The 144,179-nt window shown below is 43.1% G+C and overlaps 1 protein-coding gene across 3 annotated transcripts; it reads right to left on the bottom strand.

The window, feature by feature from the left end:
- Positions 1 to 49,066: 49,066 nt before the first annotated feature.
- KLF7 (KLF transcription factor 7) lies at positions 49,067 to 136,576 on the bottom strand. 3 transcript variants are annotated; one of them, XM_078450953.2, is made up of 4 exons: positions 135,869 to 136,576; positions 92,801 to 93,229; positions 58,703 to 58,826; positions 49,067 to 51,366 (listed from the first exon to the last, which is right to left on the bottom strand). In XM_078450953.2, exons 1-4 carry the CDS (start codon positions 135,968 to 135,970, stop codon positions 51,329 to 51,331), a joined length of 693 nt encoding a protein of 230 aa, XP_078307079.1. In that variant the 5' UTR covers positions 135,971 to 136,576; the 3' UTR covers positions 49,067 to 51,328. The 3 variants fall into 3 exon arrangements, with proteins under 3 accessions (XP_078307079.1, XP_060479185.1, XP_060479186.1); XM_060623202.3 differs by having other exon boundaries at positions 92,596 to 93,229; positions 135,869 to 136,571; XM_060623203.3 differs by having other exon boundaries at positions 92,599 to 93,229; positions 135,869 to 136,461.
- Between the last annotated feature and the right edge of the window lie 7,603 nt (positions 136,577 to 144,179).

Below are 144,179 nucleotides of genomic sequence, written 5' to 3'. Positions count from 1 at the left end.
TAATAAAACCATGGTGAAACTGAAAGCATTATTGCATGGTGTTTTATTCTCATCAGCAATGGCATCCACATACAAATTCAGTCAATTATCGGGTGATTCAGAACAGGTTTTCTGGGAATTTAATTATCAGAATGGTCTGTGTGGGCACCGTGGTTGCTGGGGGGCAAATGAGCTGGAGTTGTCCAAGGACCAGTGGTCTCATGCCCTGACAAAACACATTTACCCAGAAAGCAACTATTGAACAAAGAATTCCACTCTGCTTTTGTCAAAGAACGTGTCCACCATAGCAGCAACCTCTGTTAGGGGTGTGTGTGTGTGTGTGTGTGTGTGTGTATTTAAATCACCTTGTTTTCTTTGTTTCTCCAAACTTCCTCTGTTAATTCATTAATTTGGTACGTCTTTGTAAGCATCCTAAATTTCCCCCAAACAATAGGACAGATGTTATCAGATCTGAGCAACAATGAAATCAATAAAGACTTTGGAGGGGAGCAAGAAGAAAGGTACAGGGTAATAGCAATTCTTCCCTGAAAGCAATCTAACCCATTTTTAATTTAATTTGGAGTGCCATTATTTCAGGATTCCAAATGCTAAGGCCATCTTAATCATGCAGATCCCATGTCTTATTGAGTTGTGGCAGAGAATTACTCTTTTTTGTGACCCTGAGTTAGCAAGGACATGCTGGGCAAACAGCCAAGGTGCTATAAGCTCAATAATAATAATAATCTATATTTAAAGTTAGCTTGATGGCTATTAGCCACTGGCTTTCCCAACAGGAGGAACATCACCTCTTCAGACCTTATAGCTATTTGACTTAGCACTTTCTTTAGTGAATGAGAAATATCATCAAATAAGCTATCTTTCTTGCATGAGAGGAAAGGAGGCATAAAACACAGACTATAGAGAAAAGCTATGAAGTAATTAAACATATCAAGGAGAAGTGCCTGCGGGAGTGAGGAGAGATTTGGGGGAAAAAATGGAAAGAGACTGACCTTGCAAAGGAGGGCAAAAACCTCCCTTTCCTGGAGAGTTGTCTGAGGGTATAGTATGATGAACCAGAGATTTATTTCGAGCCCATCTGCTTTTCATCAAAAGAAAAATAACTTAGTGATCTACTTTCTGTGAAAAAGCAAATAAATATTAAGCCCCAAGTCGAGTCAGCCTGCTTACTAGGTTTGGATTCTCTTTTCTAATAGCTATCGTTTACCGAACCCATATTGTATGCACGGAGTTCACAAGTTCTTTGCATACATTAGCCTTATTTAATTTTCACTGCCAAACCTGCACTATATATTTTCCTCATTTTATGGATGAGGAAACAGAAGCTTTAAGAGGAAATATCTAATTTGCTCACAGCTAGCAAGAGGCAGAGCTGGAATCTTTATCTGGAATTCCAAGCCTCCCACTTTTTATTCTGCATCAACAAGCTTTTTTCAACAACTTGTCAAGTTATTTTGTTGCTACTGTTTGTTTATTTTAATAAAGAGTTCAAACATGGCTTTCTAAGATATGTTTTTCTGGAGTTAAATAGGTATTTGGGCTGTCAGAGAAGTACTGAGATGTCTGACCCTTAATTCTCTCCTTTTCAGAGTGCTCCAAATATTTAAGTTCAATTTTAAAGGCACAACTAGTTAAAGCAGTCCTTAGAAACTGGCATGCAATCAGTTTGGAAGATAGACTTTCCTCTACAGTCCTAGAAATTAGCTACCGTGGGAATGTAGATGTTGAACTAGAGGACGCTTACTGAATCTTGCGCTGGGCCAGCATGTGCTAGAAGGTTCTCTGAATATTCTGAAACCCATTTATTCTCAAAGTCGCAGACTTAACCTTCTCTGTGCATCACTAGAAAGTGGGGGTAGTGCTTTTAGTCACTACCTCATCTCACAAAAACTGTCAAGGATTAATAAAATAATATTAGCAAAATACCAACTTTTTAAAAAACTATTTCAAAGGTCGCCTGGTCAATCAGTTAAATATCCAACTCTTGGTTTCGGCTCATGTCATGATTTCCCTCTTAGGGTTCATGAGTGTGAGCTACCCTCCCCCCACCCTACCCCATCGGGCTCCACACTGTCGGTGCGGAGCCTGTCTGGGATTCTCGCTCTCTCCTCTCTCTCTGCCCCTTCCCCGACTCGTGCTTTTTTTCTTCTCTCTCTCAAAATAAATAAATAAATTTTAATAAATAAATAAATGAAATGAAATGAAACTACTTCAAAAACATTAATTCCTTCAATTCACCTTCTAGGGAATGGAGACACAACACAGTCAATAATTTAAATTCTCTAGTAAAATGGGAAAGTATTATTGACCCTAAAGAGCACAGAGGTTAATTTATTTGCAAAAAATGACCTCCTGCCACATGCTCTTGGTGGAAAAGGAATTATGTGAAGCCTCATGAGAAAACAATCATCTCTCTCCCTTTACACCCCCTCATTTCTGTTTGTTTTGGGTGTGTGTTGATAGGAGTATTGGTTCCCAGGAAGCCATGTAAGAGAGATGTTCAAGTGTGCTTGAGTATTTCAAAGCTTGTGTGTTCTTAGTTTGTCCATGAGAGAAGCCATAGAGAGCAAGAGGAGAAGTGGTATCATGGATGACAGCCAAGCACATTTTGCAGGCCAAGCAGAATTTTTGCAGGTCTATTTATTTATTTATTTTCCAATGATTTGCAAGGCTGGGTAAATTGAATTACTCAGTGTTGATTATAAAGTAGGTTAGTAGGCAAGCCCAGAAGGTCAACTTGTTCACCACTACAACGGCTTTTTCTCCACCCCCAAATTATTCTTCAGGGAAATTACTCCCATCTTTAATCCAATCTATAAAGACAATGGCATTTCCTCAAATTACTCCCAATAATTCAAATAAGAGAACACTAAATTTAAGTAATGACTTGTTGACATTTGAATGTTAAATTCATGAATGCATTCATCAAGAACCTCTTGACTTAAAATATTCTTCTTCTAAATTGCAGTTTGGAATGATACACAGTGGACAACTGCTCTTTCTTTGGTTATTGGGAATCCACCCCCCTCGTCTTTTGGTGACAAAATCCCAATTCCCTTTAGGGAAACTATATCGCCCCCATGGTGTATAGGCTGGGTGGGACTGTAAATGAAGGCTCCTCACATTCCTCTAGATAAGTGATGAAAATGTCACTGAGCCAGGTCAATCAAAGCCTCCCTCCTAAATATCTCGAAGGTGGCATATACCCACGATGGCAGATCTGGTGAGATACCTTGAAATGGAGAATTCTAAAGCAGTCTGGTTCCTTCTTTTCCCTTTGGTCCACTTCCTCCGTCTTCCCTTCAGTTTTATGAGCCTCCCTCAACTGCAATCTCTCCCCCCACTTATAAATTCCTATTTTATAGAAGTTAGCCGAATCCATTCCTTCTGTTTGCAACCATGTACTCCACTCTACCAACTCAATATGCCAAAATGGATGGGAAGCAATGATATTAAGACCAAAGGTGGGGATCACTTATTTTCAATAGTTCTAGCTTTGATCTCATTTCTACCTTACATTGTTTTAGAAATGTCTGAGGGAGAAGAACAAAATAAACAAAAACAAACAAAAAAACAAAAAACAAACAACATTGCAGGGAAATTTCTTAATTAGCCACCAAATATCATGAAAGAAAAGTCAAGACTTAACCTTTTCTAGTATTTGCCTTTTTGCATTCTGCACCCTGGATGGCAGTCTCAGTATCCAAGCCAAATCTAACATAAAAACTAAAAAAAATATATCACTTAACAACAACAACAATAAGACTAGGTTAAATTTCCATCTAATTCTTTTCATCTACGTCCCTTGAAAAGGCAACATTAGGAGATTATGAATGGAATGAATTTTGAATTCTCTATCAGACCATGCCAATTCCTGAGCTTTGTGGATTCCAAAATGTTTCCAGATTAGCTATTTCATTAGCTTTAGTGTATCTTCTAACCTGATTCAGACTCTAGGATGCATTTTGCAATTTGGGTTCATTCATAATTGACATTTTAGGAAATTATTGTATGAATAAGAGCTAGAGAAAATCATTCTCCCTGCTCTGTTCTAAGAATTGAGCTAATAACAGCATATTAGCACAGGTTTCCTGTGCACTCAGATAACAAGCTACTTGGGTAATACAGTGACTGAGACCACAAGGAAGGAAAGGTAAGAAAGGAAATTAATTTTTGTTGAACACATACATTTTGCCAAGCACTATGTTAGGAATGTATTATCCCATTTTTTTAAGAGAAGGAAACTGAGGCTTAGCCATGCTAAGAATTTTTTGTTTAATACTTACTGATGATTTACCATGTGCCAGGAACTGTGGTAGGCCTTGGAGATACAAAGAAGACTAAGATGTAGTAATACGTGGTGGGTCCATAAATGAAATCCAGCCCATCTGTCTCTAAAGCCTAGACCATAACCAATACCCCTTCCATTGAATATTGCCTAGGTCAGGATTACTTTTTCTGACGTGAACACGACATCAAGAACCAGAATAAAGCCTGTTTTTCCAATGTTCTAGCATTACAACAACAATCTTGGGAATTTTTATAATTAGAATCAGTTCTAGGTGTGGTGAAGGAATTTTATCGTTCTCAACCTTATGATTTCAATTTTCCCAAGACTCTTACAAAATTGAGAATAAATATTATCACTCAGTTGACATATAGAAGAAAAAAACTCCAGAGCTTAATGAGACTACTTAATGAAGTTCCTACAATTAAAAAAAAATGATGATCTGTATTTAACAGTCTGAGCAAGATGGTGGGTAAGTGCAGGTTATTGGCTGCCCCCACCTCCCCACTGCAGGTTAACCTTGGGCATGCCACATGATAGTTTAAGAGGCTAATGGAACACAGAACCTTAATAATTTACCACTAACTGCATGTAGTCCTTAGGAAGACCAAAAGTGGTAAGAAGGACAGCCTTGGAAGATCAGTCAGAAGCCAAGGAAAGGGATGACTGTGGGAACAGCTTTCTTTGTCCTGGGAGATCTCTGTTCACCCACTGTTGCCTTAGGCAGGCCAGTGCCCCCCAGTCCGAGGATAGAGCAGTGATGGAGCCCAGTAGACCACTGAGGATGAGGGGCATTCTGTTAGAGAACTGCTAGAGTTCACAATATCAAGAACTCAATGGTTAGATTGAATAGCAGAGTAAATGAACATAGCTGGAGAAAGAATTAGTGAGTTAAAAAATTATACATGAGAAGTATCCTAAAAGTCATTAGAAAGGGATAAAAGTCAGAAAGAATGAGAAGAGTTAAGTAACATGAAAGATAGAACTAGAAGTTAACAGCTCCATCAGTTAGGAGTTGCAAAAGGAGGGAACTCAGTCTCCAGATGGAGAGAAGAAATATTTGAAAAAGCAATGATGAAGAATTTCCTAAAATTGAAGAAAAAATATAACCTTTGCATCCTTTGTCTTGTGTTACCATCGTATGTGATCTTCTGTGGAGAGTCAACTAAGAAAGAAAAAGACATGGGATCCAGGAAATAGTTTCATCACAGGTGAGGAAAAGGAGATCTTTGAGTTAACGGGGGAAAGAGATGCCAGGATGACTGTCATGTGGCAGAGCCAGGGAACAAGCAGTCTGTGTTAGAGAAGGAGGTCAGAGGGCTCTGGGAGGAATGCCTCCAAGAAAGTGAAATTTCAAAATATCCGATGTTGGGGCGCCTGGGTGGCTCAGTCGGTTGAGCGTCGGACTTCGGCTCAGGTCACGATCTCGCGGTCCGTGAGTTCGAGCCCCGCGTCGGGCCCTGTGCTGACAGCTCAGAGCCTGGAGCCTGTTTCAGATTCTGTGTCTCCCTCTCTCTGACCCTCCCCCGTTCATGCTCTGTCTCTCTCTGTCTCAAAAATAAATAAACGTTAAAAAAAATTAAAATAAATAAATAAATAAAATAACTGATATTTCGAATGTTGAGAAGAGACCTACTCATGGAAGAAACTTTAGAGGTGAGTTAGTGTCTGGTGCCCACAAAACTAAGCAAGTAGAAAAGCAAATTAATGATTAATGCCAAGGAAAAGAAAAAAAAATTGCACAAGAAAGAAAACATAGTACCAATATATTACAATGCTTAATTTTGAATGATCTCCATTTTATATAATTTGTGCCCAAGAATGTGAAAAGGGAAAACTGGCTGTATCAGTTTGCTAGAGCTGCTGTGACAAAGTGACACAAACTGGGTGGCTTATACAACAGAAATGTACTGCCTTGCAGTTCTGCAGGCTAGAAGTCCAAACACAAGGTGATGGCAGGTTTAGTTCCTTCTAAAAGCTGTGAGAGAAAAATCTACTCCAGGCCTCTCTCCTTGGCTTGTAGATGGTTGTCTTCCTGTTCACACAGCGTTTTCCCTGCATATGTATCTCTATGTCCAAATCTCCCCTTTTTATAAGTCTACCATTCATATTAGATTAGGGTCCACTCTAATGACTTCACTTTAACTTGATTGTCTCTGTAAAGATCATATGTCCAAGTGAGGTCACATTCTGAGGTACTGAGGATTAGAACTTCAATGTATTAATTTTGTGGAGACACAATTCAACCCATAGCACTGACCAATACAATTCATGAAGCTAGTATATCTTTGATATCAAAATTGAAAAAGAATTTAATTGAATAAGTTCTGCTTTGTAACAGTATAATAAAGGCAGGTATAGGTCAGTTTCATATATGAACATCAATGTAATAATTTCAAATAAACTGAATCCAATATATACTAAAAAAAAATTCATAATTAAGTCAGGTTTACCTTGGAACGGAAGAAGAGTGAATCAAAAATTCTATAAATGTAATTTACCACATTAATGGACAAAAATAAATAATCACCTGATCATCCCAAATGCAAAACACTGTTTGATAAAGTTCAACAGTTACATTTGTAATTTGAGAAAACTTTAAAAAATAAGAGAAATAACTATATGAAAATGATTAAGTTAAAAGAACAAAATGTAAGGTAATATCTTTGTGACTGAGGGCAGGGAATGACTTCTAAAACAAAACATCAGAAGCATATATCACAAGACAAAAGAAAGAAAGAGAGAAAGAAAGAAAGAAAGAAAGAAAGAAAGAAGGAAAGAAAGAAAGAAGAAAGACAGACATTAAATTACACCGTAATTAAGAATTTTAGTTCAGGGGCACCTGGGTGGCTCAGTCAGTTGAGACTCTTGATTTCAGTCTGCTCAGGTCATAATCTCACAGTTTGTGAGATCAAGACCTTGGGTAGGGCTCTGTACTGTCAGCACAGAGCTTGGGGTTCTCTCTCTCCCCTGGTCTCTCTCTGCCCATCCCCCACTCATGCTCCTTCTGTCTCAAAATGAATAAATAAACATTAAAAAATAAAATAATTTTAGTTCAATTGAAAGCACTAGGCACAAAGTTCATGGATACCTATCAAAATAGGAGAAGATACCCGTGTCCTCTAAACCAGCAAGGAATACTTTTTTTGAATACACAAAGAACTCCTAAAAGTCAATAAGGTAACAACTGTAATAGATAATATGAGCAAAGCAGTTTATAGAAAAGAAATCCCAAAAAGTTAATGGGTCTCTATCAAGATGCTCAAAATCATTGGTAATCAGTGAAATGCAAATTAAAACATTTAAATTGGTGAAGAGGGAGAAAATTGGATAATGCCAAGTACCAGTGAGGACATGGGGGCAGAGGGGCTTTCATGAACTGCTGGAGGAATGAAAGCCTGGAGAGCAATTTGTCACACAATACGATGTCTTATTAAGTAGGCATTTGCCTTATGAGCCAGCAATTCCACTCAGGCATGTACCCCAAGGAAAAGATTCTTTGGGTCTGTAAAGGGACATGTAGGGGATTTAGAAGTAACCTGAGTATTTATCACTGTGAATGTGGGTAGGAAAAATATGATTAGGATCAAAGGATTAGATATTCACATGGTTGGTGAATAAAGTTAAAAATAGAATGAAGTGTATAATACAGTATCACCTACAAAAATTTAAAAATTATGTACACCCAAAAATACATGTATTTCAAGAACATATTGAATTAAAAAGATACACATAAAACACATTAACCTGGCTGGGGGGAAATGATAGTGGTATAAGAATAAAGTGGGATACATAAATAAAGGAAACAGGAAGGAAGGAAGGAAGAAAGGAAGGAAGGAAGGAAGGACCTTATTTGGGGCTGTTAATGTCCCATAGCCAGCTCTTTGCTGCTAGAGCAATCAGCATATCAGAAGGAAAATTCAAACAAGGATTTTATATAGGGGTTGCCAACAAAAATCTGTCAATGGAAAAATTTATGATGGATTTGATCACATCTAATTTAAAGACTTCTATATTCTATGGAGAAATCAGCAAAATACTGGGAAAAAGCTATTTGCAAAAGTGATGTGGAATTGATATTTAGAATATACAAAGAACTTTGCAAACAAAAAAAAAAAAGAAAAAGAAAGGAAATCCAAAATAAAAAAAAATGGGCAATGGACATGAACAGGCAATTAACAGAAGGGGAAATGAAAACAACTACTAAGTTATAAAAGATCTACATCCTCATTAGTAATCAGAGAAATGCAAATTTTAAAAAGTGAAATACCATTTTACTCCCACCAGATAGGCAAAAATTAGAAAGTGCTGGCAAGGATGTGGGGAAATTTTACCCTCACTGGTGGTGAAATTATAAATTGGTGCAAACATTCTGTACAGCAATCTGGAAGCACTTAGTGAAATAAAGTATACGTATACCCTCACAATTCAGAAACTCCACTCTTGGGAATATACTCCAGAGAATTACTTGCTCAGAGATCCACATGGAAATATGGTGATAGAGGATTGTAGCATCATTTGTGGTACCGTAAAGTTGAATGCGACCTAACTATCCACTTGAGAATCTACGTATCCGTGAAATGTCCACTAGGGAAATGAATAAGTGAAATATGCTGCATGCAAGAGTCAGAAATGGTATATGCATGTATTGGCATAATCTGCAGGACTAAGAAGCAACACCCTGGATTCGTATAGAGAAAAATAGATGTCAGAAACACCAAGTTACATGACAAGTAAGAAAGAGAATGAGATTCATAGCACACTACATCCACATAACTAAAAAGCATACACAAGTGACACAACACAATCTTCTAAATAAACACTAATAACCTAAATAAACATATGGAAGGTGGATTGGAAGAATCCATGTGAAACACTTGAGAAGGTGCTTATGGGAGTGCAGGGTGGATGGGGAGAGAGACCAAGGCAGAAACAAAATAAAACAAGATGAAATAAAATAATAAAATAAAATAGGAGTCTTGCAAGGTTGATTATTTTGTGAATTGTCTCGATTCTGCAGACCTAAGATAATAAACAGAAAATGGAGTCCCTCTAACAATTCTCTCTACTTCTTTAAAAAGGGCTATGATTAGAAAATATATTTTCAAGTTCTTGAAGAAGTCCAGCAACAGACAGCAAACTAGAATTAAAGCAAGCAATGTCATTTATAGATTCTCTTGGCTAATCATTCATTTATATGCAGCAGTGGGATAGTGCTGATCTAGAGAGATATTCTATTGGTTTTGAACAAGTATGCTGCAGATGAGTGATTGAACAATGACATTTGTGTATGTTAAATTGTTTTCTCTTTGTTCACATGCAGTGACCAGCATTTGAGGACTAAACGCTATCGAATAACTACATTTCTGACCAAAGAGCTGATATCCAGGAAATGTGCAGGCTGGAAACATTCCTGCACAAGTCAGACAGCTCCAAATCTATCTTTAAAAAAAAAAAAAAAACAAACAGAGACACTGAGAGGGGCATGAACCCTAAGCACCCAAAGGTGACACTTCAAATAATTTTAATTAAATCTTATTACTCATAGGGAATGGTTAGTGTAATAGGATTACATTGTCTTCTTTATTTGGAACCTATGAACAGGCTGGTTATTAATAAAGATAAATGGGGCCCAGGCTGCAGAATAGTGCTATGATGCCATTCTCTTCCAAGCAGGTTTTCAAGGCAAGAGTCTTTACAGCTCTGGATCTCTAATACAAGTGAAATGAGACCCTTTTACATCTGGCTCCACTCTATTCTGGGCTGCTTAATGTACCAGTGCCAGCTCTTTGCCACTAGACGTATATTTAGCATATTGGAAGGAAAACCAAAAGCAAGGATTTTACATAGGAGCTAATCTGATAATTACATGGGTATCCAAAAACCAGACAGTAAGGGATAGTGAAAACAATATAATTAAATAATTTGAGTGAGTCAGGAAGACTAGAGGAGAGGAGCTTGCCTCTGAGGCTGGATGCTGAATACATTTTATCTAAGAAGGAAATCGAAGGAAGAATTTGATGCAGAAACACATTCACTCTCAGAAGATGGTTGGTAGTTAATAATCCCAAACCTCCCCTTTGACCCAGTGTTCAATTTTCAGCAAGAACTCAAAGTATGATTCTAACTGAAAACAGAATGGCAAGGAAGGATTGGGGAGGAGTTAATTTTAACAACATTCCAGGTTAATTCTTCCAATTCCTGAGGCTTGAGGATGGGGATTGGCCATGAGAAATGTAGGATCCTTAAGAATGGCATTCTATCAATATCAATTATTTTCAGCTAACATTTTTGCTGTCAATATAGCATTTCCATTTGCCAAAGTCTTCCAGGCTTTTCTGAAGCTGCTCAAGTGATGCCTCCGAGGAGCTGGCCATCATTACCTCCAGGTCCCAGGTGGTGAGGCTGAGAGGTTAAGTGAGTTGCCCCAGGCCACACACTTTATTTCAAGGCATCAGGTGCCAATATGGGATTATGTCTCCAGGTTTCTGACTCTTTGTACAGCAAATAAATCTTTCCAGGGTAAAACATATCATATAACATTTGCTGTTCAGGCAGTGTGAAGAACCCTCCTGAGCAGTGCAGACCTTTTGGGATGAAACATCTACCTTTAGAGGCACCCAGCACATGTTTTTCTGTTAATCCCCTTGGTAACATAGGGTGTACATCATGTGTATTCGGCAGCAAGAACAGGAGGCTTATTCAAAGAGCCAGCATTGAGTAGGCACCAAAACTTCCAGGTCACTGGCAAGATTGAGCCATGTCATAAACAAACACTTTGGTTCTTAAAAAGTATCTAAATGGTATCTTGTGTCACCTAAGGAGCCAAACAAGCAACTTGCCATCTTCCTATAGAGAGGAAGAGTGTGGACGTTGGATTCAGATTGGGTGTGCTACTTGTTCTCCACCAATTGGTAGCTGAGTGACCTTGATCCTCATTTTCCTCATCTGCAGTAAGGAAAAAGGGGGTGCTGGCTGATTAGGGTTGTTGTATGCATCCCTCACCACGACCACACACCTAACCCCCAGAATCTCAGAATGTGGTTTTATTTGGAAATAGGGTCTTTGCAGTTGCAGTCAAGTTATGATGAGGTCATTAGGATGGGCTCTGACTTAATATGACTGGTGTCCTTATAAAAGGGGGGAAATTTGGACACAGACAACATACACAGAGGGAAGACAGTAGGAAGAGACAGAGAGAATGCCATGTGAAGACAGACAGATTGGAGTGACGAATCCACACACCAAGGAGGGCCAAGGATTGTTGACAAATCACCAGAAGGTACAAAGAAGTAAGGAGGGATCCTTTCCCTACGGGTGTCAGAGGGAGCACAGCCCTGCTGTCATCTAGATTTAGATCTCCAGACTCCAGCGCCAGAGGAGACTCTGACTCTGGAGATTTCTACTGTTCTAAGCCACCCACTTTGTTGTTATGGCAGCCTTGGGAAATGAATTTATCGCCAATATTAAAAGTAATTATTTATGTAAAGCACATAGTAGGCCCAGGTCTCTTCTTTAAAGTAAAGAATTTATACATTGAAATGCAACTACTGCTCACTTTCTCTCTTGAATTTCACCATGGGCTGACCCCAGGGAGGATGGATCTTTGCATCTGCTAGAACGGCCTTAAATTCTACAGGTCAGTGTCAGAAATTATCCAGTTTCCTAGGGGAACATGCACTGCCACTTATTGAGAAGAGCCGGGATGTTTTTCTCCAAGGAACGCTAGGACATAGTGACAGGCCAAGCCTACTTCTTACACCCTGTTTGCAACCCACCCCATAGCTAGTGCTTCTCAGTACTCACCTACAGGCTCAACCCCGGCCAAGGTTCTCAAACACGAGGGCTTTTCAAAGGAGCATCTACTCGGAGGAGCCAGAAAACCTGGGTTTAATCTCAACTCTGGTATTTGCTGTGTGGCCTTGGGCAAGTCATGCTTTATGCCCGAGTTTCCTACTTTGAAAAATGGGCACGATGATAATAAATACCCAACCCAGAGGCATAGAGGATTGTGAGGATTAGCTAACACAACTAAAGCGTATGGATGGGTGGCGGGTACTTAGTTCTACATGAGTGTGTGTTATTATTGCCGCTTCTGCTGTCATTAAGAAGACCTAGTCCCTGCCTGCTCCCCAATCCTGGCAGCTGATTCCTAACCTCGGGCCTGAAGCTCTTGTCCTCATATCTTGCCTACTATTTGGTTTCTCTAGAACTAGGACCTGGACCAGACCCTCTCTAGAATCTCAACCCATTGTTGTTAAAAGAAACGCTGCGTCTATGGCCCCTCCGTCTCTCCAAAGACATCCCCCATATCTCCACCTGCCAGGATGCCCAAATGCTTTGAACTCTCTGACTCTGGGCTCCACTCTCTCACCTAACCATCCCCTAACGTGTTAACCCCGCCAGTGACGGCGAATGACTGGGCTACACCTGCCACCTGCCAGCCAGAATGGACTTGCTTCCTATCTCAGTACCTGCACTGTCCCCGAGAAGTCTGCCCAGATACCAACAAGCAGGCTGGATGACTCCTGTTTGCTCTAATTTCCTGCAGAAAATGGAGTCATATCCAAATATGAGACTGAATGATTCCACATCCCACCAAAATGGAGTCTGTTCCTTTGACTACAAAGCTGCTAAAACATTAAAACTATGTGGGGGCTCTATGGGCACTTGACAATGTCTATTTAATAATGACAAACCCATCAGTCACAAGGCATTCCATGTGAATGCACCAAATCATAAGATTAAGCAGAATGGGAAAGTCGACATTTGTAAGACTTGAAAGAATTTCTCCTATTCTGCAACATTCTCTGTAACTGCTTCAATGGGAGGTATTTAGAAAAAACATCCACAACAAAATACAAAAGTCAAAAGTTAAATCCTTTTCTGCTTGTCATCGTCTTCAACATGACTACCTACCTATAAGGTATTAGTTAAGTTCTACATGAGGAGCTGAAGGGCAGGCAGCTGAGACCCAGGGGCCACGTAGGGAGGAAGGCCTGTTTGTCAACTACTGATCGTGTTCCTGACCTGGTGCTAACTGCTTCACACAAATAATATAACTGAATCCTCATAATAAACTTGTAAATTAGGCACTAATCCTGTGTTTGGTTCGTTTTGGTATACAGATCGGGAAACTGAAGCACAAAAGAGGTGAAATAATTTGACCCAGAATCAAAGTCTGCTTTAGCTGAGGTTTGAATGGAGGTCCTAGTCCAGACCCTGGGCACTAAAGCTGAAGAAATAACACCCTTCTGCCCTTTTTCCTCCTTGTCTCACTGGTTTTGGTTCCTACAGTGTGACAGTGTCCAAGTAGCATGTACCTTCCAAATGGATTCAGTGACATTTGCTCGCAAGAGTCACAGCCAGCAAACACTACCTTCATTGTCCCCAGCATAATGCAAAGTCACCATGGCCAGGGCAGCAGAGGCAGCCACCTCCCTGTCGGTTTCATTAACCAACCTTGGTGGAGGCTGGGCTGGGAAAGCACTAGAACTGCCCTTCCAGCCGGCAGCCGGCCTGGCCCGAGGACAGAGGTGGGATGTAATTGGGACCTGTCTCGGACGACGGTCCACCTCTGGATGAGGCGGGCCCTGAAAGCCCATCTTGGGTGATTTGGAGTGTGTTGACGGGAAAGGGAGTGGAGGTGGGAGCTTGGTGAAAAGTTTTTAGGAACAAAGGTCGAAACTGGTGGCAAAGCTTCCCCCTCAAATCAAAGAAAATGGCTTGAGGAAGTTGAATCTCTAGCCCTGTTCCTGTTTCCTCCTTATAAATCTACCCCTAAGTAATCTTGAGGGAACTGAAGCGGTTGCTTTCTCCCTGGCAATAATGGGAATTCCAACTACAGTCCAATTAGAATACACCCAGAACTGCCAGTAAAATGTTTCACTGACTTGATTTTATTGGTTTCATAAAACAAGTGAAAAAAAAAAATCAGACAGTCTAGAACCTTGCCAAGGCACAAGTCTCTGTATGAAGCAGATCGAAGCCTGCCTCGTGGGCTCCTGATGTCTGGTCCTTCCTCCAACACGATGCTCTCAGCCACTGCCACCTGCTCAGGGTGTCGTGAACCCCAGCTCAGCACACAGACCTGAGGTGTAGTTGTCACTTCCCTGAATATTTGATCCGTGCCCTCAGAGGGCTCACTTTGTTTTTCTGAGCCTCAGTTTCCCCATTGGTCAGTTTCAGGTGATACCCCTCGGGTACCTATCTCAGGCACAGGTATAATTGCAAAGCCTAGAGAATGGCAGAACACTTAGAAATGCTAGGGATTGTCTTCATTCTTTCTCCCCTCCCCACATTACACTTCTGCCTTGGCTTCCTCTCAGTGTTTCCAGCCTAGACATAAATTATCCTTGCTCCTATTGACTCCCTGTTGCAAGTGCTGCGTGTGTGTGTGTGTGTGTGTGTGTGTGTGTGTGTGTTTGTGAGTGCGCGTGCCCTGCATGCCTGTATCCTTGTCAGTCTTTCTTTGTTCTTTCCCAAGGCTTCCCTGAAAGTAGCAAAGGGAATGGAATGTCCTTGACCAGCCTCCTCCCCCCAGCAGGACGAGGATGGACCACCTACTATCACCCCCTCTCCATCCCTCCCCCTCCCCCATCTTCATCTGTGCCGTCGATGAACTGAAAGCCGAGGAAGAGTAATTTGATTATTTGCCTGACCTTTGTTGGTGCCGGAAAATGTGTAGATCCACATGCTTTCCTCCAATACCCCTTTGGGGCTTTTCTGACCGAGTCCCCAAAGGAGCCCTTCTGCGGCTCCGCCTAAATCAGCCTCGGAGGGCTGGCTGTGGTTCAAAGCCTAGCGGACCCTCCCCCCAGCATCCCCACCCATCCCGCCTTTATCCGGCATCTTGTTCATCACAAACAACAATTACTGACAGTAATTAGCTGCCCTGAATAACAAGGACGTTATCTTTGCTCTGCTCTACTCAGAAGGCGCATGAGCAAACCTTACTGTGCTTAAGCACAGTAAAATACATTTAACAATACCCTTGTAGAATCCTGGAAAACACGACCCTTGCCACTCCCTTATAACCTGTGGAACCAATTCCCCTCTTCATTAAGTTGGATTTTCCTTTTTGGGTAGAGTACAAAGAGGGGGAGAGAAAATTGTGGCTAAGAAAACTGTCACTTTGTCCATAATTTTGATAATCCCATTGCTTGGTGAAATTTATTTCACCGTACACCCACTCTTTAATATGCATTTCTTGGGTTATAGGGCTTTAGGTCGCCTTTAAGGTGTCAATATTGAAGCAGAAGCCACAATCCAACATGAAGTTACAGAGGAGAAAGGGGAGAAGTTAAGACTCTATTTAAACTACTGGAGAGGTCGGGAAGCCAACTTACCAAAATAGCAGAATCAAAAAAAAAAAAAAAAAAAAATCTGAAAAACAAATTCACCACCAAACAGTTTCTCCTGCTCCATTTATTTCAACTAGTGTGGTATTAATAGAACGCCTAACAGCAGGGAGTTGGAAAATAAATGTATTCTCACTCACAAGGGAATGTCTAAATGACTCACAAATGCAAAAATAAATAAATGGTTCCCTATGAAAATCTGAAACTATATTACCCTGACTGAAACAACTAAGCTTCTTCACTGTAACCTAACATGTTAAATTCAATCAGTTTTATTTGAGGCCATAGATAGATCGAGCGATCAATCTCCATTATCCCGGGCTTTTTTTCATCTTCATAGTGCTATTTTTCTTCCTATGAGACATTTCAGTTCATTTCCTTGAGCCTTCCTCAGTTTAATGGCTGATTTTCAGACCAAAAAAAAAAAAAAAAAAAAAAATTCCCCCTTTCTCTAGAGGGAATGGGAAAAATAGAGCAAGGAAAAAATATTTAAGAAGGGCATGTCTTAATTCTATGTAGAAAAGAGAAGGAAAGAGGACACAGTGTGAGAAAAAGAGAACAGGTAGATAAATAATGTGTGTTATAGCTTGTTTCAAATGTTAAATGTTAACAGGTGCTGCCTCCTGACACTATAAAAAGATCAACTTTTTGTCTCCTTTGTAATTTGTGAACAGGTAGGCCCTGAGGACTTGAATGAGGTCATGCCAATTAACTCACGATTCCTGCAATCAGAGTGATAATGACATCCTTAGCAACCATCCTATCACTATGGCACCAGCTTGCTGCTATAAAAACCCTTTTTATCGACACTAGTTTTAGGTTAGGTGGCCAAAGCTGTGATCCTGAAATCCACAGACTGAGAATGTATGTTAACACTACCCCCCACCCCTGCCCGCCCCCCGGGCGCCACCTCACCCAGGAGCATGAATCTTTCTCTTTCCAAAGAGGAACATTGAGAACAACATTTTCACTGGCTCCAAAAGCTAAGGATTGGGGCTTTTCCCAAACATCATATAAATCATCGGTCGGATCTTTGGAAGCATCTCCTATTAAAGGAAGCTAATGAACTTTATCTTTCAACTTCGTCCAGCCTGATTGCCCTATACATACATCGTTATACCTGCTACCTAAAAACTGCTCGTTACTGTATTACCTTTATCGATAAAGACTTTATCGGTTACTTTACAGGATGAGAATTGATAATTCCAAACACAGCTAAATGAAAACCATCAGCAACCTCTTAAGGGTTTCTTTCCCAGATTATGTTGAAAATTTTTAGTTTTCTGGAGATCAACTGAATACATATAACAAACAGAAGGGAGGAGATCAGGGAGACAGAGTCAAAAAATGTATTAGGTGGCCAAATTTATCTCCACAACCTTCTCCAGCTAGAAGCCTTTTAGTTTAGGCTAGCATTCATTATACTGGGCCTCTCCTATATGCCCCTTGTTAAATTGGGTACTTTGGGAAATCCACAAAAATCTAAGACACTTGAGTGTGTCCTTATTTCAAATAACTTGAAATCTATTTGAAAAGAGAGAGAGAGAGGTATCTGAAAAACAACAAGTTTCTGTTGTTCTGTTGTTCTGGAAGAAGCAAGTCTAGCAGTCTGATAAATAATCAGAAACTAAAGAACAACTAAACATACCGGGAGAATAAAGAGAAGGCAGTTGAATATACCCAGGGCCTTTGCATCGTTGTCCCCTAGGTGGAATACTCTTACTATTTTCTCAAATTTTCATGTGACTCATCCATTTTCACTTTTATATGAAAATGTCTCACTTTGTACTTTTCCATTGTTTCCATCTGCCCCTCTCCCCAAACTCCTGGAACCAGGGACTCTGTCCAATCTAAAATAGTGCCAGCACAAGGTGGGTTCTCAACAAATCTGTTAAATGAATGAATGAATGCATAGGAAGAGTTAGTTGCAGGGGATGGAAATTGCACATCAGGGAAGACCGTGTCTAATACGAGCAGTGGGCAACATAACTGAAGTAAGAGCTATGTTCTCAGACAGATTCCTTCAGCATCAATGACAGTGTCGGGTAGGCCTGTGACTTCAGAGATGATTTGCAGAGCCAACGTTATCTGTAATGTCAGCAGTTACCATACACTTCTCATTGGAGGATATCAATTCTCCGTTTTCCTAATTGATTCCCGTAACATAGATACCCCGAGTGCTGTGTACAGCTCACTGATTGCTGGGCAAACATTATTGAAGTGTCAATATTTGCTCTTTTTCCTAGAGCATCATTTTCAAAAAGACTGCAATTCATTTGGGGACACTTCTCTTATATTTAATGCAAGGAAGTGCCGATACAAACTAAATCTTCCTTTTATTATTCTTTACCCTTGCTCTGTCACAGGGATGGTTTGACTTACCAGCCGCCATGACTGTCCTTAGGCGGCTCTAGACATGTTCCCATTGGATGCTGCTATTGGCAACTGCTACACAATGCTATTTCCATCTCTTCCGATGAGCTTTGCAGTTTAGAAAAAGACAATCTGGAGTGGCTTGGGCCACTGATGGTCAGGGATCTTGATCCTCTCTTCCACATATGGCAGCTGACTTTCCCATGTGACTTCTTGGTTCTCAGCCAAATTGGTTGACCTGAACCACACTTTGGCCCAAAGCTCAGACTTGGATCAGTAAGGAATCATTCTGCTGTTTGCAAGGCCAAACACATGCAACGTACTTTGGAACATTCTCTCCATGGTGGCAAACAAATGTGTAGTCCCTTTTCAGTTTGTTTGTTTTGCCTCAGGAGAGACTTGGCCTTGGCAGAGTCAGTGACCTTAGGCTAGGTGCCTGTAACTCATAGGGAGGTGATTTTTTGCTACACTTATTTCCGGATGCGAATAGAGCCATATTCCAGCACTTTCTGTCTCCTGGGAAATTCCTGTATCACGCCTCTTCTGGAGCACGTGCCCTGCTATCTCATTGGGTGTGCTCTCTAGCCTTGAGCAGTCCAATTTTTCAGGGTGACTTTCTTCCCACTCTTCCTGGGGGAGACTTCCAGACTTTGAACCACACCTGACAAAATCATTACTATGTACCTGGGAGTTTAGACAATGTTTTGACCAAGGCCTTTGATCCTGATGTCCCTGGACCTTTGTGAGCTTCAATCCCTAGATACCTAAGTCGAAGATATTAATAACTGCTCTATTCCTTCCAGCCACATTAGTGGTAATTGAGGTGCTTCTGAGAATGAACACAACCTGTGATCATCCTGAGATATGATCTGAGGTGATGTGCCAGCCAGTAATATTTCTGATTAGTCATCACTGGGCCACCTAGACTTTCGGTTTTCTTCTAATTGTGTTTCAGATGCTGCTATTCCCAGTTAGGCAGATGATCATTGTCATTTCTGGTAATGAAATGGCTAGGGAGCCTGTCCGGTGCTGGGAAGTGAGCCAGAGGCTGGCACTTTGTAAGAAACAAGTGTTATGGTCTAGGATGGAGAGATGAAGCCAGGGTACTAGTTGAACATTATAGCATGTACGAGATCGAATCTTTATCTAGTGCCCTCTTTCATACTTAAGACTAATATGTTTTCAAAGGGACATCCCTCAGATTGAAAGCAACTCTGCAGAAAGCAAAGACACCGACAATTTTTCTTTCCCCTTTGCACCCTTCAATACGCCAAATAATCATCATTGGCCTTCCATGACGGCAAAGTCATTTTCTCACCATGGTCAATAGTGGTTTGACCAATAACATCTACAGACGGCATCGATAAACAATAATGGGAATTTTTATTTTATTTTTTTGGTGAAAGTTATCGAAAGGACTGTGGTTAAGAGCTCTCCTGATGAAAAAGTAAAATGAAGCATCTCGAAAGGTGTGGGGCTGTCATTCCCCTCTTTTTCTGTGTGTCTAACGTCTCATGCCTCAGGTATGCTCATAACAAAATAATCACCTGGCTTCAAGCTTCTGAGTCTTTAGGCATGCCAACTGAAGGCTGACATCCCGAATCTAAATGGCTTCTTTTCAATCTATCAAGCAGTTCCTCAAGCAATACCTCATCGGCACGAAGATTTCCTTCTCCTTCCAGGTTGGAATCCATCTCTGTTGAGTCCGTAACTGTGGACGCGTCTGCAAACCACGTTTCCCACACTGTCTCCTCAGCAGGCTTCTGGCCGAGTTCAGGCAGTGGGAGGGTGCAGCAGGGCGGGAGGAAGGGAGGACTCAGCTCCAGGTGATGGTTGACAACAGTGCTTGAACCCTGCGGTTCAAGCCGTCCTTCTGATAGCCCCTCTCTCTGGAGTCCCAGCTTCTACCAAGTAGTCCCCGGCTTCTGGCCTAACATCACCTTTTCCCTGTATTTCTCCCGTCATAGGGGCGGCAGCCTCTTCCTGCTGCTGTTGATTTCTGGGTGGCTTCATCGTCTCCTGTTTGGTTTCTTGTCCCTTCCGCCACCTTCATAATCATTCTTGTATTAAATTCCCTCCATTTAAAATACTTAGAAACGGGTTCTGTTTTCCTGACTTGACTCTGCCTGTGGCAACCCATTCTATCCTTTTCTGAGACTCTTCACTGGATACAGATTGCACCCGTATTCAGACTTCAGATTATCTCGTCAATGCTGAAAATGGATAATACAGTCACAACAATAATCGTAGCAGCTCCTACTACTCAACCGGAGTTTGCGGTGTCCCCGCAGTCAATCAGTCCTATGTACCGAGCTCGTTATTCACAGAGGCTCATCTAATTATCTCAAAGCATCCTGAGTGAGTAGTATGATTATCATCCCTATTTCCTAGATGAGAAGACTGAGGCTGAGAGACTATAAAGTAACTCGATCAAAGTCACACGGATAGCAAGTATCAAACATTGATTCGAGAGTAAGTTCATTTCAAGCCCCTAATGTTATGCCCCATGATGATTTTGATAACCACCAACACCGCACTGTGAAGTCACCGCGACTCCAGAGCGTGGTCGTTAAGCCTTGCAAGCAGCGTGTCTTTGAATAACGCTGTTCGCTCCCTACTTTAAACTTTCAGGGCTATTCCTTCCGCTTAGAGGCATTAAAATGGATATTTTCTACATGTCAAGGACACAGGGGAAAGAATAAATGCCCAATGCTGAGCACAGCTATTAAAGTCCCTCAGGGTGCTTGTGGGGGATGAGAAGACTGTCTTCTTCTCAGGGAGGGAAGCCCGGGCACCTGCTGGATGCCTGCTGCTCTCCGCTCTCTGAGCTCCCTGCAGGCTTGGCTGCCCAGAGCTCTCAGGCTCTGATCTTTCCCTACCTAAAGGCTAAGAGATATGCTACAGAGAAAAATTAATAAGAGCGAAGGAAGAAATAGTCCTAAGAGGAGAAGGGGAGACTTGGAAAACAAAGGGGGATCGTCCAGACACATGTTACATCCTTTCCGCTGGCTTTTTTCCTCCCTGTCTCCATTTTCTCCTCCTAAGCTTTGTTTCCAGACTGATTTGCCTAAGCATTCCTTCCCCCTTCAATGTCTAAATACGGGGCTGAGGGTTAGGCATAAGAGCCAAATTAGCCAAACATTTTACCTTTGGGACTGAGTGATAAAAATAACAGCTCCATTTCAGCTCTCTGAATCATTTCAATAGCACTGGAAGCATGTGGAGGAGTGCCGCAGGAGGGGGGCTGGGAGGATAGGGGTTAAGGCTCTCACCCTGTATTAGAACTTGATTTATTGCAGGGATCAAGTTCATGTTCCTCTCAGGGTCTGGTTTTGAGTGAAAGCAATGACAACCTGCCAAGTCTGAAGTCCAAGATGGTCACGCAGCTTGTGGACATGTTACCTTGGCCTCTGGGAAATAGGCATCGGTGAGACCCTGTAAGCCCACAGCTTCCTGTGGAGTGTTTAAACGTCTCTGGGCCTTCAGTCCAGGGGTGTGACAAGAAATGAGGGCAGTCGGGGCACCTGGGGGGGCTCAGTCAGTTAAACGTCTGATTCTTGATTTTGGCTCAGATCATGATCTTGTCGTTTGTGAGTTCGGGCCCACCATGGGGCTCTGTGCTGACAGTGTGGAGCCTGCTTCAGATGCTTTCTCTCCCTCTCTCTCTCTCTGCCCCTCCCCCCCCAACAAATAAATAAACTTTAAAGAAAAAGAAATAAGAACAGTCAATTTTCTATTATTTGGGGTCACTTACCCAATTTGTGGTTGGCGAAAATCTCATTTTCCTGTTCTTTCCCTCCAGCTACTTGCCTTCGACACTCCTTCCAAAGAGGTGGGTAATAGAGAATTGAGACTACGAGCAGATCGGTCAACTCTCACTGTGTGCTTCTAAGCAACACTGGTATTGCTTGTTAAGCTGTCCCCTTCCTTCCTTCCTTCCTTCCTTCCTTCCTTCCTTCCTTCCATTTTTTTGAATGCGAAAAACGTTTTTTGAATATCAAAAAGTCAGAGATACAGGTGACCCTTCTGACCCTTCTAAAATCCTGTTTAGATCACACTAACAGACACCATATTTTTAATTTGACTGTGTGAAGGGGGAAAAAAAGATATCCTTGTTCACCTCCTTGCCCCAATTGGTGAATGGTACATGGCTGCATATACACAACATCTTTTTACACCCAAAGCCAACAGCTGCCACGATGATTTAATACTGCAGTCATAAGAGCTATTGAAAATGCAATTTTTATGAAAAGGGGACATTTTTATATAAATACAAGGATGATAGAAAATGAAAAAAGCAAAACAAATCCGAAGATACACCCTACGAATAAGTGTCTGCTATTTTAATTATTAGTAAAAAGAAGCAAAAAAATAGCAGATGGAGAAAGCTGAAGGAACGTACGTGCGGACTGAAAGACAAAGGAAAGGGGAATAAATGATATCTTAACACTGAGATGTGCGCCTCAGCAGCAATTATCACTGGCATATTCTGCCCTGACAGGGGGAGGCAGGAACTGTATAAAAGGACTTTTTCATTTCTATGTCTTACAGTTTGTGAATTCCCGGGTGACAATTACTCTGCCTCCTCCGAAGGCTTCCCTACTCGCTTCGACCACTCACAGCCCAAGCCCTTCAGAAATAAAACCCCACTGGCTCCTCCCATGGTCTTCTTTCTCTGAATTGCAAGCCTGACCTTGATGGACCTAGAGTTTGGGGGATAAAAATAGGAAAAGAAAGGCTACCTTAGGACAAAAACCTCCTTTCCAGGATTGATTCCCCTGCTCTGTGAGCCTGTCAACAAAGACCCAGACAAAGGGCCATGTGCTATCTTGAGCCACTTCAGACCTGCTGGGGAGTCTGATGGTCAGCGTCTGAATGTTCCTGAGGTAAGAAGGAACCTAGGAAAGTGCTGGCATACTGGCTTCAGGCTCCCCTTGGAGGTATTGTCTGTAAAGTGGCTTCATCTAAACGTATCTCCCCAAGAGTGTCAGAAATTCCATGAAGATTGATTTGTAGCGCTGGGGTAAATCAATGGGCCGCATTTGCAATTTGGAACACCCTAGGAAGATGTGATTTCAGAAAGACTGGGCTAAATATTTCTCCTTCCCCAAAGAACTCTTTTTTCCCTTTTAGGATTCCAGTATCATAGGGGTAGTTGTCATTAGTCACAAACACCCTAGTGAGGATTAGTTTGTCCAAATTACATTCCTATAAGCACATTTTTTATGAAATAGTGGACAAAGCTTACTTTTCAAAGATGCTAGCAATCTCTTGGGGGAAAAATTGGAGATGAATATAAGGCTTAGAAAAAGTATGGAGGAGCTCATTCATGCCGACTGAATTACACAAATAGGAAATGTTACAACTCAGGGCAGGGGTACGTCGAAAGCTTCAGGGAGGAGGTAGGACTCGAGTTGGAAGGAAGATAAAACAGAAGTGGAAAAATGTAGTAATCGTCCCACTTTTTACAATGTTCACCAGTTGTAGACTGGTGAGTTGGAGACTTCTTTGAGAGAATAACATTTACTGAACTAAGACTTCCGAAAAATTAACATGAAATGCACTGGTACTCTTTTGGCTTATGCCACCAAGGTCTCTCCCTTAGGTTCTCATGTGCCATTCTGCCTTCTGTCCTGCCCTCCTGCTGTCCATCCTACAAAGAGCAGCAGTGGGATCTAAAACTCTAATTGGACCTTAATGTGGCTATGCTAGTGAAAAATCTTCATGGCTCCCCGTTGGTTTCAGGAGAAAATCCACACCCACACACACAGTTTACAAGACCAAGCTCACACCTCCAACCCTAGCTGTCCCCTTTCCCAGCATTGAATTTCAACCATGCTCTCTCTCTCCTCTTGGTTCAGAACCATAACTCCTACTCCAACTTCCTCCCTACCCACAGGAAACCTGGTTAACTCCCGCACACCCTTAAGGCCTCAACCTAGAGATCATCTCTCCCCAAACTAGATCCCTTCCCTTCTACATGTACTACGTGGCAGCACTTTTCTGGATCCTGTCTCCACATTGATGACAAATGGTCCCTGTTCTTGGTGGAGCACCTATTCTGGTGGGAGAAGGCACAAGAGCGAAAAATAAGCACACAAATATACACGATCATTTGAGATGGTGTTTAGGCCTGTGATGAAAAGAAAATAAGACGGTGGGCCAGAGATCAATAAGAACAATGATGGAGTCAGTGATTAGGGTATACTTATATCCTACTTTAGTGGAGTGGTCACAAGAGTTGGGACCCCTCCAACTGTTTGCTTTGCACCTCGCACTTCCCCATAGCAGGTGATAACCACCCAGTGTGGCAAGAGTCATTTATTCGTCTATATTCCCCAGGAGTTTATAAATGCAGGGGCAAGTCTTATCTACTTCCTCATCTTCCCCTAGTCACTTAATGGGGGGTGTAATACAGGGCCTAAGAAATATTTGTTGAACGAATGAGAGATTAGTAGGGGAAAGACTTGAGTTAGATCATTATAACCTCCCACTTAGTTTATGAAGGCCCGAGGTCAGATGACAGTAAGAATAAAAAAGAGAAACTGGATATGCTCAGCGATGTTGTGGAGGAAATATTAACAGGACCTGGGGGTTAACTGGTAAAAGGAAGGCAGTCCGAAAAAGACCTAAGGGATACTACCTTCAGGCTTTGGACTCAGGGAGAATAACAGACAGCTGACTACTCACTAAAACCCATTTCCATGTGGGCACAGGGCTAGATAATATTGCCCAGTGTCCTTTGCAAGTAGGTCATGTGACCAAGTTCTAGCCAATGGAATGTGAACAAAATGCCGCCTGCTACTTCCCGACTTGGACTATGTAAACCTCCTCCGCCGATGCTCAAGGGCCTTTCTCCTCTTGACATCTGGGTGTCAGCCCCTGAGACTTCCTTGGAAGCCATGCATCGAAGGCGGCAGAATCTCTATCTGCCTGAGTCATGAATGACCGAGCAGAGCCCACTCTTTTTCCACCTCTGCCCATCTTGGGATGGGAGGGATGTTTCTGCCTTGACCTCTTGCTAGGTCAAGAAATGGTTTCAGATCAAGAAGTGAATAGAAATAAGTAAGTTAGGGGAAAATGATGGTATGGGTTTGGTGTGGAAAACACGGATAAACTTGACTTTAGAAAGTGGAGTGTAGGGGGGTGCCTAGGTGGCTTACTCAGTTACACATCAAACTCTTGGTTTCAGCCGAGGTCATGACCAGGTCATGATCTCAGGTTTGGTGAGTTCAGTCCCCACATTGGGCTCTGTGCTGACAGTGTGGAGCCTGCTTGGGATCTTCCCTCTCCCTCTCTCTCGGTTCCACCCCTGCTCTCTCTCTTTCTCTCTCAAAATAAATGAACTTTAAAAAAAATTATGAATAAATAAATAAATAAGGGGGAGTATAAAGTTTCAGAAAAGTATTCAGTTGAAAATGTCCCAAAGGATGTTGGAAAGAGATGTGACTCCATGACGACCAGATTGACCCTGTGGGCTGCATACCTGTGAGGCCTCTGCCATCACTCTCTTATTCTCATTTCATTTGGAGGCTCCTGTTCACGTATCTAGTCTTGCCTCATCAGCTCAATGTATTGCTTAATCGCTAAATCACAGGATTGTGTCCAATGTCAACGACTTGGACCCTGAATGGTACTCGAGCCTCCGAAACAGAGATGATAATTATGTGAAAGCCAATACACTGGCTGAAAGAGCAGAAAAGAACCATATCTCACACTTGTAATGGTAATACGATTAAGGAGCCTGTTCTGGAAAACAGTCTGCTTCTCTTGAATTGTATAAACTCTCAGGGACCTAGATTCCTGGGATAGAAAAGAAAATCTATTTTCTGCCCCTAGCATAGAGCCTGAAACATAGTAAGAGCTCAGCAGATGTTAGCTGCTCTTATTAATATCATCATTAACCACTCTCCCCTGGGGGGTAAAGTAGTCAGCCTAGAGCGTTATGACCAACATTAGACCAAGGGGTCGTAGATCATTATAGCTGAAGCCTAGGGTTTTCATGGCAGGACTTTCATTGGTGGGGGAGGGAGGAAGTGGAGGCAAGACAACTGTGGGCCTGGGTTTCCCACTAATGAAGAGGGTCAAATTTATACTTTAATCATTTCACCAAATGAGGTGGTGTCTTCAGTCTCAGAGTTACTCTGACAGGACTGAAAGAAGCTATTCATCATCCAACCTTAAACTTGTGTTCCATTTTTGGATCAGACTGCCTATGGTTCCCTAAGAATAACTATTTTTCATAAATCTTTAATTATCTTGCAAGATTAAATTGCATTGCAGTCTTATATTAAATGATATTAGTTTAAATGTAAACATAAATTATGCGTTCAAAATATGCTATTCAAATATTTTTTAAGCTTCATTTTGATTTTCTGATTACATAGAAACGCCCAAACGTCAGATATGAGTTCGGATAATTCCTGGCTAGAGATGACCTAACTTAGTGATTTTTAACCAGAGGAGCACATCTGAGTCCCGGATGGTACTTCTTGAAAGACAATGCCCCACCCAGCCCAAGAGTCTGCTTCAGGTGGGTCCGGATGTGTCCAGACTCGCACCTATTCTGAAACAGTCTCGGGTATTCTGTCCTACGGTTCTGATTAAGATCCACTGATGGGGCCCAGTTGCCTCTCCCAACTCCCCATCCGGGGCTCCTCCCACCAGTTCGCAGCCTGCGTGTCATTTATAAACATATGTCCTGACCTGAAGGGCCTGGGGCAGGTGCATTTGCCCTCTTTTGAATATTAGCAAGTGAGTCCGTTTGAGTTGTTTGTTTCTTGCCATTCTTGTTAAATCAGCGCCCCGAAGCAGGACACGATGTGGTGCCTCTTAAAAGTCATGTGTATCTGGCTTCAGAAACAATGAAAGAAGAGAGCCCTCCTCCCCCTTTTACCCTCGTGAAATTTGGTTTGGGAGGCATATGTCCCTAAACTGGAATTACTGATTAACTAAGAAGCTTGCTTTATGAATGGGACTTTAGTCCCTGTGCCCCTGGGCATGGAAATGCGATCGGTGCATTTTCCCTTTCTAGCATAGCAGCCTGAGTCTTATGCTCTTAGGATCCTGGAACTCTGTGTCTTGCCCTTGGGGCACTCCTCCTGAAGAGGGGCTGAAGTCAAATGGTTCAGCTCCTCCCCTCCAGGACACACAGGACACTGGGACAGCTGGCCTCTCGTGCTCCAGGAAAAGACTGAGCATTTGTTGATGTGCCTTAGACTCCTGGGGGACGGTACAGGACACAGATGCTGCCTAGAAAAGGATCGACCATGTGTCATCTCTGTGCTTCCAGAGGGTCACGGCACATTAGCATTGGTCTTGGCGCCTCGCAGAGGGACTGAGCATTGTCTCCCGATTTCATTCAAATTCTGGACTTAACGTCTGCACATTTGACGCGAAATCATAGCCTGGCTCATAAAATCGATGATCTTGTCTTCTGTTGTTCTATAACTTTATGTGAGTGTATCCTATGTCCCCCATTAGACGGTAGGTTCTTTGGGCAGGAACTGTAAGCTGTTCATCTTTGTGTCGCCACTGCCTAGGGCACAGTGTGGGTTCACTGATTTCAGATCAAATGAACAAAAGAATTCAGGAAAGTAGCCCCAGTATAATTCCTAGTTACTGGTGCTATTAATACAAAGTCATATCCAAAGGTAGGAGCCTTAGACCTTGTCCCTAACTGGCAGAAAGATGAAAAGCAATCAAGTTGATCATTGAACACACTCCTGTTGTTACGGGTGGCTCTCCGCAGCGAAGTAGATCCGGGCTTTGTCCCTTATTGGGGAATCATCAATGGACATCACCATTTCAAGTTCCTGAAGTTTTTAAAATACTGGAAACACCAAGAAGAAAGATCAGAGTGACAGCGGATGGCAAATGAAGTGTATAGTTTGGATTTTTCTTACCTGAAGTCCAGGCTAGGTTTTAGTAGATGATATATCAATTACAGAAGTGAGCATTCTGAGAGACACAATTGCTAAGAGTCCAGATCCATATCACCTGGTGTAAACAGGATCAGCACTCTTTTTTTTTTAACACTCTTATTTAATCCACCAATCCTACTTCTAGGAATTCACCTTGAATTAAGCAATATGACGAGTGTGCAGAGGTATACATTAAGGAAGTTCATAGAAATTTGAAAATATTGGTAACCACACAAATGTCTACTCATGAAGGATTTGTTAAGTAATTTATGATATGGCTGCACAGGGCAATACTCTGCAGCCGTCAAAAAGTTAAGGTGATTTTTAAATCTCTGTTTCATCATTTATAAGATGCCTTTTAAATATTTTAACGTGTCTGAAATTACAATATGTCTTAGCATCTACGGGACCTGACGGTTATAATCTGCAGCATTTTTTTTTTCTTACAGATACTAACCTTACAATGAGAAGTGCCTTTCACTCACTGAAGCATGGCATATTGACATGGAAATATGGCCATCATACGTGAAGCTAAAAAAAGCTCCTACAGAACACTGCATAGAGAAGATTCCGAGATGCTATATGTGTGTTGATTTCTGGAAACATGCATCAAATTCTTGACGGTGATTATCTGGGTAGGGTTATAAGATTATCTGGGTAGGCTTTGTTTTTTGTTTTTTTATTTTAAATAATTTACACTTCTTTATTATTAAGAAAAAATAAAGATTATTTTCAAATGAATCAGTTGCTTTGATTTCTCCTTTCTACCCACTATGAAGCTATTACTCAGAGTGAGAAGTTCTGGACTCGTTCCCCTAACGGAGCCAGGTGAGCCAATGTGGTCTTTCCCTCCTCCAGCCTCGGTCAGCCACATGGTCATGGCCACGAGTCTACAGTTCTTGGCCCCAATTATGCGATCCAGACAGTGGTTTTTTTTCTTTTGTGGAGTGAACTCGTGTGACAGAACTCCTACTGGGCCGGGATTACATTGATCCCAACAGCACTGATGCCATATTTTCTTCTGATGAAGGCAGGGAGGCGTTGTCAGGGAACCTGCCTAGCAAGGGGAGGAAGGAGAAAGAAAAAGTAGTTGTTTCAGGAGAGAAGCTGTCTATGTTGATAATGGCAAAAGTAAGGGACAGAGGAGGAAAAAAATAAGGCATTTAGAACCTATTTGCCATCTGTCTTCTTCTGGCCCAACAACTATCTACATTTGGCAGAAGTGTGGCCATCAGGATAATATTCCCTCCACCAGGACTGCAGGGTGGAACAGAAACTGCCTAAAAGGAGGACTCAGAATACAAGCGTGCTCACTTAAAATTATTAGGGCTTTTTTATTTTTTTTTAACAGTTAATTGTATTACATTATTTAAACAACCGTAATTAGATGATAACCAGAATCATTTAAATTTATTTGATGTGTGATTTTTAAATTCTTAAGCACTGTGCTAAGTGTGTTATTATCAACTAAATTAGCATCGTCCCCACTTTTGCTCTCAATAACTTTCAGCTGCTATTATCTGGAATTTTAGTAGCATCTCATCAGTAAAGGCTCAGTGTGGTTGTCCCGTCTGTTCCATTAATAATTTCTTAATTAAATGAGATGACAGCTGTCCCTCCTTGTCCTCACTACCTTGTCACTCTCTTTCTTTCCAAAGTAATTTTTTTTTTTTGGTCTTCCTCATTTTTGCTCCTTATTTTTCTCCCCCCACAGACAGCTCCTGGTGTCGTTCACAAATGGATCTGGAATTTCTTCTCTGATCCTCACCCCGCCTACCCCCATCTGTTCCCTCTCTGTCTTCTTGATTTCAGTTCCATATTCATTTCTCTGCTTCAAAAGCTTTTCTCACTTCTTGCCATCCCCTGTCTCTAGTCCCTTCTCTTGTCTTGGGTTTCTTTTCTGCTGAGCTCTCACTTTTGCCTGAAACACCTCAGTCACGTCACCTACCCGTCCTGTCCATTTCTCCCGATATTTCACCTCATGTTCTAAACATTCAGTATTGGAAACACAGTCCTTGTGTGTAGAGACAGAATTAGTGCCAGCTTCATCATGGAAACCCCTGATGACCTCACAACTGTCAGCTTCACATAAACAATCTCGACTGCAGCCATCCATTTATTTATTCAATTCCAAATATATATTTTTTCCTAGTGACTTTTCTTAATGAGAAATGGGGAACGCTAACTTTGGAACAAGTAGGCTGCTTGCTACCAAAATACAACTCCCGGGAGAACGTGTTTCTAAAGTAGTTCATCTTCCAGGATTGCGTTTCACTCGGAAAGATCAATTGACGGCAACTGGCTTAGAACTATACAAGGTAGAGGTTGAAGAATCTGGGACTCGGTCTTGTTCTAAGCTGAAGACCCCAGTGCCCTATAATAAAATTTATTTTGTAATGCTGCCTTACAATATAGGAACCTGAGAGGTCACATACAAAGGGAAACTAAATTAAATATAATTTCATATAGTTGATCGCTCAGGAAGAGAGGCGCTTCAGCTTACAAAGCATGTTCACATCCGTCATCACGTTTGAAGCTCACAGCAGTCCTGTATGACGGAAAAGACAGGTGTTTACATCTTCACTTCCGAGAAGGGGAAACAGCAGTTCAGAGACATGAGAACTTGTCCAGAGCCACACTCCTGTAAAATGAGGATGTAAACCCAAGTCTCCTACTCCAAACCCCTTGATCTTTTCGTCATGTTGAAAGCACAAGGAGGATGGACGCTACTACAAAAAAAAAAAAAAAAAAATCATGTGTATTAAGAACATTCAAGAAGCCAGGTGCTCTGTTAAGTGTTTTTGTGCATTATCTCATGTAACCCCAGCCTGACCTTTAGTCTTAAAGGTCCAACCACCTACTTGACGTCTCCCTTTGAAAATCCACTAAGTTCTCTAACTGACAGTGTCTAAAATGGCATTGCAATAGCCTAGACAAGACAAAAGAACTAGGCCGGAGGTAGTTTTAGTGGAAGTGGAGAGACCTTGAGATGCTTGGGATATATTTAATTAGATAAATGCTGGTGCTCTTTACTGAGGCAGACTGCTCATTACAACATGTAAATCAGGTAAGGACACCTGTTTAAATTCCTCAGTTGAATCCCCACTGCTTTTAGAGCAAAGCCCCAGTTCCTGACCTTGCCCCACAGAGCACTTCATGACTTTGCCAACGTCCAGCCTCTCTCCTGCCTCGTACTTAGTTTGCTTCCTAAACTCTGGCCCCAGGGCCTTTCTTCTGTTCTTTCAGCCCTGCAATCCTGGCCTCTCCCTGGGCTTTGCCCTTGCTTCCTCTGCCCAGAAAGCTCTTCCTTAGCTCTACACAAGGATGCTCACACTCTCCCCTTCCAAGCTCTTAGCTCAAATGTCACCTCCTTAGAGAAGCCTCTTCTTTTCTTTTTTTAAATGTTTTTTTAAGTTTATTTATTTATGTTCAGAGAGACAGAGATAGTGTGAGAGGGGGTGGGGCAGAGGGAGGGAGGGGGAGAGAGAGAGAGAGAGAGAGAGAGAGAGAGAGGGAGTGTCCCAAGCAGGCTCTGCACTGCCAGCACAGAGCCCAATGTGGGGCTTGAACTCACGAACCATGAGATCATGACCTGAGCTGAAATCAAGAGTCGGACGCTTAGCCAACTGAGCCACCCAGGCGCCCCATAGAGAAGCCTCTTCTTACCACATTGTCTAAAGTCACCCGCATGGCCATGATTGAGTCCACATTACTCTGTTTACTTCCTTCGTAGCGCTGCGTCACATTTTTAATTAATTCATTTACTTATTTATTTTCGTGTTTATTGTCTAGGGACCCTGTCACCTGTGTTTTCTGAAATACCTTCCTGAACCTTGAGCTCCTGGTGGATCCTCAATAAATTTTTATGCAGTAAATAAACAACCTTGGGAGTAAGTTCCATTATTATTTTCATTTTACAACTAAGGAGGTGAAGGCTTAGATAATAATTCACTGATTGTTTCACATTTAGTAGGCGGTTCAGCCCACAACTGATCCCAAAGACATCTGACACCAAGGCTCTTAATCAAAGGTCAGTGTTGTGCCTTTATTTTTGAAGTCCCTGTGTTAGTTGATTCATTCATCATTCATCAAACATTTATTGAGCATTTACAAAGTATCACAGCAGGATACTCTGAGCAAATTCTGGCTCTTCAAAAATGTGTCTTCATGCAGCTTAAAATTTAGCAGGCAATTCTTTTGTGAGGTGAAAAATAATCACCAGTTTATTTTACATATTCACCTGATGTGCTTAAATCTGCATGTATTGATTATAACAAAAGAATCGTAGAAATAAGCCAGTTCCTGAGAGGTTATTTCTTTGTCCCTCTCACCTCCCCTTCCAGGTGGGAAGAATCTTTTCTTTCAGGTAATTTTCTGGAATGAAGGTTTTGTAAGATAGGTTTTTTAATTAAAAATTTTTAAATATTTATTTATTTATTGAGAGAGAGAGAGAGAGAGAGAGAGAGAGAGCATGAGCAGGGGAGGGGCAGAGAGAGAGGGAGACACAGAATCTGAATCAGACTCCAGGCTCTGAGCTGTCAGCACAGAGCCTGATGCGGGGCTCCAACTCACAAGCTGTGAGATCATGACCTGAGTTGAAGTCAGACACTTAACCGACTGAGCCACCTAGGCAACCCTGCAAGATATTTCTTTTTTAAGTGTATTTATTTATTTTGGGGGGGGGGCAGGAGAATCCCAAGCAGCCTCCATGCTGCCAGTACAGAGCCCGATGTGGGGCTTGAACTCATGAACCGTGAGATCATGACCTGAGCTGAAATCAAGAGTTGGATGCTTCACCAACTGAGCCACCCAGGCACCCCACAAGATATTTTAATAACTGACCGAAACAAAATATACAGAGCTCATCTGGCACCATCCAAGTGGCTTGTCACAATAGACTGAATTATTAGTGACACAGATGTGATCCCTTATGTTGACATTAAAGTAAAACCCAAGGAGGGGCAGAAAGAACACTCCGTTGGGAACTGAAAACCCAAGTTCTATTCGCACTTCTTCCCCTAAACTAACCTTAGCCAAATCACAGTCCTCTAAATATTTCTCTCTTCATCAATAAAATGGGGAGGCGGGGGATAGGCCTGTCCTGTTCATATCATGCCAAAATTGTGTGAATCCAATGAAAAAGTTTATGTAAAAGTGCCCTGAGGGGCAGCCTGAGTGGCTCAGTCGGCTGAGCGTCTGATTCTTGATTTTGGCTCAGGTCATGATCTCGTGGTTTGTGAGATGGAGCCTCTCTGAGCTGACAGTCTGGATGGAGCCTGCTTGGGATTCTCTCTCCCTCTTTCTCTGCCCCGCCCACACTCGTGTTTGCTCTCTCCCTCTCTCTCTCAAAATAAATTAATTAACTTGCAAAAAAAAGTTCTCAGAGAAGGCCAAAAGTGCTATACGATGAGCTTCCTATCATTTCAGGACCTTATCGGCTCCTTAGAGGATGGGGAAGGTGGATGGGTCATACATCTATGCACAAAGGGACATAGAGTGCCACTCCCCTCTCCAGCCTCATTTTTCACTCCTGTACGTTATGGTTCTATGCTGCTTCCCTCTGCCTGGAATGTCCTTTCCTCACTGATCATTCTTTTGTGTCATATTTCAAAACCCATCTGGAGTCTTACTTTCTTTGTTCCTGATTTCCTCTTTGGCAGAGTCATCCCTCCTTGTGTGTTTTTAGAGCGATCTGATAGATTTCTTTTATTGAGTTCATGTAATTATAGTGCCATTATTTGTTTCTATGTCATGACATTGGGAGTTTCATGAGAGTTGGGATTGTCCATTCTTCAGAGGATTGTCTTCTTCACACCCCTCCTCTAGTGGCAGCTCATTTTCACCTTCACCCACGTGGTTATCATGTGACCCATCCTGCTGGTCCAGTGTAATATCATCCCTACCCCCAACCAATTGGTTAGGAGTGAGTACCTGACCAAAGCAGAGTATCCTACTCCAAGGGGCAGAGTCATATGACCTAGGGTGAGCTTCTGGTCCAATTTGGGGATTGGAACTAAGGAAAGGAGCCCAGTCTCTTGGTTTGAAAGTAATAAACTCCAGAGTTATCAGCAGCCATGTTATCTGACATGAGGGCAAAAGAAGGAGAATGTTTAGAAAGACATGAATGAAATAAATGGGCCGAGAGGAATAGAGCTGAGACAGAGGGTCCTGAGTGTTGGAATTATCATTTCTAGTTGTTTTAGAAGTCATATTCTACATCTAGGGTTTCCACAAATATACTCTAAGATCCCTATAGTGAATTATACCCCAATCCTTATAATGTATTCCCTTTTGGGCATAGACCATTTCAGGTTGAATTTCTGTCACCACCTAACATAAATAAGTAAACATAAAAACACAATTCTAAAATATTTGCCTGGGCACCGTTGAATCTTCAGTGTTGAACACAGTCTTTAGCTTATTGTACCCATCAGATGAGCTAGTCAATAATTAATCCTTGTTTGAATTCCTGTGTCATACCATTTTCACAATCCTAAGTAAAGATGCCCGATCTTATAAATAACCAAATGTAATAATGCAGCTGTGTTTTTAATCTTTAAATATGGACCAGTTACTTAATAAAAATATAGCAAAACTCATTTTTTGAATAAATTTCCAAAATATTAGGATAACTTCATTATAAGCCTAAGTATCTATTAAATGAACCACATCTTTGGGTAACGTTTGCTTCATAAAGTGCTGATGGGCCCATGGTAGATGAGAGAGAGAATTAAGAGAAGAGAGATGTTATCATGTCAGCTCTAGAGCTTAGCACTTTTGTGGCTTCGGACAAGCCACCCAACCCCCCTGGGCTTTACTTTCCTCATTCAAAAGCAAAGAAGGGGCAGGCAGTTAGGCTTACATAATATCTACCCTATTGACTGCACAACTGGTGTTGTGAATATTAAATGATTAGTATATTCAAGCTATGGGCAAGCTATTTAAATAATAACTTTTAAAGGATAACTTTTGCTCTTATCCTAGTATGTCACTAGTGAATACTTGGATAAGTCGTTTTCCTTCTTTCTGTGCTTATGGAGAGCTGACATCAAAAGTCTAAATAATCAAGTCAAATCAATCAATCCCACAATCCTATGACTGCTGTGCTATAAGCACTGTGACTTGTGATTAGCTGGTGAAAACCTCTACAAAGTTATTTTTAAAGAGAGGTGGGGGGCGGTGTGTAGAGAATATCTCAACATATTTTTCTGTAACTCTCTTTGGTGCCTTTCCCTTTTGAAGATGTCCTTTCTTCACCTCTCACTGAGTGCTATCTCCCAAGACAGAAGCCTTTTACAACAATAATATTAAGTTATACTTGCCTGCCATCTTATCTGGAGGGAAATCCAAATCATTTATCAAGCACATATTGTCTCTGTTTAGGGGCTGAAGAAACTGGCCCAATGAGACACGGCTCTTGGAAAGCCACTGCTGGTGAGTGACAAAACTGAAGGGAAAATGCTGAATCTTCTGCTCATATCATCTGGGGTCCGTTAAACAAAGGCCCTGTTCTTTCTATACAAAAATAACCAATACAAGAACATCTCAAAACCCTTTCCTGCCGTCGTGAAGGAAAAGGATGGAAATGAGTGGGCACTTAATCACTGCTCCCCTCTGTGCTGAGTTTCCTGACCCCTCTTCCTCCTGGTACTCTCCAAGAATTGCAGGAAATCGGACCTCTAATATGGAAAAAATAACACTTAGCAAAGAAAATGGCAAACATTTCCACCGGGGTAGTGTTTTGTGAGAACACACCGATTGGCTTTTCGGGGCTGAAGTCTCTGGAGAAAGAGAAGGATTGAACTTGGAAAACACTCAACCTCCCCCCCCCCCACCCCAACCCCCGCCTGCCATTCCCCCTAGCTTCTTCTCTGGCGATTTCAAAGTCAAGGAGAAACTGAGACGGGTGAGGAGAGGCGGGGGCCGGGGGGTGGGCACAGCAGTTGGGGTGGCTGCAGGAGATGAGGGAAAAGAGAGTCTGTGTGCTATGAATGGAGATCCTCTTGTGGTCTCTCCTTCTCTGAGCCCAAAGCAGAGGCTGCCAGTCTAAGACTTGGGGTGCATGTGAGCAGCACGTCCAATTTCTCAAGGACAATGATTAGATTCAGATCCAGGAACCTCTTCTCTGAAATGCTTAAGCTTGCTATTAGTAATAATAATAATAGTAATAATAATGACAGCCAGCACTTACTGAGCATGTGACATATGCCAGTCCCATCATTTCCATGTATTAATGTGTAACATGTAGCACGCAACACGTAAGTACTTGGCTGAGCATGTAACATGTGCCAGTCTCATCATTTCCATGTAGTAACTCATGATTCTTTTTTTAGTTAAAAAAATTTTTTTTTACAATAGTTTACCTTTGAGAGACAGAGTGGGACAAAGTGAAAGCGGGGGAGGGGCAGAGAGAGAAGGGGGGGACACAGAATCCGAAGCTGGCTCCGGGCTCTGAGCTGTCAGCCCAGAGCCGGGTGTGGGGCTCGAACCCACGAACCATGAGATCATGACCTGAGCTGAAGCCGAACGCTCAACCAACGGAGCCACCCCAGTGCCCCTTAACTCATAATTCTTAAAGCCATCTTCAAGTTGCTAACACAGGCTCAGCCAGTCAACGTGGGGGGGCAATTCATAATCAACGTGTGATGGTGTTTCACAATCCTTTTACATTTGTCTTTGGATATAAAGGCTTCCGGTGTTTTTAGAACTTATTCCAAACCTGAAAATGAAGGTTCGTTAGGAAGACAGAGATGGGACAGAGATGAGCTAGCACTCAAACGTTCTCGATAAAGTTGTGTTTAAGGAATGAAAAGAGTGGATGAAAAGAGGAACCATTCTTGGTGACCACTCGACACCTGCTGTCCTATAAATTTTGTATCGTACATTTCTCGAAATTGTATTATCACAGAATTTAAGAATAAGGAAGGACTTGCCGATACATCTAATCTGTTCTCTACTTAGGAAGAGAAAACGAGGCTCAGTGCTTTGCCTCAGGTCCCACAGCTCACCAGAGGCATCGTTAGAGCTAGGAAAGTAGTTCCCGACTCCTCATCCACTGTTTTGGGGTTTTTGGTTTTTGTTTTTTTTCCTGCCTTCACTGCCTCACACGTGAAGTAATAGGGAAACTCGTCTTTGTCCTTAATAGAATTCTATGTTTTTCCCCATTGTTGCAGTGTCTCTCTTGGTTCTCCTGATGCTCTGATTTTTTTTTCTTTTTTTTTTCCCCTCCTCACTCAATCTCTTGAAAGGAGATGTAGCAGAAATGTGAATGGGGAGGAGCTGGAGGTTCTGGCAGAGTGAGTGTATCAGTGCAAGTGTTGGAGTAGAGGATAAATGAGGAACCGGAAAGAAAACCAAAACTATTTGCAAGGCCGTGTTGGATATTCTAAGACGCCTGACAGAGGACAAGGCCTTTTACGTTGTCCCGAGGAAGATCATCAGAGCTGCTGGTGTTTTGACATCTGGGGCCCAGGGACTGTGTCCGTTCCTGAGGGTAACCAGGCGACAGGCCCTGCAGAGGCTGGAACTAGAGGAGTTATTTGGGGGCCGCTGAAGGGAAGGTATCCGGACTGTGTGCAGTGAGTGAGAAAGCGAAGAAGCTTATTTGTGGGAGGAAGGGCAGAGCAACAGGTCAGGGAAAATGGAAATCAATATGGGGGTGGGAGTGGGGGACCCGATGACTCTCAAATTCCCTCAGGGACAACTGACCCATCGCGAGCTTTGAACAAATTTCCTTGCGGGCTTTTTATTAACCTTTTCATCTTGAGACAATTGTAGTGAAGTTGTGTCCTTTGCAAAGAGGGGGTGACTTCTGAGAAGAGCCAGGAGAGGAAAGGGGCAGGTGAGCCGGTGCTGGAAGGGGAATAGCACTCAGAGAATGAGGCCGAAGGGCAGAGAGCCGACGGACACAGGGACGGGGACGGGCAAGACCAAGACCTGGTGGAGCCGAGGGGAGAGGGGTGACGATGGCTGCCTTCCAGATCCCCCACGGACTCGGTGCCCAGCCAGACTCACTTTGCATCCCCAAGAGCCAATCAGCTGCTCCTCGCCGCTGCGCAGGGAGAGCATCAAAGGGATTTAATAATGGTTGGCAAATGTCAAATTACATTGAATCGAAACCAAATTCCAGACATTTCGGGCTGCCTAGTCATTAGCCACCAATTAGTGAACTCGCTTTTCAGTCAAAGCGTTTTTTTATGCCCTCTCCTTTCCATGACAAGGAAGCACGTGCTGGGGCGGCCGGGCCCGCGCATCACTCCTCAAAGCTTACTCAGCCGAGGAACAATCTAGTCCCTGTTCTCTCACGGCTCTGTTTCCTTGCTTGCTCTCCCAACAGCACTTTCAGGAGTGGAAGGGAACATTGAGTGGCGTGTGTACCTCCCGTCCTGCAAATGTGAGGAACTCAGAGAAAGAGAGAAATGGGTCATTTTCCCCTTTTCCTGGGAATCGTGAAGTCATAAAACGTAGAGAGGACGTGGAGAATCATCTAAAACCTTTTCTCTAGGTGGAAGCAAGGGGCTTTGGCTCCTGTACATGGAAGAGCGATGCGTACCAATTACACAGGAGGGCATTAGGTGAACTCATTTCACCTCTAATGGCCCATGTTCTGATGCAACGGCATTACATTCCAGCAACAGAGCCGTAAACATTTACCACAAAACAAGACGACGCTCTATTGATTGCTGAGTATCTGCTTCATCCTTCCCTTTCCAAATTAGCTCAGATTTATGGCGATTCCCTTCCTGTTCCCTGAGCCAATCACCTCATCTCTGGGGCGGTACGGGTCAGAGGAAGGAGATAAGTAGGAAGCTGTGACCACATTTTCAAGGAGAGCTTTTGCAATCATTTTGAAAATTCCCCTTTCCTCCTAGTTTTCCCTGTTCGGTCTTCCACAGGCCTATTTTGGGAATGGCTTTCTCAGAATATAGAAAAACCCACATTCTCCAACTGTGGCATGGATTTTGTCCTCTAGTTTAGTTGATAAAACCTGGAGGTAAAACCAGGCTTTAGCTCAAGGGCTGCTTGACAGACAGCGGACTCCTCTGGGGTCCTCAAGCTCTTAGGGCCGGGGGACTTCTGCTTAAAAGATGAACTTCAGGGGAATCAAGGGGCAGTGATGAAGGAGGCAAAGGTATAAAAAACAAATAGGACTTGACACAGAGACATTGTTGTTGGCATCTCAGAAGCCAAGGACAGGGTCCAGACTTTGGTCTTATGCCCAGAGGGGATGGGTCATTAAGGCCGGGTAATAGGCTGGCATTTCTATGCCCAGGTTAGGGCTCTGCCAGAGATCATCTCTGCACAGGGCATGAGCCATATAAGAAGATTGAATCAAAACCAACAAAGATGAACCTTACTATCCCCAAGGAGTTACCACCAGAGTTCTTTTCTAAGAAAAGACCCAGAGGCCTCTGTTTCAGCATACATTCAGGGGAAGGTCCCCGGGACTTCACCTGATCAGCTGCCCTGTTGGAGGTCCCCCAGTAGTCACTGGTGGAAAGGCAACTCTCATAGTGACAGATCCTAAACAATGCGGTCTGATGAAGAGACACACTGTCCTTTCAGCAAATCACAGGTGCACATGAAAATCCATATTTCCACTGAATAAAAACTAGAAAACACTTACATGAAATTTTAAAATGTTGCTTTGCTTTACATGTGAGTGTTTCTCAGGCTCTGAGATGCTCTGAAAATGACCCCGAGAGAACATGCTAGGTCCTAGGACCTAGGTGGGTCTAGGTCCCACCCCCAAAGAATCTGATTCAGGTTTGGGATGAGACTCAGGAAACTGCATTTTTGAAAAGAACCTTTGATGATTCTGATGTACGTGGTCATTGGTCTGCCCTCTGTAAAACACTGCACACACCTGGCCTTTGTATGCATTGAAACCGAAATCAATTGCTATGTGGGGGTCAAATATGTCACATAAATCAAAACCCACCTATGTTGTAATGGACAGGACGGTGAGCTAAGAGAGAAAATTGCCATTGGGCATTTTACAATCCTGACTCTCTAAGATTCATTTTATTGTTATTATTTTATGACTGCTTATGTGTCTTGAGAAACGTTCAAACAGGTATGCGTGTAGCTGACAAATCTTCTACAACGCACATATCCAGGCAGCCCTCCTGCCTGGAGATCGGTGTTTAGCAAACGAAGATGCGTTCGAATTCTCTGTGTCGTCCCACAGATTTCTAACTGTGCCTAGGGAAACCAGGAGAACAACTCAAAGCATTGTCTTAGTGGCATCTTTTTAAGTTATGCTGAAAAGTGCACACACCCTTCCACAGGGAAATAGGGATGCTATAACGAGACAGAAGAGGAAGAAAAGGCACCTGGGAAGATGAGGCCAGCTCGCTGGGACAATACCAGAGAAGGGGGCCCAATGTGGGCTTTGGGGCAAGTTCCTCACAGTGATTTTCTGAAGACACCAGGAGGCAGAGAGCAGGGAGGGAGAAAAGAGGAAAAGAGAATAAATGGGACCACAAGTGGGAAAAAAAATCAAGATTGGGAACAGAAAGGTGTTAAAAGTCCCCAGGGCCAAAGAGAAGATTCAAATTATAGTCGTTTATTAATATTGTCATTGCATACTATATACATTAGGGTGGGATTAACCATTTCCAAGCAGGGATGGAAAGTGATTTTGTGACAAATTCGACACTGAATCCATTCAGGTAAGGTTTCAAGTGACAAGTCTTTCTGTTTTTGTTTCCATGAGTCCTCCAGAGCATGTAAATAAGATCAGGGTGTTTATTTCTTATAGCCTGGGTTCTTTGACTGGCAATCCCATGATCCTGGGTCATGTGCTTCTGAGAACAGTCTGCGAACTTAACCCCCCAGTGATGCTGCAGGAAATATATCCTCTTGCTTTGGTTTTGATATTATTTAGAATCCTTCGGTGATGACCCTTTAAATATTCCCCCAAACACTCAAGCACATTCTCATTTTTACGGAGGGAACCTGACCTTCCTTTCATAAGACCAGGACCCAGGAAGTTGTTGCTTCAAGGAACAGAACCCAGCCTGGCAACTGAGGGTCTGTCATTGCCATTATTATCTAACTAGAAGCCACCCATTTGCTGGTAGCTGTTTCCTGTGATAAGCTCCACAGGCCAGCTTCCTGGAAACTCTTATTTTGATCATGTAGCAGACTTTGCCAGCAACAAAATGTTGTTTAAGTCCCTTTATGAACTCATTTGACTCTCCCGTGGTTCTGTAGTGATGGGCAAAGAACTGCCTGCCTGAGTGCTAACCTCTATCTCCCGAGTCCCAAAGTTAGCCACCTGTATCTGTGATTTTTTTTTTCTATCCATGGTCCCCATATCTCCCATCCACCTTGCACTTGAAGCCTTTCCTTTGAAAGGATAGAATAAACTTGAGCACATTAAGGTACACATGATGGATAAGGCATAAAGAGTCACCTCTTTCTGCCTAGCTGTAGTTTAAATACAGGAAAGCCACTAGGCAAAAAATAAATATTTAGGAGTAGACTATCAAGTGCCTGGAAACTGGTTGGAAAAATATTTGGAGGGTCACATTGTGTATATGTGTACACGTACAGATGGTGGTCTGGGAATTTCAGAAAACATGCCGCGGAGGTGAGCACATTTTTTTGCAGTTGTATCTTATAGCATATACATTTATTTCTAGGCATTGACTATTGACGGGGGACACAAGGAAAAGGTGATTTCCTTGATTCAGTCAATGCCTAATGTCCAGGGCACCATTTCCAGAATAATGGTATGACCTGGCCATGAGCCCATCCACTGAGAGCGCTTTTCCCTGAGGGAAGATGGGTGTTCCAAGGATGGGAAAACAAGGCAGAGAATGCATGCACACTTCACTCACGGTCACATTATCTGCTTCCTCCTAAGAGACCTCTGGGTCCTTAAGTAACTTCCCAGTCATCAAATCAGTCTTTATTAAATTTTCACATGCACTTAGTTTTAGATTCAATTTGAAATGTGCTCCAAGGAGCATCATATGGACTAAATAATTAGCTAAAGAGAAATGGAACAGAATAGATCTCAGACTATGGCACAGAACAGCGTGGAGAAACACTGCCGATCTTAGTTGAGCATTACTGCATGTCAACAACCCTGGGTTGACTCCTGTTCTGCAAAGGATGTGCCGTATCACCGTGGGCAAGCTGCAACCTCTCTGAGCCACAGTTTACTCAAGTACAACGGTGGCCTTGAAAGAGATCTCCAACTTCCCTTTCAATTCTAGCGTGTGATGACCTACTCATATTCAAAAGTACCTTTTGTAATGAATCGGGGAGGAAATGGAAATAAAGTCAGTGTTGTCAGCGGTGATGCCGTGGCTAAGCCACACACACAAGCATCAAGTTAGCTCCTGGATTATCCAGAAGCAGTACATTCTAGAGTTACCTCTTTCTGGCTAATTGTCCACTGGATTGAGAATCAGGGGACGTAGGAGCCAGCTCTGTCACTTACTCTGCCCCCTGGGCCTTCACAATTCACTTGCCCTCTTTGAGCCCCGGGTTCTCTATTTGTGAGGGCAAAGGGTCATGGCAGTGAATGATACCTATTCCATTACCATGCAGTCTTGCTGGACAGCTTAAATGCAGTGCTTGTGAGGAGAAAATTCTATACAGACAGACGTCTTGTTCTACCACCCTTTTGTACCTGTCTGTTTCTTTCTGTTACTTTTAAACAGTATGGTGGTATGTATACCTATATTATGATAAGACAGAATTTCTTAAAAAGAAATAGGTCAAGTTCAAGCAGGCAAAATATTGATTGTCTTTGATAGCGCAGATAAAATGTTGAATGTTGGAGAAGGAATCATGAATTGGCTCCTCATGGATAACCCTGCAAACCGTCATGTAGCCGTCACCTCGAAATCTTGTTTCAGTTAAAAGTTTTAACCATCTCCTCTTTTAAACCTCTACTCGTAAGCGGAAGACGAGCTACATTATTTGATAATTGACTACATTATTTATCAATTGAACTGAGCTCTGCTTTTTATGAGGCTCCTTTCCATTAGCACAGAGTACCCCACTGGGTAGGCAACTTCAGATTACAACTGTCACGAGGCTTATGCACTTCTCTCCCCTAGGAGAGCCAGGTTATGCTTTCAGATGACAGCCTGTTGAGTTACAATTATCCTTCTTTTTGCACTCGCTAGTTACCAAGCTTGCTTCTCCAGTCTACTAGTGGACGAGGAGATAAATATTGCTGGAAGCTGACACAAAGACGGCGTAATAGGGAGGACACAGCAGAGAAGGGAGAGTCACCCAGTATAAAGTCAGGAGCCATTTAGGGTGAGCTCAGGAATCCCAAAGTCTGGAGTCCTCCCTGAACTTGTATTATATTGCAAAAATGGATGCTCAAAAAGGTTGTAAAGTGGGTAATGTATTTTTAGCCATATTTTAAGCAAAAGTTAAGTCTCTAAATGTGGAAGCTTCAGTTGTCTAGAATATCCCCTTATGTAAACCATCTCGTCTCCTTATGTGAAACGATCAGACTTACTACCCGCTCCTCCTTTCAGCACAATGTTGGTCGTCCCCCACCTAAAATATCCAATTCGATCTCTTTTTTATCAGTCAGCTTCTTGGTACAGAAAAATAACCTTTGTTCTAAGTCATACTGCAAAGCTATCTTATCCTTCCTCCTGCAAAGAAACATCTAGGCAAATGACTTTGGTTATGAGAATTAAATCACTCATCTAGTTACAGAGCTACTGAAGGACCGGGAACCAGGAGACAGGTCCGTGGCCTCTGGGCTAGTGATTCCCCACCCCCGCCCCAGATCTCGAGGTTTCTCCCCAGTCAACATTGGGTTGCCCTGTTGCTCAGCTCACTTGTCTGCTCTGGAGATGTGGCAGCTGATACAATTTTCAAGACCCTTTTCTGGCCCTCGCAGCTCCTCCTTTTCCTGGTAGCCTAAATTTTATCAGGGTGAGGACACAATCACTCAGCTTCCCTTCCCAACCAACCGCCACTATCCTTTTGTCTGCTCTCCTCTTCAGAGACTGGAACATGTCTGTGCCAATGGACTAAGTTCGGTCACTGCACCACAGTTTTTCTCTTTTTCCTCTATGCAAATTTGAAGTTTCTTGCTGGATTCATTTGACGAGGAACTGAGGTTACTCACCGCTCTAGCCGGTTCCAAATCCAAAGCGTGAAAAGAAAGCTTGAGTAGTGACACGTCCCCCGTAAGTGAGAAAGGTGCTTACTGTCGGTTCCAGTTAACGATACCACTTCTCTGGGGGAAACGCCCTGCAGGGGATGCTGGGATAACAACACGGGTTCGATTCCCTACCTTCCTCCTCACTCGGTTGTTCTTTCCTGGAGGTCGGGCGTGGGAGACAAGATTTTAGTGAGTGTTCTTTTCAGCTCTGAAGAATTTCCCGAGGACTTTCACCCCACCCATCCCCCCTCTCCTCCATGTTTGAGGCTGCTTATATATGCATCTCCCTCCCCGCCCTATGTCTGGCCACCTGAAGGTCTCCACCTCTGGTTAGCCACCTGTTCCCCACTTTGTTCCCAACTCTCTCCTGGGCGTCGACTCCCCCCAACCCTCACCTCAGTTATTCCCTCCGACCTCTGCCTCTTTTCCCTCCTCCACAAACTGCTTCCGGGTAGCCTTTCCAAATAGGCTCCTATTTCACGCTGTCCCGGAATAAACTCTCGCCTTCTCTCACCAAACAAACTGCTTTCAATAAGCCTCTCCTACCCCCCCTCCCAAACAAATAACATCCCGTAACCCACCTCGTTCTGAGATATTGCTTTTCATAACCTCCAACCGTTTGTTCCCCTCCTCTCAGAGAAACAGTTTTCAGAGTTCCTTCTTATTGGGCACTGAGCTACCTCGGTGAAACCATAAAACACACACACACACACGCACACACACCCACACACACCCACACACGACCAACAGCCTCCCAAACAAAGACAAATGACCTAATATAATCTCCCCTTCCCTTTCTCTCTCTGAGAAAGAAAACTCTTGTGAGGTGTATAAGGGCCCATTTGGGTCCCTTTGAGGATTTCCTTCTTCCCGACGAAATGAGCTAAGGAGAACTACAGTAAGGCATTCCAAGGCCAAACACATTCTACTGTTTATTACACATATTACATTCTTAAATAAAAATGCGTCACATAACATTTTTTGCATAGATATCTTACAATATACCAATTTAAAAAAGAATTATGAAACAGACCAGTAACAAAAATAAATTTTTTCTTCATTAATAATTTTGTAACATTAACATACCACCATCATATAATACAAATAATAGTTTTAAATCTTAAGACTTTTGTACAGCAAAAAAACTTGACAAAGTAATATATTTATATATATATATAAAAAGCTTAAAAAAAATAAAATGTCAAAAAAAGGCATAACCGAGGGCTATAAGACTGGGTACTTCTGTGATATATTATAAATACCAGAGAAGGCCTGAGAGAATGTGACCTGGGGGGAGGCGGGGGAGGGAAGGGGGCTGGGAGTAGGTCTCTCCTAACACACTTGTTAGACACATCTGGCAAAAAGAAAATGTATAGTGCAAAAATAAATTTCTTCAAGCAACTGTTAAGAGGATAATAGAGATTTGAAAGAAAAGTGGTGGTGGTCGGGAAGTTGTGTGCTGGGTATGGGGACAGGGTGATGAGAGAGAAGGAGTTTGGGGCGATTCATGGAAAGGAAGGGCAGGCTGCAAAAACATTCAACATTTATTTTTGCCTCTGTGTTAGCAAGGAGATCTTGGCCATAATAGGTGTATTTTTCCTCCCTGGAATGAAGCAGAAGTGAAAGATAAGGAAATTAAATCAGGTCTGGGTTTAGATAGGAAATGCATGCTGGAAAAAAAAAAAAAAAAAAGAAAGAAAGAAAGAAAGAAGAAAGAAAAGAAAAGAAAAGAAAAGGAAAGGAAAGAAAACGGTTGAGAACCAGCCAATGAGCCCCAAAGCCTTTTGGAACCTAGATTTGCAGAAATCATTCTGCCTCCGGTCCCAAGGCCTAGGATTAAAATGTCCCCTTTCCCCACCCGCCGCCCCTCCCCTCCACGTGGAGCTCCCAGTGTGGTTTCAATATACTGGCATTATAAGCATCCGTCCCCCCCAAAAGATATTAGGCACTGGTGGCTACTCCTCTTAAACGTCAGTAGCCTGTTTTCCTTCTGCGAAGGTACAATAGGTACATCTGCACGCCTGTCTAGGCGTGGGCACACATACCACCCTCATTATTCTGACGTGGGGTCCGTTTTATGGCAGTAGACAGAAGCTGGAGTCAAAGCAGTTTACGATTCCAAAGCTTACAGTTGAAAAAAATTGTATAAACAGTCCCCAACAAAGAACGTATCACCCTTCCCTCATGACCGCTGAGAGGGAGCCCTGTTTGAAAAGAGTATCTGGTTGGGGATATTAGTGAAGTGACCGCCTAGGATTTCGCTCTCCATTTTTGATACCTGTTTCCCGAGGACTTAAAAACGTAAATGCAAAACACCTGAAGAATACAGTACTATATTGGAAGGGCGCACAGAAGAAAAGTGAATTGCAGCTTTATTTTTCCCCCCTTTTCCGGGATCTATTTATCAGGAACCAACAGAGGGGGGTTAAGAGTGTTAAAAGCAAGAGAAAACCCTGAAGCCTCAGGCCATTAGTCAGGGGATCTCATGTTTACAAGCAGTTTTTGTTTCCTTGGACGCATTTTTGTTATTCCGTCTCAAGTATTCCCGAAGATCCTCACTGAGGAAAGGAGGCCGTCAAAGAGGCATTGGTGTATGCTCAGGCCAGCCCCTCTAGTTTCCAAACTGAGAGATCACCATGTTTACCGAAATTTAACCCAAACTCAGAATTCGAATTCTCTCCTCCAGCCCCTACCCTCCCACGACCACCCACTCCTCCCACCCCCCCCCCAACGCTTGGCAGGTGGCCACTTCCAGAAGATGCCAGGGAAAGCTTCCACATGTACATTTCAAACAGGCTCTGCTTGATGAATTTTCACTTTGGCAAAGATCTGGGTGCAAAATTATGGCCAGAAATGCTGGCCCTCATGAGATCTTTTAAAAAGAAAGAAACGACAAACCTGATTTTTGCAGTTAAATACGTCGTATCTCTCTGACTTTCCCTACCTTCTTCCTTCTCCTAAAACCAACTTGTGCAAAAGAGAAGACAAAAGTACTCTGCACTGTAGTTTATATTTTATGAAGCGACTTCCATGGCGGAAATCATTTTGAACCAATGAAACTGATCACTAGAGGTGGTTGTTCTTGCCATTGGAGTTCATTCCTTTTGACTTTGCCATACAATTCAGGCATGGGGGCTATGGGCGGAATGTTCTGAATGCACTAGGTGAGCTGCCCTGAAAGTCCCATTTATTTCCCCTTTTGATGCAAATAGACATGGCTAATCTGGAAGCTTATCCCAAAGGAAAGTCCTTAAAAAATCTTCTCTGGCTTCTGGATTCAAAGAAGATTTTTTTTTTAAAGATAGGAATCAGTTCTGCTAATCATGCGTGAGGTTGGCTGTCTTTTTACCCTGTTATAATCAGGCAATCGAAGATGGAAAAAGGGCACAAGAGGCGAAGGAGGGGAGGAGATGGGGTGTCTGAAGGGCTTTGCAAGGGAAAGCACACAGAGAGGAGGAGGAAATGGCCAGCATGAGTTCATTTTGGGGTTTCCGATATTTTTATAAAATGCAGCTTTGTCATGGAATCTGAACATTTCTTTTTCTGGACATAGGACTCATCACCACCAGGCTTTAGGCTGGGCCAATTAACTGTTAGTGGGGCAGGAGGCCAGTAGCTAGGAGAAGCATGATAATTTCACGTTTCCACATCTTTGACTCACAGCCATGTGGCAGGAGGATTCAGAAGCACAACTTGAAAGAAAGGAAATGGTCAATGGCTTAGAAACACTCTTCCTCTGAACATCAAGCTCTGAACCCTGGATAGAATGTGCTCGAGAGGACAACCGCAGGAAACACCATGCCAGGTTTTTCCTTCCAAATTTGGGATCCCCGGGAATGTCAGGAGGTAACGATTCAAATGAGAAAGCGGTTTAATGTGTTTTAATTGTCCATTAAAGCACGGTTTTAAATAACCTGTCCTCTTGGGGGGCAAAGCATCTTCAGATGGTTATTTCCTGGAAAGCCTGCTCCCGCTCACAGGCTCTTACCAACCATCTCTGTCATTTCAGAGACGATGGACATTTTATCACAAATCCGTTTCCAAAATGATGGGGTGTTACCCTCGCTTTTGTGGCTAGGTCACCGATCACAGGTGTCAACCAGGCTAGAGAAGAACAGTTTCAAAGCCATACACTTAGCACCCACCGAATTGCAGGCCAATTCTCACAGCCCACAAAGGACTCTGAAGCAAGTAAGCCTCACCATCGTGGTTCAGCGCGCCCTGCTCCGACCAAGGTCAGGAGCAGATTACAAAGGACCTCACTGATACAAAAGAGAGAGGAATTACTGAACATTTCAGACACTGATGAGGACCAAAAGGGCCTTTGTTCCGCCACATTCAAATGAGAACTTTTCAAGACCACAGATGACAACAGGGAGCAAACAAGCAATGATTACTCTTTTGCGTTCTTTTTTTTTTAAACTTTCTTTTTAATAGAGCCTTGCATTGGTCAGTTCAAAAATTAAATTCAGTATTATAAACCCTTAATAATAGCATTTCGAGAGGCAAGAGCAGCTCCAGCAGGGGAGAGAACATTTGTAAATCGTGGCAGCCACGGCTAATGCCATCACTGGTCTGTGCGTGCATTCATGCTGGAGGCTGCTGTAGAAAGGGAAATCAACGAACCAACAAAATCTGGGGTGTCTAAAGTTTCATCTAGTGCACTGACTGGAGGCGCTACAGTTTAATACAGCTGAGGTTTAAGGGTCCCTCACACATCCTTCATCCAGAAAGGATGCACCACACATTCAAATATAATCCCATGATACGCCCTGATGGACTGGCCACAAAATGCACTCAAATGCAGTAGAGAACTATAAGATTGTCAGCAAGCAGTGCTCCAGAAAATGTTTCTAAGTCATGTCTAGTTTTAAATCTTTGGAATAAAACTGATTTTTTTTTTTTTAAATACCCTCCAACTAACATATACAGAATTGCCTCCGGCAAATGGGCAGATTTTATTTTATGTGTGTGTGTGTGTGTGTGTGTGTGTTTTAGGGTGGTTTTTCTTTTTCTTTTCTTTGTTGTTGTTGTTGTTGTTGTTGGTTTTTTGTTGTTGTTGCTGTTGTTGCTGTCGTTTTGTTTTTGGTCTACATCGAAAAAAAACGAAAAAGAGAAAGAAAACTTTAAGGGCCAGACCTCAGAACGCCCAAGTGTCCAACTGGCAGTTATAGCATTTGTGATAAGGAGGCTCCTTTACCCTTAGACGAATAGTTTCAACATTTCAGTGAAATCAAAGGTTGCAGAAAGCTGAGAAACCAAATGCCAAGGATCTTGAAGGTTGCTGTCAGAAATGTATTTGTGTTGCTTAGATTATTATTTCCTTTTAAAGACTTCAGTGTTGCATCCCAAATAGATATGGGGCGGCATTTTAACAGTCAATGAGTCAAACAGTCAAAGGAGGGCAGAAGGGGAGCCAGCTGGTATGAGGGAGCAGCAACCATGTGCGGACCAAACGCCATTTTTGTTTTTTTTTAGACGTGTCTTGAAGGGATGGTCCCAGAATATACAAAATATACAATCTGTCCTAATAACCACCCCGCTTGCTTGCATAGGCCATTTAATGGTCCTAAAGGCAGTCTTTGGAGTTGAGGCCAGGGCCAGCTAGCTAAGAATGCGGGTAGATAGAGACCGATATTGGATGTGTGTGGGCTGAAAATGAGGAATGTATGCCCCCTTGGAGTCAGCTTGCAGAGTACGTGTGAGGCCTCTGTTGATCCTGGGTGCTCTAGGTCACGAGTCATGGGGGGTCTAGCCAAAAAGAATTAGAAATATGTCTCTCCTTTCAGACAGACCATGAGAGAAACTTCTCGACCCTTCCCTTAAATGTCCACCCTTCGTTCCCACAATGGCATTTCGAATTGTGTGTTTTAACAAGTGGGGGAATATGAGCTCAGTGGGTATGAGAGAGGAAGATAGGATGATGTTTTCTGAAGCCACTAGACTCGGGAGGCATCCTCAGTTCTCCCCACTCCTGGAAAGAGTGATATTTTTGGCTTTTTGTCAGGTCAGAACCCAGAGTTAGGTTAAATATGCAGCTGCCCTTTGAGACTAGCGACATCTATGCTGAAAGTGGTTCTAAGGTGGCAATGACACACAGCACGGGGTTGGTCACTATGAGCTGAGGTCATGATGCCTCAAGGGGGATGAGAGAACTGTGATGTCCCATCTGATTGGCTGCTTCGAGAGCTGGACATCCAGGTGCCGAGAGAGTCCTGGAGAGGTTTAGTCCATGGAGAAAAGATAAAACATTTAAGCTTCCAAATAAGCTTTTTCAAGTTTTCGTTAGCAAAAACAGAGAGATTAAAAAGAAAAAATCTAGCACTGGCAATAAGGTGAGGCTCAAGGGATATACTGTGATTTATCATCAAGGACTTTATTCTCTTGGCCACTTTGCAGTCATGCTAGAAGTTTCCAGAATCCCTAGTGCATATGGTGTGCAAGAGTCAAAAAGTAAGAAAAGAAAACTCCTCCCTTGAGAGTGAAGTCTAGAGAAATGCAGGCCAGAAAGGTGTAAGGTGTTATTCCAGAGTCTGCCGCCGCTAAGGCCGTTGGTATTGACTCGAAAGATCTCAATAGTACTAAGAAGAACCAAAACCGATCAACAGTTCTGTGAGGAAGTCGGACGCACGGAATAGTAGGACTTTTCACACACAAAGGACAAATAAACCAAGAGTTAATTTTGGCTACCAAACTGCAATTTGGTTTTCTAGGTCATTTTCCCCCAACTATTTAAAAAGAAACATCAGTGCTACACATATGCAACTTTAAGACGTTGTATTCTCCTATCAAGTTGCACTGAGAAGCAAGTTAAATAAGCCCCTCTTACTGCCGTCCACCTGCAGAGACGTCACATCCATTTTCTTTGATTTCCATTGGCAACAGCGGGAAATAATTCCAATAGTGCTGAAGTAAGCAGCCAGTCTGCCTTGCTGAGTTCACCTGGTTTCCTTCTTCTTCGTCTTCCACCATCTGGCAAGGGCAAGGCATAAAGAATAGACGTATATATTTTAAATATAGCTGAGTGCATGACAGTGCGTGTGTGTGGGTCTATGTGAGTGCGTGTCTGTGTGTGTGTGTGTGTGTGTGTACACAGAGGTTTATACGTGAGAACTTTCTTCTGCGAGGCAATGGCTCCCCGCCTGAAGTCCAGCCCCCTGCCTCACGGCATTTCCTTTAGACAACGGCCGACGCCATGGCAACTCTGGCCTTTAGGGTTTTTAGATATGTCTCTTCATATGGAGGGCAAGATGGTCAGACCTGGAAAAACACCTAGGAAATATAAACAACAATAAGGATATAAGAGGGGTCCAGGTAACAAACCCAACTTCCAGCACCCCTTAGAAAACGATTAGCCCTACCTTAAAGGGACGCGGGTACATACGTACGAGAAATAAGGCAGTGTGTAGGGAAGGTGAGCTCGAGGTCAGACTGCGTGGGTTCAAATCCCAGCTCTTCTACTCTTTGTGTGAGTGACTCTGAGCATGTTAACCTCTCTGGGCCTTAATTCTTCCACAGTAAAATGGCGATAATTATAGTACTTACCTCACAGGTTGGTTTGGGGGATTAAATGAGATGATCTATGTAAAGTGCTTAGAATATTAACTGGCACAGAGGAAGATGTCAATGAATGTTAACTATTATCATAGTTGTCATTATTAAAGAAGAAACCAACGAGAAAGTGCTTCGGAAACATGGGACATGCCCGTATGCTGCCCGTAGTACGGCAGAAAGTGATTAGCTTGTTTCATTGAATGGAGGAACTCTAACAGTTCAATGCCCAGATTTTAGTCTTGAGCTTTACAGCGAAAGCACAGAAATGCTGCCTGTGATACCTCCGGGTCTGTACAGACGCTCTATTACATAGTAAGTCAAGAACAAGAACGGAGAAGTGAGCTCACATTTATTGAGAATGAGAAAACACGCAGGCATGAGCTTGGTATTTCCCCAGTATTATCCAGTAACATTCTCAGCAACCTTCCATGGTAAGTGTTCACACCTCTTGTGTGTGTGTGTGTGTGTGTGTGTGTGGTAAGGAAACTGAGGCAAGGGTCCTGTAGCCAGCGAGCGGCAGACTTGGGATTAGAACCTAGGTAGATCGGCAAGCCCACTCTTTCAAATGCCCACTCTTTCGAATGCCCGGTTTCTTGTTGCCTGAGGTCCACCACTGAGTGCCCTCCTCAGGCTCAGATCCGGCACAGTGGTCATCTTCACTCCTCCCCCTTTCCTCTGGTCCCAGCAACTTCATCTTCTCTTGGCTAGCCATGCTTCTGCACTCCCAGGAGTACGGGCTGACCCTCCTCCTAAGGCTAAAGCTACAGCCACAGTGGGCCGACAGTCATATGACCCATGAAGATTCATGACAGCCAGTCCTGGAATGCTTGCTGAAACAATTGGAAGACAGAAGCTCTTTTCCCACTCGGGCTGCTGAGCTACTAAGATTGAAGCTGGAGCTGCTGGTGTCCATTTGGCCACGTGGGAAACAGCCTACTTAAGAATGAAGTCAATGGGTCGGCTCAGGTCATGATCTCGCGGTGTGTGAGTTCGAGCCCCGCGTCGGGCTCTGTGCTGACCGCTCAGAGCCTGGAGCCTGTTTCAGATTCTGTGTCTCCCTCTCTCTCTGACCCTCCCCTGTTCATGCTCTGTCTCTCTCTGTCTCAAAAATAAATAAATGTTAAAAAAAAAAAATTAAAAAAAAAAAAAAAAAAGAATGAAGTCAATGGGGGGAAAATGGGCAGGAGAAGAGAAAGAGAGAGAAAGAGTCCTGATGACCACATCTGAGACCCTGGATCCAGCCAAACCTAAAGACCAATCTAACTTTGGTCTTCTTAGTTCGTTGAGCTACCAAATCCCCTTACAAGCTAACACCAGTCTGAGTCAGGTTTCTGTATCATATACCTAACAGAGTGGGCATTTCCATATGCCTGCAGCCTACAATCAATCTAAGGTTCTGGCTAGAATCTCAGTACAGTCAGCACCCAAGACAGCAATCATTCTTAGCTCTGAGTGTGTGCTCTCCCTCTGGATTCTTCTCTTGAAACTGGCCACTCTCTTACCTGTGAGAATATTCCCAGGCTCTCCTGAGGCCCAAAACAGGCTCACAGTCCAACATTCTTGTTAGGATGTTAGCAAGCTGCCCTGTTCAGGTTAGCAAGATTTCCTGTTTGGGGCAGGATTTCCCAGTGTTTGTTCATTCTTCGAACAAACAAACAAAAAAAACCCCACCCTACCTCCTGTGTTGAGTGAACCCACTCTACCCACTCTGTGTTGATTTTTTAAATAGGTACACATGCAGGATATAACCCCAAGGAAATGAAGCAAAACAGAACAAAGGCCAAAATGGAAAACATGTAAAAATGGGAAAAGTGCAGTAGAAAATAATCGAATCCAATAACGTATTGAATAATAATAATTCTAATTCTAATCACACCCACTTATTTCAAGCCCTAATTTAATATGAGCGAGATATTTGGGTAATCCCTTAGAGTGCCATCTAAAGGGGATTTAACTTACTATAAAATAGGGATAAATATTCTTTAAAAGTAAGTGCTTGATGTTACTGATATACAGATTAGCAATACAGCCTATAGGGAATTCAGCAGTTAACTTCCATGACTTTGTCTTATCCTGAGGGCATACTCAGTGTTGACCACTGCCTGCCTGTTCTCTTTCTTCCCTCCCTCCCTCCCTCCCATCCTCCCTTCTTCCCTCCCTCCTTCCTTCCTTCTTTCATCCCAACAGCCTAGGGAAAGAGGATCTAAGTTGGGAAGTTCTTTTTGTAGGCATTTTTAAAAAAGTTAACATCCTCAATAAGGACTCTATAAAGAAGACACCATTCTTATCTCCTCCACCAGCTGAGACAGTCATCAGAAGGAGGCAAAGCCAAAATTTGAACCCAAGTAGTGTGACTCCAGAGCCCATGGTCTAGCCACACCTGCTCTTTAGACTGAGAAGAAGGGAAAGCTGAGCTGTCAGTTTGAGGAGTTTGTAGCAAGAAGAGTAATGGGTTTGCCCCCCACCAAATGTCTACACTGAATCCCTAGACACTGTAACCATGGTAGGTTATGTGGCAAAGGGGAATTGAGATTGTGGATGGAATTAATTTGCTGATCAGCTGATTCTAAAATAGGGAGATTATTCCGGATTATCTGGGTAGGGCCAATGCCATCCCGGATATCTTCAAAAATGCAAGAGGGAATTGAAAGAGAAGACAGAGAGATGGCAGCGGACAAGAACGCAACGGCTTGGACGAGGAGGGGACGAGTGAGTAGGGAAGAAATATGGGCCACCCCCAGAAGCTGGAAAAGATGAGGAGATGAAGTCTCCCCAGAGCTTCTAGCAAAAAAATGCAGCCCTGCTGACAGCTTGATTGTAGCCCAGTGTCACCTTTTAACCCACAGAAGGTTACCCGTAAGAGGGTGCCTATGAGAAAATGCACTTATAAAGTTAAATAAAGATGATACTAAATTTGTGGCAATTGGTAATGGCAGCAACTAGAAAATGAATCCAGAAGTGCATGCGGTCAGGCCTGAGTGGTGAGCACCTGTGAGAAAGCAGGAAAGCAGGCACCAGGAAAACGCTGGCTGTCTGAAAGAGGAAGACAGGGGTTGGAGGTGGTGGCGGTAAAAGACAGGTCTTGGCCTGTGGACGGAACCTCTTTCCTTTCTATATCCTGAGAACCTAAGGGAAAATGGTAATCCTGATACGGAGCTTCATCTGAAGAAACCCCTCGGTGATGCACACGTTTAGATTTTTATTCTGCCTTTACCAATTGCCTACTACTATGTGCTGGGCATCCAGCGATATATGCGCAAGCATCTATCTTTACGCTTCAAGATCTTTCAGGGAAGAAGAAAAGTGCAAAAACAAACCAAGTCTTTCACGTGATATGAAATGTAACTGCACTCTTCCTGAATCGAACCAGCCTCATTATTTGTGCAAATTCTTGTAAGTGTATGGTGCTTAGAATTCAGACGAGGCCCCTCACCATTGGGGTTGTATTTAAATTCAATATACCAGCAAGATACTTAGTCGTGATTAATTTATATTTATTAATTTATACTTACTGAGAGCCACATAGGAATAGAAAAAGGTAATGCATAAACTCACCATCTAGAAATGCAGAATCAAATGATTCTAAGGGTAATATACCCCCAGAGGGTATTTATGACTATACAGCAGTCAGATGACCTTAAATAAGAAGGTCCTTAATGACTGAAATTTGTTCATTACAGAGGACTAGTCAAACCACTATTGTCATTTTGTCTGCTTATGAAAAAAGCACAGTAAAGTCATGAGGGCATGAAGTCAACGGCAACCCTCTAAGGCACCAAAGGGGCTAGAGATGGGTTGGTGTTTGTTACCACCTATAAGTGGGCTGACGCAAAGATCACAATGTTTCCTCTCCACTGCCCAGGATCTCGAAGGTACTGTCCTGATAGCAGTCTCCCTGAGTTGTAACTATGCTGAGTTGGCATAACAATGGCCTATATATCACGGCTCATGGAAACAGAGCCCTGTTTACCAGCACCAGTGGCCTCATGCCGCATGGGCTGAGACACAAGACTCATCCCTCTAGCAAGTGGTCACTCCACAGGCTATCCTGTTCAGTCTGATGGCAAGGAAGTGGCAGAGGCTCACGGCTTTCTCCCCCAACCCACACCTAAAGCCAGAGGTCACAAAACCCAAAGTCTTCAGGGGCCGGGCAGATAAAGTGAACAGGTGCAATGGGCCAAGGACTGACTACCTGACTGTACTTGTGATAAGGCATGGCTATGAAGCAATCCTGCTCTTCTCTAAGAGGAGACAACGGAGCAAGCGAGGATGCATGGCAACTGGTGGTCTGGCTTCACACTGGGAGACACGGGGTGTGGTGGGAACGGTGAGAGACTAGTGAGCACGTGGCCACCACGAATGCGTAGTGACGACTGTTTAGCTCCAGAGAATTCTGGCCACACGGGAATGCGAGCCCAGCGTGACCGGATCTTCTGATTTTTCTGGACAAAGCCAGAGATGCAGACATTTTTGTGGCATCTGGTAATTTTAAATGTAAGCAAAGCAAATACACAAAGACAAACTCATTTATTTTTTCAACCTCCCCAATCGGCAAAATAAAAGTCTAAATTAGACTTGGTACACGCTTTGCAGACAGGAAGCCCCATTCCAAGCTTAGCCTATGGAGTGGTCTGCTTTCTCAAATTACAAGAAGCAAGAGGGAGGTTTCTTACACTTATCCACGCTGTGGTACCAGCGGGACTCACAGTCCTGCTAAGGGCTACAGATGCCCTCTTTTCTGAAGGTAAAAGTCCTTTAGGAATGCCTGCTCCCCAGTCATACCAGGCTTGCCTTTCATCTGCTTTGGGACCACTCCAATCCCCCAATGCCACCTCCCAGACCTGCTCTATTCTTAGCACAATCGCCACCACTGAAACATAAGGTGCTGCCTGTCGTGAGACACTAAATGAGAATCCAACCCCTTATTCCGGACATTGTTGAGAATGCACTATTGGCCAATGCCACAGGACTTTGACCCAGACCTCTCCCAAATCACAATCTCCCCCAAATACTGTGTCACAGAACTTGTACCATCTGCCCAGTGAATTTCTAGCTCCAGAAAGCATATATTTTGGAGAAGAAAATAAAGCAAAAGACTAATCAAATTACCCATCTCTGACATCTCCTTCACTGAAATACCCAGTGGGCTTGAAGTTATCTCTCCACAGAAATCATACAAATGGTCAGATTTAGTCCTAGCATGTCGACTGCTGGACAGTTGTAAATTTCTTAAGAAGTCAGTTGATCTGAAGAGAGGAATACTAACTCTGGCCATTTCCCAATAAGAATTGTTTGTCCATTTCTAAGGATGAATGCAGTCCACAGTGCACAATCTGAGCCACGGCCACACCACTCTTCAGGGATGGGCGTCTTTTGTGTATGCCTGCTACCACCACACTTGGACAGCTCACAGAGGATTCATCTTCATCCCAGTTGATATAATCCTCTCCCTCAGAGAACTGTGGGCAAAGAGCCACACGCTATGCAGCTTCTTTATTAGCAGCCAGGACTAGAGAGAAATGAACTTGAGATGGCAGTTGAGGGAAGATGTCAAGTGAGAAACATTACTGAAGTATAATCTGTAGAAAAGCAGCCGATGCACATAAATTCAGGAGGCCTTGGCGGTAAGGGATAGAAATTAAAAATCAGGTTCTGTTCTTGGGGAGCAGAAGAGAACTCCAAGGGAATGAAGGACAATAGCTTCATAAAGTGGACTTCCTCGGCCGGCCCTGGGGTGGGAGGTTATCTCTGGGCTCCAGGAGGCATGGGGGCTTTATTTAGTGCTTAAAGAATGAAGATAAGAGGAAAATAGCCTCTTCAGGAAGAAGGAAAAAAAGGAGGAAAAACATGAATGCTCCTTTACAAGCATCTTAAAGGAGCACCAAGCCAACCGGCCACCCATGAGACCTGGCTATTACTGCTCTGCTCTCCAAACACACACGCGTGCGCACACACACGCACACACACACACACACACACACACACACCACACACACACACACGACTCCAGAGGAAGGCCTGGTGCAGGGAGGTGCCAGTACAGGCGCGGGGAGGCAGGATGTGAAAGCGATCGCATTTCCTCCCACGGAGAGCCAGGCCTCTACGGACATCCTGCGGGCTGGGGAACCCTGAGGCTTTCAGGGCTTTTATCGTATTAGGAGCATTTTTCTCATCATAACTGAGACCTTTAGTATTGCATTAAAAAGATGGTTAATTTTCTTAAGCTTCCTTTTAAACACAGAAATAGGATTAGAAGGATAACATGCTCAGATGCAAGCCCATTATTTGATTATGTCTAAACCTAATCCTGCCTTCACCTTGGCCTGCAGAGTCTCCATTTTGGGGTTTATTGGTTGATAATGCCAAGGCTGTCAGATACTATTACTTGTGAAGTATCTGTTGCTACGTGCTCTTTCTTCCACTATCAAATGCTGAAGGTTTGAAACTGAATTATAGGATAAGTTCTCACAGCCTCGCCATCTTTTAGACTTTAGTCCCTATTTTCAAAGGAGAACGAGTGATTCAGGCCCCCAAAGAATGGGGACTCTCTCCAGTAAATTCATTTCTACTAACGCTTCAGAGGAGAGCCTTATGAGTAGCCTTCCTTCCGTTCAGCAGGCTTTCTATTCTTTCATGTTATTAAGCATGAGGAAAACTGGTATTGATGCTAATAAAAAGATCAGAAGCAGCAGCTACAGGTGACCATTCTCTAGCTTATTACTTTTCATATTACAGTAAAATCATCTGCCACATCATCTCCTTGAGGGTAGGAACTGTGTCTTATTGCCATTCAGTGACGAACACGATTCCTGGCCCAAAGCTGGCATTCGCTAATTACCCATGTTACCGGACCACGAGTCCATATCACCTCTTGATTTTACCCTGAAAGGCACCCTTATCTCCTCGGTTTTCTCAGTGGCCAAGTAAAAGGCATTCCCAGGCCTGAGTCTCTGGGACAGAGGCTTGGGATAACCCCAGAAGCATATGGGCAGTCCACCCCCAACCCACCTCACCTTCTCCCCTCCCCATCCCGGAAGCTTCCTCGTTTCTTTACCTGTCGCAGTGGTTGCATTTAAAGGGCTTTGCACCTGTGTGTTTCCTGTAGTGCCTCGTGAGCTCATCGCTTCGTGCAAAACGCCATTCACACCCTTCCCATGAGCACTTATAAGGCTTCTCACCTGCAAGAAGAGACGGAACGACCATGGTCAACAACAGGAACAAAATGGCCACATACCTGATCAGGTTCTGCTCTCTAGCCACCGTCTTGAGAAAGGACGGTAGAAATCATTCTCAAAAGACTACATTGCCTAATACGCTGTGTCACATTTTCTTTAGTCTCCTGGTGTGGTGTTGTTGCTGTTGCTGTTGTTGTTTTTAACCTTCAAAAGTGGTCTCACAGGATCCTCTAATCTGGAGCTGTCATTTCAGTTCACAGAGTCAGAGCATTTCCTTCAACTGGTGAGGGATCAATTTTTATTTATTTTCTATTCCCTGGAGCACTTTGACCCCCACTGTCCAAGCAGAAAGGAAATGCGCTATTTTCGTCCGAACCGCAAATGCTTCTAATTCTATTTTTCTCCAGTACCTACAGTAATTTACCATTTCAGCCTTTTTAGCTTTCTCCCTCCTCTTCCCTCCTACCACAAACTGGAGCCAGGGACCTGACTGACAAGGCAAACAGCTCAGGTCTCCCAGAACCACTGTGCCTTCCAGTAAATGGGAGTGGATGGACAGTCAGGAGAAAGGGCTACAGTTTGAGAGTAAAACAGAAATCCCTTGACGATTCCTGCCATTTATGTAAAATACAGTCACAAAGTCCTATTTAAGAAGGCCATAACTTAATGGTTCCAGAGCTTTCATAGTAGAGAGAGATACAGAGTATTACAAAATATTTTTAAAGCCAATTTGTAGAGCAAGGTTTTAGCCACAGTGAAGCTGCTTGTAAGTACGAAATTCGAGCTCTTGTGCTCAAGTGACCTTTTTGCACAGTAAATACAGATGGAGGGATATGCAAGAGAAAGACATGATTTTTCCCTAGACCTTTTCTTTTAACCCATCAACGTCTGTCACCAAACATGGCAAATATTTACCCTTCCAACTGTATGGTGGGCTGGTTCTGATTACGAAGAAAAATAATCTTGGGGCACCTGGGTGGCTCAGTCGGTGAAGTGTCTGACTTCGGCTCAGGTCATGATCTCAGGGTCCGTGGGTTCGAGCCCTGCATCGGGCTCTGTGCTGACAGCTCAGAGCCTGGACCCTGCTTTGGATTCTGTGTCTCCCTCTCCCTCTCCCTCTCCCTCTCCCTCTCCCTCTCTCTCTCTCTCTCTCTGCCCCTCCCCTGCTCATGCTCTCTCTCTTTCTTTCTCTCTCTCAAAAATAAATAAAACATTAAAAAAGAAGAAGAAGCAAAAATAATCTTTACAACACGATGAAATCATGAGAGTTACCAAGCCCTCATAACTGACAGGTAGGTTAGCACAGTGGTCATGAGCTCTGAGGTCGACCTTCCAGGGTTCAGCTTTCAATGCTGCCCCTACCTGTCTAACTTGGGGCAAGTTAAGAAACTTGTCTGCGCCTCTGTCTTTCTAGAGATAATAACAGCATGGACCTCAAAGTGTTTGAAGAGCATAACTTAATACACATATGTATTATATGTTAATTAGAACAGCGCCCAGCACACTCGATGTTGATGTCACTGGTAAATATTACAAATTGCCAAACCCACAACTTCAGGATACACACACAGGTGCCAAAGTAGTCCTATGGCTGCTCCATTATATCTCTATTTTTAACAGCTAGACCTTCACTAGGCAGCGCTTAAGGAGACATTGCCCAGGTACTATACTTGACCCACTTTCTTCTTTCACCTTTCTCCTTCCCTTTATACCGGACTACAAAGTGTTCACGATTCTTTATTTGTATCACCTAGAATTGAACCAAACATGATTGAAAATTTTATTTCATTAAATCGATGCCCCAGTGAGCCACTGCTCTATAAGACCCATAGAGAAGAGGAATGAGAAACACAGGCATTTCTTTTAAAGGGAACCAAGAGGACATGAAGGAGGGCTAGAAGCACAGGAGGAAACCCATTCGGTTTTGGAAACTAGAAAAAAAAAAAAAAAGAATCACTGAGCAGTGTTAAAAGTTCACCTTCTGAATCCTTAAAGCCGAAATTTTAGAAAATTGCACCTGCTGAAGAGAAGGTAGCAGAATGGGGCTATCAAGTCAACTTTGGGGTTAACACACCTGGAAGCTGAGTTAATTACAGACCCTATGCCTCAGTGTCCTTCTCTGTCAAATGGGGATGAGCTTCCCATGTTTGTTGTGAGGTTTAAATATGTTGTCAAATATAAGACACATATCCTGAAGCCTGACACGAGGTAAGTATTCAATCAATTTCAACTTCTCTTCCTCCCACGTTTACCTGTGTTCTCAGAAGCTGTCTAACGGCTGTCACCCAAAACTTTCAGAGCTCAGGCTCCAGACAGCTGAGCCTGGAATCACTCTGGGCAACCTAAATATTGGAAAGTAGTGTGTATTTCAGTTCTAAATATTTTCTCCGTATATCGATGGAAAATTCACCAGAAAAGTGGAGTGTTCTCTAGATCTACTCTGAACGAGTGAAATGCTGAAGGGGAAATTGGAGACCTTACTTGGGGAGAGGTGTGCCCTCTTTGAGAGGTGTGTTGGCATCATTCACTTAATGTGATTGATTACCAACCAGGCTCTGTTACTTCAAGGAAATCTGGCACAAACAAACAAACAGAATGAGGCACCAAAGGTGTTAGAAATTCACAATGCCCTCCACCCCCAAGGCCCTCAAATGCAAGTAAAATTGGGGTTTCCTGGCACCCAGGGGAAGCAAACACACCCCAAAATGCAACAAGGCATCTGGAAATCCCATGACATTCTACAGCACCAAGCAGAGACTTCCAGTCCCCCAAATCAATCCTGCAATCGAACTAACCCATCCATCATAAGCAACCACATTTTGAAGGACACAGGAAGGACAGAGAGAAAATGGAGGTTCAAATGGATGTCTTTGGGTATTTTTTTTTTTTTAATTATTATTTCAAACTGTTTGGTTTTCCTCTTGGTGAATTTTTAAAAATAGTTTGGTTTCCTTTTATTTTGACAAATAATATGAAGGATCTGTTCACTTCCTAGAAAATAATGTCGACTTTTAATTAATTCTGGCACAAACCAACTATCCTATCCAGTAGCTATTTCAGTGTCCCTTTTGCCAGTGTTCAGACAGAAACTGCAGATAGTTTGACTTGGCTTTGAATTGTATCACCTAACACAGTTTCCTGCTTGCACCCAGAACAAGTCCCTTTGTGCCCTGATAGTTTACCCAAGTTATATTATTGTGTCTCATCAAGCTATTTTTCCAGCGTCTGATCCATTTACCTACAAGTTGCCATTTCTGCAAATGCTCAATAATGCAAAATTTAAAAATAACCAAGAAAGAACTCCACCAAATGAAGGAGCAGTGCCTGATACAGGGCAGAGTTCAGAAATCAGAGGAGCAAAAAAACGTTTAAAGAATCGGGAATAAGACTTCTTTATTTAGGGCTCAGAAATAGCGGGGTTAGGCTGGCCTCATTTCTGGGTTCCATATCGGCCTCTGTAAACTAATGTCTACTTGAAAGACAGCCGTGAAAACCCTCTGTCAGTACTTTGCATGGTCAAGATTACACCTCCCTGGACACCAGCGCCCACTGCTTGATCTCGGGGTTGGGGCGGCGGGGCAGGGAGCAAACCATCTATAATCCACGATGCACTAGTTTTCATCCGAACAGCCTACCTAAAGATTTCTGTGCATTTCATAAAAAGCTTGGCTTTCTTTCTTGGTGAAAGAATAGCTTTCTTTCTAAAAGACAGGCAGAAAGGAAGAGAAAGGGGCCAGAGGGAAGGAGGAAAGGAGAAAGAAAGTAAGGAGGGAGGAAAAAAGAAAAAAGGGTCGTTCAGTTGTAACTGGAGCAGACCTCATGCAAAATCAGCTTATCTCCTTCATCCTGTCCTCTCTTTCACTCTCTTTCTCCCCCTGCTCCACTCCAGGTACTAGTTCGGGGCAGAAAGCAGAAAATGGCATGCCCTTGCCAACGCTATCTGGTATGGCACCTGCACTAATGCCCACCACTCAGCTCACTGCAACTCAATAGCGATCACAAATGTTCGGGAGGGGTCTCTATGAGACAGGAAGATGGAGAGAGGCTTAAAACACGAGGACCCAGGTCTGGAAGGAGTATGTGGATGAAGGCGGCCTACAAACCGGATGGACGAGGGAGCGTGCCAGGGCCTGCACAGTTCACAGGGCCACAAGTGAGGACTCGGTCAGAACCCCCTGAATTGCAGGGGGAATATCAAGATCTACTTTTCCTATCTGGAAATTAGCCCCAGGAGACGTGCTTCCCTCAGAGGTGATAGGAGGTCTAATCAGGTGTAAATGGATTTATAGCCATACAAGGGCTCTTAAGGAGAGCTAAGGATGCTTGAGAAACAGGACTTGACATTTAGCAAGGTTGAATCATGGCAAGAATTCATGCTCTCCCACAGAATGGCCTCTGAGATGGAATGTGGGCTAAACCAGTAAGGCTTTTTTTTTTTTTTAGTTCCTTACAGAGTAACTCTCTCTACATCACGATCATCAAATGTGATTGGTCCAATGCACGTAAATACTTTTGAACATGCATCTCCAATATAAGTAGGTTTATTCATGAATTATATAAGTTTACTGATGTCCTAATACATTAGGATATTATAAAATATGCATTCACTATAGAAACTAAAAAGAATGAGAGTAAATTAAATATAAATAGGAGGTACGCATTTTTCTTCCTGTGCTCAAAAAGACTATGTTGCACACCCTACTTTAGTGACCAGTGCCCCAGAGAACAAATGGAAGCAGCTTGGCTCCCAGTCCATTGGTCCTGGTGCTTCCATACTCGGTCTCTGCAGTCCATTCTCCCTACAACACTCAGACAAACCCTTTGAAAATATAAATCAGAGCAGGTGGGTTGTTTATAGGGGATTTTGGTCTTTATATTGCCATAAATTGGTTTCTCTGACATCCCCTGGATTTTACTTTGTGCATTTGAAAACATTCTATGAAACCTTCTACAGATTTCACCAGACTGCCAAAGAAGTTCCTGACCCAAACAAGGTTAAGAAGAAATTAAAGTATAAATGCTGCACTGGCTTCCTGTCATTCTCAGAATCCAAGTCAAAAGCCTGTGCAGCCCTGTCGTATAGACTCCACGTGATCTGGCCCCTTTTTAATCTCATCTCCTACCCCCATCTCAGGGCCTTTGCACTTACTAAACCCTCTGCCTGGAATACACGCTCCCTCGTGCCATTCAGGTCCCTGCTCCAATGTCTCCTCCTCAGAGAGACCTACCCTCATAAAACAACAGGTTCTGTCACCTTCTCCACTCAATCACTTTGAAATTAGATTGCATATTGTTTGTGTGTTTTACTGCCTGCTTCCCCTCCTAGAACATAAGTTTTGGGCGGGCACCTGTTTCGTTCACTGTGATACCAACAGCACTAAGGCAGGGCCTGGCTTAATCCTGTAGAATACAGTGAATATTCGAATACGACATCCTGTTCTACAACAAAGAACCAAGTGCACCCAGAGGAGCAGGGCAGCCCGTGTGATTTCAGTCCCTGTCTTTCTATACATTGAACTGGCCTAAGAGTAGAAGATGTTTGTTTGCTGGCTAATCCTCTACTCCAGGGACTAAAGTATGGAGCTACAATGGATTAAGTATTCCTTCACCATCAAAGGTCACTCTTCTTCTCTATCTGCCTGAGCCTAAAGAAAGGCCTATCCTGAAAATCTCCCTGTAATATTCAGCTCACACCTGGGACCACAGTCTCCTGGGCAACATCCCCTCTGGGAAGCCAAGTGCGTCATTTTATGGAACTCATTTGTAAAGGTTCTCACTGAATATGTGTTTGGGAGAGCATAAGTGATATGCTTAAATGTATTGCACCATGAATTTGCCTTTAAGATATAGATTGTAGAATAAAACATGAACATGTCAGAATCTCGCATACCAGGTTAAAAGTCCCTTGAAAATAAACATCGTTAATGCAAATTTTCTGCATTCATTTCCCGATCTGCAAATTTGCAAGTCCCTAATCCAATTCCTAGAGAGACTAAGACCTTGACACGCCCAGATTTCTGTTAAAACTAATTTTATCTACCGCTTTTTACTTTTTAAAAAGTGTTACTAGATTTCTGTTATCTGGGCATGTCAAGGTCCTAGGCTTCTTAGAATTTGGATTAGCAACTTGAAATTTTGCAGACCGGGAAATGAAAAAGTAAAATGGAAAGAAGGAAGAATACTTCGTAATGGGTTTGTATTGCCACTGAGTCCATGAAGAGGAAATCAGCAAAGACCCATCAATTGCTTTCACATCACACTCGGCGGCACCAGAGAATTTAAGCCACCTGGGGAATAAAGACACCGAGAGAGAAAATGTCACTAAGCTTTCTTAACACTGGAAAAAGAGTAAGCAGTAAACATCACTCCCCAGCTTGGCAATCCCTTCTCAGGGTACATGAGCAGCAAGTAGAAAACCCCTGTTATTAACTCGGCTTTGGAAAACTGGCTCAGAGTTCCTCTTAGATTCCAGCTGAATCTTCAATATTTTCTTTTTCCAAGGAATTTTAGTCAGGTGATTGTTGGAAAACGAGACCAAGGCTTTCTTTTCCAGAACTTGAAAAGCATTTGTAACCACACCATAAAAGAAAATGTGTACTCATTTGTTCATGTTCCATGTAGGTTTTTTTCATTCATCCATTACTCGCTCACCCAGGAGCTACAAGGCGCTAGGACCTGAGTGGTTCAATTTGCATAAAGCAGCGGTCACTGCACGGAGCACACGTTTCCTCTTTTTTTCTTTTGTTCATGAAACAACTAAGAAAACAATAACTGGCTGAGGTCTGGATAAGTCCTTACAGCCTGGATCGCCACCTTAAAGTGGCTGTTTAAAATGTATAACCTAAAATTTAAACCATACCCTCCGTAAGGCAGGGTTCCTACTTCAGCATGTGGAGAGGAGCAAGAAAGAATTCTGACATAACCCCACAAATACTGACATCTTGGTGTCCAGCCACTAGCCCCATGTGGCTACGAGCCCTTGAAATGTGGCTAAGGCGACTTAAAGAATCGAACTTCTAATTTAATTTTAATTAAAAGTTAAAGACTGAACCATGATAAAGCATAATTTATATACTCTTGTTTTGGTAGGGCTAACTACATTTAGCTTTAACCGTGGAAAATTTAGCATATGGATTTAAATATGCTGTAAGTATATATAATACACACTGGATTTCAAAGACTTAGTTTTAGAAAAGAATGCAAAATATGTCTTATTAATTTTTCCCATATTGACTTTATGTTGAAATGATCGTATTTTGGATATATTGGTTTGGGGTAAAATATTATTATTAAAATTAATTTTACCTATTCCTTTTCACTTTTTAAAAAAGGTGGCTACTGGAAAAGTTTAAATTATATATATGGCTTGCTTCCTATTTTAGACAGCATTGGTTTAAAATACATTTTCTATGTAGAAACTCCACCATCACCTCAAGCATAAGGATTCAGCCTTCCTAAACTTTTCCCCACGCTCAGTCCAAAAAAGCTTGTTACCACCTTGCCTTCCAGATCCATGAACCCTACCATGCGTTATCTCCAAAACACCTCATCTCTGTCCACAGCTGAGCAGGCAAGGTCAAATACCTAGACCAAAGCCTCATTCATGGATGATGAAAATACAGCCTCTTCCGTGTGACAAGTTGGATACAATCTACATTAATTGTTGGCTCAAATCTGTACCGAGCAATGACACTGCTGGAGATTAAAGAAAAGCACAGGGTCTCTGTAGTAGGTGACTCCCGTGTGGGGAAGCCCCACGCATGCATACAAACAACACAAGGCCCATGTGTTTGATAAATGCGTGTGAATGACATGTGGAGGAGGGGATCCCTAAGGCTCTGTAGAAACATTAGGGTAGCCATGCCTTGATGCCTTGATGAGACTTGAATCATTGCTCCATTGGAGAAAAATGGACTTGTTATCAAAAACAAGGACTAGCCATCAAAACCACCTTTGCTGCCTAATAGCAGTGTGGCCTTGTAGAGTCGGTAAACTTCTTTGGGACTTGTTTTTAACTGTATAGGGAAGGAACAGAAAAAAAAAAATCTGTCCTACTTCCCTTCTAGTTATCAAGATGCGATGGCATTTACCATATAAAAGTGATTGGTCGATTACAAAGTCCCAAACACGTGAAAGATGTTCTCACGATGATGGGGATATCAGAAGGGAGTGTGCAGGTGCGTGGAGGCCAGAGAAGGCTATGGGAGCAAGGGCTTCTCCATGAGATTTAAACTACAGCCCAAGCATCACTTCTCAGACCCACTTTACCTTGCGAAGCACAGCCAGGAAATACACAGGATCAAACAAATCTTTGGGGGCCAGCTTCCATTTTTAATGACTCAACTTTGACCAAAAAGTTTCTTTGGGAGGGATGTGTTAGGTTCTTGGTGAATTGGTTTGAAATGTTGGAGGAAGACAGGGTTGGTCATGAAAACTGGCAACTATCCCAGAGGCTGGAATAAGTATAGCTGTTGGCAATTGGAGTTTTTTCAATGTGCAACCCGTGATTCCAATACGCGTGTTTCAGAAACCATAGTGTGTTTCTCCTAGGCCAAGGGGTATCATAATATTCTCAAAGTCAAACTGAATCTTTATTTAATTAGAAATGTATGCAGTGTTCTAATATTTTTAGTGGGCTAATACCCTCCCCCCTCAAAACAAAACAAAATCCCACAAGGCTTAAGATAGGAATTATTGTAATTCTCAAAAGACTGTAAACTCACTTAAAAATTTAGATTTCAACACTCATACCTAAAGTTATATGTTCTCAAGTCATGACACAGATAAGCATGACTATGTAGGTAAACTCCATGCTTTTCTGGCATTGAGGTTAGTTTTTTTTTTTTGCATTTTTTCTTATTTGGCTTTATTCTTTTTTGTCTTTGTTGCTTTAATTTTTAAAAATTATTTGTATCAGCTTTTTTAGAGATAAAGCCAAAGAAAGTTTAACGTCAATTTGGAAACTTAAGTATATTTTGGTGATTGCCAAAGTTACAAAAAGTTAAAAGCTAGACAGAAACTGAATTTGAAGACAAAAGTTAAAACATTTATCTTTTTTCCTGTGAAGATGATGACACCATGTAAATTTACTGAAAATGAATTTATAGGAGACTTCTTCCACTTAGTAGTAAAGGTACTATTCTATAAGCCAATTTCCCACAATTCGATTTGATGTATTTAGATAGGAACATGATTGCCTAAAAATATGAATTTTAAGCTCATGGCCAATCTTTCGTTTTTGCATTCAAACGTGAAGATGGTCATATTGCAGAGGATGTATGCAGGGCACAGCCTAAGACCACCACGTGACCAAACTACTAGTTTCTGAATCACTTCTAAAAAGGTAATTTTAAGGGGCGCCTGGGTGGCTCAGTCGGTTAAGCGGCCGACTTCAGCTCAGGTCACGATCTCGCGGTCCGTGAGTTCGAGCCCCGCGTCGGGCTCTGGGCTGATGGCTCAGAGCCTGGAGCCTGCTTCCGATTCTGTGTCTCCCTCTCTCTCTGCCCCTCCCCCACTCATGCTCTGCCTCTCTCTGTCTCAAAAATAAATAAAACGTTAAAAAAAATTTTTAAAAAAAAGGTAATTTTAAGAATGAAGAGAAAGAAATTTTACTTTAGCTCCACACATGTTCCAAGTTTAGTTAATATCCAAAGTTATCAACAAGCCACTCAGAAAGTGACATCTCCAAATGCAGACGGGCGCCCTCAGAAGCAAGCCAATCCCAGGTGAGAATGCTTCCCCCGAAGATACAGTTCATTGCAGAGGTGGGCAACTCAGGTGTACAACTCCAAGCGAGCACTGCAAGAAACTGATTCTTCTGCACAGAGGGTAGTAGTAAGGAAAAGAACAAATGTGGAGCACACAGCTTTGAGGAAAGGTAGGCTTACTGGACACTTCCTGGGGAGGATTTGAGGGGGCCTGAGGTCATTGTGAGAGGACTATACCTGGGAGTGATGGAAACAGGGGGTGCGTGGAGGTCCAGTATAGGTGGGTGGGGAGGGAGGGGGAAGGCTGAAACAAGTCTCATCAGACCCAGGACCCATGGTAGCCATCAATGGCACACACACAGTAGTTGAAGATACCTCATCTATTATCCCTGAGCACAATGAATTTTTTACTAAATAAAAATTGGAAAATACAAGCCCAAAGCATTTACTATCAGGATTAAAGTTAACTTTCTGCTACATATTTGATAAATATGAAAAGAAATACATCGGGGTGCCTGGGTGGCTCAGTCGGTTAAGCGTCCAACTTCGGCTCAGGTCATGATTCCACAGTCTGTGAGTTCGAGCCCCGCGTCAGGCTCTGTGCTGACAGCTCAGAGCCTGGAGCCTGCTTCGGATTCTGTGTCTCCCTCTCTCTCTGCCCCTCCCCTGCTTATGCTCTCTCTCTGTCTCAAAAATAAACAAAAACATTAAAAAAAAAAGAAATACATCGATGGTCTAGAAAACCCATGGGAGTAGACAATCCAAAAACCACCCCAGATATGATTTGAGAAGCTAGCAAATGATTGGTTTCAGCATCCTGAATTTGTTCTGATTAAGATAAAGTTAATATTAATTGTTATTCCCTAATTATATAAATGCAGATGGTGGAGAAGTGACCCAAGCATATGATTATTTTATATGGCAATTTGCCCTAAAATTAAAAAGAAAAAAAAAACCAGGTAAGTTTATCAGTCCTCAAGAAGCACAAATTGGATAATTTACATAGAAATGATAAAGAGATGGGCCCTCCCCTGGACCAGCTACTACTCAAGCACGGATCTAATTCTCCAGAGATTTTTAGAAGTAAATATTAAAGCAGCCAAGCTTTAAAACATCCATTTGTCTGCATAACTCTTTTCCAAGATGATCAAACACTGTTTTTCAGAGACTGAATTTCCTCATTAGCTAAGGCAACCCAAATATGTACCTTACCTGAATATGAAATATAAGGAAAGGGTAACTCAAAAGGGAAAGCTCAGCGTCTTATTTTGACAAATAACAACCTAAGACAGAGATGCTCTTCACATACCACTGCCTATGTACTCAAAAAAGACGTCCACAAAACCGTCTCACTTATTTTTCTACCCTAATCTACCCGTTGCTCCTTATATAAATCCCTCACTCTCCATCATCCTTGAGTAGCCCTCCCCAGCCTGTCCCACTTACCAGAATGTCCTGTACTCAGAATTTAATCTGTCTTCCACATGTCACCCCATCCTAATGTGTTTCTCCCGCTTAGACAGCTGAAATCTTGTCAGAGTTTTCACTCTTTGGCTACTTATTTATTTACTATGCCCTGTGAGATATTTAATTTCTTACGTCTTGATTCCTTGCCCTGCTTTCCCTACCCACATTACATAGAAAGTGCTTTTAACATTGGAATGCCTTACACCTCCAATTCAATAAATGGGATTAAGAATCCAATGTGTGTCCAGGAAAGGGGCAAGGTGATTCTCACTTGCTTCTGTGTCATCATCCGCAGCGTCTAGCACAGGCTCAGGCACGTCGTACGGAATCAATACAAGGCTTGCGAATGAACAGATTGGTGATCCATCAAAAATTAACAGCCCCAAAAGTTGTTACCACCTTGCCTTCCAGATTCAAAACCCCTAACACACAGTATCTCTGAAATACCTCATCTCTGTCCACGGGTGAGCAGGCAAAGTCAAATGTCTAGACTTCTGGTGTCATTCACTGAGGGTGAAAATACAGCCTCTTTAATGTGACAAGGTGGATTCAATCTACATTAATTATTGGTCTCTTATGTACTGAGCAATGACAGTGCTGGAGATTAAAGGTAAAAGCAAAGGGTCCCTGCATTAGAGGAGTTCCCGGGTGGGGAGGCTCCATGGATGCATACAACAACACGAGGCCTGATATATCTGGTAAATGTGTGTGCATGGACATGTGGAGGAGGGAAGCCCTAACACTCTGTAAGAACATTATGGCAGGCATCTCAGGGGGAAGGAACAGCGTGCGCAAAGGCTAGAAATGAGAGACAGTGGTTTGTCATAGCTGAGGCCAAGGACGAGTTTATAAGGAGGAATTTCAAGAATGGCTGAAGAGATGGCAAGACCCTGGTGGGGTCTTGATGACATGCTATCCCCCCAGGAGACTGACTGCCTTGAGGTCAGAACCCATGCCTCTGCATATCTGATGCCTCAGAGCCTCCCCCAACATGTGGCATTAGTACTTTAAAGAACATATCCTGTGTGAAGTGGTTCTAGACCAACTCTGATAGAGTTGGGTGCTCCTTCCTCTTTGGTCCCATAACTTCCTTTCAAAGAGTCTTATCATATTGCTTGAATAATTTTTTACATGCTGTGGCCTCACAAAACCAAATGGTTCCGTCATGGACAGAGACCAGGTTTATTCACTTTAGTGTTTCCAACACTCAGAACGCTGAAGACAGGTCAAAGACCCTCGACTAACTTGACTGAATGAACATGCGCGTACGTTATTAGTCCTTCTTCAAAACTACTTGAAACACCGCAACCTAGATTCTCCTACATCCTCTTTCTGCTGCTCTGTAATATGAATAATTAGGAAGAAAACACAATGATTGAAGCCACCCATGGAATCTATATTCACACATACACATACACACACACACACACACACACACACACACACGCACACACACACACACGACATCTCCCCCAAATCTGCAAACAATTCAGCACAAACATATTGACACCCACATATATAGAAACACCCCCACACAATCTGTCAGCCTACATACCTCCAACCTGAAACAGCCTTGATTTTGTCTGTGCTAAACTCACAGCCACAAAATACTTTCTCTTTATTCTTCTACTTAATTTTCATCCTGGGAAAATGTCAAGGCGATGTGACTTTACCCTTTACCTTTTGGGGGGGATGCAAGGAATATTAAGATGTGGTTATTCTGACACTTTAAGCTTGCTCTCCCAAGTTATTAATTTCCCATTCACTTCATATTATTCCAGTAATGGACTATCCTCATAAAATGCAAAATGTAAATTAAGTTTCCATTCAAAACTTTTGGCATTCCACAGACACCTAGTTCTCATGCAGTTATTTTGATTTTGTAATGTGCCATGAACTAGAATATACTAAAATTTTTCCCTTACTGTATTATACATTTAGAATTTCAGAACTCAAGTGTTTCATGTTCAAATGCCTGCATTACAAGCTAAAATGGAACTATTCTTAAGACAAAGAGCATAGCACAATGGCCAGGTGACTTTCCATATTCATTTTCCCTTTCTCTATAAAAGAACCCCCAAATTTTAGTTGGGCTCACCGCTACCCAGAATAAAGACTATTTCTCAGCTCCTTTGCAGTGACTTGTTGACATATGACTAAGTTCTGGCTGATGAGATGTGAGTGCAAGCGACAAGTGCAATTTCAAGCTGTACTTTCAAAGGTTGGGACATCCTCTCCCCTTCCCATTTTCAAAATAGCTGTATGAAAACTAGGTTCCTGGAAAGCAAGCCTGGTGGCAGCCATCTTGAATTGTATGGACACAGGCAATTCCTGAAGGGCAGAAACCCTAGGGATGGGGGACAAACAGGACAGAAGGAGTTTGGGCCGCTGACAACTTCTCAGAGTACAGCCGTCTGAGATTCTGGATTTTTATGTGAAAGAGCAAAAAATCTGATATCTTTTTAAGCCCCTGCTAGCCTGTGTCTCTATTACAAACAGCTTCATTTATGTTCTTAATAATTCAAAGGGTAACGGAAACTGATGAATGAAAACAATACATGCCTAAATGGCCCATACTTGCAGTATAAACATTATTTCATATCTCAATCACTTCTTTTACTCAGGAAGGTTGCCTGAGCTCCTGTAAATGGTGTCTCATGTGTGCAAGTACAATTTAGTAGAACACACACACGTACACACGCACACACATGGCTCACAATCAGGAGACCTGGGTTCTAGTCCCCATTCTCACTACTTAGTATATGATCTTAGGAAAGTGACAAACTCTTTGAGTCTCACTTTCTTCCTCTGCAAAGTGGGGCTGACCGCTTCTTTGATGTTGGCCTTACAGGACCATTGTGAAGTATGACGAGAGATAATACCTGTGTTAATGCTTTGTATATTGTAAAGCAGTTATAGGCATGGTGATTATTAAAATATTCCAAACAAAAATCCTTCTTTATGCAAGGTGGCTCATAAAAACACCTAGTGCCTGAACATACTTTCCTAGTGAATAAAGGGCCTGCCGTCACTGTTTTCAGTCAAGATGAGTAGAGATCTGTGTGCCAGTCTTAGGAGCAGATGCCTCCTGGGGCTGGCCTTTTATTGAATTCAATGCTCCAGGCCTCAGTGCCTCAACTGGCAACATGTCATTGATTAGAAAGCCAAAGAATTTAGACCCAACTGCACAAACCCAACACCACATATAGAAAGGGAGCCCAAAGCCTGTGTACCAATAAAATATGGTATATATCTCACCATGCCTTATGTATCATGCACTAAAATATATTTGGCTTTTTCTAGTGGAGATATAGATGACAGAATCAAACCATGATGAGATGTCTATATTTTCCTTCCTCACAGATATATACATAGTGTAGAAAACTAAATGTGAGAGAAAGACACAAAATGTTATACACAAACTAGACGATGAATGTATCTGTTCAGAGAAAGCACCTTGAATGACCATCCTGAGCCAAGACTGTGGCCCAATCCAGCCATCCTCAATTAATGATAGTGTTTTGCAAATCCTGAGGCAATGGGCTATTAGGCAATATTTAGCGAGCTCTCCTTATATGCTGGGCACTACAGGAAACTAAGGGCTTTATGTATATTCTCTCCTTTAATCCTCTCAATAGCCCTATGAGGCACATCATTCCCATTCCACAGACAAGAAAACTGAGGGTCAGAGGATAAAACCACTCACCAAGTTCTCCAGCTTATAAGCAGTCCAGTCAAGATTTAAATTCAGGCAGCTGCACCTTCAGTCCACAGGCTTAATTAACCACTACATCACTCTCTTACTGAAATGCCAGCAATTAAAATAGAATAAATGTTTACATTCCCCTTGAAAACATTTTCTGATAAAGCGAATCTTTCAACTGGAAAGAATGTCAAAAATATTTAGATGCACCCATATAATAGCTGTTGTAACTTTTTAAACCTGAGTAAGTGAAGGAATGTAATCTATTGAGACTAGAAGCCAAGGGTGTGGACTACAATTCACTCCTCCTCCCCTAGGTCCACCTTGAGCTCACAGAACAGTGCTACCCACCAAAGGACCTCTGTGTGGGACAGATTGATTTTCCTCAGAAAAGAATACCACATATCAACTTTACCAGTGTTTTTCCATTTAATTCCCTTCACTTTCTCAAAACACATTTGTTTAGCCTGACACAGCCTTAGATAAACCAAAAATGGAAACCCTCCCAAGGCCAAAAGCAAAGCCAAGGCTTCATCCTTAACCCACACCTCCAGCTGCCTGAGAGCCCCGCAGAGTGGAAGTATAAAGTGAAGATGGCCCAGTACTGGGCTATGTCTTCTACTCCTTAGCAAGGGTGAGTTTCTCCAGTTCTCTGCCACATCCTGTCCCACACCGACCCCAGATGCTCGGATGTCCCACAGGGACAGAGAGTCACAATGTGGCTGGAGAATCAGGCAGGGCTAGACCACAGGGCTTAAAGATGAGCTCTGTCCGATCTGGTGGCCACCAGCCACATGGGGTTCCTGAGCGCTTGATATGTGGGCGGTCTGAATTGACATGTGTTTTGAATGTAAAATATACACTGAATTTCAAAGACTTAGTATGGAAAAAAAAAAAAGGACGTAAAACTGCTCATTAACAATTGTTTATATTGATTACATGTTGAAATAAAGCTTGGCTATATTGAGTTAAAGTCTAGTATTAAAGTAATTAATTAGTACAACTAATTAATAAATGAATAATTAATAAAGTAAATAAACCAATGAAAATAAATAAAGCTGCCAGAAGATTTATATGTAAGTGTACACATAGCTCACATAATTTATTTATTTCTATGGGACAGTGATCTTAGCGGCCACATTTAAGAATCTGGACCTTAACACAATGGTGGCCATTGTGAACTTTTAAGCAGAGCCATAACATGATCAGATATGAATTCTCACAGTATCATTCTGACTATAAAATGGAGAATGGGCTGCTGAGGGAAATGAGCTGATGTGAGAGGACTTCTGAGAGACAGAAGATAGTGGCTGAAACACAGATGTCATCGCCCCTAGCAGCAGAGATGGAGACAAGTGGACAAATACAAAACATGCTTAGAAAGTAGTGCCAGCCCGATGCGGATGTTGACTGAACAAGGGGAAAAGGCAAGGGTGTGTATCCGGGACGCCTCCGGGGCGGGGGGGGGGGGGGTTGCTATGAAGACTGGGTGGCCATTCAGCTTCCACACCCTAGGTAGCATGCATCCGGGTAAAAATGGCCCATCAGGTTATCCCGGGGTTGCAGCAGGCTACCTGAAGTTCCCCTGCAAGGGGTATGAATCATGGGTGTTCCCAGACTCTGGAACCAGCGCATGCTGCCCCAAAGTGCTTTCCTTCTGAAGAGCTCCAGAACAAGTAACCCAAGATCCTGCTCAGACAAAAACACCCTGGAAAGCTGTCGGAAACGATGAGGGTAATTGCCGCTGAGACCAGGAAATGAGCCGAAAGCACAACACATGGGATGGGCTGCAGTGGAAGCGGGGTGGGGTCTTTGCTCCCAGGCCTCTTCCTGGCTTCTTTCCTAGGAAATTCCAGGAGAATGCTGCCGGAGAACCGGCTTTGGAGTCAGACCGGACTCATAAGTCAGGTCCGCCCCTTACTCTCTGGGTACCCCTGGGCCGTTTGCAGGTCTACATCTCCTCCTGCCTCCGTGGGCAAAGCCCCACCTGCAGGACTCAGGACAAGGACGCAGGCACAGCACCAGCGCGCTTCCTGCTAAGTGGAGGGACTGCCCGGAACCCCGGGCTGGGACCACTAGGCCTTTCTCCTTCGCTGCAGTGCGCTCAGCACCCGCCCCCCAGAAAGGAGCGGCAGGCGTGCCCGAACCCCCCAACCTTTAGCCGGCTCACCTGTCGCGGGCGAGAGCACAACACAGCTCCCCGAAAAGCCGGGCAGGCTGGTTGGGTGTTCACCGCACCGCGGACCGGACCGGACCGGACCGGACGCGGTGCCGAGGGAGGCACGCTCCTTGCAGGGCAGGCATTATCATGAATAATTAAAGCGAAGCTCTGCTTATCTAACTGAATGAACAAAAGGTGCCTCTGACACAGCAGCCACTTTTTGTTGCTGCTGTGGTTTTAGGAGACCTTTTTCCCCCCCTCAGTTACTGCTGCTTCAAATCTGATCATCTTCAGAGGTCTCCCTATCAATTTGGGTAAATTAGCACGCTTCTCCTCCGTAGGGAGCTGCGGCCGTAAATCACGGATATGAGCGTGTGTAAAATTATATAGCATGGGCCCAGTGTAATAATAAACACATTTATAGTTTATAACCGCTGTTTTCTCCGCATTCGAGCCGTCTCACTGCCTGGGCCCCGGGGGCTCGCAAGCGCTCCCCACCCGCCCCGTGCGCGCCCGCAGTCCTGCTTTGTGCGCAGATTGCCTGCCCCCTCGGCTCGGCCCGCTATCTGCCGAATGCCAGCCGGCTCCTCTTTGTGCTGCGGCGGCGGGCAAGGGAGGCCACCCGCTCACGGCACTCGGTGCAGCGCGGCAGAGACACAAATGAGCAGGTGACCTTTCAAACCGTGTCAAAACGGGCCCTTGACCCAGAGACCTCAAAACTTCGGCGGTTTCGCTGTCTGAATCAGCCCGCTGAAAGGACCTATGTTTGCACAATGTGATCGTGTTTACACAAAGATTTAACGCCTCAATAGAGCAAAAGCTGTTCAGTTAATTTTAATTATTGCTTTATTCTTCCCACAACAGAGTAAAAAAAAAAAAAAGGTTAACAGGGAGCTCGTGGTAATTGATCCCATAAGCTTTGTGCCCAGGGTCCTTCTAGCTCCGGGAAGGGCAGTAGACGGAAGGAGGTATGAAAGGATTGTTTCCAGTCTCTGCCTTTGCTTATTAAACATGCTTTGTGGAGAAGACGGATACCAAAGAAAACCACAGGAAAACTTCAAGACCTGACTGTGGTGAGGGGAAGACTCACAGGTGGGTGGGAAGCGTTCTACACGCTTGGCAGTGAACTCAGTCGCAAGCAAAAGGCGAGTATCAAATGCGGACGGGGGCCCTGCCGAATACAACGATTTATGAAGGTTATTTCTCTAGCAGGTAGAATAAATAAAAGGGGAAAGTAGATTTGAAAATACAAAGATAGACAGGAACATAGGATCAGATAAAAAAATATATATATGTAGGCAAACAATCCTCAGGAACCCACACGGGTCATGCGCGCTGTTCCTAGCACCTTCCAGGGATTTGTCTCTTGGTGTGAAAACCTTTTCTTTCTGCAGATCTCTGGAAGACAATGCAAGTGCCTGTCGCTTGGCGGTTCCCGTAGATCCTTTTGGCAGAATGTTAGACACCAGCTATTCTTCCTCACCGTGTGCTTTTGTGAATACGGAGGAGAGACCGTTGCACACAGCAGCAGAATCTTAACCTGAGCTTGGGATCGCTGCCCATCAGGGGATCGAGAATCCCTGTATCGCACGAGGATTCTTCTCCATAAGACATTTAATACATCCACAAATATCCTCCAAAAAGTGGGGGGAGAGGGGGCTAACGCAGGATTATCTTGAGTCGACATTTATCGTACAAATAAAAATAAAAGCACAAATTGTTTGTTCGCACTCCCCTAGCAAAGCTCCGGTGTACCTAAGCCAGCAATGTGCAACTTGTACAGCAAGATCCATCCACCCCTAGCTTCTTCCGACTTCCCGAAGGCACCTCCATTTGGATTTGCCCATTTAGTAATAAATGAGGGCTGTTAAGGTGCATTCTTGTAAGGGGTCAGGGAGAAGTGTCTCTGTTCATGATTTCTCTCCACAAATTTTCTACAACGTGCAAATGCACGAGTACTGAGATAACGTTTTGAGAATCAATACCTTGCATGTGTTTGCATCTTCGAAACCAGCTTTCTTTCTTAAAATGGAAAAAAAAAACCCTAAGATCAAGGATTTTTAAATTCAATCAAACTAGACAGGATATAGGAACATACAATATTCCTATACATTATATCATTCTGTCCTCTTAGCTCTTCTGAATTTGCTGTCATGTTGGACAAGTACGATAATAACTCGTGTTACTTAGCATATGTGTGAAATACGTAGAATGGCAAACAGTAGGCCACTTATTTTGCTCAACTATAACAATATACCTGCGTTCATTTATATCCTGTTTTAATTCAGGCACTCTTGCAAAACAAAAACAAAACAAACAAACAAAAAAAACCACACCTGATTTCTACAGGAAAAACAGCATAAGGCAGGCTCTACAGCCCAGCAGAGAAACCTGTGACAAATCACCCTCTGAGCCTCAGTTTCCTCATCTATTAAATGGGAACAATAAGAATATCTGCCCCGTAGGTAAGCGAAGGTGAAATGAAGTGAGGTGTGTGAAAGCACTTGGTAAACTCTAACGGCTAAGGCAAGTTATATTATTGCCTGTTTACTCGGAAAAAGCAACCGTGTGGAGGCAGCCATTCCCAGGCTTGGTACCCAATTGCCTTCTCCTTCCCAAAGCCAATCTGAGTAGGAATGCCTCAGCCTACCCTTTCTTTAGCCCATCTGCGCTGGGGAGCTGTCTAAATAACCACTGCCTCTTCAGGTCATGGAGCTAAATATTACTAATTCCCTATTGTGCCTAAAACTAAGGTCCGATAACAACTGTGATCCAAAACATGGCACTTGCCATGACCCCAGGAGGCCGGCCCACTAATCGCAATCCCTCCAAGAGGCAAGGGATAAGCTAATCTGTGTGAAAGACACAGATGTCACGTATTCCCTACAGCCACATTCACATGTATGAGGGGAATAATGTCAGCAGTATTATCTCCAAACAGCAAGGACAATGCCATACAATTCTAATAGCATATTGTCCATTGTATCTGGGGACGACACTTCTGACAATGTTATTTTCTATGCATGCGAGTGTAGCTGAAAGGGCCGATGCATGATTCACATCTCCCGACAAAAATGCAAGCATAAAGTATGTGTCTGTTAGATATTGCCACTTAAATCTTTTTACCTTCGATGGCACCTTTCTCCCTGAGAACTCAAACTGCTTCATAGTACTTTCCACGCGGTGTTGGTGCAAACTGGAATCGTGAGCGACGGGAAAGGCACTGCAGTGGCACATAGAAATGCAATACGGTTTTCCTAGCAGAGGTTTCTATTTTCTGACTCAGACACCTCTTTCTGCACCAACAGTCGAACTTCTTTTTTAAAAAAAAATTTTTTAAACGTTTATTTATTTTTGAGACAGAAAGAGACAGAGCATGAACGGGGGAGGGGCAGAGAGAGAGGGAGACACAGAATCCGAAGCAGGCTCCAGGCTCTGAGCCATCAGCCCAGAGCCCGACGCGGGGCTCGAACTCACGGACCGCGAGATCGTAACCTGAGCTGAAGTCGGACGCTTAACCGACTGAGCCACCCAGGCGCCCCTCAAACTTCTTCTTAATAACAAGGAAACAATTGTTATTATCCAGTGAGGCTGCCGGATGCCAGAGGACAGGTAGAATATGATCGTCAGTGCCCAGTCGGTGAGGCCCACTTGGCTAAAAGCCTCCCTCCCACACACCAGCCTGGCAGCTCATGTGATTCAAATCCCTGCCTCAGCAAAACCTCAAATTATTACAGGTCAGGAGCCGTCAGCAAGAGGGGAGGGGATGTCACTTGCAAAGAGTCCCAATCACAAACGTTAAATCTAGAAAGCTGAGCGTCTCGCGGAGGTGGAGAGAGTTCTCTCATGTTATAAGGAAGGGCGGGGGGGGGGGGGGGGGGGGAACCAGCACATCTAAGTCCTGACAGAAATAATAAATCATACAATATTTATACTTAGTCAATTTTTTAAAGATCATAAAAGGGAACCAAGACCTGGGGCATAGTCTTAAGAGGATGAGGAAATACTTTGCAAGTGGTGAAGAGTAACACAAAGAGAAGAAAAGGATAGCTGAGGTTGCATTGGGCCAGGGTTTCTCAACCTTGGCACCACGGACCTTCAGGGGGCGATGATTCTTTGTTGCGGGCCGTCCTACACACTACAGGATGCTTAGCAGCATCCCTGACCTCCCTTTACCAGATGCCAGGAGCAACACCCCCCCTTCCAAGATGGACAACCAAAAATGTCTCCAGACATGGTCAAACGTCCCCCGAGGGGCAAAATCAGTCCAAGTTGAGAATCACCGCATTCGTCAACTAATGACCTCACATTTGGGAGAACGGCTGGGCTAAAAGGTTTGCTCTCATGTATAATGGCCTCTTTAGCCATTGAGAGCAGGCCCCAGAACCACCACCCCCCCCCCCGCCCCCGCCCGCCTTCAACAGTCACGACTTTCCCGTTCCTGCTGGAACCTCATTAGCCTCACAAGTTCTTGAAGGGTCAGGGAAGGCCCGCTGGAGTGGATCAGCACCTGTGGTGAGCAGGCGGCCATGTGACGTTGTGAGCACAGAGCGTGCAGCTGAAGGGCTGAGGACTGCCTCCAGCTCTTCTCCAGCACGGGGCTGCTATCTGCCCCCTAAAAGGGGCACTTTTTTTCTGATTCCCACACAGGCAGAATATGGGTTAGCAGCAGCCCTGCTGGGCAGCCCGGCCCCATCAGATTCCTCTTTGCTAGGTTTGTCAACTGATTTACCTCATATAAGGAGCAGTAGTATGGCATGCAGATGAGAATGAGCAAAGCAGGTGACTGAGAAGAATGGAAAGGTTGAAGCAGTGAGGTAGAGGACTACCTCCTTTCCTCAACCCCCAAAGCGTGCCTGCATGCCCCCCACTGCTTTCATCCAAAGAATAAAGATTGCCCACCCACAAGAGCATGAAGATAGGAAGCTCAGAATTGGGAACTGGTGTTCACTCAGGGCTGAGGCTACCCGTGACTATGCCAGTTTTCAAAACCCCCTGTTTCACAGATCTTACCAGAGCCCGAGTGTAGACATGTAACTGCACCCAATGGACGGGTGAAGGAACGGTGGAAAAGACAGACACCAGGCCATCTTTGGGCGGTTCACTCCAGATCCTGCTTCGGTTGACTAGGGACGATCCGTCATACACATGGAAAGTTGTTATTCTGACGATCTCCCTCAACAAAGACTAAACACTCAAGCAGTCAAAACCGCTCCCTCCCAAAGTCAGAATATAAAACCTGTCGAGCGATGAAGGAATGTTCCGACATCTGACGACTCCCCATAACCAAACGGCCAAGTCCTTCCATGGGGAAATACTCCTGAGTGATTAACAACCGGTCCTTTGAACAGAAAGGGCAGGAATAATATTTTGCCCGCTCTGTAGTTATCCTCTGATGATAAGGTTTTCTTTTGTAGTTTGAATGCTACTAATGGTTAGCGGGTTTAAGGCCTATGGAACATTACAATATTCTCTCCGTCATCCTAGACTAGTTTGAGGTCTCCCACCTATTTTAAGGATACTTGAAGCAGAAAAGATTCCACAGAGCCTGATCTGGTCTTATAAGTGGCTTGTTGCTTTGAATAGAACTTCTCCTTTTTCACTTTTGAGAGGGAGTGATACATCTCATTAGTATGGAGAACCAGTGTCCGCTATTCACGTCGAATAAGAGTTGCCTTTGCTAACTATTTCTGAGCATGGTCACACAACGGTGGGCCGAGTCTTCTCACTAAAACAGCTCCTTTCTAGAGCAATGAAGCTGCCTCTTCAAGGGGCCTCAATGTGCATACACCTTCTCAACCATTTACAGTGGAACCCCCTTGAAATATCACTTCACTTCTGAAGAACCTTCGTCCCCATACTTCCAAGGAGGATTTCGATAATGAGGAAATGGAAACCTCTACTTCAATAGGAGATGCAACTATTTGGAACGCGATTAGACTTTTTTGTACATCACAAAACCAATTTTAGGTTTCTCTCACACCCCATTTGTTCATTTGCTATAAGGAACGAAAATAAGGTGTGTGAAACATGCATTGCTTCTGTGGAAAGCAATGTCCCACCAAAAAGCATTTGAGACCTTCGCTAATGCTTATCAGAGGAATGAAATTCATAATGTAAAGTCATGTGTCTAGAAGTCTCCTTTTACTCCTTAATGAATAAAACAGTTGGGAAAATCCGATGATTGCCTTTAGTCCATTTTATTTCTTACTTTATACTCTGTAGGATACCAAGAAGAACGGCTACAAAAGACTCTGGTCCATTTAAGAGATAAAGAGCCACTACCTTTAAGATGTTAAAGATCCTGCTTTGTTATTAAGTTAGTGATTTTAACGTTCGTGCAAATGCTCTTAGTGCCCATATCAAGTATAAATGTGTAATAATTTGCCAGTTCTTTCTAAAGAAGACCAAATCCACCATTTAAGTAGTCGTCGTCAAATGTCTTATTTCTTTCAAGTTCTAATCAAAAGGTATGCAGAGAAAAGAAAGACTCCAAGATTCAATCTATTTTCACAGCTAAAGGATCTAGTTGAGAAAGCAGGATGAGGGGACGCAGGTGCCAGACATTGTGTAGAATTTGCACTTATGCTCCATTAATTGCCAGCATATCTTCCTTTTCCTTTTTCCTCCCCTCCCCCCCCCCCCCCCCTTAAATCCCTTTGGAGAACAGCAGAGCAGCAGGCCCAGACTGGTACCCAGCAGCAACACCAGGAGCAGAAGTAGCCAATTAGCCTCCAGAATACAAAGAGGGGGGAAAAAAAAATGATGCAGTTACCTAGCAACCAGAAAGAGCAGAAACAGCTGTGTAGCAGGCCCAGGCTGGTACCCAGGCAGAAACAGGATAGCCAATTAGCACACTGTATTTAATGCTGATGTGGTTTCCTAGTAACAGGCTGTACAAGTCTGTCTGTTGCATTTTCTCCCTCCCTTCCTCACATTTTCCTCAATCATGCACAGTATTACTATTTGCCCTAATTACTGTTTCTCCACTGCTTCGGGCGGCCATTATTTTGTCCCCAGAGAAATTGGAAGAACTCAGGAAAAAATCTTCTGTAATGACAGTATTTAGTTTCAAATTTAGATTAGCTGTAAGCCTTGAGACACCAAACAACAACAACAACAAAGAATGAAAAAAAAAAAAAGCCAGCAAATCGCCTTCTGCCTAAATTTGTAAGTAGCCTATGGTACCTTTTCTATATGCTAATATTTACATGTGGGTGAAGCAAAAAATATTTAATAATGCATAATGTCATTTTGCCATACGCTACCCTTCCGAATAGGCTGAACCCTCCGTGTACTTGAATTTATTCATATTGATTTTCTGACACTCTCTCCTGAACACCAGGAACATAAGATGTCTTATTACCTATATCAGAGAAGGGAGATGTATCTTTTGTTTTCTTTTTAAAATACGAATACTAGTTTCAACAAGCTCGTGACCAATGGAGAATTCAGTATGAACAATCATTATTTCCTTTCTACAAGAGAACTCGAGTGTGGGTAAAGAGTGTGCGTACCCCACGGCAAGGAGATGCAGACACCGTAAGTTCCTAATCCCTGTAATGAATTCCAGTAAGGTGACATTAACCACGTGAACACGCAAAATGAAGACCGAAAACGTTTAAAAATGACTGCTACACAGCTATCCTCTGCTACTCCTACTGCATCGTGCTGCCCTCGGATACTAGAATATGTACCAGTCAAGCTTCTTCTTGGGTTCTATTCATCGGGGCATAGATTATATAATTTTACATTTTTTAGGGCATCCATTAGATGCCTAGAACCTTCCTCACTTAACAGTGCCTTCGCTTTTGGAACAATTTATAGTCCTTTTTACAAAATTTCCCTGATATGAAAATAGCAAGGGCTCCAAAGGAAGACATTATATACCATAACACACTGAACTGGGCGATAATAATCTACCATGAAGGGAAAGTTTTTTCTCAACCGAAGATGGTTTCTGGCTTCCTTCCCTAAAACAAAAGGATTGATTGCTTTTATCAACTTTAGCTTAACCTAGTGAAACAGTTGAGACTGTTCTGTCCCAACAAAGTTGGGATTTTGAACAATTGTATTGTTTGCCTGAAAACAGTATGTGTAATACTGTTTTACTTTACTGAACTCCCTAAGTTAAATGTCAACTATGGTAATGAATAGAGAAAGGATACATTCTAAAGGCAGAAACAACAAAAGAAGCCTAACTCTATGTTTTATGATACTGGATGAGTGGTTTGCAATATAAAATGGGTTTTAAATTATAAATGCATTTTATTTTGCAAACAAAATAAAAGGGGTCTAACCTGAATGCAGGTAACTTTTGAAGGGAAGAAGGCAAAAGACTCAGGGTCTAAAAAAAAGGGGCGGGGGCAGTCTGCCAACTAGGCCTAGTTCAGGGGGTCCAATCCCAGGTGAGTCCTTAACTCTCCACCTCAATAAGCACAGATGGTGAAGGAGAAAGAAAGGTGAACAGAAATATGGGACAAACCATGAAAAGCTTATTCTCACTGCAGACACTCTTAAATAATTTAAGTGGGTTGACCTCCATTATATAAGCTAGTCAGATTCCAACATTGGCTACCAAACATAGAGACACTGCAGGAATGAGGAATAACTCTTGTCATTGGTTGGCCAAATAACTAGCACATTAAAAAGTCACTAACTTTTGATTACTTTGAACAATCTTGCTTCTACTAACATTTAGCTCGATAACTGTCATGTCAATAGGACTTTTAAAAACGGTTGAAAAGAAGTTACTTTTAGAAAATGTAGAACATCCAGGAGCAGAAGACGGAAGGTGGAAAATGCTGTCCCAGCTTCCAAAACGCCCCCATCTTGTCTCCCTGCTTGCTGGAAGATTCCTGAAATTCCACTAACTGCCTCCCGTAATCGAAGATTAGAAAAATAATAACAAGAAGAAATGTCATTCTGACGTAAAGAAGGGTAATAAAGGAAGGCTTCAAAGGCAGGAAGTGACTCAGTGCAAGAAAGCATCAGGTGTAAGGCTCTTAGGTGGGGCCTGAAGAAGGAACTGAGATTTTAGGAAACAGGTTTGCCCACGGCCATCCAGTTCACCTCCATTAGGGTGGGGACAGACAGAAATCACCTGGTTGGAAAGAGCCAGACTCTCACCATTAATACCTGAGTCACCTGGCAGAGCTCTCAGCCCCACTGCACGTATCCCCAGCATAGGCTGGGTCCCCAGAGAGTTCCATTTGCTTACCAGAACTAACTTCCTTACACGAGAAGTTGGTTTTCTCTTGATCCATTTTCAAGGCTTCCACCATCATTTCTACTAAATTCAAGCCAGGTATCTTTCAAAGAAAGACAATCATTTTACAAATACATTTTCATCTATCCTTACATTCTAACTTTTTAAAAAGAGATATTCCAAAGTTTAAAAAAAAAGTTTTGTTTTGCTTTTTTTATTACACACTACCTTCTTCAACTCCTTTTTTTTTTTTGTCTGATTCAAACAGACTCACTCCATTTTTGTTTTAACTTCAGAAGACATAAGACATTAAGTATTGTCTACCCCCAGCTAATTCTTATGCTATCACTTAGCCTGTACTCTTTACAAAGCTTCATTTAATCTCCTCAAACCGGGGCGCCTGGGTGGCGCAGTCGGTTAAGCGTCCGACTTCAGCCAGGTCACGATCTCGCGGTCCGTGAGTTCGAGCCCCGCGTCAGGCTCTGGGCTGACGGCTCGGAGCCTGGAGCCTGTTTCCGATTCTGTGTCTCCCTCTCTCTCTGCCCCTCCCCCGTTCATGCTCTGTCTCTCTCTGTCCCAAAAATAAATAAAAAACGTTGAAAAAAAAAAATTTAATCTCCTCAAACCTCCCAATGTAGTATGTGTAGGACAACCACACTCCTCACGGTCATTAACATTCTTATTATAATACAAACAGCTCTGTACATTATCTATTTATTAAACAGAACAGTTACTTTTTTTTTTGAAGTTCACATTTGGCCTTCCCAGTGTCATTCCTTCATTTGCACAGACTTCTCATGACCTTCTTTTTCTCTTCTCTATCAAACAGAGCTGGCCTAACCTTTAAGTCTGAGAATTTATAAAATTCTATTACTTCAACTGCCTTTTCTGAAATGAGATTCCTCTTTTCTCTTCCCTCATTCCTACCTCCCACCCCCAATCCATGCCATCTTCTCTTTTGAGATCAGGTTCCAAAGATAGTGACTTTGTAAAACCACATTTCAGGCTTTTGCATCAAAAAGCAAAGTCCTCAGGGCTGGGGGAAGGAACAAGAGTCTAGTATAATGGGTGTTCAAGAAATATCGTTTATGATGAAATACTTATTAATTTCATACTTTTTTCTTTTCCTTCCATTCTTGTTTTAACATGCTTATTTACTTTGCGACTACCAATTATCCATTAAAAGGACATCTGGAATAGGCATCCCGTGAAGCCTACATTTATTACCATATTAAAATAATAAAATAAACGTGCTTGCTGTGTATATGCCGAGGTTTATGCCATTTCAGCCAGTATATGTTTACCTAAATTTATCTTCATAAATGTTAACAGCCAGCATATTGCTAAATTACCATGTGGTGAAGCTCTAAGAATTTCTTGAATCATAAAATTCTCCCATCAATTGTTTTCCATCATCTCATTCACACCCGTTCTTTTCAAACACTTTCTCCTAAGCTCTTGAATATGCTAAACCCAAACTATCACACCCTCCTATTAAACTCTCTCCACCTTGTGAACTGAACAGTTAACCCTTATTCCAGTTTCCATCCCATAATAGGGGTTTAATGAGTTTCTGCCTCAACACATGGATAAACTTCATTAGCAGCCATGTGTCTCAGCATATTAAAGGCCCTTTAATGTCTTAAAATTGCCCTATTTCAGTTGCTATTGTATAAATTCAAAGAATTCTTATCTATGGGGCTGAGGAGGTTGAAAGTGGTCGATGGGCCCCCTACAGTTCCAGACTGAGGTATTTAATTTTATCCTGCTGATACGCCTGACCTTGAATTAGGCCTTCTATTTATACAAATGGGTGTATTATCACATTGGCATCATTTGAAACGATGAACAGCATTCATAAACACCCTGTTCAAAAAGAGAAAAGCGACTTTTTCTGAATCATGCTCGCTACTTCTGACCTCTGGTAGGCATCCCTACTCTCATGCCATGCTATGTCTCCCTTTGCACTCTTTCTTGGAAGGGCTGCCCCCAGCACTGCTTACTCAGTGGCACAGAGCCCGACATCTCTGGGCACTTACTACCCCATTTGAGGAATGACTGATAGAACAAACAAAGTGACTAAGAGGATGATCCATTAAATAGCACGTAAGCCCAAGGGACAGGAGGCCTGGGTCAAGTTTTAATTCTGTCAATGACAGGTCATAGAACCCGGGCTGGGGCATTTTTACACTGTTGGTGCTCAGTTTCCCCCAACACGTGATAATGCTTGCCTGATTTCATAGGGATAGAGTATTAACATTTGTCATTTTAATGAGTGCATTGGGACTGTTAGAAGAAGTCTCTCTTTAATCCTAAGGTAAAAAAAAAAAATGGTTTAATAGTAATGACCATAATAATAGTAACTATAACAGTAACAATAATGGGCCTAGAAACGGAAGACCATTCTTTTGTAATTTCCTTGTTCTGGTACTTAGTCACTTGATGAGGCAATATGTTTAAGGACCCTCCCAACTTTATTCTATTTAGAAGACACTGAAAGTAGTTTTCATTGTCAATTTGTATTTAAACTATGTCTCTCATTTCCTCTTAATAATGAGTTATTAAGAAAAAAATATCTACTTGATTTCTTTTCCTCTTGTTAGTTAGCATAGAAGTTAAGAGCTCAGATTTGAGCAATACTGTTTGGTTTGAATCCTGGCCCAACCACCTAGGAGCTGTGTGACACTGGGCAAGTTACCTGACCTCTCTGGGCCTCATTCCCTCTATATTATAAGAATAGCACCTATGTCATTAGATTAATACGAGGACTAAAAGGATTAAGTTTGTAAAACACTTAGAACAATGCCTAGGATGTAACACCCGCTTTATCTTTGTTGAATAAACAAAATAAATCACATTTCAAACTTTGAAGAACTTTCATTATATAAATTAAGCACTTTTATTCGCCTGTTAAACACAACGCTCGTCTTTTCGTTTATAATATTTTTAGCTACCTTTTCATTTGAAAACAAACTATTTCCCCAGATCCAAGGTAAGCTTAGAAATGGTGCCACCCCGTGACTCAGTGAGACCTGTCCCAAAGCAGACATAAACAGTTAAGTAAATTGCACACTTGTGTTATCTTCCCACCTCAAAAGAACCCCTTTACGTTCTTTGGCACAAAATCCAGAACGTCCTTATCAACACCCGTTGATTAGTCTAAAGCAACCCCCTGTCCATAGAAAGAATCCTCCAAGTAGAACATGTGAGAACATGGCCTTCTTTTTTACCCTCCTCTGTGACCAGCAATCAAAGATTTCATTCCTGGCCTTTGTCCTGACTTTGTCAACATGACTCACTCTGCATAGTGTACGTGAATCTCCATATTAGAAAATTTTATTTGAATTTCCATATTAGGCAAGTCTGATCAATTAACACAAAGTGCCATTTCAATCCCAGGCTTTTTTTTTTTTTTCTTCTTCTTCTCAGAAGTGACCAAGAAGAAACGTGGAAAACAATTCTTTCCCTTTTTGCATAGAAACTACTAACGTTTTAACAAACTGACTTGTGCGGAACGTGCGCATAATAAAGTGATTTTTTCAACTGGAAGTGAAGATTTCCTTTGCATCAAAATATAAGGACAACTTAGCTGACTCCAAGAAAATGAATAAAACTATGATCATGATAATTGAATTATTGAGCAAGAAAAATCCGTTACACAAAGACCAGAAGACAGAGTGGGAGAGAAAGGTCTGTAATGGTTGGCTGCTAAAGGACATTTTTACGCACATGCCAGCACTAAGTGCTCCTCGCGATGAATAAACCATATGTCCATTTTTATATGCTTCCTTTCACTAAGATCCTGAGACTTCACAATATTCCCTTTGTCCCAGTCCCTGCCTTGTCTTCCCCCTCCCTCGGTTCCCCCATCCCTAACTTCACCTCCTTGGGCAAACAATATTTGTGCCCTAGCTACCAACTTGAACATCTGCTACCTTAAAAAAAAAAAAAAAAAAAAAAAATCACCTCATTGCCTAACATGCTCCAGGGCAAAAAGTTTGAAGGATTCAGCATCCTCAAAAGAACAGCCACAGAAGGGGGGCTGGAGGGGGGGAGGGGGGCGGGGAGGCATATCTTTTCCAGCTCAGTAAATTCTATCTATATAAAGATTAAATGAATAACATTTTAAAAATTCTTCAGTGCAAGCAAATCCATGTTACCAACAATGTATTGTCTTTCTTAGGCATACAGGGAGACCCACACATTTTATTTTATTTCATTTTTCCAACTGTGTCTCCTTTTCAACATATTACCGTGTAGAAGAGATACAGCGTATACAGAACTCTAGAGAAAAGGAGGCCAATGGTTTCCCTCTTTTTACCAATTGTTTTCTCATCTTCTTTTTTTTTTTTTTTTTTCTGTCCCCAAACACTTACCCATCTGAAAGATAAAGAAATGTTTCCACTGGATTAAAGCGAGCCCTGTGTTAAAAGAGCTTGCCCGAATCCAACCAGAGCCCATTTCTTTTAAACTCCATTTCAACACTGGGTCGGCAGTTCTGCCCTTTCACTCGCTTATATCGGCGACTCCTCCAACCAGAATTCCATATACCTTTGCCCTCAAGCTTGCACTAGTCCATTGCTTTTATATGTTTGCACTTAATTTGATTCCATCCTTCATGCTTTTTTCATTATTCTTAGTTCATCCACACCACATAAATTATCACCTTTGTGTTCAGTTCCCCATGTGCCCCATTCACACCAATTCCAAATAAATACTTCTGATTCTCATCCATTTGATCCAAATTAATTCACACTCTCTCTCCCCATCCTCCACCTCCACCTCCCCTCCTATTTCTCTTGCGGCACCTACTTTTCCTTCCATGCTTATCTAGGAGGGAGGTTTTACAGGCAAAAGGCTTCCGGAGGATGCAAGGTGATTGCTTTCTGCAAGGTCTTAGGAAAGCCGAGCTCTACGGTGCTTCCACCTTCAATGAGCCGACGGCTGCACGTCCAGATGCACTTTCCTCAACTGGTGTCCGCGAGCATCGTCACCCCCTGCACAGAGTGTCGAAAAAGGCTTCTTGCTTTTCGATGGTATTTAACTTTGGCAACGGCCTTATTTCCAGTATACATAGAGCTGTTTTTTCACACGATCATCACTAATCAAGAGCAACGGCAATCCTACTAACTACAACCAACTCCACTACCATCTTTCATGAGCTCTCACGGCCTGCCAAGTCTTTTACATACGTTTATTCATTGAACCTTCAAAACAATCCAGAATGTAGACACAATTATCCCTGTACTTTACAAGCGGCTACACTGAGACTTAGGGAAGACAAAGCACTTAACCAGGTCACAGATCTAAGAAGCAGTGGAGCCAGAATTCAGACCGAAGTGCACCAAACCACAAAGCCCCGCTCTTAACCACTCTGCAGTACTGCCTTTCAGTAATGCATGGTGCCTCCTTGGATAAATCCCCCGCGGAGAGGAGTCTTTCCACTAAAGTCCACCCTACGGCAAGTGGTTGCAGGTGCTGGGGAACATAATTGAGCTCCACCTTGGTAATCGTTCCGAGTAGACGATGCCCAAAAAACAAAGCACCGAATAAGGGATCACTCCTAAGAGGTCTCCTTCTGACACGTCCGTTGGGCAATGGGGATAGGAAAAAGGAGGAAATGCTCTGGACTCCCCCTTGGAAAAAAGAATCCTGCTTCCCCAGAGCCTTCCGGCCTCCATACTAGGCAGGATGTAGCCCGTCTCAAAGTCAATAATTCAACAATGTGTCCATACTCATGAATTCCAAGCCCCCAACGAAGCTCAGCATTCTTGCCTCATCCTGCTTTCTCGGGTTTCCTGGGGAGAACAGGAAGTGAGTCACCAATGAAAGCCCCGGAGCACTGCAATGTCTTGCCATTACTTTCCTCATTGACTTGAGAAGAAAGAAATATAAATAATGATGACCTTCAGGACCCTCTCAGGGAGGGAAAGAAAGCTGACTCTCGCAGGGGATGTTAGCCTTGGTGTCTGTGGAGTGGACAACTCAGACCCAAACCCTCACGGGGAACCCTAAGTGGGCCTGAGCTGTGGGGTTCAAGAGTCACGTTAGGAGACCGTCCCATGAACCGAGCAGGAGCTACATAGGCAGCTAAGTGCAGAACTGGAGGAGTACGTGCCTCAGTCCTGTATAGCAGGAAGCAATGTATTCTCATGCTCCCATGGGAATGGTTTTGAGGTTCAAAATGGTGATTTCTTCTGGACATGTATGCTGCATCTTACTTCAGGGAAGTACTCCTGTCCTGCACAAAGGCATTTCACGCCCCCCCACCCCAGCGCACCGGAGCCTCAAGGGGCCTTAGGCCAGTCTGCGTGACAGACGTGGCAAACGGGGCCCGGTGAGGTAAAGGGACACTCTCAAGGTCACAGAGCTAGTTAGTGGCAGGGTTAGAACCAGAACTAGCTAGTTCGTTTTTCTGATTTTCCAGCCAATGAACTTTTCACTGCACACGTCCTTGGTGGCACAGACCAAAACCCGCCGCAGAGCACCAGGAAGACGAGCTACAAGACCAAAAAGAACTCCCGCCAGCCACTTCTCCTGGCTCAAATCCAATCACGCATCTCTCTCTGGCTACACTCTCACTCTGCTGCTTCTGCTTCTGGAGCTCTTTCCTACTCAGTTGCAATGTACAAGCAGTATGCACAACCATACAGGCGATACAGCCGGGACTCATTTAAAAGCCACCAATGACAGTAATTGCTCCTAGGATGCTAACGCCAAGAAGAAACACCATCCCTAAGCTTGCGTCTCAAAGCACACGACGAAACACAGGTTTCAAGGAAAATGCCAATCTCACTCTTTTCTCTATAAACCCCACTCTTCCAAATTATCCCATTGCTCCAAAGATCACTACGATTCCTGGGAATCACGCAGATAGTCCTGAGAAAAATATACAGTCCCCGCCGGTCCCTGCCCTCCCCTACCACACACAGCGATGTAATCACTTTAGCAACTTCTCGGTAACAAGCTCATTAAAAAGCAATTCTGCCATCTCCCCATAAAGCACGCGCCAGAGAACAATGCAAAAGAGGAGATGCCAATTAATTATAGAATGATCACATCTAATGAACTCTGAAACCCTCCTGCTGTTGGTGACTTTGACGAAAAATCGGGGACGCCCCGACTACCTTGCGTAACTGTGAATTCTTTCAAATGGGCCTCCTCAGATTCCACGGTTGATCAAGGCTGCAGAACTACACTCCTGAAACACCGAGGAGTGTCGGGAGGTGACAAGTGCCCGGACGGCCGGAGCCCCCCCATGGGGGCATCCTTGGAACCGCCTGGTTCCATGCCGGGGTTGGCACCGCCCGGGAAAGTACCGCACGGCCAGCCCGGGGCCTGCACCGGGGGCCTCTGCGGGGGCTCAAGGTCACGCGTGCGTCCCTCGGCTGCCCCGCCCCCGACCCTCGGGCCTGGCTCCCACCCCCCGAGGCAGCACGAGGCCGCTCCTCGGAGCCCCGACGCCCTTCCCACCGCGAGGCTAGAGGAGGAGGAAGAAGAAACCACGTGCGGCCAACTTGTACCACTACCTGTGTGAGTCCTCTGGTGGGCCTTTAGGTGGGAGCTTTTTGTATAAACTTTCCGGCACCCGTTAAACTGACAGCGGTGAACCCTCTTCTTGTTTTCGGGGCACGCCTCGGCCCCCACCCCTCCTTGCTCGCTGTCGCTCTGTCCGCTCTTAACTGTCCCCGCTGCCGCCACGGCCGCCGCCGCCGTCGCCACCCCTCCCACCTTTACTGAGCCGAGCGCAGCCTTCTTGGCCACCAGTTTCAACGTCACCGTGCCATCCACGGCTGAGAGAGTCTGTGAGGTTTTGACCAGATGGCGGCTGAGCTCAGGGGACGAGGGGGGCGTTAATGAGGTCACTGCGTTGAGCTGGGCCTGGTTGACGGCCGTGTAGCTGTCGAGAGAAGAGCTGGTTGGCTGGAGGCTGAGGCAGGTCTCAGAGAGCAACTTGTCCCGAGAGAGCAGAATGTCCACGGCCGAGCTCTTCTCGCAGATGGTGGCTTCCACGGGGAGCAGCAGTGGGTCCAAGCGCCGGAAGCTCTCCTCAATGCACGGGGGAGGAGAAGCATGGAGGAAACAGTCCAAGTCCTCACCGAAGGTCTCCGAGATCCTCCTGGGCTCCGTCTGTAGGTAGCGTTCCAATTCAAGGCATGTCTGCAGGGGGGAAGGCGGGAGGGAGAGAAACAGCCATCAGAGGCAAAGAACACCATGAGGCCACATGTTGACAGGCAGAGCAGGGAGACACAGAGAATGGTTTCGCGGCCGGAGTCTGAAATTCTCTTGGTGGAAGGTCTGACCTTGTTATTTACTCCCTGAAGGCTTCTGAAGGGTTCCTAAGGGCCACATCATGTGAGTTTAATGAAGGGGAGCTAGAGGCCCAGAAGGGCTGTCTCGCCCCGTCGGAATCCCAGAGAATATTCAGGGTTAAAGTCATCTCCTGCCCTACAACCCAAGTCGGCAGGTGAGATGCTCCAAGCAGCCCCAGGAGTTCCCGCGTAAGCAAGAGGCAAATAGAATCAAAGTTTTTCATACCAAAACAAGACTTCCCGTACTCCACGTTCATTTTTCAAATAGACGGGGGCAAGTCACAAAAATAAGTCAATTTTCCAACCTGCCCTGAAGAACAAACCATACCCACCCAAACTAAGAGGTGACCTCGGCCACGATGAGCCAACAGCAAGCTCTGCCTCGGATTCCCTAGCTGGCAGGAACAGACACTGTTCTCAAGAATGCCTCTCACAGAATCTTTGATGTATAAGACAAAACTCCCATTGTCTACAGCAAGTTATTCAAAATCCGATTGCTACCTATTTTGTGGCAAGAAGCATGAGTCCCATTACAATGGTTTAGTATCTCTGACTATGTGATAAGAATAGGTTCAAACACAGCTATTTGACTTGCTAAAAGATAGGACCCAATAGATTTCAACGTAAAGCTTTCACCTGGTAAAGAAATAGAGCAAACTGAAGAGTTCAGAGTTGCAACAAATCTTCACCCATGGTGCTCCTCAGACTTTGTAAGATGGTGGAAATGCTGTTGTGGCAACAGTGTGGATATTTAAGTTTGTACTAGAAAGCTCTCCTCACTTACAAATCCCACTTTTCCAGAATCTTGTGTAAAACGATGGCACTAACTTGCACCATCAGCTCAATTTGCTCTGGTTTCTGGGCTCCAACAAAGAAACACTGATGACCAATTTAAAATGAGACTAGCTCCTAATTTACTGCCTCCGTAGAGCATCTTCGATTTCAACCGATGTTCAGAATCTAGGCTTTTATTCTGTTAAGAATAGATTTTAATGATATGCCTCATTGTGCTGTATATGTTAAGGATTTTATTTTGGTGACATTTCAAAAGGTTGTTTTTGTTTTGGTCTTTGTTTTTCTCTTATCCCATTTATTCTCCCATATATTTGTAATAGAGATGCGCTATCAGTGGGGTTTACCTTTCCCCGGATATAGAATTCATAGAACCATGGAGTTTCAGAGCTCTTTGTCTGGATTTTATATAGACTGTGCTTCTTTACCATGTGCATATGTCAGCATTTTACCTGTTTTTCTTAGACTGCATGCAATAGCCATTGCCATTGCTTCCCTATTTTGACAAGGTTCTAGCTGCATTTGCACTAGGCTTAGTACTTAACCTCTAAATCAGAATCCATTGATGGTCACTGCCTTTGGTATATTCTCTGCCAGCCTGCCCTTCAAGGCTTCCAGTCCCCATCTGTATCCTCATGACATCTCATGCCCGACTTTTCCTCCTTGCTTGTCTCACTCCACTCCTCCTCTCTGAATAACCCAAGCTCTACCTGTGAATTTTTCTTTCCTATTTGCCAAAGTATCTACTACCACCGTATAAACTTTAAACTTCAAAATCTTTAAATCACTACTTATGGTCTCTCACTGGTTATACATTTATTTGTCTTGTGTCTTCTGTTTATTTTTTGTTAGTATTTTTTATTGCGGTATAATTGACCTATAACATTGTATCATTTTCAGGTGTGTAACATAATGATTCAATACTTGTATACACTGCAAAATGATCACCACAGTAAGTCTGGTGACCAAAAAGATTGGTTTTTAATCAGCCTTATGGTAAAACTCTGCATTAGCGAATAAGACAAAATAAGATTTTTAACTATGAATTAACTTTGGCTTTCACTGTTGACTTTTAATAGTATAAACTAATGAACGAGTCTAATCTTCATTCAACACTCATGTCACAAGTTTTCACTCAACTCCTGTGTTCACAGCAAGGTACAAGGCTTTCTGTGTGTTGGAAGCAGATATTAATAGATCCATGCGAGGTAGGTGCGCAATAAGAAATTACAAGCTAAAAATGACATGAATTTACAAAGCAAAGTGATACCAAATAACATAACATAAAGTATATTGATGAGTTCTTAGGGGATGAGTGGACAATGAATTCTACATTCTATAATATAATGGTATTAATCAAGAAAAGCTTGTGGGAAAAGTCAGTTTTGATTCTGTTGTACTTACTGATTAAATAACAGCTCTGGTTGAGTAGCTTCCCATCACTTCATATTTGAAACCAACACTGCCACCTTCTCAGGTCTAGAAATTTGCATTATCTTCAGTTGCCCCTCTTCTGAATTCCAGGTCTCAAAAATTTCTTTTCCCTTTTTCCATCTCATTGCTAGAAATTGCCATTTATCTCTCTCCAATAATGAAACCCTCAGGCTTAGCTCCAGTGAATTCACTTCTGAATCTTACTCCTAAAACCTCCCTTTAAGCTCCTCTTCTCTTTTAAAACCCTCACCTACCAAGCACAGTGCCTGGCACCCAGCAGGTATATAATATCTATCAAACAAGGACAAAATCAACTTTATACTCTTACTTTGATTATTCTATCTCCTCCACTCCACAGAAGTCATCTCCTGACACCCTATCCTGGACCATGCTGAGGCCAGCAATCTTAGAAATGAACACTAATACATGTCTTCTGGAACGTAACTGTAATGCTTCTTCAGCTTTGCCCAAAACTGATGAACCAGATCTTTGAGACACAGATATGTTCTGGGTAAAAATCAGCTGAATCATGGATGATAAGTTGTCCTTGAGGCAGTTTTTTGCTTCACACACAAAGATTATTTCACAACATAGTCACCTCTGTCTTTTGATAGAGTTTCTGTATGTCATGTTTTCTTACATACTTTCTAGCTCAAAGATTTGAAAGCCACTAAGAAATTGTTGTGATCGTTAGGAAGCTCAGATCTCTTCATATTCAGAGTTGTGGGCAACTGAGAGATTCTAAACACATTTACATACTTTTCTGGGAAGTTAAAAAAAATAATCTACCCAGTATGCCCTAGTTTAAATCCCAGGGGCACACAGGTCACACTAATGATCTAAAGATAGAGATACATCTACTAAAATGTGGGAAATGCTGGACCACTTAAGAGCAGCTATCATTTGCAACCCTAATGCAGGGCATTCTTATTCCATCTGAGAATCAGAGAAGCAGGAGTACCCATCAGGATGTGCTGGATAACCCTATGAAATCATTTTGTAATGGTTTTTGTCTTGAGAAATCCCCTTCTTATAATATTCTACTTAGAGAGAAGAGAAGATTTTGTTAATCAGAAACTCATCAGAAGTGCTGGGAAATAAAATGTCAAGAATGAGAATTTTAATGTTAGATTATTTATAAGCCAAAGAGAATGTTTATCTCCAATGTTTTTCTTTAATGATTACAAGGACTCCCTTAAGAAATGACTCTGATGTTTAATTGGAATTTACTCATAGATGTTAATACATATATACAGAGAGAGAGGTTTATATGGAAATAAACATGTATATGTGTGGGGGGGTTTACATACATATTTCCTAGCTCTGTCTGTAGGAAGAGTCTACAAGCAAAGACACCTTGGTAGCAGTGAGCGCGCCTACTATACAGATCTTGGTTTCTAAATATCATCATCCAATAAAGGGAACCAGGGCATATTGGAGAAACAGTTGATTCAAAGTGTGGGGCAAAGTAAATAAAAGATGAGCCTAGACTATCTTGTGGTACTGGAAGGTAAGGAAGTGTTCATAAAGTGGTAGAGATATGTCAGAAAGACTCAGGAGCCAATTTGAAGGAGCTCTCAGTGGCCAAATCTGGACAATATGAGCAATAGCAATGAATAGTGATAATGTATTTTTAACACATGGAATAAAATTAATATCTATGAATCCATAGTGATATAAATAAATACTTGAATCAATAAACAAATGGAAAGGGTTAGCTTCTCCTTCTAATAAAACTGTAATTAATAAACATAGAAGTGATGATGGAAATAGAAAATCACCATTAAGCAAACAAAAAAGTAATAATGACTACAGGCAAGAATCACCAATGGATGCTAAAATTAGTACATGAAACTATAATGAGAAGCAAGATATTTGCCAGTCTCAAAGTATCCCCCCCCCCCAACAAGGTGGATATATTTTGACTACATAAACAAAAATAATAACTTAACAGTAGGGAAGCCTGGCATGCACCACTTTAAATATACGATCAAAGTCAGCAGCACCAGTAATAAAACATAATCATATTTTGTACCCTGGTATGACAGGCTGCAAAGGGCACAAAATTATTCTATTCCATTCCTGCCAAAAACATATAACCTCAGTGTAATCATGAGAAAACATCAGAACAACCCAAACAGAGGGCCATGCTACAAAATAACTGGCTAGTATTCTTTAAACCATATCAAGATCAGGGGTGCCTGGGTGGCTTAGTCAGTTAAGCATCTGACTCTTGGTTTCTGCTCTGATCATGGTCTCATGGTTTTGTGAGTTTGAGCCCCCATCGGGCTCTGCACTGACAATGCAGAGCCTGCTTGGGATTCTCTCTCTCCCTCTCTCTCGGCCCCTCCCCCACTTGCATTGTCTTTGTCTCTCTCAAAATAAATAAATAAAAACTTTAAAAAATATATCAAGATCATGAAAAAAAAGGAGACTGAGAAGCTGTCCCTGATGAGGGGACTAAGAAGATATGATAACTAAATGCAATGGATTTTGGATAGGAAAAAGACATGGATGGAAAAAATCATTTAATTCAAATAAAGTAAACAGATTAGTTAATGGCATTGTATCAATGTTAATTTCCTGGTTCTGATCATTGTACTATGGTCATGAAACATTAGGGGAAGCTGGGCAAATGTATACAGGAACTCATGCACAATTTTTGCAACTTTTCCGTAAGTTCAAATAATTTCAAAAGAGAAAGAGGAAAAAAAAAAAAAAGAAATGACCATTAGCAAACTAGGAGTGTCTCCAGATTGCAAATTTGGATGTAAAGTTCAAATATTTGTTTATCTACCAGAACCAGAGATTTACTCTGTCCCAATGACACTGTAGCTAGCAAACCCCAACTCTGAGACAGCAGATGTCAACTTAATTACATAAATTATGCCTTTCCAATACTTCATGTGGGAGATATGAGACTTCCCTCAACCTGACCTAACAATACAACTTAAGAGTTGAGCCGCTGGATCAACTTCCACTCCCTCAAAAATCCATTACAGTCAGCAACGGGAAGGAAATGTACCCAAGTACCAAGTAATTTTCTTATTATTTATGAGGTCCAAATGAGCTTTGTGAAGACACTCCAACATCTCAACTTCAAAATGTGTGGTTTCTTCTCCTAGTTTCATAACATCAACTGAAATTGGTTTTGAAGTCATCTTAAAATTTGATCATCCTGAAGTCTTTTTTAATACTCTCTCCATTTTGTTCATAGTACTTACTGAAACATGCTTATTAAAAGTGATAACCCAAGCCTTAGTTTAAAAAGAAAAAAAATTCAAACCTATTACTGCCATGCCTACAACTTCTGTGACAGGTTCTGGAGGCAGAAATTGACAGAGAACAGAATAACCCAAGTCTTGTAGCACAAATTAAGTTCCCCCAAATCTCCCAATGTTGGCAAGAGGTAGTTACTTTAATGGGATCAAGAAATATGTAAGAAACTTGGCCATATATGGGCATGATGATGCCAAGGTTACCAAATGGTTTTCATTAAACCTGTCCTTCTCTCATCATAAATTATATGAAATTTGTCATTCAGGATTGCAAACATCTCCAGTCACTTTTGCCATTTCCCCTACAACCCTCCCCTAAAGATTCTCTTTACCTATTTTTCCACTCTTTACTTTCCCTCGTATTCATATGCTTGATATAATCTTTCAACTTCCCTCCCACTAATCATTCTTTCATTCAAAGTTCAACATGGTCTATCTTCTTCAGGAACTTTGGTCTAGAAAAAAAAAATGGAGTTAAGAAAATATGCTGACTGCCAAGTGTTGAAATACACACCTCCTCAATCCTGGACAAATAAACAGTATCTCCAAAATGAATCTATGAGTCCATAGACTGATGGTATGCCTGGTTTATTAAGATCATAATCTCCTTGTGGTTTTAGTTTGCATTTTCCTAATGACTAGTGATGTTGAGCATCTTTTCATGTACCTGTTCACCTATTAAGGTCCTCTGCCCATTTTTAAACTGGATTATTTGTTTTCACGCTATTGAATTGTACGAGTTCTTCATATATTTTGGGTATTAACTCCTTGAGTACAAGGTTTGCAAGTATTTTTCCCCCACTCCACAGGTTTTCTTTTTACTTTATTGATGATTTCTTTTGCTGTGCAGGAGACTTTTAGTTTGAGGTAGTCCCACTTCTTCATTTTTTATTTTGTTGCTTCTGCTTTAGGTGTCATATCCAAAAAATCATTACCAAAGCCCACGTCAAGGAGCTTTATTCCTATGCTTCCTTCTCGAATGTTTTCTTTACACCCATGCCAGCATGACATGGGTGCAAAGGAAAGGGAACCCTTGTACACTGTCGGTGGATCATAAATTGGTGCAGTTTATATTAAAAAACCAGTATAAAAAAATTAAAAATAGAACTACCATATGATCCAGCAATTCCACTTCTGGGACTATATCCAAAGGAAACAAAAGCACTAAGTCAAAAAGATATCTGCACCCCCATGTTGATAGCAGCATTATTTTTAATAGCTGAGATAAGGAAACAACCTAAGTGTCCATTACTGGATGAATGGATAAAGGAGTTGTAGAGTATATATACAATGGAATATTATTCAGCCGTTAAAAAACAAGGAAATACGGGGCGCTGGGTGGCTCAGTTGGTCAGGTGTCTGACTCTTAGTTTGGTTCAGGATATGATCTCACGGTATGTGCTAATGAGTCGCGTGTTGGACTCTGGGCTGACAGCGCAGAGCCTGCTTGGGATTCTCTCTCTCTCTCTCTCTCTCTCTCTCTCTCTCAAAATAAATAGGTAAACATTAACTAAAAACAAGGAAATCCTACCATTTGTGGCAAATGGGTGGCCCTTGCAAAAATTATGCTAAGTGAAATAAGTCAGACAGAGAAAGAAATATGCTGTATGATCTCATATATGGAATCTGAAAACAAACAAAACAACAACAAAACTCATAGAAAAAGAGATCAGACTTGTGGTTACCGAAGGCAGAGGGTTGGGGGAGAGGATATTAGAAAAGGTGGTCAAAAGGTATATGAGATATATAAGAACTAGAGATGTAATGTAAAACATGATGACTACAGCTAACGCTGCTGTGTGATATACAGAAAAGTTTTTAAGAGAGTAAATCCTAAGTGTTCTCATCACAAGTGTTCTCCTTCTCATTTCTTTCTTTTTATTGTATCTATATGAGAAGATGGATAATGGGTGAACCTACTGTGGTAATAATATATGTAGGTCAAACCATCATGCTGTGCACCTTGAACTTACAGAGTAATGCATGTCAATTATTTCTCAATAAGAAAGAAAATTTAATAAATTAATTTTTAAAAATTACAATCTTCTTAAAAGCAATGATCATATTCCTTAAGTTACATGAGTACTCAAACAATAACAGTAATATTTCAGAAATAAACTTCTCCCTTATTATCTCAGATGGCGAAGATATCTAAGTGTTCGAAGTGGTGTAAAGTTGTAAGAGTTAGAACTTTCTAAAAGAATGAGCTAAAATCTCCTTACAACCCCCATCCATAACCACCACCATAACTACATCCATAGTCAGTTGGGCACACTCTAGTCCAGTCTCCTCAATGTCATCCCTTTACAAACCAAGTGTTTAGAACATAAAAAGTTCTTGTTTTCATTTCTGTATCTTTTAATGTGAACATAAGATAAAGCCATTGGTCCAATATTTTTGCCATCACTCGTTACTGTGTCCTTATGATTAATTATTTGGAGTCTTTGTATCCATGAATACTCAAGTTGGTGAATCAAACACAAGACAGAAAAGAAAAGAAATCGCATTTTGTGAATTATTTTTTTCTGGAATAGTATAGAGTCAATTAAATAAAATGCCACCTACGACTACCTATGTTTATAATTAATTGTCAGTCATTTGTGGTCCCTTTAGCCAGCTACCCTTAATGCCAATCATTCTACCTATTTCATTCACCTAAAAGATCCAAGAGTTAAAAGGGCAAAGAGATCAAGCAAACCGGGGAAAGAATATAGATGCAAAAATATAAGGATATATCATTTTCTATTTCATGGAAACTCGCAAAGTCATGTTCTTCTGAGATCAGACCTGGACCTGATGATGATATTGATGATGATGATGATGATGATGGTGGTGATGGTGATGATATTAACGGTGACGATGCTTCTAGCAAGGAAGAGGTGAACTCTGTTCCCAGAAAGAATGCTCACCCAGGTAATTGCACATGCAAGTAACTGCATCCGGCTACCCATGGGAGCCCCTTCCGATATTTATTATGTGTGGTTTTGTCACGTGCTATTAACCATGGTACCACCATCCCCAAAGAGCATGAAGTGCAGAAACAGGGAGATGAATCCCTTACCTTTCTCCTGGGATTGTCCCAAAGCTTAATTACTTTTTTGCACTTTAAAATCTTCACACACATCCCAGAATGGAAATAAAAGTGACACAAGATAAGCCAGTGATAGTGGGGTAATTTGAGCTTCTTTTTAAAAATTATCTTCTAAAATACTCTTTTTTTCCTAATTCCTTCTTAGATATACTTTATACTTTATGTATACTTTATACTTTTTATACTTTATACTTTTTAGCAAAATCTGTATTCCTCTGACTCCTGAAACCAACTCTGTAGGACTGCAAAGCTTGATATGCATGGGAATTTTGTGATTTTTTTTTCCCTTTAAAGGATGATATGTAATGGTTCTGACATGTTTCAAGTTTTTAAAAATTAAGTCAGAGTTGAAAGATGGGAAAGGAAGTGGACAGCACCGTCAGAGAGTTCTGGTACCATTTTTCTTGGGAGTGAGTGGAGAGATAAGAAGCACCATGATTATGATTAATAGGTTCATTTAAGCCCACTGGAGAACCTCAGACACCAAGTAGTTGGACTTTATTGCACATCTTCCTGGGTTTCAACATTTTAAAGCGGGTTTGAGGAGGAGAATGTAATATTAAGTTTAACCCATGGTAGAGACTGTGTATGAGCCAGTGACAAGAATCAACCACATAAGACCCAAAAAATGATTCCTGTTAAACAAATATTCACTGTTGACTTTCATTGCCAGGAAATATTAAGGTGGAAGGCTAGGAGAGAATGATTTTGTCTGGAAAATAAAGGTAAGTAAATATATAGTACAAGTAAAAATCTCCTCCTGAATTTTTTAGCTATTAGGCTAAAAAAAAAACCAACCGCCCCAAAGCCACATCAATAGCACACCCCAGAGGTGCAACAGCATTACACATCACTGTCAGAACTGCTGAATTCCACGAAACAACCATGGGACTACAATGTCAGATCGCATTCCTTCCCTCTGTTTCTTACATCAACCGGTTGCTGGAGATGAAACCAAATTAAGTATTTCCCTCTGGTAATGTGTAAATTCTGACAGACAATGCAGTGAAAATTAATTGAATTCTAAACCAACATGAAAGTTAGGAAATGTGTACCAAAACTTCTTCAGCATCTCTCCTCTCCCCAACTATTTTCCACATACAGGGCCGCCTGGGTGGCTCAGTCGGTGAAGTGGCTGACTCTTGATTTCAGCTCAGGTCATGATCTCATCGTTCATGAGTTCTAGCCCCACATCGGGCTCCACACTGACAGTGTAGAGCTTGCTTCAGAATCTGTCTCTCCCTCTCTCTCTGCCCCACTTGCTCTCTCTCTCTCTCTCTCAAAATAAATAACCAAAAAAAATTATTTTAAACATACAAAGAAAATATTTGTTTGTATATTCTTCCTTGGGGAGGTGGGGGAGGAAAGAGAGAAGATTAAAGGCCTGGGGAGAGGGTGCTGTCTTTGAAATAGGCCCTCTCCAATATCCCTTTCATCTTCCAAGGATTCCTTAGTTGCAGCGCATAAAAGAAATCCCCAAAACAACTCAAAGCCAAATTAAATGTTAAGGTGAGTTGTAAAATCACATAACTTGAGCAGAGCGGGGGCCCCCGTCTTACGCTCCTTGAAGGAAGGCACTGGAGTCCCCCACACCTCCAACAACTTGGAAAAGGACTCCCTCCTTCAGAATGTCTATGATCCTCAGAAATAAGTGTCCACAAGGGACAGGATGGCCCATGCCCTGAAAAGGCTTCCTACCTTGGTTCAGAGTTGTTTCTCCAGATGTCACCTGTTTCAACATACTGATCCAAAGTCCGTCACACTGGCCTCTACCCACAATTGCTGCACCTACCCTCCACCAGCCCTTTAGAAGAGTCACTCGCTATTACTTGGCTGCTGGGCTAGAACTAAATTCAAACTCATGAGTGGTCAAGAGACACCATGGCTCACGTACAGCTGGATCCCATGAGATGTGTGGATATGCTACCAAACCAAGCCCGTACTCAGTTCGACATACACTGGAGGAAACCCCATGTGTTCATTTACAGCTTGAAAACAAGTTTCATTAGACGCCCCTGCTTTGGTCATTACACTTTCATGGACGAAATGAAATTTGTGCTTTAACAGTCAAAGAAGAATCATCCTACACTGGGCCAAAGATCTAGATTTGGGCTGACAGTGAGGTTTAGGAAAGAAGAAAAATGCAGAGGAGGCACTCCTAAAGGAAAAACCCATCACTGTGCAGAAGAGTGCCAGCCAGGCCTTGCTCAGGAAGGGAGGCCCACTATCCCCACCGCTGATGACAGTCCAAGGCCTTGGGAGAAGGCTTCCCCTCTGAGGAGTGATGGCTTCCCAAGAACAACAATGGCCCTGACAGTTTTTCAGCTTCACCATTAATTTTCCATAAAGAGCAGTTTTCTCGATGAGCGCTTGTGTCAGGCAGGGCCTGATGCTTCAGAAACCTGTAATTATTCTTGGCTCCCCACCCCCCACAGCCTCTGCACCTGTGTCAGTTCAAGGCACCAGCTGGTCGTGTCTTGCCTCCTGCCTCTTAAGGGGGTGGGGTGGAGGGGTAGGGGAGCCTTCATTGAAAACCCAAACTCACATTACTTGCCTCTTCTTCCAAAACACAAAAACAAACAAAAAAAAATTTTTAACTCACCAATCTCATCCCTTCCCCCAACGGGTCTTGCCAAAGGAAACAAATAAACATTAATTGGCTAGAGAGCCTTCATTCAAACCAAAATTACTGAAAAACACAGTAACAGGGAAAGGTCTGACAAGGGGTTATTAATCCTGTTTTACAACCCACTCTTACCCAACCCCCGCCTGCTCCCGTTAACTTTGCACTCACATGCACACACACCCTCCCCAAACTCCCGGGGCCCCTTTGCACTGAGTGGCCAAGATGGGAACATGCCGAACCCATTACATCATCTCCCCTGCCTCTCCCAAATCACTCGCACAGGCTGACTCAGGCTACTGGGATTTTTTTTGTTAAAGCAAACTCATTTCATTGACTCCCTTCTGGAACACTGCTTTATCCTTTTCATTTGGATTAATTAAATATACCTTACCCCTAATCCCCCTTGAAAATCCATGTATGAGTGTTTCTTTTACCCAAAAAGCACAGTTGCACACATGTACAATGTACAGAAACATGCGTGTGTACACACATTCTCTCTCTCTCTCTCTCTCTCTCTCTCTCTCTCTCTCACACACACACACACACACACACGCACACACACACACACACACACAAAGCTTGAATCCCAAAAACAACAGGTTCAAATCCCATAGGGCCCCTTATGGCAGACGCGATTTAGTGGCTGGTGATCATGGAGGATATTTCCAAATCCAAGAGAGTTTTCAGGAACTTCCATTGTGGAATGACCTGGGAGCACTAGGAGGGGTATTTACTCTACTCCTCAGATGGTGTAAAATGGCAGCCAAAAATATAACAAAAACAAGCCCTAAGTCACTTTTCCTGACATGGATGGTTGTACATTTACTTAAGTTGAGGTACACAGAATCAACTCCCCAAAATATTTAAGGTGACTGCATATATGTGCCGCTGTACTGCCCACCCCAGTTAAGGAAATAGACAGCCCTGTGCACACTGAGGGGCAGAAGGCAAGGGATTAAGAATATTGGCCCTGGAGCTAGACTGCCTGGGTCAAAAATCAGGTTAAACTACTTACTGGCTTGCATCATTGTTGGGCAAGTTACTTAACCCCTCTGTGCCTCAGTTTCCTCATCTGTAAAATAGCTAACAGTAGCAACCACCACACAGGAGTATGTGAAAGTCCCAATCACTTGACATATGTCAAGTGCTTAGAACAGGGCCTGAAACATACACTATGTATGTTGTAGCTATTCTCTGACTAGTGTTATTTTCACTACACTTCCAAGAAGACGGTAAATATAAACAAATATAACAATGGCAGAGAAAGGGAAAATAAAAAACACCAAATAATTATCCAAGTAAAATAAACCTGTGGCGTATAAAAGGTTAAGCAAAGCAGGGGACTCTAGCTGGGCAACTTGCCTCCCGGGGGGCTCAGTTTTCTCTTCTACCAAGTGAATGGGTTGGACTTATAAGGAACCTACCATACTAGTCTGGAGTTCTATGATGCTGTGAAATCATAGTGGAAGGGTAGAGGGTGAAATGTGAGAATGGCCCCTTCAGAGCAGGTTCGAAGGAACTGACCCATGGCTCTGCTACCCCGAGGGGTGGTGAGAGGAAGGAGGTTGGAGACTCTGGAAGAAAATGGTCCTTGGACTCTGTTCTGCAAAGGATGCTGTGAAACTAATTCTCTGGTTCACCATGGATATCAGCCTCACATCTAAATGTGAACTTCACTAGAATGGAGGCTCCTCAAAGACACCTGGAGCCGTCCCTGAATCATCATGGCCTGTCTCGAGCATTTGTCAGATGAATGAATGAACGAATGAATGAAGCAACTCCCAAACAAGCCAGTCAAAAGTCAATGGTGATCACAATCCTGAGCAGGCAGGAGTACAACAGTATGAGGAAAGCCAAAAATTCTTCCTTCTTAGAACAAAGAACATCAGAAACACTGTGTATGCATTTACTACCAACATTTCTTACAGGATATGTCAGTATTTTAGGATCTAGCTATAGGTGATATTTACTTGTCTCTACAGTGTTTTTTTATTTGAAAAAGAAATAGTTCAATGTTTCCTGTCTGAGCTACATCCAGTATTCTCAACTGTGAGGCACATTTAGGTTCACAAAAGGCCACAGGACAGCCCTGGGAATATGTACCTGGGTAGGAAGTAAAAACCATTTCCTCACCTGGGACAGTGTCTCCCTCTTCTGCCACTTGCTTTTTTATCCCCCTCTGACCTCTAGAAGCCACCAGAAAGAGAAGCAATAAAGACAAGTGGATAAGATGCTATTTTCAACTCTTGTTCTTTACTGATGAAAAGAACCTGACCTAGGAATCAGATTCAATCTCCTGCTTTCCCCACACTCTTTCTCCCCTCCCCACTCACTAAGCTACTGAACCTGAGCAGGCATTCCACTTCCTTCTCCGTAAAATGAGTGAACCACACTCTCATAAGCCCCTTCCAGCTCAAAATACATGCTGCCAATCCTTCCGTGGCCTGCCATCGCGTGGACCTCCTTGCCGCAGCACATCAGCTCCTTTAGGATCTAGCCTTGCTTCCCTCCTCTCTTACCCCTATCCCATTCACACAAACACACCAGGCTCATACCTTGTCTCAGAGCTACAGCGCCACTGTTCCCACGCCCCAGATGCAGACTGCACACTTGCTCTCTTTTAAATCTATTGGGCTTAATCGTCACCTATTCAGTGTCCTTTGATCTGCTTAGATAAACTAGCCCAAACACCCTATTTGTTCTTCATCAGGATACCTCATTTTAGTTGCTTTTTAGTATTTACCAAGTCCTGGAAAGATCTAAATTATTGGTTTTCATGCTTATGGTCTATCTTTCTCTACCAGGCTGGAAGTTCCAAGAGAGTAGGACTTAGTCTCATAAGTCAATGAATCTCCGGGACCTAGCGCAGCACCTGGAAAAGGCATCCAAAACATACGAGTTGAATGAATAAACAAATGAATCAGCAAAGCCATTCATCAGTCCTGGAATTCTAGGGAAGAATAACTGGTCTATCCTAAAGCTGGCCTACAATGTCTACCTTATCAGGTCTAAGGCTTCATCGTCATTCCTCCTCGATGCACACTCGATGCACATTCATCAAACAGAAGTAAAATGGAGCCTCTTCTCGAGACAGATCAGTCTTGGCTCCTCAGATCTGCCCAGTTCACACAGATGCCAAAAGGGCATTTCTTCTCAGCAGTGTATATTGCATCATATGCTCTGAGTGTCGCTCAGATGAACAAAACCCACCCCTCTCCAGGCCTCTGCACCAGGTGCTTATTAACTGGTGCCTTGAGGGAATAGATTAAAGGTAGAGGCTCAACCCACATCATATCACTTATTCCCATTTCTTTCACCTTGAAAGACCTCCCTGAAAAAAGTAATTCTGGCCACTGGTCTTCAAAGCTCTTGAGGGTCACATCAGTTGGGTCCCCAACATTGGCATCCTTACTATCATCAGTCCTTAAATGAAAGGCTCTTAAATGAAAAAGTTCATTCAATTTTAGCAGTCATCAAGGGCTTGTGTTTTCTGTTACCCTAAATAGTGCCACACTCCATTTACATAGGCGAGGCCCCCAGAAATCCCTATGTGGGCCCATTCTGGTGACTTTCCCGTAAATTCCTAAACACAGAAGGATTTCGTTTCTCTCCATTCCCTTTAAGAATTTTACATAAAAAGATATCTCTACTGAGAGGTGCTATTTATTTCGGGATCATTATTTCACAGATACAGAGCCCTCAAACACTGAACCTGGAAGTAAGCCAAAATCCAATTAAGAGGGTATGGCGTTTGAACTAGGCAAGAGCTAAGGGTGAAAATGTTGAATATAGCTGTACCGGGTTTGTGTGTGTGTGTGTGTGTGTGTGTGTGTGTGTGCGCGCGCGCGCGTGTATCACCGACAATGAAATGTAGATTCTTTTTTATGTATTTCTGATGCCTTTCTCTAAACCTATCGTTGTTCCAGAGCCACAAAGCTGTTCCCTTTCTTGTTCATTAGGTCAGGCAGTAGGAATCTTTCACATGCTGGCTGCACAAAGACGAGGGAGAAATGAAGAGAAGGTTTTCCATCATGTAAAGAGAAGTAAAATTGTGCTTGGCCCATTTCTGAGCCACATTACGATGTACAGATTTCAAATTAACAATTCAACCAAACTTGACAGGGAAGAATCTAGTGCTGGGGCCCTGAAGTTTGGATTCCAGTAGCTCGGGGACCTCGCTTAACCTCAGGTGGCTCAGCTGATATCGGACGACATGCACTCGCAGGCACACCAGACTCTCATTGAAGAAGAGACACTAATTTGAATCATCACTGCCATCCCCTCTCCCCTTTGTTCCTGTCTGAACCAATTTCCATACAGTTTCAAAGAAATCATCAGCCCATGCAAAGGGGAAATCCCAATGGAACAAGAACTACATTAGCAGCATAAGGGGGAAAATCTAATTTCCAATCCGGTTGCTTTGTTGTTTCAACCTCTAAGGAAGGTTCCTACATATGCACAACGTAAATTAAGTTTTAAAACACCACCGCGATTCACGATTAATAAAAACTCTCATGGGAAAAAGGTGGTTCTTGGTACAAATCTCCTTACACGATGAGGGTCAGCTCTACCCGGAGCTTGTGGGTGGTCTGTGTCTTTGAGGTCTCAATCATCTCAGCCAACAAAATATTTTAGAACGGTATGTATTCATTGAAACCAATGGACTTGCTACTTAGTAGATTATGGAGAATGAATTCTCAGTGTGAGGCAGTACCCACCTTAAGAATTCTTAAACTACTTTGTTGACAGAGCTTACTAAGACATATTCTAAACACTGAGATGGTCCAAATTAAGGATTCCTTTTTGGCATGACAGGCTATGCCAATACAATTTCCTAGTGCCCTACTTGCTGGAATAAACTCATGCAAGACAGCAGTGTGACTACATCATTAATTAACCTGAACCACATACCGGAACATTGCTGCTAATAAAACTCCCCTATAAAGAAAACATGTTTTTTCTACTCAGAATCCTGGAATGTGGGCCCCAGCAGTGCCACTGCCTTAATGAAGGAGATATTTTGATGTCGTGTCTCTATCTGCGATTGCCATGAAATTTGGTCATATTTGGCTTGATCTTCAGTAACGTGAGTTCTTGAATGTGCTTTCCGGAAGAAGAAAATGGAAATGTCATCCACACTATCAGGGTGTGCAAACAACTATGGGAATGAAAGGATCACTTTTGCTAAGGTAGGAGTGCTTTATCTGTGCTGTTCTTAAAAGCAGTCTGAGCTCTCAACCTATGATCCACTAAATCAGAGATCTAGAGAAACCTGCCATTATCTCTAAAAAAAAAACCACACACACACAAAAAAACAGGCTAACAGCATCAGGAACAGAGCCATAACTACAGCAGCCAGATGAAACTAGGACTTTTTAAATGCAATCCACACGAAATGATGTATACTTTTTTACAGAGAATTCCTTTGTGTACAGCTTCTGAAAATGCTTATCAATATTGATCATGTGACTTCGGAGTTCCCCCATGAGACTATCTAGGCAGCAAAGGATTAAAATCCCTATCCTATTTATGGGGAGCCCAACCTAGTAAAGAAAACTGGGCTTTCCATAGTTCTGTAGCCATACAGAAACAGAGCTAAAAGTTTCTTGGCTATTAGGCTTTTTTTGGTCCGACTCTAAATCTTCTACCAGGATCTCAAACATTCTAAAAATTCAACAGGGGTTCCTGGGTGGCTCAGTAGGTTAAGCATCCAACTCTTGGTTTTGGCTCGGGTCACGATCTCGCAGTTTTGTGGGTTCGAGCCCCGTTGTCGGGCTCCTCCGTGCTGATGGTGCAGAGCCTGCTTGGGATTTCTGACTCTTTCTTTCTCTGTCCCTCCCCCACTTGCAGTCTCTGTCTCTCTCAAAATAAACAAATAAACTTAAATTAAAAGACTTCTAAAAATTCAACAAGTCATCATCCCTCAGGATGAAGGAATAGGATTCCGAACAAAAGTTCAGGATCTTCCCAAACTGGAAACGCCACACCTTATCTCAAACTTCACTTCACAAGCTTTGCAACTACATATCTCTGTGTAATTTCTCCTGGTGAGACTGGAAGAAGAGTCTTGGTTTTGACACCACCCTTTACTGAGAGAGTCCTGGGGTTTCTCTGATTGCTCCATATCTTGCTTGGACTGTTAAAAGTAAATAGGATTTCAATCATTCCAACATGTCCATATCAAGAGTCACTGTTGAGACAGGAAGATATGAAACTAGTATCATTTTTTAAGATCTGCATTAAGAAAACTTATCATAACTGTTACTGAGAACCTAATTCTATTTGTTTATTGGATTAATGTCAAATATATGAAAACTAGAAATAATACATTTTTAAAGGGAAACTTGAACCTGCTATCCAACATTAAAAAAAATTTCCCGGTTGTAATAAATATTAAAATTCATATTTAAGTAAACCAGATTCAACATTTCCCCCAACCAATGCTGTTCAGAATCGTGGCTATTGGCCCATTTCAACACCAGGGTTATCAATCACTCTTTTCTTTTGTTCAAGAGTCAAATAGAAAATGCAGCTTTAAAAAGGACATGGAAGGAAGAGAAGCAGCAAAAAGAAGAGGGGGGAATACAGCAGCAATGGAAAATAGATGAACAGTGAGCATCTCATTCCTGTGTACGAATCCTGGATGCCAACAGCTCTTATCAGATTACGCACCTCTAACCAAGGGAATCCATCAGACTCTGGGCAGCAGAGCAGCTCGATGGCATAACTGACACTTGGCCCTGCTCCCTACATGAAGCCTAAACATTAATTTTAAAGTGGTTTTGTTTATAATCATCTGGTAGTAACAAACTAGAGAGGAAGATGGTCAGTGGGCGAATAACATTACCGTGATTAAGAAATGTGTGGTAGAAAACCATCTTTGTTTAAAAACCAAGTGTTGCACTGGGATATTGTGCCTAACCAATCTTAGATATCAAAATCCTTCAACTTTGGGACTTTTTGTGGATATATAAAGTCAAAGGCAAGGCAGTGGCATGGAAAGAATACAGACCAAAGTCGGGAGGCCTTCTACCAGCTCTTCCTCTGTAATTAGCTTTGGCCTTCCTCAAGTCAGTTCCCCTTTGGTCTTTGGCTTCTCATGATCAAATCTTGCTTGCTTAAGGGAAGCAAGGCATGAGGAAGATGGACTATACTATCCTGATCCCCCTGCCTAAAGAAGTACCATGCCTCCAAGTATCTCAATTTCAGACTCTGGACTGCAGTTTCTATCCTATCTCTTAGATGAGGACCCATCATACAAGGCCACATGGCCGTCCTTGAGGCGCTGGAGTAGACAAGTATTGTTTCTACCGATGCTTTACTCCAGAAGTTAACAACGCCATTCCTGATAAATCTACATGGGGATTCACAAACTCAAATACCTACAGGGACCTGGAGGATCACATACATTAGTAAAATAGTCAAGGAGTGTGACTGTAGGGCCTGGTGGAGACCATGATAAACGGTTCCCACAATTTTCCATGAAACTCCTTATTTAAGGAGAGACTCAGCTTTTGATAGTCTTCTGCTCAGCTACTCTTGCCCAGCACCACTCAGCCTAAACCCCTGCTCTCAACAAGAATCTCGTCACAAGAATGGAAAGCTGCAGAGGCGGCACCATGAAATGTCACACAGAAGACAGTGAGAACTGTGACAAATCTACAAAAGCTTGGAGGTCTGGCACCAAGTTTTAAACTTCCCTTGGGCCAAAGCACAGTGTTTGGCATAATCAGCTGCTCCATAAATACTTCTTAAATGATTTTTAAAAAATCTTAATTAAGAGCCACTATTATTTCTCATTGCATGCTCTTCCCTGGGGTGACTGGGTCAGACTGGTAGATTTATCCAACGGGATAATGACCAGAGAGCAAGAACTCTGCTAGGATAAGCAGGTTACCCCCACTTGAATTTTGCTGGCCTTTCAGGGGAAGGTACTATATCTTATATCTCTTTTAAATTACTTACACAGTATTTACTGAGCTTCTGCCTTCTACCTGATGCTTTGCTAGAGACTTCAGGGAATCCTAGGGTTCAATATCCTCCTACAAGTTGCCCATGGTATATAGTAGGGAAAGAGGGACTGAAATGCATACAACTTAAAGATAACAAGGTGTACGTGCGACTAATAAACAGAATGAACAAAATGTTATGGCGACAAAAAAGAAGGAACAATTCACTCTCTTGGAGAGGTCAGTGAAGGCCATGTGAAGAAATCACATTTGAGCTAGACCTTGCAAAATGAGTGAGAGAAAAGGAGCAATGACATTCTAGAAAAAACATATGACATGAGAGATAGTGTAGACACATGAAAGCCACCCCCCGCCCCGTGTATTTGGAAAGGAAGGAACAGCCTAGGGGTTCTGAGCATGGGGTACATGTTATAGGGTAGCAAGAAATGCATCCCTGGGTCCTAGAAAATGCCAAATATTTTTGTCTGACAATGCTCTGGCCTCAGGCCTCCCTCCTCAACACCCCCATTTGTTCTGGCCTCAGCCTTTATACTTATGAATAGCAGTGGCTGTTTCTCTAGCTGCTCAGTGGTAGTTCAGGGAAAAACTAAGAGCTCAAAAGACAGTAGTGAGGCCCAGTGGTCATATTAATGTTGCCAACTAATATTCCTGAATGTAAATGTTTTCGACAATCATCTCAGGAATTTCCTTTACAAATTTATACTCCTAATTTAAAGCACACATGTAACACTTCTTCAAATGAGAATAAAAGAAGACAGGAATAAATACTACCAAAAAAATCTTAGCTTAAAAAAGAAAGCTACTGAATCAAGCGCAGAATTAAATTTAGCCCTGAGTATCCTGGTAGGCAAGGCAAAAAGATCAAGAATGAGTTAAGAAATTCTCAGCATCAAATAAAAGAAGCATCAGTTCCTTAGAGATAGTTGATCTGTGCACACCAGGTTTACCAAGAGGAGAAGAGGAAAAGAAAATGTGGAAGAGACGAAAGAACAAAGGAGGAAAAGAGAGGATTTAAAAACGTATCTCCCCCTCTTTAAAAAAAAAAAAAATAAAGGCAAAATTCCCTCATTAAAAACCATCAAATGTTTTGCGCGTGAGGGGACCAAAGGTTTAGTGCCGGGATATGTTTTTCTCCTTTGTAGTCTCTCTCTGTTGGTGTTTTTCTGGCTTTCTAAGCAAAGAGGAAACCTCGCCCATTCCTGTAGACATGCATTTATGACCACATTCTCCTGGCCAACAACCCTCCGCGGCTCCTTGAGGCACTTCTCAAGGGTGGAGTGTGAACAATTGGATCTGGTTATGAAGCGACTGCTCCTACTGCTCAGGTTGGACGCTGGCGAGCTCAGCGAGGGCTTCGGGGCAGAGCTAAGTCATTAAGGACAAAATGTGCAGGCACATCTGACCTTTGGAAATGCAGCCCTCGTCGTGGAAGCTTCCAGATTCAAAACAAAAGCTCCAGGGCTGGAAAAAGAGTTGGAGGAAGCACGCCGTGAGTGCTGGGCCCATCCCCCACGCATTCCCCAGTGACTGAAAGGCTCACAAAATCAATAGAGCCGCATTATTAACTTTGCAATATCATAAGAGAAGGCTTCACTCTCTGCCTGGGTGGAGGGGAAAGGCTGGGAGAAGCAGGCTGGCTCCAAGGGAAAGGATGCTTCATTAAAGTCTTAACTCTAGGGAGGCAGCTGCCACGTCAGCTCAACAGATGAACCTGGTGTTGATAGCCTCCCAGAAAAGTCTTGCCCTCGATCCAGGAGTTACGGGGAAGAAAGTAAAGCTGGAGCAAGGTCTGAATGGCCAAGAGTTTTTGTACGGTACAGACTTCCAAAAGGTCATGCCAGGGGGCTAGCCAAAAACAAAATTTTAAAACACATCATTCAAATGTAACACTCTTTCAGTGGCAGTGTCGAATTTTAAAGCATCCCACTGTTGCTAATTTTTCACTCACTTTTCCTGGGTTACCTGCAAGTATCGAAATAAATACTTTGTTTTCACCAGAAGAAAGTGCAGAGCTATTGTTATACCTGAATGGAAAGGAAACCACCAACTCTATCCTTATGCCCCCTCTGATTCGCCTAGAACTCCCACCGGGCTGGCTCACCACTTCCCATTCTCAGATCCAAGGAGCCAATCCCACTGTCTCTAGGACCAAGTCAGTGTCACCAACAAATCTTGTGCACACCTAATGACCAAAGAGGGGTTCATTTCATCTTTCCTTTCATATGAAGTATGCTTTGGTCTCTCCTTTATTCTGCCCCCAACCCTCAATAGTGACAGTAACTGGCATTGCAGGGCTGCGAACTGGCAGACATTAAAGGTAAGCAAAGTAAATTTTCAGATACGTCTCAATCCCAAAATCCTTCCTCCAACCCTGCAGATTAAGCAAATGTCTTATCTTTGTAAAGTCATTAATGCCTTCAGCTTCTCCAACTCTAGACAATAGCTTAAGCATCCCCTGTCGCAAATCGTACCTACATCAATTCAATCCATTTGCTGTTAAAGAAGTATCACACTTCCCAGAAACGTTTTTCCCTTTAACTACATACCAAGGCAGAATTGGGAGAAATATAGCTTGATACACTCATTGTCACTGTTCACATCACTCAACAGGGGACAATGGCAACTTGCCAATCAGTTCTGGAGCAGAACTTAAGGAAAGGAATACTCATCATAGCTATATTTTTAAAAACCGGCACCATTGATGACCATAAAACACCTCCTGCTTTTACATGCACAGACTTTGTTACAAAGGAAGGCCTTCACGGACACGCAGAGGCAAAATCTCTCACCTGCTCTGCTTTGCTATGTAACACGGAAAGACCTTTAACTTTTCCTCTCCTTCACTTCCCTCATTTTCTTTTCTATGTAAGGAATACTATGCATCTATTAGAAAATAAGTTAAGGTTAAAACCAAAATCTTTAAACAGTAATACATGTACTCAGTGCCAGCAATATCTACGGAATATGGGATGTGATGACTTCTTTGCTTAGCAAGACTAAAACTCCAGCCACAAACATAGCAGGGAAGTTATAAACCCAAGAGGCTAGTCATACATGAAATAAAAGCATCTAAAGGCTCTAAGTTTTGTCAACCCCAAGTATCTGTTCCACTTTAGATTCCTTTTGAGTGGTAACTGTAAACTTTCAGGAAAAAGTTCTGGGAACATTTTGGGGAAGTATACCAAAGAGCTGTCAGATGAACAGGAAAATTCCTTGACTATTTCAGATGGGACTGGGCAAGTCACTGAAGAAATATTCTGTCTTGGCACCCTGTCCTTTTCCTTATATCTCAGTCATGATGTAAACTTCTGTGTGTATTTATATATCTTTGGGTTCTACTTCTAGACTCTAAACTCCATAAGAGCAGGGACGATGCCCACCTGGGTCACTACTGCATCCTTAGCACCTAGCTCAGTGCTTAGCATATTGAAAACCCTCAACAAAAGGAAGAAAGAAGGAAGGGAAGGACAAAGAGAGGGAGGACTTAAAATGAATGAATGAAAGAGAGAACCAGGAGAGTGATGTCACCAAGGTGGTGACACGGTTCATTCTTGACTCCACTTCCTCTCATAAGATGAGCCACTAACAACGATTCATAAACAAGGCACCACTGAGAAACTCAAGAAAGAGAACCCTCCCCCAACAAATCACAGAAGAGAAATGAAGTACAGCTACAAAATTAAGCACTCTCTACTTCCCTTTCGATAACCTCAATGGTTTATTACAGACCAGTCTTCATCCCTTGTCCTAATGTCTTCGCCCCTTGTTAATGAATGACGTACTCTGATGAGCAAGGGCCAGTTGACTTCAGAGACTAGGAGTGAGTTCTGCTCTGAAGTGGCCAAGAAGAAGTAGGTGGACAAGTGGACAGGTAAAGGACAAAGCAGTCCCCACAGCCAGAGAGTTAATAGAGACATGGGATTCTTCTGTTCTCTTCTCTCCACCTATACCACTCTTACATTAAGGCTGCTGGTCCAAAGTCCTCCAATTTTTTTCCATTTTTACTTGTAGGTGAGGTTGGGGAATTCAAGATCCACTAGAACCAAACACACCTTGCATCATTCCCCTTCCCTGCCTATTCCCTGAACATTCTCTCTCTGGCCAGTGTTCCTTAAGCACCAGGGCCAAGGATAGTGTACCCTTCCCCCAAGTCAGACAGACCAATGTAAAACCATCACTGCTGACTCCTGTCTTCTTTCCTGCCACCCTGAGGCCTCCCACTTGCTTTGTTGGGCTCCCCCTCCCCTCCGCTGGAGGCAAGGTATTCCTTCTTCCTCAGACTTCATTCTGGGTAGAGGGAAGCCTTTCCCTTGTTCTTTGTTTTGTTTCTCCTCCCCCAGAAATAAATACCTCCCAGAAGATCCTGAAAGTAAAGCTTCCAAACTTTCTTTTACTTAACGTCACTCATGCCTGCTCAGCAAAGAAAGTAATTGGTGATAACAGAAGGAAAAGTGGATAGGGGAAGGGAGTGGAAGGGAGGGGAGGGGAGAGAAGAGGAGAGGACAGGAGAGGACAGGAGAGGATAGGAAAGAAAAACAGTGTAGTGCTCACATCATCTCTCTTTACCCTGACCCCTCCCTAGAGGGCTTGACTCTACCCGCTGCCATGAGGGAAGCACCCTGGGGACAGGTTGGCCTGGTGAATCCCTGGTGAGCTGCTTTTTAGTGGATCAGACACTTACCTGGATGGGCCAGCCCAGAAGCTTAGCAGGAGATGGGGACAGGTAAACACTGGGAAGCCAGAATGAAACAGTACTTCCCAACTGGATCTAACTCCAGCTTTATCAATGATAAACCTGATACTCAACCTCTGTCTCGCTGATTCTTGACTCTATTTTCTCAAATACGTTAAGGGCAGGAGAAGTGGGCTTAATTTACTGACTGCACTAAAAGAACAGCAATTGTGCTATAATTATAGACCACTATTAACAGTCCAAATTATTGATTCTCTCAAGAAGCTTGGTAATTTTTAAACTAACATATAAGACTTAAAAAAAAAAACATATAATGAGGAAAACACAAGTGGCCCATTATTCCATCACCTGGATTGCTCTTTAAAAAAATTAAAGTAATGAACATATGTGAAAGTAAAAAACATTTATTTTTATTTATTTTTTTTTTTACGTTTATTTATTTTTGAGAAACAGAGTGAGACAAAGCATAAGTGGGGGAGGGGCAGAGAGAGAAGGAGACACAGAATCCTAAGCAGGCTCCAGGCTCTGAGCTGTCAAAACACAGCCTGAGGCGGGGCTCGAACTCATGGGCCGTTGAGATCCTGACCTGAGCCGAAGTCGGACGTTCAACCGACTGAGCCACCCAGGTGCCCCGAAAGTAAAAAAACATTTAAATGGAACAGAAAGGGTATAGAAAGTAAAAATTTCCTTTTCCTCACCCCCCATCATTCTCTCCTCCTTCTCCCCCAAATTGTCAATAAGTACTTACACGTATCCTTCTATTTGAAATGGTAGGCATATCAGCATATATAATAGACATTTGTATTTACTCTTTTTTCTCATTTACACAGAAGACAATGGGCTTTTCGTTTTAATAGCCAAGAGAACCCCGTTGCAAAGAGGCTGGGGTTGGGAGGCCTGATTCCTTCTAGCTCACTGCTCTATCCTTGCCCACAACCACATTTGCCCCTCCTTTTCTAGGTGTTTCTTTCTGCCACACCTACCCCACTAACTCCGAGCAAGTGCCTCAGAAGGAACTAAGCCATCTGATAGCTATATAATAAGACGTCTCCTTTGGGGGAAGCTGGGTGGAGGGCGCAAGGGACTCTGTTAGATTTGCAACTCATTGCTGAGTCTACAATTATTTCGAAAATAAAAAATGTTTTTAAAAGGGAAAATAAGTCAGTGCCTGATGGGGAAAGTTACTGTGGAGGAACCCTCAAGCGGGAGGCAGAGGAGGAAGCGACAATGGCCAAGCTCTCTGCTAACAGAATGTGCTGAAGGCCAACACCAGCCCTTAGCCCCTGCTGCCCGCGTGGTGCCTGCTGGCCGGGCCTGCAGATGAGCCAGCTCTTTAAATGTCTTAGGACTGATTTGATTTTCTTTAAAAAAACAAAACAATGTTTTCCAATAAAGCTATTTGTCGCGAACTTAGAAATGTTACCACTAGATCTGGAGCCTGTTGTGGGCTTTTTTTTTTAATAGTTGAGTGTGTTTCTATCCTCTTTTAAAAACTCAAAACTAAATCCTAAAAGTATATAAATATTTAATTTTGTAGAGAAAGGTATGGTCCTCCAGATGGGGAGCCCGTCCAATTCATGATCTCAAGCATTTTATGGCCCCACTTCCCTGCAAATCACACTGATGGCAAAAACCCAGCTGCATACTCAAGTGTTTTGCCACATTCCTGACCCCGGAATCAGATTTCTCATGCGGGAGGTTGAGCCAAAGGGGTGTCCTGACAAATCCCTACAGAGGTGGATTGAGAGGCTGACATTCTGGCCCTCTTCATCTCCACTTTACGTTGAAGGTCTGGAGCTAGAGCAAACTGGAAGCTGTGAGCTTCAGGGGCCCCATCCTAGTCTACCTACACCGAGGGAGGAACCATATCTGCCATCGGACCCAGCAGACAGAGCAAGAGCGGCCCGTGCCGAGCCACCACACAGGCTGGTCCCCAGGGCCATCCCAGGTGCAAACTTCATCCGCTTCTAATGGATATAGAAAGACAGAGCCACTCAACCCCGAAAGAGAGAGAGGCTAAAACCCTGGTGGCTCCTCATCGACAGAGGAGGTGTGCTCTCATTTCCACCAGTGCTCCAGGTGAGGCAGTCTGCGACTGGACCTTTGGACCTGACACTGGCCTCCTAAGTCCTCATCAGTATGGCACCTGTCTTAAGTAGCATGGAGATCTGAGCATCCTTAGTGGAGTCGGTGTGGCCCTCCCGTCGTAGAGATCAACCTCCCTTTTTATCTATAGTTACCTCCTATGAGGGTTACCCAGACAGCATACTGGGTATGCTCTGGTGCTCTGTCACCCCAATCCCTATGTAACGTAAGCTGGGTTTCCCTGGAAGTCAAGCTAAGAGGTCACGGTAAGTCTAGGACTTCCTACCCAGGTAAGTCCCCATCCTCTTATCATCTATCAACATGTGACAGTACATTGTTAATGAGTCACACAGACTTCCACTTTCAGAAGCAAACTGTCCCCAGAATTCTTACTTCTACGCAAACCCCAAACTTCCTTCATCTCTGGGTACAAACGCACACACACACACACACACACACACACACACAACTGTTTTGTGAATGGTAAAATACTTTAATCTTTAAAAATTTAGCTTAAAAATTAAGTCAAATGTGTCATCTTTATCCAGAAGTTTTGACATACTATGGACTATAAACTAAGTTTACTTTTTCAAAATTTATGTAAAAAGCCAACACACACACACACACACACACAAAGTAGAAAGTTTTGTGTCCCTGCTTTTAGACAGCCAGTAGGAAAATTCTTTCAAAGTGCCATGAGTAAGGCACAAATAACAGCCCTATTTGAGCAAACAAGAACCAAGTATATCCTTGCTCAGAAAACTGAACAGAAATCATAAGGAGGAAGAAAGCGAACAAGAAGGGCTAGTCCAAGGCTTGAAACAAAAGCCTTCCCTGCCGAAGAAGAGAAAATAATAACACTGTATGGCATGCGACAGTTTACAAGTCACTTTCACATCCATGTATCATTTGATTATAACAAATCCTATTATTATAATCCCCATATTGCAGATGGGAAAATGCAACTTTGCAATTTGCCCTGGTTTATACTTACAAAGTCAGGACAAAATTCCAGGTTTTCTGACTCCAAATCCCTTGACTTTCCTACCACACTAGGATTTCTCAAACTCCATTTGCATTCTACCTTTCTGTATTTTTACCAAAACAGCATTCCATCTGTACAACCGTTTCCCTATCGTTTTCTTTTTTCATTGCCTCACTAAGGCATTATGCATGCATTAAGGCTACATGTATTTTTAAATACTTGTCCTGTAAATGTCCGTCCATCAAAGCTAACCATAAAATTAAAAACAAGAGAACCAAAATGATAGTAACTTTTAGCTAGGTGTTCGCCTGCCAATAGTTCTGGGTCTGAGATCTGTTCTCTTTTTTGTGAGAAGAAGAAGAAGGAGAAGGAGATGGGAAGGAGAAGGAGAAGAAAAGGAGGAGAGAGAAGAAGGAGGGAGACGGAGGAGGGAGGGGAGGGCAGGAAAGAGAGAGAGAGAGAAAGTGAGAATGCAAGAAAAGGAAAAGAGAAGATGGAGGAGGAAAAAAAGGAAAGATTATCAAGCCTTTGTTGTTAAAAACATACCACTACAAAGCTGAGTCTTTCTCCTTGAGTTGGTCATGGGACTGGAAGGCAAAAAAAAAAAAAAAAAAAAAAAAAAAATGAAAAGGGGAAAAGATTACCTTCCGTGGTGATTCCTTGTTATTTAACAGTGTTCTTGAAGCTCAAGAAGTGCAGCCAGCCCTTTAAGAGGCATGGCCTTCAGCTGTGCTGCACCATGCATTGTGTTAACATGGGAATGCATTTAAAACATTGAAAAGGGACTCACAATTCTTGAAGGCCCAATACTGGCTTGGACTTAACTAATGATCTCTAAGGCTCAGACAGGTTATCTGCAAATTGAGGAGGAGGGAGAGGAATTGCAATAAGGTGTCCCATGGTCCTCAAATTCTAATACTTGTAAAATCCTAGTCTCTATGAATAAGGAGCATAAAAAGGAGATCATGGGGGCAAAAGCAGGAGAAGTAGGCAGACACATCTTGGGTAGAAAGACAAAGGTTTTTCTGCATTCTGCTTCTCTTTCATGGAAAGCTGTGTCAGAACATTTTAAGTTCACATAATGGCTACATTTTTCTTTCTTTCCTTCTTTCTTTCTTTCTTTCTTTTTTTCTTTCTTTCTTTCTCTCTTTCTTTCTTTCCTTCCTTCCTTCCTTCCTTCCTTTTCTTCCTTCCTTCTTTCCTTCCTTCCTCCTTCCTTCCTCTCTCTCTTTCCTTCCTTCCTAGAAATATTTTTTCAGAAATGTTTTAATGGTAGCTAATTCACACAGGAAGGTAAATAGTTATTAGTTTAAAAGTAATGAATATATATATGAACAAGATAATGACCCTCAACCGTTACTTAGCACTCAGAAATTTTTAAAAAGGAAAAGGAACTGGAGATTGGAGAAAAGGAGGAGAAACCCCCAGCATCAAGTAATTGAAAGGAATGGCTTTTTTAAACAGGAAAAGAATGACCCTGAAAATCACCATCTGGTCAACCTAAGTGATATCCTTACTAATATAAGGGAGCCACTATAACATAATATATTTTTTTAAATACCTTTAATGTAGAACAGCATCCTGAAAGCATTAGAAAATGAAGGCCAAGTGCCTTGCTGGCAGTATTTGCGTGCCAAGGGTAGGAAGAAAGCAAATTACTGGATTCTCAGGAAAGTACTTTATTATAATGCCCTGGGGTTCTTCACACAAAAAGCATCACTTCCTCAGTGAAACAAGTCGTCTAAAATCCACCTCAACAACAACAACAAAAAATCAGCCGTTAAAGCAGTCAATAGGATTCTGTACCACATGTCTCTACGTCAGACTAAGAAACCTCAGAACTGGCTATATGTTTTTCTTCCACAAAAGGAGTTTTTCCCACCACTGACCCATCGGGTCTCTGGGAGTGACAAAAGAAACCCTGACAAATAGCAGTCATTTGGTAAAGAGGGCTGTCTGACCAAAAAATACGTTTAGTTCGGATTGTCCCTTTTGCTCTCACTTAGACCAAAGGGAGGCTGCACGCTCAGGAAGCTCCGTTTCCAAATTGGAAAATGTTGCAAATACCAATAAGGAATGAACATGCTCTGGAGCAACTGCTCGGTGCAGGCAGGGAGAGGGGTAAACCAGATGGTCTTCTCCATCCCAGATTTTGAAGATCTACAACAGAACCTGGATGACTCGGAGAAATTCAGATGCAATTTGGAAGCTGCTTTATAAGACAGAATCCTAAACAAAGGCACTCAACAAGGCAAAGAAATCTAAGATGCAATGAAAATGGGTTCTGGGCAAGAGCAGAAAGCCAACCGGTTTGACACTGGGCGGAGTGGGGGAATAAAGGTTGTCCCCCAGTCATAGCATTTTGGAGGGGAAGGTGCCTTCAAGAGCTGCCAGTCTAAGGGTCACAAATCCAGACGCATGCTCACCGGGTCAGAGATCAGAAAGGAAGCTAGGTAGAAATAATCGGTACAAGGTTAATTGAAGAGTGCCTGATCTGTCTAAAAGCATTCAAACTAAAAAGAAAGTTGAAATAGGTGTGCTGGTCAAATAAAACACTTCTTCAAGCCAGTTCAACCTAGAAGCTTCCTGCTTGTATCACTGATAATCTAACTTTCCCTAGCTCTACCCCATGGTGTAACGCACAAGGAAACATACTAACACCTAAGGACCAGAGGGGTCACAACATTTGATGACAAGCGCAAAACAGTGGGTATATGTGAGCCAAAATGGCAGGATTATGTTGCAGACTAAAATGACGTTAAATAGAAAAAAATTAAATGATATTAAAGCAAAAATCTTCTGCATGTCTTCGGTTTGGATATACTAAGTTTACATGAAAACAAATTACCATCCAGTTAAACACAAAGCTACTGAGAAGCGGGGGAGGATGTATGTAGAGAGAGGCTGTACGAAACAACACCTAAGTAACCAGAGACCCAGGTAGTTAAATCTGTAGTTAGATTTGTCACAATGGCCCTGGACTAGCGGCAAATGGAGCTCTGACTTCCATTTTCCAGGCAGAAAAAGTGGGGTACTTAGAATCCTTACATCTTGTTTTCAAAAATATTTTTCTAAGTTACATGTTCAAGATTCCTTTGGGATACGTCTCAAAGAGCAATATAAGAAAAATCCTATCCATTCCTGGTATTGGTTAATGTATATTTTTACAAGATTGGATAAATGTGGGACTTTTAAAAACGTTCATTTATTTTGAGAGAGAGAGAGAGAGAGAGAGAGAGAGAGAGAGAGAGAAAGGAGAGGGGCAGAGAGAGGGAGAGAGAGAATCCCAAAGCAGGCTCCACGCTGTCAGCACAGAGCCCCACGTGGAGCTGAACCTTACAACCATGAGATCATGACTTGAACCAAAATCAAGAGTCAGAGGCTTAAACCCACTGAGCCACCCAGGCGATCCACTTGAGAACTTTTTTAAAAGTGAAATTCCAGGAAAAAGATCTCATGGATATAGTAAGTCGTATGAAGTCTTCCCAGGAAATCTATGAAGTGGGGAGAAGGATGAGAACATTTTCTCTTGAGACAGCCGGAAGCAGACTAGACAAAGAACTGGAAATGTTCTTTTAAGGAGCCCCCCTCCTGCCAACCAACGGGACCTTGCTTCCACGTATCTGAGAAAACACAAATGTACACACTCCACAGAAGGAGGGAAGGCAGTCTGCACACAGAGCTGGCATCCCTGAAATGAATCTCTCCATAGGTGCTGGGCTAAACCTTCAGTATGAGGAAATAATCTTGGCGTTTTATAGCAGCATGTGCGTGATTCTTCCCCCTCCCCCATAAAACTCCCAACACGAACAACCACATCAAATTATTGCTTTTCAGAGGCCAATTCAAAAACGCCCTACTTTATCACAGAAAGAATATTCCTTGTGTATGTGAGTGCTTCCATTATGTCTTATTTGAAGGAGGAAAATGAAATAAAAATCCTATCTGAGATATTTATAGATCTCATAAAACCTGATTCACTCTCATAAGCTGCTGTAAGCTCAGTCATCAGGTAAGGCAGAAATGGCAGGTGTAGTAACCAGCACTGTATTATGTTATATATGCCTAATTCTGGCTCTTAAAACATAACCACACGCTGGAAAAACTTAAGAGAAGTAAGTCCTAAGTAAGACTGGAGAGAAAGAAAGGGGAATGGCTTCGACACATGCATGAGCGGGCCAGCCCGTCATGTAGGCCCCCGGTCAGGCCAGTCCTGCCCCAGGTCTAAGTATAAGAGACTTCACAAGAGCTTCCCCTGTGGGATGGATGAAGGAATGCCATGCCCGATGCCCAGCCCTCACTCTCGCCCTGCCTTCCACCATTCACCTTTCCCTAGCCATTCTGGTGATACCATTTAGAGAAAAGAGCATCGTGTCACTTTGCACTGTAATTGGGGAGAGGGAGGATGGTTGAAAATGGAGAAGGAACGGGAATTTGTTAAGTGGATGCTACATGCCAGACCATGGGCCAGAGAGCCAACGTGCCTGCCCTTACATGGGCATTATTAACTCCATTTCACAGACGCCAGAATGAGGCTCAGAGATGCTGTCTCAAGGTTTCAGCTCTGCCTTATTCCAACACCTCCGTGTAATTTGGCTACCACCAAACACTGTGACCTCAAGGAGATGTAGCACAATCCAGTCCTCTTAGAGATGACAAAACCAAGCCCCAGAAAGAAGACAGACCAGAGAACAGTTCAAATCCATACAGGTCCATTGGTTGCCAGGCCATCATCTTTAGCTTCTGCCCTGGTGTCTCCTATCTAATCAAGAGTCTGCATAAATGTTAAAAATTCAGAGTGTCGAGCAGACTGCCTGAGTTTGGATCCTGGCTCAATCGCTTCCAAGCCACTTAATACCTCCAACCTCGAGGTCTCCCTCCGTAAAATGGAGATACACAGAATCTGTATCTCACAGGGTTGGAAGGACTAAATGAAATGCTGCAGATAAGGTGCTCCAGTGAGATCATCCGCAGGAATGAAGATGTTAGACATATATTAGATATTATTATAATGCTTACTTGGCGATAGGAAGAGTCACCGAGTGGAAAGAGGGAGGAGGAAAACGTGTTCCACCACTGGTCTTGCAACTCATTTACTTCGCAGCCACAAGAAGACAACTTGCTCAATCTTCCTCTGCTTCCATTTTCCCACCTCTGAACGGGAAATTCTGTAATATCTGCCCGCTCCTTGGCCACAGGAGGAACGTGCTAACGACAAGAGACCATGAGCAAAACACCCTGATACCTTCTGAACAAAAGCTTAATACAGATGTTTGTTAGACGCTCAAAAGCAGTGAGAAAATCCCCATCACAGAGGAAATTATCTCCTGGTCCATACTGAACACTGAGCGAGAGAGGCAAATGCACAGGTGGGGGCTGAACAATCTTAGAACACAGAAGTGAACCCAACGACTCAATTTGACACGGAGCAGCATCCCCGGGGGCTTACGGGAGAATCAGCTCCGCACGGGGCCTCTTCCCAGAAGATATCTTCTATCACCATACGCAGGGACTGTGCTCTGTTATCGGGATCTATGGTGGCCATATGAACAAACATCAAAAGCTCAAAAGGTATGGGACGGGGGCAATCTATTTCCACTCCTTTGCGCGCTGACAAATGTGCCGCCTCTCCAAAAATAAGAGCCAGCACCGTGAGCACTCGGTTGCATTCCTGCTACCCGAGCTCCGGAAGATGAGCCCATGGAGCGGGGTCAGGAACAGGCAGGCACTCCCTTGCACAGCAACTGCTCCACAGCTAATTGCCGTTTTCACAGCTGGGTTGAGCTTTCCAAAAGGCATCCTTCAACCCTAAGCTCTGAGCTCCTCTCATGATGTTCTTTCTCCCCAACCCGTACCCCCATCAAAGGCAGTTTATAGATAAAAGGATGTAGCTACAGTACATACATTTTTGCAAACATCACAGTGTGAAATGGAGGCACTTCTAAGGCTTCTTTGTGAAGATCACCACATGCCACGGTCATTACCACAAGAGCTAAGCCTTCCACGGACAAGGAGGCAGCCTCCTTGCCTGGATGTCCTCCGTGGCAATTTTTCCACAGTTTATTTTTGCTCCTCTTACTAGAGACATGGGCCCTTTGAAATCCTTTATAAACAGAATCTGCTTCCAAACAGTGAGGTCAGTAAGAAATATGGGGAGCTGCTTCCTAACGTCTATCTGGCATCATCCAACAGATGTTCATGCATGCATCCATCCCTGTGAAACCACAGAGCAGGCTGAGGTAAGTGGAAAATCATGGTCAAGGGCCTGCCGAGAATGAATTATTTGAAGCACGGCATGGTGGCAGTTGAACGCCCAACACCACAAAGGTACCAGAAATGGAGTTTGACCAGGTTAAGTAAACCTGTAGAGGGTCACAGGAATGTGAGCCAAATGGGACCACACTTGACACTTTAAGGTGAGGGAAAGCAAAACAAGAAGGATGAAACAACGCTTGGGCAGTCGCTATTAACCAGTGAGCTGGATGAAGTGCATCCACCGGCACTGTCCTGCTTTATTCTATACCTCTGTTACACTTGGACTCCAAGTTACACAAGAAATCAGGTATTTCCATGTAAGCAGCAGGCACCGACGACTCTAATACACCGGATATTAACTCTCTGAAGCTTAATGGCTCAAAGCCTTGGCTACTTATTAGAATCACCTGGAAGCTTAAAAACCAGCAACAACAACAACAAAAACAACGATGCCTGGCTTCCGCTCAAAGGGATACTGACTTAATTCGTCTGGGGTGTACCCATGATTGAGAACTATTTGCTGCAGACATAGTCAAATGTTAACTCCTGTCATATCATAATCACTACCTATGTATTGAATGCCTACTGTGTGCAAAGCTCTCTATGAACCTGAAGGGTTACATATTAAAAGTTTATTAGCAGTGCACCTAGATGACTCAGTCAGTTAAGCATCTGACTTTTGGTTTTGGCACAGGTCATGATCTCCTTTTTCATGAGTTCGAGCTCCACATCGGGCTCTGCCCTGACAGTGGGGAGCCTGCTTGGGATTCTCTCTCTCTCTCTCTCTCTCTCTCTCTCTCCCTCTCTCTTTCTCTCTCTCTCTCAAAATACATAAATAAACCTTAAAAAAAAGTTTACTATCAAAATTATAACCAAGGCATCAACTCTGCTCTAAAATATACCACCTCACTGGAAAACTAAGTCAGCGGGAAAAAAGAAAAGAAAAAGAAAGGAAAATTGTACTATAAGACAAAACTAAAAAGCATCATGAAAAATTAAAAAGCTCTACACAAGAGCGTACAAATAGTAGCAATTACTATCGGCCAAGGGAAGGGAAAGGAGTGTCCTGGAAGATGTGGCAGCCATCTGAAACTTAAAGGATGGGTAGAATTTGGACAAACAGAATCAGAAGGGAAGAGGGAGGAAGAAGGAAAAGGCTAAAGGAAATGACAGAAATAAAGACAGAAGCAGGAAAGGCACAGTCATCCAGTTTGGATGGCATTTACTGCACTCAAGAGGGGGAAATGTGACTATTACCCAGGCCGGGAACTGGAACATCTTAGAATATCCTAAGTCCTTGAAGTTTGGCCTCATCATATGTGCAAGAGAGAAAGAGCCATCGACAGCTTGAAATCATGGTGATGGAGGTAGAAAGTCAGTCCAGGGGAAATGCAAGGGGCTGCTCTGGGGCAATGGCAGAGGGAGCAGGAAGTTGAAGAGCACGGTGTAGTATGTCAGGGGCCAAATCAGTGGGATTTTCCACCTGATTGGATTCGAGGGAAGAGAGGAGCCAAAGATGACTAGAGCTTTCAAACCTAGACCACAAAAAAGAAGGTCATCTCAAAAAAGAAACTGGGCAGCCAGGAAGAGGGGAAAAGAAGTTGCTGAGTTCAAGCTTTGGAACACATTCAACTGGGATGATCCTGGGACAACCCCTAAGGGATTTATTGTCAGTCCCATGTTTTCAATCCAAAAGTGGGGACTGAAATTCAAGAACATATCTGGAGTTGGAGATGGAGGTCACAGCTTTGAGGAAATAAAGAAGTCCCCTTTAGAGAGGAAACTGTGACTTCTAACATCAGTGAGATGCGTTCCCACAGAGAGTATCCCAAGATTGGGTTGAGAAGGGAAAAAATCATCAGGCACAGGGGCAAAGAGCACCCTTCATTTCCTTTGCTCAGGATGGCCATGTGGAAGCAAGCCTGCTTCATCCACCAGCCCCAACAGGACATTCTGAAAGGTTACAGAAGTTGACTTTCTTCCCAACTGCTTATCCCAATATGGAGTATTTTGCTGTTGTTGTTGTTTAAATCTGTAGAACATTACAACCTCACTGCCCATCCAACCTGCTCTAGAAACTTAGAAACACTTCAAATTTTTTTTTCCTGAATTGGCACATGATTGCTGTTGCAGTTTTGTTCAGTCCCTTTGTTGGCCTGGTGTCAGCGACGAAGCCATTGAACATTCGATGCTTTTGACATAAAACCCCAGTTCTATGGTCCATCCAACCCCCCTACTGCCTACATCCTACACCCTCCTTACTCCCACTCTACGTGTTATCATTTAAGTGACAGTCCTTTTGTAAACAAACCTACACATATAATTGGGGGCTTTTGTTCGTTTTCTTCAGGACAGTGTACATTTTCCAGGTTAGCACACATTATTAAAAGTGGAAAAGGGATTAAATCATACACATAAGCCTTAGCCAAGAAAACCAAGAGCTTGGTTTAGGCCCCAGATAATTCCAAAATTCCATGTACTAGTACTGTTCTAAGTAAAAAGGGCATTTTCTTGTTCCCTTAAAGGGGAGAGAGGAAGAGAGAGGAAGAAAAAATGAGAAGTGACTCAAATTATATTCAGACAGTGTAACAAAAAGCAAGCAAACTGATGTGGGCATCCAAAAGGGTCCTGAGCCCTGGAACCACCAGCACTGTTAACCACAGGTGTATGACCTTGGAGGGTTCAATGCCTCATCTGCTTTAACAACCACTTGGTCCAACACTACAGTCTTTGAACTGAAGAACCCAAGACCCTTTTCAGGATTTGAAATTCCAAGATTCTATGTTCCTAGGTTTGGTACGAGGCCTGGGGCCTGACTTTCAATATGGACCCTCAGGGAATGTCAATAAACCCAAATTCAGAAATAGATACCGCATGTGGCTCTACATTAATTATTTTAATTACCTCTAATCATTTCCGAATGACACAGACATGGATGCTGTTTCCTGGCCATTATGGACATGTGTATTCACACTGTATACTCATCTGCCCTACAAGGGCCACCAGCCCCGACAGGCCATTAGCTAAAAAAGCAACAGGAAGTAGTAAATCTAAGGCACACTTTATGAACAAGGTTGTAGCAAAGTGGGGAAACACAGATAGGCATAGGGCAGTACTCAAAAACTCACAAGACTTACAATTTCTTTTTCTGGCAGTTATGTTCTGATTCTGTACTACTGAATTTTGAACATGTTGACTTTCCCCTACTGGGAGTCCAGCTTAGAGGGCAGATATGTAGTAAAAAGTACCTGCAGTGTAACCTTCACTCACAAGCTTATATCCAAGTCAACTCTGCATCACCCCAAGAGTCTCTTTGCACCTAACCAGCATTAAGAAGGGACTAAGTCTTTACTGTGATATATTTTCCACATTTTAATATAAATAAACAAAGAGAATCTCACAAGGTGTGACCGACTGCATTCACCAGCTCAATAAGGAACGGTATCGCCATGAAATCAGAAGTCACCCACACCTTAAGCAGGCTGATACTGGACCCCTAACCAAGACTGCTGCGGGCTCTTGGCTGTGATACCAACGTTACGACGCATGTGGTGGCGAGGACAGCTAGAAGCTGCTCTATTGCAGGGAGAAATGGACACAACACCCTTAGCAGGACGCTTAGCAAGTTCTCCGGCACGCCAAAATACCAAGGGAGGAAAACAAAAAGGAGTCAAGATGGTAGAAATAACCCTCCAAATGAGCAGCAACAGATAAAGGCAAGGAAGGGGAAGGAACACGATCATGACCGTGTTTAAGTGAAAGCATATCCTGGTAAAGGCAATGCTTCATTTATTTGGGGAACTCTTACACTAAACTGGGAAAGGACAGTTTCTCAGGTGGATGCTCTAGGGCAAGCACACGATGTAACAGGGTAGAGGGGTGTTTCTTAAGTTGCCCACGTTACATGAAATGCTCATGATTAGGTACTGCAAATCGTTCCACGGATTTTAAGCCATTAGTAGTTGTAGAGCTTCCTAATCTCTGTACTTGTTAAGATTCAGCAGTTTGGGTTAAAATGTTTCTACTTGTTTATGCTAAGGAAGCATTCAGATGATTCAGGAAAACAAAGGGATTTCTTTGCAGAGACCAAATCTCCACCCCTCACTCTCCTGGCACCACTCAGGTTAAATCGGGGAGCTGTCCTAAACTTTCAGCAAATCCTAATTCCAACATACATGCTAACTAACGTACTGAGTGAACAGAATCACAGAGTAGTCTGCGTTCACCAGTCACAGGGTCCAGCATAGGAGATAAAGAACTCCTTGCCCACTACTACAAACTGCAGAGATAGGGGGCGTCAGCCATTCGATCAACACGAGCTAGTTGGGGCTGGCCAGAGTAAACTGTATTTTCCTTTGCCCAACGGGCACAGAGTGATTAAAGAAGACTGCAATGCCTTCTTGGACTCAAAAAGTTAAAATACAGGAATTCTCTGAAGGGAGAAGAATCTGAAGATTTATAAGAGTGGCTACTAAAAGCCCCATTAGGACCCTCTCTAAACTAGTCCCATTTAAGTGGAGAGGCAAAGAGCCCCCACTGGCATTTATATTTAAAATGGGCTGGAAGAGAGGAAGAACCCACATCTGAACACTGAAGGTCTCTGACATACCCACACATAAATCATTTCAGGGTGAGGCTGTCACAGTGCATCTTCTGCTCTGCCCTTTAAATGGATTGGACCCCAACATCACATTCTCCTCAGGGTGGGGGGGGGGGTGGTGGGAGTTGCATGGAGAACAAAGAAGTCACCACTTCCTTTATCCCCCCACGGAAGACAGAGGTAATAAGAATATCTGCCGTGTAGCATCCACTCACTTTAACATACTAAACTACAAACAGGTAGATGGAATGATCGCGTTCGTGACCCCTAAATTGACACAAAGATGTCTCCATTAAAAAGAACATGGAAAGAATCTATTAAAGAAAGGCTAAGTGTGTGATTGATTGCATACACATGTGCTTTCATTTGTAAAGCTACATTTACTTAGTGACTGCATCCTTATGAAGAAAATCCGAATTACAGGACAGTTTTCTTTTCCTTTTTTTTTTTTTTTTTTTCATCTCCCAAGTCATTATTTCAAATTAAAAAAAAAAATAGATTGATGGTAACTAAAGAGCACCCACATAACATACAAAAAGGCAAAAAAGCCAGCTAGTTTATCCTTTCAGTGTGGTTAGCTAGGCTCCTTTGTGTCTACAAATTTCCCTGGGTGGTGCTGTTGCCAAGAAATTCTAATTCATGACAAGGTTTTCTGCAAATTGGGGACAGAGGCAAACCTACAGATGCAGGGACCCTACAGTTTGCTTTGTCTTTCCGGCTGAGACAGCACCTGGCCGCTCAGGCCTGTAGAAGGCAGTGCACAGGCCAGAGCACCAAAAAGAGGAAGCAGCAATGTAGCTCAGAGAACAAATCCCATCCCTGGTATCATGAGGCTGTTCTTGGAAGGCAACCATTTTTGTAGGTTGTCCCCTAGAGATGCCTTGTATCAAAAGCCCTTGTAACAAGCGTTACAGGGTGCCTGAAACCAAGATGAAACTGCAGTGTTATGGGGACACTTTAGTTCTTACTAAAGTGCCATTAGTTTAAAACAATGGGGGAATGGGGGGAGGAGGGAGGAATGTTCTATGATTTATTTATTTGTTTCCAGTAGCAGTGGAAAATTTTCTCTGAGCAAAAAGGAGGCCTGAAACTGACCCCATCTGCCAATTATGAATCAGCATTAATGACAAGCATAATTCCATAAGAGTTTTCAAGCAAACATACCACGCTCCTCAATGACATGAAGCAAAGCTAAGTGCAAATAACAACTTAGAACTTCATTACTTGACCTGCACTCCTGAAAGAGCAAGCGAGGTATGGAAAATATATCCAGATTCTCAAAGTCTTTGTAGCTTCTCGGAGAAAAATAACCAAGTGTATCATATCAAATCCTTTTTATTTTCCAAGGCAACAGCGGGTCCAGAAAAATCATGATTTCTATTGGCAACAAAACTCATGAATGTGTTTCCCTTTATCCATCAGCAAGTGGTACCCTATACGCTACTCCAGCTTCTGTCCTACCTTTGACTTTTTCCTGCTTTTGCTCAGACAGCTCTTGGAAAATTTCCTGCAAGTTTCCAAAGAACTTAAGGCTAGTAGCCTTAAGAGTTGTGCGTCAGCTGAATTCCATAAAATAATAGACCACAGAAGCACAGTGTAATTTACAGTTATATGACAGGCAGAGATGATGTTACTTGGGCCAAGTGCTTAAGTATGCAGTCAGAGCCGGGGAATGGAGAGCTGTTAATGTAGGATGTCCATCTGGATTTTAAAATTACACCGGCAATGATGTTCAGAGCTGGAGCTGTATGTTGCTATAGACATCACTGCCTGAAAGCCCAATGTCAAAATGACGACCCCTGTGACAGCAGGACCATCCCAAGCTCACTGACGGTTAAGCAGGACGATGATCCCAGACCCCAGTTTAAAATAACATCCCCAAATAGTCCATCTTTAATTTTCAAAGGCACAGATGTTCTTGGGTTTATCATCCAAGCCACTCTTTCTCTACAAACCAAATCAGATTATTAGAATCTCTGTATTTCGTTCATCTCAAGCCCAGGTACACTGTTCACTTGCAGAGAACATCTAATAATTGCTCCCCATTTGACCTCTAAAATCTGATTACCCCAGAGCATCAGGAAACTTCCTCCTGCCTGGGGTTCTTTGCAACAACCTTCTTAAGCCATTTTGAGCAAAGGAGTCTCAAAATTTCACCATCTGATGGTTGATTTGGCCCCAGCAGTTGCATATAACCATCCCCCTCTCCTTACACACAGAAGCAGCAAAGGGTGGGGGAGGGGAGGGCCAAGGAGAGGGAGGAAGGAAGAGATGGAGGTTGGAGGTTTTGTCATCAGCATGAACTTAGAGTCATAGTCACCTTTAAAGAGAGCAGTTGTGACTATAGAGAGCAGGGCAGAAAGGTCCTTGGAGTGATATCTTATTTAGTAGTGCTTCCCCACAACTTATGTTTCGGCATAGACTATGAGCATGCTTCTCAAACAGCTTGGCAAAGGGTCTTAAGGTAAGAGTAGCTGCCAGTTGGAGAGGGTTAAGGCAAGAAGTAAGGAGGGAGGTGTGTGTGTGGTGGTGGTGGTGGGGGGGGGGGTGATATTCCTTGGCCTGCGGTAGAAACTAAGCTAGAGGTTCCTTGAAGGAGGTGAGTGGAGATGGGTAGAGAGAGGAGGGGGAAGGAAAAGCAGAGAAGGCTTCTGAGGAAACAATAGATCTAACACTTCCCGAATTATCAAACCAGTGATGCTTCTTTACATATCCAGACTTTCTCCTGGACGCTCTAAACCAGATCTAGAAAAGCAGGTTTCCTCTGGAGCGGCCTTCCCCCGAAGCAGGCTTTACTACTGTGAAAACTTGAACCAAAACAAAGTTGTGTGATTCATCAGGAGGGAACGCTGTAACAAATAAAGCCAACTTTCTTCCCTCCAACACTGCTTAACAGTTAGTCACAAACAAGGGCTGCCTTGGGCAGGCTGACTAAATCAACAGATTCCCTACCCTAACCTGTCTAGACAGTCGTTAATACGCAACCGGTTTGACACCAGTGGGCTGACAATGTGAAATGGAGGCTATTTCGGAAAATGAAATTCTGGCCACATTTTGGCTTAATTAGCATGTGAAATAAAAGGAGGAAAAGATCTAGCGAGACCCTTCATGAGACAGTCTCATTAAGGATGGGGGGGGGGGGCGGAGGAAGGATGCACTGAAGAAATGCCTTGCGCTAAAAACGTATGAACTATGTGCGCACTGAGAGACAAAGTCGAGTGTATCTGCCAGCATCCCTGGGCAGCAACATACATGTGGACACAGGGGCCGGTACCTGGAGGAAAACTCACAGCCTCTAACCAGGGGAGAACAGTAACTAGTAACAAAGGTACAGTCAGAGGATCGGCTTTGCCCCTCTTCACCCTACACCAAAAGCCAAACCTCACCCGCGAAAGCGGCAACTGTTACTTCCCAGCCTCGAGCTGGCAAATCCCGCTTTGGATCCTGGCAGGAGAAATTCAGCCGTTCATTAGCCTTAACAAGCTGCTGTCATGGAGCGAAGTTACATGAGCAGCCACACACCCAGCCTCTCTCGGTCTTCCCCAAGGGCAGGCTGGTTTCTCCAGGACGGACTGTGCGAGTTCACACTTCCGATGTGCAAACCCAGCCTGTGTTCTTGGACGTTCCATGGGGCACAGTGTAGTATTTTTAAAGGATACCCCAACCCCCCACCCCCCACCCACCATCTTTCCTGCAGAGTGTCCCTTCAGCAGCTCCTAATCCATGCTGAGAAAACCACTGTTTCCGCAGCAGATCTAGCACTTTCCACTGACCAGCACTTTCTTTATTCCACTTCACAAAGCCCGGTGAACTTGTCACCAGACCCACTTTGCCCTCAGTGGGACGCCTAGCCAACTTGGCATCGGTGCCCTTCAGCATCATAGGAGTTTCTTAACTAGTCCTCTAAGACAAAGTCAGAGGCACGGAAGCACATACCACCCTTTGTCAGAGGTTGTGCTGTCTAACTAGGGAGGGACCCCAAACAAAAAAAAGAGAAACAGGGACACATACAGAGGCATCGCACTGGGGAAACCTACAATGCATGGTCAGCGTTAGGTAGATACATCTTCCCGTGCTCCTCCTAGATATCCTGGAATAGCTTTTGTCACTGGGCTCCTCTGCCCTCTGCCCACCTCCTCAATCTCAAAATCAAGTTTCTCTCTTGTCTTGACACTGGCTAATTACTGGGAAAACACTCCGCTATGCTCCTACCTCCTGACCCCCATCTGACGGTCGTCAGCACCAGTTGAAAGAACTGAACCCGATTTAAGGTACCAAGCAGGTAGAGCTCGAGCATGTAGGGACGCGGTATCCTGGCATTAATGGCTCATCGAGCCCCAAACCACCTTTCCACCCGGTTCCTCCGAACCCCAGAAGTTACGCAGGTCTGTGCTGGGGACAGTGAGCCCGACAACGTGTGCGCAAGGATGTGTGTTGGTGACTGAAACGCAGGCAGCTCAGACCGGCTGCTCAGCTCAGCACGCTAAGGGGTTAGAGGGTGGGTGGAGAGGTAAGCGCAGATGACTGTTTCCGAAAACATTTTAACCAACAAACAGCCAAAAAAGGGTGGGGGGAATAAAACAAACAAACAAAAAATTCAACCCCGAGCCCACACCAACGCAGCCCCTGCGCCTCCGCCGCCACCACACGATTTACACAAGTAATTTAAATCATTCACCTGCTGCCAGGTCTCCTCCAGGGATGGCAAAGCTGAGAAGTAGCCGGTGTCGTGGACAAGTTGTAGCTCCTGGAATATACTATAACTAGCCAACACGTCCATGCTGCTGCTGCCGGGCAAAACGGGAGGAGAAACCCTCCCCCGAACACAGTTGGGTCTGTTTGTTTGTCAGTCTGTCTGGCTCACCCCCCAAGAAGGCAGACATCCAGTGGCCCTTTTGTTTTGTTTTGTTTCAGTCAACTAAAAAGGAAAAAAAAATCAATGCAGGAGAGAGGAAGAGAGGAGGTGAGAGAGGAGAGAGTGAGTGGGGTGGATGGAGAGAGGCATCCAGCGTGTACAAGTGCAGACCGCTGCCAGGAAAAGGGGACTTCTCCACGGGAGTAACAATTCCCTTCCAGGGCTCTAATCACTCCAGCTCGTGGATCAGGAAGGGGGATGCAAACTCACTGACACGAAGCTGCCATCTATTTCTGCAGCGCTGTTCGCTCCTAATGCAATCTTTGCTCTTTATTTTGGGAGGTTGCATTTTTTTTTTCTCGCGATCGCTTCTCTCCCCCCCGTCCCTTCCCTCCCCACCCCCCACCCCATCCTTGCTAGTTTGTAGTCTCTCCCCCCTCCTTTTCTCCTCCTCCTGCTCTTCCCCCTCCCCAAACTCCCCCCCTCCGCCTGGCTCTCCGCGCAGCCGTGGGATCTCGGAGGAGGGCGTCCATTAGGCCGCGTGTGACCATGTAAGGTAAACAGGGGGCTCATGAAGTCACTGAGGACCAATGGGGAGCGCGGAGCGGGGTCCGGGGCGGGGCTTGGCTCTGGCGGCGAGCGCGGATTGGCGGGCTGCGGATCTCCCTGCTGCCTTACAAGGCGGTGCGAGGCGAGCTATTTTTAGAGGGCTATATAAGGGGGGCTGAGGCGGCCGCGCGGCGGCCGGGGAGCGCGAGCGCGAGGGACGGGGAGGGCCGCGGTGACACTCGCGCCGGCTCCCGGGACGCCGAGGCGGCCGGGCTTGGGCCGCGCGCCGGCCTCCGACCTTCGCTTCGGTGCCTGGCGGAGCCCCGGGCGCCGGGAGCCTGCGCCCCTCGGAGGGGCGGGGTCGCGTGTCGCCTTCCTGGCGGTGACGCGGCCGGTCAGGAGGTGAAAGTCCAGAATGCGGGGTTAGGATGCCTCCTGGAGGAGGAGCGGGGCGGGAGCCCGGCGGAGCTGCCGTCGGGGGGTGGGGGAGGAGGCAGTGACACTTCCCACTCCGCCTGGCTCCGGGACCCGGGGGCGGAGAGCCGCGAGGGAGAGGCGTGCAAAGGGGGGGGAGGGGGGGGCTCACTAAAAAATAAACCGAGAAAGAAAGAAAAAGGCCCCCAAAGCCCTTTCACAAATTGCCCACAGGCTGCCAGGGCGCAGGAAGAAGCGCCCGAGGAGGAAGTGGCACACAATGGAACCGAACAAAGGGGAGCGGCGCGGAGACAACGACCGGCGCCCGCCCCCCGCACGCAGTCCCCGCCCCGGTGCGCGCCGCCAGCCGTCCTCCCCCTCGCTGGGACCCCACGCGGGGTCCGCGTCGGGAGGCAGACGCCCAGTTAGCGTTGATCGAAAGGGGACATTTCGCGGGAGTGGGAGTCCGAGTGGAAGGCGCCCGGACCGACGCGGGGCGCAGGCAGCTTCTGTGTCTCCCCAGTGGCTTAGGGAGAGAGGTGTCTAGCGAGCTGCGGTGGTGAAGAGTCGGAACCGGATCCGGCTCTGGAATTGGCACGTAGAAATATCCAGAGATACTCCTCTCTTAGATGCAGACCCTGCACACGCACGTTTCTGGGGTTGACCAGTTGTTTGCTTGACCTTCCGTGGTCAGTGTGATTCACGTTTCCCTAAAATGTACCATGAGCCAAGCCTACACCTTTGGAACGACTGCAGAATTCGGTACTTCTTCAAATGAGAAACTTAATTTTACTCCTAAGAAAAGAAACCCATCCACCTTAATCGCCCTTCTCTCCTTCTGACTCTGTGGGACTCCATATCCTAATATTTGTTAGATTCTGCTTTATAGAACGAGCATAATTTGAAATTTAGTTCTTGCCAGGGGAAATTAAACAAATTACTGGGCTTGAGGAAAGTCTAATTTATTTGCTTTGTGATGTCTGGAGTTCTGTTGGTTAGACCTACAGCATCCGTTGTAGGAGAATAATTGGCAGAGCTACTGGAGTGTATATAAGTCGTGCAAGGATCTTAGTGCATTTAGTATTAGGCATATACACATTAGTAGTGCTAGGGGAACGATGGTACAGAAAGGTTAAACGGATACATGAATAAGATGATATCATGATAGCACACATATGTGTTAGCACAGGGCATACTTCTCATGAAGGCCTTTCTTTGAAAGGCCAGATGGGCCTTTCCCGGAAGTAGAAAACCACTTAGAGCCATCACATCCCAGTTAATGCGTTAACTTGATCCTTATGGTCACTGGTGCTGCTGCTTACTGGCCCTGTGACTGAGCTTCCTAGCTCAGACCCTCTAATTACCCATCTCAGAAATAGAAATAATGGTATCTGCCTCGCCTGGATGTTGTGAAGAATCAAAGTAAGGTTTGCAACTCACCTAGCATAGTATCTGGTGCCATTAGGTAGATGCTAAATGTTAACCATCACTATCTCCTGGCTTTGGCTAAGTAGACCAAATAAGATATCTGAACTAATGAGACCCATGGAGGGGTGGTGGGAAGGGACATACCAAAGTCTTAGAGACTAAGAGGAGCGGTATAAGCCCCTTGCCAATTTGTAATAAGTATTACGAATGTAATGTTCCTATTGTGTGGGGGGATGGGGAGGAGACCATTGAAGAGCCCTGAGGCAGAAAACAAGTTCTCCAGTAAATAGGGGAAGGAAAAGAACTTAGACACAGGGAAACTCAAGAAGCAAAAGGCAAGGCAAGGCCAAAGCATGTAATTTGATGTCTGAACTCAAGTGAACTTCATTTCTGTTTTGTGCATTACCCTCTTGCCATTTTTGAACAAAATATGACATTCTTGTTAACCTGTGAGTTCAAAGATTATACAGATAATAGTTAACTAGTTAAACACTTTCAGTATGCCAGGCTGTATGGGCACACAAACGATTTTTATATGCAATTCTTCATTTCATCCTCACAACAACCTGACGGAAGTATTTTTGTATCTCCAACTTTATAGATGAAAATACACAGGCTTAGAAATAGTTGGTCAAGGTCACACAACTGAGAAGGAACTGAGCAGAGGTTCAAATCCAGGAGCATCTGACTTTCAAGACTTTGCTTTGCCTGGGGGTCTGTGTGCGGTGAAAGACTTAAGTTTCTTGTTTTAAGTCAAGATTTGTTTACAAAAATGCTTCGGTGTGGAGAAGGGGGGCTTCCTTTGAGGTTTTTCTCCTTGTAAATATCAACCGTCCAACTTACAGAACTCAACCAAAATCTCGCAGTGTCAATCTGAAAGACCTCATTATGACTTTCTTCAAAGCTTTATGGAATATTTTAGAATTCATTCTAAGAGATTTATGCCACAAGGCACTCCTAAAGTCACATTTCAAAAAGCTACTTTTTATAGCCTAGAGACCCTAGTTTCACATCGCAAAACGCATACAAAGAATCTGAATGTACAGAATAATCAACAAATTAAGATCACAAGGGAACTTTGGCGGTCAAACAAACCAAAAATAAACATCACCACTCTAAGCACCATATATTGAATGCCCTCTCTGTATCAGGCATTTTAGACATGTTCTCATCCGATCTTCACCACGATCTTGTGAGGGAGCTGTCCCTGCTCCATTTTCACAGATGAAGGTATGCAAGTTCAGAGAGGGTACGTAATTTGCCCATTACCATATGTCTGTTAGGTGGTACAAGCCGATTCAAATATAGGTCTGATTCCAAGATGACTCCAGAGTCTGTGACCTCTACACACGTTGCCTTAGGAGACACTGATACTACTTTCAATAATATCACCCTTTGGAAGTTATCCCGTAGGAAACACCTAAGAGTAAATAATGTTTGCCTCCCCCGCCCCACAAAACTAAGAATTGAGGACGTTTTATGAACAACATAGTAAAAATTTGATATGTAAATAGACGCAACCAAGACATCAGACTGTTTCTACTAGAAAAGTCTCGTTCGTTAGTATAGGAAGTCCTTATTAGCCTTGTGTGATTAGCGCTGGTAAAGCCTCCTAAAAATAAATCTACTTAAAGCAGGGGCCAAATCTCAGAGCAGTTGGTGAAAAGTAGACTTCACCTGAAAATAAAAGTCGACGTTATTAGAATATGTTTACTCTATCTTTTATTGAACAAAATTTATGTTGTAAGTACCACTATGCTAACTTTAGGATGAATAAACAATAAATCAAGATTACTGTTGGCTTAATTTTTTTTGGCCAAATGTGAAGAACCTTACAAACATGCTTTAGTTCATTTTTGACTTTTATGCCATAATCAAAAGGAGGGTCATTTTATTAAAATGTTCGAGGGCTTCATCAGTTTTCCCCAGGATCTCAATTAATTTTGTGATATTCAAAGTATCGTCTTCTCTTCTTTTAAAGCATCAACATAGTCATCATCCCTGTTGATTTTACCTTCAGTTGTCTGTTTAACTTTGCAGACCCTCACTTGCCACTTGCTCTACCAATTTCACTTTCATTGACATCACGAAACCTTATACCTTTCGCAAGATTTGCAATTTCACTTCGCAATAGAACTAAATTTATTTGCATTGGATTACAAATGTTTACCACCATGGGGAGTAGAGGAGGGGAGCCTTGTGTTCAAAAGATGTTTGAATGGGGAACTCATTTATAGGTGGCCATGTCATTAATAAATATTTCCACATACCTAGGATTTTTGCTTCCCTTCCCTTCCCTTCACAGTCTCACTACAATGAAAGAACGTGTGAACTTAGGGAGCATGTTTTGATGATATCACAGAAAATAAGCATGTCAGAGGAGGTGGAGGTTAGTAAACAAGACTGAGAGACACGGTTCGAACCTGGAAGAAAAAGTATTTGTCCGTATGTGTCATAGAGCGAATGACATATGTATATACATATAACCAAAGAGTTGTTTCATCCTTGAAAAAAAATGGCACCTTAATCAGGCTCTCATGTCCTGGAAAAAATACTCCTCACCGATAGACATCACCTTCTGTTTTCATTCTGTACTTGCTATCTGCTCATAATTTGGTTTCCCCCTTGTTCTGCCTGCAGGGAAAGAATGTACTGGCTACAACCACAGGAGCCCGGTGCTCATCGTGACAGTTTTGGTTGTTTTGTCAATACGAAGACATTTTAGTTATAATTGTGTTTTCTGGGAGTATAGTTAGCATGGGCCTGGCTCCCTGGATGTGTTCAGTTTTGACACTCTGACATGTTGAGGTTTCTGGACACAATGAGCTAAAAAAAGGAAGGAAGGAAGGAAGGAAGGAAGGAAGGAAGGGAGGGAGGGAGGGAGGGAGAGAGGGAGGGAAAGGACAGAGGGAGGAAGGAAGGAAGGAAATCTTGGTCTTAATGAATTAACCAAAAACTCTTGGCAGATAGTTTGCTGATCTCCAGAAAACATGCCAATATTGCTATCGCTTGTCAGAATTCTTTGGGTATGTTATAGTTTAATAAAAAACAAAATGTTTTTTTTTTTCATGAAATGTTAAAGCCAACCCTGAATGTTGAATTCTTCATTGTATTAGGTCATACAAACAGGATAAAGGTGCATTGCTGGTGATGGGCATGTTGCTCTGACTCAAGTAGTCTTTTGCTTAACAAAAATTGACCTACCGGAGTGATAAAGGTAAGGCATTCAAAAATTTCTTTAAAAGTTTACTGTCAGGAATGTCCTACCCAGACCTTAGAATTGAACATTTAATGTTATTATGACCTGTAGTGCATTATTCCTGTGGTGATTAATATCTGCAGTCACTTTTTTTTAATGTTTATTTTTGAGAGAGACAGAGAGACAGAGTGCAAGTGGGGGAGGGGCAGAGGGCGCCAGAGACACAGAATCTGAAGCGGGCTCCAGGCTCTGAGCTGTCAGCACAGAGCCCGCCGCGGGGCTCGAACTCACGGACCGCGAGATCATGACCTGAGCCAAAGTCAAATGCTTAACTGACTGAGCCACCCAGGCACCCTTGTAGTCACTTTTCCAGCTTAAGCTACCAGCGCTTACAAGCATCAGTATCCTCTAATGAAGAACAAAACCATCACATAAATTCAATTAGTTATTCAACAAGTATGATGCGTGGCACCTGAGTGGCTCAGTGGGTCAAGCGACCAACTTCGGCTCAGGTCATGATCTCACAGTGTGTGAGTTCAAGCTCCGCGTTGGGCTCTGTGCTGACAGCTCAGAGCCTGGAGCCTGTTTCAGATTGTGTTTCCCTCTCTGCCCCTCCCCTACTCATGCTCTGTCTGTCTGTCTGTCTCTGTCTCTCAAAAATAAATAAACATTAAAAAATTAATAAAATATATGATGCAAAACATTCAGTCATTTGTCGTACAGTAGGCAAAGCGTTTGGTCATTTAACATATATTAAGCAGAGTGCATATGTTGAAAATAGAATTGCAAGCAGACACATTACCAATGTTGGTAGTATTATATCTTAGAAGTTTGAAAAGGCATTGAAGTGTCTGGTCCAACCTTCACAGACCCACTGCTTCCTTCTACAACATTCCTTCCAGGAGAGGCCCAGTTGCTTCAGTGATGGGGAAACCCCAGCAGGCAGTGGGATAAACCACTGTGATGGAACCTAGCAGGCTCATTTTCCCTTCCCCACCTAAGAATAGCATCAGAAGCTATTCTGGGGGTTCTGGACAAAGATTTTGGGAAAGAGGCCAGCAGAAAATGAGGAAAGATTTTTAAATAATAAAAGAATTCCTTTGGCTATGTAATGATAGAAATGCCAAGACAGTTTGAAGCCTGTGTGAAATCAAGTTGCTAATGTTTTAGGGATTATTACCCCTTACAGCCTGTGAGGCACAGTTTGGAAAATTGTGTTATGTTTCATCCTGAGTATTTGTTTGCAGTGACATGTTGAATGTAGCCCAGCATTGCTATTAATATATTAAACATCACTGTCAATGTTTTATGCGAATATTATCATTTTTCTTTTAAACATGCCATTTGCAAAGCGTTTGGTACATGCTTCATGGGATTTAACAGCAGAATGCATCTCAGATTTTGTAATGGAAATCAATGGGAGAACAGATTGATTTGATAGAAAGTCTCTGTGCTGCAAACTTTGCTGACAGTGACCATTCCTTTAAGTGAGGGATACCTATTCCACAAGTGCCCAATGATGAGTTTTTCTGTGTATGATAGATCTGGGTAGTTTGGAAGATTAATAATGTCAGCAGCAGTTTTTTGCTGACTGGTTGCTCATTTGAATTTCACTGAATTCTCTTTACCGGAAGCATGCTCGTTTGCATGGTTAGAAGAGTCAGCTGAGTCAGTTTCAAATCTTGGTTACTGCTGTCCTCCGGAGTAAGCAAGGCAATGCCCTAGCCTTCCATTTATGCCTTCTAAATAGGTGTGCGGGGAGGATGCCTCAGGGTCTACCACAGCCTCACAACCCTCTCTCCACTCTCCCCACTGTTTTGCAATGCTCGTAGACCATTTCTATGCCAATGTGGTCAGGCTTTACAGAGAGCCGTTTCATTTGGGCCTCTCCCAAACTGGGTCCCACATACAACACACTCTTCTGTTTTGCTTCAGTGCTGGTCATTATTTGGGAAGGTAGGGAAATGCCACTGACGAAGGCCAAAAGGGGGCGGAATGAAAGGGGCTCACTCCCTCCCCCCGACATGTCCAAACGTGAAGTTCTAACCCAGTTCTCTTTGCCTCCCACATTAATCTACCCTTTGCTTTTCTGCAATATCGATCCTTGAGTTTCGAGGGATGTCGATGTTAAACCGATCCCGAGTATTTTCGTCCTTTCCACGTGTTCACTGTGCATCGTTGCCCTTTTGAGATGATAAATTTCTGGGGAACGTTTGTCTGATCACCCTATAGAGAATCCAAGATCTGTTATAGTATACATAAAGTTTTTTAAACCCAAATTAAGAGAGATCAGACAAAATATTTTTAGTAAAATTTAAAAATAGTATTCTCCAGTACTGTTTGGACACTGTATTATTTGTGCAGGTTTCTGTGAGGCTGGCCTAAATAGGAGGAAATGGCATTACCTCAAATGATGTCAAATGTGGTTAAAAGAAAATGAAGATCTAAGGCACTTAGCAAAAATGTCTGTAATTAAAATTACCAACATCTACATAAAGTACATGAGATGCGTTGTCAAGGAACCCACTTCCCAGACTGATTTGG

The sequence above is a fragment of the Panthera onca genome, chromosome C1 (assembly GCF_046562875.1).
Source record: "Panthera onca isolate mPanOnc1 chromosome C1, mPanOnc1 haplotype 2, whole genome shotgun sequence".
NCBI lineage: Eukaryota > Metazoa > Chordata > Mammalia > Carnivora > Felidae > Panthera > Panthera onca.
The sequence above is the reverse complement of the archived record's forward strand: the minus strand, read 5'-3'. Positions and strand labels throughout refer to the sequence as shown.

Coding starts and splice junctions, on each gene's coding strand:
- KLF7 (XM_060623202.3), bottom strand. CDS start 135,970: ATGGACGTGTTGGCTAGTTATAGTATATTCCAGGAGCTACAACTTGTC. Junction 93,230..135,868: donor TGGAGGAGACCTGGCAGCAG/GTGAATGATTTA, acceptor TCCCCCCTGCAG/ACATGCCTTGAATTGGAACG. Junction 58,827..92,595: donor CCAGAGGACTCACACAGGTA/GTGGTACAAGTT, acceptor CTCTTCTTGCAG/GTGAGAAGCCTTATAAGTGC.